Source organism: Lampris incognitus, chromosome 2 (assembly GCF_029633865.1).
Source record: "Lampris incognitus isolate fLamInc1 chromosome 2, fLamInc1.hap2, whole genome shotgun sequence".
Lineage (NCBI taxonomy): Eukaryota > Metazoa > Chordata > Actinopteri > Lampriformes > Lampridae > Lampris > Lampris incognitus.
In genome coordinates this window covers 10,768,074-10,891,769 of record NC_079212.1, presented here as the reverse complement: position 1 = coordinate 10,891,769, position 123,696 = coordinate 10,768,074, and the positions used below count along the sequence as shown (strand labels likewise).

Genomic DNA, 123,696 nt, shown 5'->3' with positions numbered 1-123,696 from the left:
ATCACAGAGACTCACTGGTAGACAACTGGTGTGTGAGAGAGAGAGAGCGAGAGAGTGAGAGAGATAGAGGGAGAGAGAGGGGGGGGGGAAACAGATGGCAGAAGATGGAAAGATAAATAGAGGAGAGCACGGTTCATATTTGGTAGTGAGCCCGAGGCCTGACACACAAACCCAGCTATCTTTATATGAGGATGGATGGAGAGATGGAGAACCAATGTGTTGAGTATTATCCAAGAGAAGGACGAGGCTCTCTGGAAACAGACCATCCATCCCTCAGTCACATGGAGAGACAGACAGACAGGCAGATACAGACAGACAGACAGGTAGAGAGAGAGACAGAGAGCTTTGGATGGAGAGGAGGCTTTAGAAGAGAGAGAGGCGGGGGTTTGGATGGAGAGGAGGCATTAGAAGAGAGAGGGGGGGTTGGATGGAGAGGGGGGTTTGGATGGAGAGGAGGCATTAGAAGAGAGAGGGGGGGTTGGATGGAGAGGGGGGGGTTGGATGGAGAGGAGGCTTTAGAAGAGAGGGGGGGTTGGATGGAGAAGGGGGGGTGGATGGAGGGGGGGTTGGATGGAGAGGGGGGGTTGGATGGAGAGGAGGCTTTAGAAGCAGGTTTTATAAATGGGGAGTGTGAGTTATGAAACACTTCCAGTCAGATTGTTTTCAGCACGTGGCTGAATGTCCACACAGTGCTGTGACTAAAAGCTTGATATCCCAGCAGAGCTCTGAAGGGAGGACATGTTGTCCCTGTCCCTGTCCTCTCTTCTTTAAGGCTGTATCGTGGGGTCAGGTGTGGGGTTCGGGGTTCAGGTCAGACATGTAGTTCTGACGATTAAGGTTAGGCAATGAATGTAGTCAATGAGGGTCCTCACAAAGATAGAAGTATGAGAACCTGTGTGTGTGTGTGTTTGTGTGTGTGGTCAGTTGAAAGATGAGGTGGAAGGATTTCATCCATATTGGGGCAGTGAATTGGAGAAGGGAGACAGGAAGAGAGAGAAATAGTAGATGGAGAAGTGTTGCACTGGGTCTGGTCGTTTATTTTGGTCTTGCTGACCATAGCTGGCTTTAAGGCCCCGCCCACTGGAACATACCGGACCAACCAGCTGCAGAGGAGGCGGTCACATGGGGCCCTGGCCTCAGCAGGGAGGTGATAAAGCAGAGAGATGCTGCACACACTCACTTATTCTGTCACCTCACCACCTCTCTACCTTCTACTGTCCACTATACTGTCTACTCTCTACTGTCCACTGTCTACTATACTGTCTACTGTCTACTCTCTACCTTCTACTGTCCACTATACTGTCTACTCTCTACTGTCCACTATACTGTCTACTGTCTACTCTCTACCTTCTACTGTCCACTATACTGTCTACTGTCTACCTTCTACTGTCCACTATACTGTCTACTCTCTACTGTCCACTATACTGTCTACTGTCTACTCTCCACTGTCTACTGTCCACTATACTGTCTACTGTCTACTCTCCACTGTCTACTGTCCACTATACTGTCTACTGTCTACTCTCCACTGTCTACTGTCCACTATACTGTCTACTGTCTACTCTCTACTGTCTACTGTCCACTGTACTGTCTACTGTACTGTCTACTGTCTACGCATTGACAGCAGCGACTCCACGTCAGTCCCGATCTCAACCTGCAGGGACTGTACAGAGAGTTCAGAGTGCAACACAAGGTGAGAATACTGACCCACAAACACACACTGTGTTCTCTTTGCTTCAAAGGTCAATGGTCGTGCCTGGTTTTTGGAGTTAGTTTAAAAAGCCATGTTTCGCTAGCACGCATGAGGAGAAAAACTCCATGTTTTCAAACACATCTGAACTTGTGTCCTGCTTACCAGACTTAACTAAATGTGACTCAGCTGAGGGACGGGGTTCTGTTCTGTTTAGAGGACTTGAGGTTCCAGCCTGCAGTCGTGTACTGCAGTTGATGGTTTGTAGTTTTGAGATTTGTGTAACTTAGTTAAGTGGTCCATATGTCTCCTACAACTCACTTGTTCTGGAGTAGTCTACTGAAGTGTGTCTGTAGGATGAGGTGTGATGGTGTGTGTGTTGTGTGTGTGTGTGCGTGTGTGTGTGTGTGCGTGTGTGTGTGTGTGTGTGTGTGTGTGTGTGTGTGTGTGTGTGTGTGTGTGTGTGTGTGTGTGTGTGTGTTTGTTTTTGGTCCAGATGTCTCGGTTCCTGGAGATGAAGGAGTTTGGAGAAGCAGCCAGTTTCCTTCGCCTCACAAACCTGGAACAACTGGCAGCCAAGGCCCAGGCCTTTGATGGTACACACATACACACACACACACACACACACACACACACACACACACACACACACACACACACACACACACATATATATATATATATATATATATATATATATAAAACACATCTGTATGTGGGTCTGTTTTCATATGAGCCTGTTTGTGTGTGTGTGTGTGTGTGTGTGTGTGTGTGTGTGTGTGTGTGTGTGTGTGTGTGTGTGTGTGTGTGTGTTACAGGTACGAAGCGTGTGTGGATGCCAGATGAGGCTGAGGCGTATGTGGAGGTTGAGACGAAAGAGCTGAATGGAGACCGGACCACCGTGGAAACCAAAGACGGACGGGTCAGTCGGTTAACCTGATAGTCACTCAGATACTGAAACACTTAGTAGGTTATTCAATATAAATGAGTTTTGTCATTTCCTCCTGAGTGCTGTCCTCTATTTCTAGTTGAAGGGAATAACAACATCAAATCAAACCAGACCAGGCTAACCAATAGAAACAGGAAGGTAGTGATGGACAGTCCTTCAGTAGAAACCAGTTTACTGTGATGGCTGTATAGTTTATTGAGACAGACTACAACAGACCCAGTCAGCCGCTCTGTGTTTTTAAATGGACAAATCTGAGTCAAGAGAGTCCAGACCCTCGCCAGGAATTGGGTACCAGAGCCTATGCTACGTGTGGAGGTGAGTCTAACTATATCTAGTTGGTACCGCTCCACCTCCCGCACCAGCTCAGGCTCCTTTCCTGCCAGAGAGGGGACATTCCATGTCCTGAGGACCAAACTGTAATGCTGGAAGTCATTACGTCCCAGTCCCCACCTTTGCCTGCCGCCCGGCCTGCATTACACCCTACCCCAATGCTCGTCCCTGAGTGTGGTGGGTCCATGACGTGACCCACCGGACTGGAGGGTGTGTTCCAATTATCAGGGCATCACATTGCTCAACCTCCCTGGGAAAATCTACTCTAGGGTGCTGGAAAGAAGGCTCCGACCGATTGCCGAACCTCGGATCCAGGAGGAACAATGCAGATTCTGTCCTGGTCGTGGAACAACGGATCAACTCTTTACCCTTGTGGAAGTGCTGAGGGAGGCATGGGAGTTTTTTTCTTCTTCTAGTTTTTTGCCTTATCCCACCCGATTAACCCAATGGCATATGGCCGGAACTCTTGTTGAATAACTCACCTGGCTCACGTTTCCACAGGAAGGAGTTAGTCATAACACCAGCTTCTTTCAAACTCGCGTCGGCTGCTCTCGCTATTTTACACGCTGAAGCCTCGCATGGATTGCATTACCTTCAGGCCACGAACGAGACGTAGGGAGAATGCTTTTGGTTGCTTGGCTGCAGGCACCCGGATGGGCCAGAGGGGTCGCTGGAGAATGGCGACTCCCCAAATACTACACCGATCTACACCCACTATCCCTCGGGTAAGGGTGGCCTAATGAATGCCTTACCCCGTGAACGCTTTGGCCGTGACCGGTTACGGCGAGTCTGGGATATGAACCTCCCAGCCACACAACGAGCGGACTGCAAGAACAGCTGTTTATTCCGCTCGGCCATCAGAGCGGCCTTGGCATGGGAGTTTGACCAGCCAGTCTACATGTGTTTTGTGGACTTGGAGAAGGCTTATTATGACTATGTACCCTGAGGCACTCTGTGGGGGGTACTCTGGGAGTATGGGGTACTGGGGCAGTTGCTACAAGCCGTCCGGTCCTTGTATAACCAAAGTGACAGCTGTGTCCGCATTCTCGGCACAAAGTCCAACATGTTTTCGGTGGGTGTCGGACTCTGCCAACGTTGTCCCTTGTCTCCAATTCTGTTTGTGATATTCATCGACAGGATCTCAAGGCGTAGCCAAAGTGAGGAGCATGTCTGTTTTGGGAACCTCAGAATTGCTCTGCTCTTTGCAGATGATGTGGTTTTGTTGGCTTCAGCAGAATGTGACCTCCAGCGTGCACTGAGGTGGTTTGCAGCTGAGTGTGAAATGGCCGGGATGAGAGTCAGCACCTCCATGTCTGAGGCCATGGTTCTCTACCAGAAAATGGTGGATTACTCCCTCCGTGTTGGGGATGAGTTTTTGCCTCAAGTGAAGGAGTTCAAGTATCTAGGGGTCTTGTTCACGAGTGAGGATAGGATGGAGCAGGAGATAGGCAGGCGGATTGATGCAGCATCAGCAGTAACACGGACATTGTACTGGACCGTTGTGGTGAAGAGGGAGCTGAGCCAGAAGGCAAAGCTCTCAATTTACTAGTCAATCTTTGTTCCAACCCTCACCTATGATCGTGACCGAAAGGGTGAGATTGTGGATACAAGTGGCTGAAATTTAGTTTCCTCCGTAGGGTGTCTGGGCTCAGCCTTAGAGATAGGGTGAGGAGCTTGGACGTCCGGAGGGAGCTTGGAGTAGAGCCGCTGCTCCTTTGTGTCGAAAGGAGCCATTTGAGTTGGTTTGGGCATCTGATTAGGATGCCTCCTGGGCACCTTCCTTTGGGGGTTCTCCGGGTATGTCCAACTGGGTGAAGACCCTAGAGTAGACCCAGAACTCGCTGGAGGCACTTCATGTCCAATCTGGTCTGGGAACGTCTTGGGATCCCCCAGGAGGATCTGGAGCACGTTGCTGGGGAGAGGGACGTCTAGAGTGCCCTACTTAGCTTGCTGCCACCGCGACCCAACCCCGGAGAAGCAGCTGATGATGAGATGAGATGAGATGAGATGAGATGAGATGAGATGAGATGAGATGAGATGAGATAAAATCTGACTCATTTACTTTGTTTTAATCAGTAGAACTCAGTAACATCTGCTGATATTTACTAGTCACATCATGATATTTACTAGTCATGTTAGGCTATTTACTAGTTGTACTATGATAGTTACTAGTCATGTTATGATATTTACTAGTCACATCATATTTTCTGCTCATACTATATTTACCATTTCTATCATGATATTATATTGTGATATTAACTAGTCTTTCACGATATTTACTAGTCATATAATGACATTTGCTAGTCCCATTATGATATTGACTAGCCATATTATATTTACCAATCCCATTATGATATTTACTAGTCATATCATGATATATACTAGACATATTATGATATTTAATAGTCATATTATGTTATTTACTAGTCACATCGTTATATTTATTTGTCATAATTATATTTACCAGTTATATAACGATATTAACTAGTCATATTATATTATTGACCAGTCATATTATGATATTTACTAGTCAAATTATGATATTTACTAGTCATATTATGATATTTACAAGTCACACTATGATTTTTGTCACATTATATTTACTAGTCTTATCATGATAGTTACTAGTCACATTATGACATTGATTAGTCACATCATGATATTTACTAGTCAGATTATATTTAGTAGTCACACTATGATATTTATTTGTCACATTATATTTACTAGGCATATCATTATATTTACTAGTCATATTATGACATTTACTATTCATATTATATTTACTAGTCATATTATGATATTTACTTGTCGCATTGTATTTATTAGTCATATATTTACTAGTCACATTATGACATTGATTAGTCACATCATGATATTTACTAGTCATATTATGATATTTACAAGTCACACTATGATATTTGCCACATTATATTTACTAGTCATATCATGATATTTACTAGTCACATTAAGACATTGATTAGTCACATCATATTTACTAGTCAGATTATATTTAGTAGTCACACTATGATATTTATTTGTCACATTATATTTACTAGTCATATCATGATACTTGTCGCATTGTATTTATTAGTCATATATTTACTAGTCACATTATGACATCGATTAGTCACATCATGATATTTATTAGTCATATTATATTTATTAGTCACATTATGATATTTACTAGTCACACTATGATATTTATTTGTCACATTATATTTACTAGTCATCATGATATTTACTAGTCATATTATGGTACTTGCTATTCATACTATATTTACTGGTCATATTATGGTATTTATTAGTCACATTATGATATTTACTAGTCATATCATATTTACTAGTCATATTATATTTACTTGTCATATCATGATATTTATTAGTCACATTATATTTACTAGTCATATCACATTATAATATTTACTAGTCATATCATAATTTACTAGTCATATTATGATATTTACTATTCATATTATGATATTTAATAGTCATATTATATTTACTAGTCATCACATTATGATATTTACTAGTCATATTATTATATTTATTTGTCACATTATATTTACTGGTCATATCATGATATTTACTCGTCACATTGTGATATTTATCAGTCATTCTAGGAAAGCAGAGCTAAATGTGTCTGTCCAACTTCCAAGTTAAATCAGTCAGATATCAATTAATTGGTTAAAATTAAAGTACCCTGACATGGAAATAAAGGCTGATGACCATGTGTATGTTTGTTACATGTGGGTTTAAATATATGTGTGTTTGTGTGTGTATTGTAGTTTCTGATAGTAAAAGAGGATGACCTGCAGCAGATGAATCCTCCAAAGTTTGACATGCTCGAGGACATGGCGATGCTGACTCACCTGAATGAGGCCTCGGTCCTGTTCAACCTGCGCAGGAGATACAGCATGTGGATGATCTACGTCAGTACTACAACTGTACTCTATTAAACTAGAGACACGAGATAGTCAAACAGATTTAACTCTACTCTTACTCCAGTTACTTACTGACTAATTTAGGTTTTTTTTGGTACTTTTAAAGTAGTCATCCATTATGTTAGTTGTTTAATAAAGTCTAACCTCGGGCCATTAGATGATCAGTTAATTAATGTAACCACTTAGCTGGTTGACTAGCTTGATACTAGCTCGTCTGTCCCTGGCTGTTGGTCTTAAATGACGGATGTCTGTCTGTCTGTCCCTATCAGACTTACTCTGGTCTGTTCTGTGTGACTGTCAACCCTTACAAATGGCTGCCCGTCTACTCTGCCAGCGTGGTGGCAGCCTATAAGGGGAGGCGCCGCACAGAGACCCCTCCCCACATCTACGCCGTCGCCGACAACGCCTACACTGACATGCTGCAAAGTGAGTGACCTTTCACCTCCCAATCTTGACCCTTAACTGTCAGACACATGTAAAACCTGACATGAGTGATGTCATAATAATGGGAGAGTTACTGATAAATATTTGAACTTGTTTGATCAATGGAATAAAACAAAAACTAATAAAAAATATAGTCTGTCTTGTTCAGTGGTGTGTAGGTCAACATTAAGAGCAAACAACACTGTCAGGGTCCAACAGAAACCTTTTCACCTGAAAACTAAACTGAACGGTCTGTGCTCCCGATACACTGAAGGATTTGAGAAAATCAGGAATCAGGAACACTTCATTTATTTATTTATTTATTACTGGGTACATTGGGAATTTGGAGACGCAATGGAACAATTCGATCGATTTTAATGAAAATGTAATGAGAAAAAACTATTGATGATTTAAACTAATAATGTACATTCATTTTGAGGGGGGGTAAAGAAAATTCTACGGGGGCTTTTTAGCCCCCCTAAAATAGGCTTAGCAACGCCCCTGGTCAAGTCATTTGAACTTGTCTAACAGACAAGTTCGCAAAATCTAACGTAAAATTATTTCAGAAAATGATGATAATGCTAATTAATTATTATCACTCTGGTTATTTTTAGGGGTGCTGAGATGAAATGTCGACAGACCTGCAGGGTTTTTTTAATTAGCATTTTGGATTAGCTGTTTTTCCTGTTTCCTCGTCTTGTTTGTGCAAAATAAATGTCAAGCGATATGAAGATGAAATGCTTGATGGGTAAACTGAAAAATGAGAAGGGGGGTTTTAACTTCCTTCCATTAATTATATATATTACCCTTTATTGTGGAGAAAGACAGGATTATAACCAGCAGCATCAGTCCTCTGCCCTGTAGCAGAGAAACCATCCGCCATAACTGAATATAGTACATCATCATAACCATAATTATTGTATTGTTTTTCATTTTCATTCATCTCTTAATGAACATGGCATGATTATCACAGTTAGTCCTGGAAAATTATTCATATTATTAACAAATACTTTCACTCATTTCACAGATATAGAAATCTGAAGCCATATCATACACAAAGTCCAAAAAACTATTTTTTTATATATATTTATAATTCCTTTATAATTTTGTGTTCTGAGTTTCACAATGAAAAGCACACCAAGTCACATTCCTAGAAAATGGGAAATATTCCTGATCAAATTAAAACAAATTCTGAATTCAAAAATTTAGCTTCCTCCGCCCGCCCCGCATTCACACAGCTCCCCCAGTAAAACCTGACCAGTAAAACCAGTTGGTGTTAAAGTGCATTTTTACAGTCATTGTTTTTCTGCTCAGAACTTTGGAGTTGTTTTGCGATTCAAAGCGGAGCCTTCTGTTGCCATCACTCACAATGGCGGTTGTTTTCCTCCACAGATCGAGAAAATCAGGCCATGCTGATCACGTGAGTGACACCTCATAGTATCCAATCACAACACCCCCCCTCTCACATCATTATCCAATCACAAATACCAGAAAGTCGAGTCAGCTCATCTGGACACAGTGTTTTATTGAGAGAAACGTTTCATCACTCATCTAAGTGGCCTCTTCAGTGTCAGCTGACTGCAGGTACCCACCCTTATAAACAACACAGTGGCATAATGACCCAAACCAACGATCAGTTTCTTATGTCAAGTCAAGTCAATTTTATTTATATAGCCCAATATCACAAATTACAAATTTGCCTCAAGAAGCTTTACAGCAACACAACATCCTGTCCTTAGACCCTCACATTAGATAAGGAACAACTCCCTAAAAAATAAAAAGAAAGAAAAAAATACAACTTTGACAGGGGGAAAAATTAGGAAGAAACATCAGGGAGAGCAACAGAGGGGGGATCTCTCTCCTAAGGCGGACAATGTGCAATGGATGTTGTGTTTACACAATTTACAGAATACAGCACTGAAAGAGGATAAGAGGACTATAATGGAATTATAAAATATATGAAGAAAATGATGAGGAGGATGCCAAGCAGCGTCCAGACGCCACCGGAACAGCCCAGGACCTGAGCCAGCCGACCACCATCGCCGCAAAAAAACAAATAAAAACACGGCCATGACCATTAACTAGAGTTACATTGGCCATGTGTACTCTTCACAGAGGATTGTGAATGTTTGCAATCACAGCATTGTAAGATGGCGATAGATGCACTGTTAGCCCCCCCCCCCCCCCGGTTTGGGGATGGTAATTTCCTCTTCACATAGATGGCCTCTTTGACTCCCCGTTCAAACCAGTGTTCCTCCCCATCAAGGATCTGCACGTCCTCATCCTTGAAGCAGTGGCCACTGGCCTGTAGATGGGTGTAGACTGCAGGTGGAGTCCTGGCCTGACTTGTTAGCTCTTCTGTGTTGTGGCATCCTCTTGGCCAGCGTCTGTTTAGTTTCCCCAATGTAAAAGTCACAGCAATCCTCCTGAATACTGTAGCAGGGGAGCATAGCAGGCTGAGCATCTGCTGGATGTCTCTCACCTAATGTGGGGATATTTGGGTGGGGTTAGGGACAGGGGTGGTGGTGAGGGTTTGGTCTGCTGCTCTCCTCACTGCCTGAGCATAGCTCAGTGGGCCAGTGTGTAGCTCTTGTCGCTGGGGTTGGTGTGGGGCCCCTGGGGGCAGGAGTGGCTCCGGTCTGGCTTGAAGGGGATCATAGTTGCCCTGTTGGGGTCTTGAGGAAGATGAGGATGATCTGGTTTACATGGGGGTTGTCTGGCTGATGGTCCAGTGGGGTGCCTTGTTGGTCTAAAGGGGCTGTGGCCGATCTGTTCCTTCTGCTCGGTTTGGATTGGTCTCTGTTGAGAGCGATGTCTTTCAGTGTCAGGGCGAAGATGGGGACTGTGTTTTTAAATAGATGGACATGGTCACAGACAGTTGACATCCAAGGTGGGGTGGTGGGCCAAGTGTACATTGGGCCTCAGGACACAGTCTCTGGACATGCTGCTGTTGATCCTGTGGATGGTGTCAGGGTGGAAGTCTTTCCTTGGTAGCAGCATTGTCACGACCACTCTGCTGTTAGGGAAGGTGGTGGAGGCTTTTTCTATCACTCCTCTGAGTGACTCTGACACTCTCCTGCTGGCTCCTTAGGTTGTTGGAGCCAGCGTGGATGATAATATGGGGATCCTAGCCACTCTTCTGTCTGTAGGTCCATGACATGTTGGGTGTTTGGACACCAGAATCTGGTTTTTATTCTGTCACACCAGAGTCTGTCTCTCTCTCTCTGTCTGGGGACTTTAAAATCCTCTCTGAAGTTTTAGCCTCTATACTTAGTGAGGCGATGAGTAAGAACATCCATGTTGACCAGACTTACCGTGTGCCCGGCAGGTTAATAAGCAGTGGTGGGCTATCAGGGCCATCAGGTCTTTATCTGCTGGCCCTGTCAAAGTAAGAAAAAAAAAATCACAATTTGGTTTTCATAGCTAAATTGAAGTGTGCCTAAAATGTGTCTGAAATAAATTACTTGTTTTCTTGTGGGGCTGAGCAGGGAGTTCCTACTTCATCTACACGCATCACAGCTCCTTGGACCATCACTAGTAGTATTGCTAGCCTTTCCTTGAAACTGATCATAACTTTGAGTGACTGTATCATCAACCAATCAGGTTTTGATGTTGTAACAGTCAGAGGCCGGTAAATATAATTATATAGTAGTGCTGCAATGCCAAACAGCGCCACAGGGTGGCCCTTCCTTTTGTTTTGTTGCGACGTAATAGAGTAGAGCCGTTCTCGGTGCTGCTTCGACCGACGTCCGCAAGAACAGACTCTCGCTAAACCGTCACCAGTTGGTGCAGGTTATGATTTGTGTGTTTTACTGTTCGTGTATGATCGATCCCGCTGACTAGCTACATGCTGCTGGCGCTCTCCACCTACCCCAGCCCCGTTGCATAGTCTCGCGATACCAGACAGTCGCCGAGCTAGCTGAGCGAAGCGTTTAGAGACTGTGACGCGTCGGCGCGAGCTCAGGTGTCGTCATCAACTTTGAGCTTGAGCCTTTGGCGGTTTGTGAGCGAACCAAGCGCAATGGCCGCCGCATTCGCGGCTGCCGATGATCTTGTTGCCGATCTTACTTCGTGTTTTTTTTGCGGATCTGGTAGGGTTATCTGCATTATCCACAGGAGTTGAATCGAGTGCAACTGGACTTGGTATATATCCGCGAAGACGTTTCGCCTCTCATCCGAGGGGCTTCCTCAGTTCGTGCCTTTCTGACTAGACTGACTAGCTTGGGACTGTCTAGCTAGTCAGAAGAGCTAGACTACCTTGGTCTAGCTCTTCACCAGACTAGCTTGGTATAGCGCTTGGTCTAGCTCTTCACCAAGCAAGCTAGTCTGGTGAAGAGCTAGACCAAGCTAGACTAGCTTGGTCGAGCTCTTCTGACTAGCTTGGTAGTCAGAAGAGCTAGACCAAGCTAGTCTGCTAGTCAGTCCCAAGCTAGTCAGTCTAGTCAGAAAGGCACGAACTGAGGAAGCCCCTCGGATGAGAGGCGAAACGTCTTCGCGGATATATACCAAGTCCAGTTGCACTCGATTCAACTCCTTTGGATAACCATGACCTGGATGAATGAGAACATTCGCAGACAGATTGTCTGCATTCTTTTTTCTACACGTTCTCAAAAACGGAAAAAACACCTCGATGAATTTTGCGAGAGAAGGCTGCCCCACGTCTCAAGGGAGGTGGAACTTCAACTCCAGGTTGGTGTTGCACTTCTTTTCTTATTGAATGGCGTGAAGGCGGCGCACTGATACTGGCGAACACCACACCCGCTGTGAAAACTTGTTAGGCGGCGTGCGTTTAGTCGTGTGTCTGTGGGTCTGTCTGCAGCTGATCTCGCTAACTTTTTGTGTGTGTGTGCAAAGTTATGGCTGTATGATGAAGAACCTCTTGTAAGGTTGTGGCTATTGCCGCTCCCTCTCTCTTCATTCACTCTCCTGCTCGCTCGACCAACGCTGCTCTCCGTCACTGCACACATGCACACGGGTGATGTAGCCCGGGCAGTGGCAAGCACCCGTTATGCTCTCGGGTATGAGTGTGGAAAGTAAACGAGACGTCGGTCGTGTTCCGCAAATCAGCAAATCGCTGCTAATGTCAGCACAGGAGAACTGGGGGCTCACTGGATGAACCAAAAACAATTGGCTTTAATTGGCCTTCCGCCATGTTAGTGTAAACTACTAATAAGACCCGTTAGCTGACTAACGAGTCTGACCCTTTAGCCGAGCGGTTAGTGGTGTCGCCTTGTGGTGCAGTACACGTCGTGTCGAATCCCGCACCGGGCAAGAAAATAACCGGTTACATTAGTTTAACTGACGTCATAAGGGAGATTAGACGCGGAAGTGGCATAGACTCCATCAAATGTTAAAACTGCTATAAAAATACAATTTTAAGAGTAGGATTAATCGCAGCCACAGCTGGAAATCGCCTCATTAGCTACAATAAAACATTTCCCATGGAGGAAGGTCGATATTTTATTACCGTTTTTGTATTGTTTTAGAATGAATGAAAGTGATTCGCCTACATTCGTTTTATATTGTAACGTGCATGGATAAGAAGACACGCTGGCCGCTGGTTGGCGGGTCTGACCCTTTAGTCGGGCGGTTAGCGATGTCTCCTGCGGTGCGGGCGATACGGGTTCGCTTCCCGGCCGCGGCAGCTCCTGTGGTTGCGTTGTCTCCCGAATTCGTTAAAACCTTGACGGTTAAACACATCTTAAGTCTTTTGATAAGGGCCCCTTCTCTCGGTAGGCGAAAAAAGGGGTGGTCTGTCACTAAGTCCAAACACCGGAGAATAGGAGATACACCTGGCGGAGATCTTCTAGTTGTTTTTTTTGTGCCACGTGGTCTGTGTGCAAACTGGTTGCTGAGTTACAAAGGAAAATCCGATGGTGATGCTGCAATAGCTGCTATAATGGAAAGTGGTGTCCATTGTGGTTGCTGAAAATCCGCTGTCTTGTTGGTGTTGATGCAGTAGTGCATGACAGTGTATTTTGTATGTGGCTGTGTTGGCTGTATCGGCACCCATATGAGAAATGTGTGTGTGTGTGTGTGGGGGGGGGTGCAGTTCGTTACTGAAGGCCCTGACTGAAATCCACGGTACTCTACTGTTAATAAGTGATAATATCACTCTGATTTGGCATGTTTTTGATGTCTCTGGCTCATTGGGTATAGATACTGTTCTCATTTCCATAAACCAGGAAAAGGCTTTTGACCGGATTGAACACCAGTATCTGTGGCAGATGCTAAATGCTTTTGGGTTCAGCCCAGGTTTCATAACCAATATCCAGGTACTGTGACGTGATATTGCGAATATTTTAAAAATAAATGGTGGTTTGGCTGCGCCTTTTAATGTACAGATGGGGGTAGGGCAGGGCTGCTCTCTTTCTGGGAAGCTATATTCCTTCTCCATTGAGCCCTGTCTTCACAAACTCAGAAAAAAAATGATCAGATGTGTTTTCCAGGTTGTGCTTCAGCTGTTAAACTTTCGGCATACACAGATGATGTTATGTTACTAATTAACAAACAGAGAGATCGACATTTTGGAGGGGAATGTAGGTCTTTTTGATAAAATTTCCTCTGCTAAGGTGAACTGGAAAAAACAAAGCTGTTATGGTAGGGAAAAGGCTGCTAGATAATTTAATTCTGCCAGGCAAAGAATCTGTGTTAGAAAAGAACTGGGAGAATACTCCAGAAAAAACAGAGGGCTGGCTTAAAAAGTGGACTAATTAACAATCTAGTGTTGTAGCACAGATTAGCTTTTGTGGATTCCCCTTCAAACTTGCTTTCTTGAATTCAAGCTGTTTTGGTTTATTTCTTTTGGGATAAATTGCATTGGATTCTTCATTGAGGTTATTTTTCTGCCAAAGGAAGAAGGAGGACAAGGACTTATACATTTGGCCAGTAGAGGTGCTGCATTCTGCCTGCAGTTTATCCAGAGACTGCTCCTTGGCCCTAAAGGCTTCGTGTGGAGACCACTGGCACATACAGTTTTGCAACAGTTTAGTGGTCTGGAACTGCATGACTCATTGTTTCTCATGGATTTAAAGACTGACGTTCCAGACTTTGCCACTTTTCTACTGTGAAATTTTTCCTGTAGAGAAAATGTTGGTGAAAGAGAGGAAAGTGCAAGGTGACTATCTATACTGGTTGTTTAGGAAGCCTGTGGTGCATGGGGGATGTTTGGACACCTCCTGCTGGGCAGGATCAGCAGTTGCAGAAAGTGTTCTGCAGAGCAGGGATTCTAACCCTTGGATTGGTAGTGAACATTGCTGGATCTGACTTGGCCAATGCAGCTGCTCTAGCGGCTTGTCTGGGATTGCGATCTGTGAGGATCATCAGCAAGCTGCTTGAACACTGAAAATGCTGTCTGACTGGACATGAATGCCCCATATTGAATGAATACAGTAATGGTTTGATTGTGCCTCATAGATGATCCTTTTCCTTGTTTAAGTATCCGTCCCAGTTTTGATGACTGCTGGTTCTTTTTTTAGACGAGAAAAGTCGTACTTTTCTGAATTTGGAAAAATAAAAAGGTTTATATGAAGCAATGGTTAAGTGTCTAAAAAAGGGTCAGCTACACAATTGTGTCGACACACCTTGGCATATCATCTGTGCTTCGGAGATGATGTCAAACCTGCTTGGAGGGGTATATATAAGCTGCCATTAGCTGACTTACAGTGGAGAGTCTTACGTGGAATAGTAGCAGTTAACACTTTTCTTTCTGTTATGAGTCAAAGTGTGAGTGATAAATCTCCTTTTTTTTCCTTACAACGAAACTGTGTTCCACTGTAATGTGCCTGGTACCACTGTTCATGTTGTTGGAGAGTTTATTCAGAAAGGTAGGGGAGGTTTTCTCCAAGCAGATGTTGATTCTTGGGTATAAATACAAACAGTCTCAAAAAGACAAATGTCAACTTGTGAATTTTATCTTGGGACAAGCAAAAATGGCTATTTATGTAAGCAGGAAGAGGAAGATTGATGATTCAGTAGACAATGATGTACAATTACTGTTTACTAAAATGATGAAAGCCAGAATAATGATTGATTTTAATTATTACAAGGAAATGAAGGATGTAGATAAGTTCAGCATGATCTGGGCTCATGGTATTGTGTTGTGCTCTGTAAAAGAAAACCGACTTGTGTTTTTTTTTCAATGGGGTTGATGTATTTATTTTTAAGTATTTATTTATTGGTTCGTGTCTTGAAGATGATTGCTTTTTTTGTAAATGACTTGCTGAATGATTGATAACATAAATTTACTTGTAAAAATAAAAAAAAATCTCTCCCTCTGAGTGCATGCTGGGAGGGGAAGACGGTGGGTGCACGTTTCAGCATGAGTGTGTTTTCTATCTTTTCTGTCTTTTGTTATTTACCTGTGGTTTTGTATTTTGACAGATTTACCATCGTAGTGGTGCTTTGTGGTGTTTTTGGTTCCAGAGCGGTTTTGACTGGCCCGGCTGGGAGTCATGCAAACTCATGGAGTTGGAGGCGTGGGGCTGGAGAAGCTCACATGCACACATGAAGTTAAACTCTGTCTGATGGTCAATTGCTCTGAGTTGGTGAAATTGTCGGTTATAACAGTGTAAAGTCCGCATCTAGAATGAATAACAGAGTCGTTATTTTTTCTGAATAGTTTTGATAAAGTTAGCACTGTTAAAAGTTCTGTAGAGTCCACAGGAATTCGAGGTCAAATTGAGAACCTCAAATTCAAAAGAGCCGCACTGGCTGACCTAATGGGCAATAGAGTACAGGAAGTATTGGTCTGATCTAATTTTCAGACCGCTCATTACTCTGATGAACTCCCCATCTAAGTTTTCCTTCAGTTTAGAAAAGAGAAATGGACAGAGCAGATTAATCCACGCCTTGCAATCTGAAACAGGACAGTTGCTGACTAAGCCTACTGATATATTATGACAGAGAGCTGTGAATTTCTACAGTCAGCTATATACCAGTGGATATAAGGAAGATGGCGTGATGTTTGACTCCTTCTGCAGTAATCTCCATAAGCTTCCAGAGGAAGTTAATTTGGAAATGGAAGGTTCTCTGTGTCCAGAAGAACTTTGTATGGCTCTGTAGAGTATGGAAGGGGGTAGAGCCCCCGACATCGATGGACTTCCAGTGGAGTTTTATAAAACTTTCTGGATGGAGCTGTGTGCAGACATTTTAAGTGTCTTTAATGACATGCCAATGCCACAGGAGAGTAATCCTTGCATTGTAACAGAAAAAGGTGACCTGTGTCTCCCCTGTGTGCTGATTATAAACTACTGTCCAAGACCTTGGCCAACAGGCTGAGAAAGGTGATGACATAAATCATCCACTGAGACCAAACATCTGTGTGCCTGGTAGGTCATTCTTTGATAAAATATATTTGATCAGACATATTTCGGAAGTCTCTAGTTCTTTGGGCATAGAAATTGGTCTCTTGTCATTGGATCAGGAAAAGGCATTTGACTGGTTGAGCACCATTACCTTTGGAAGCTCATGGAAAAGTTTGAGCTCAGCCCTAGTTTTATTGCTAAGATTAAAGTAATGTATGAGGACATTGAAAGTGTGTTGAAAATCATTGGAGGATTAAGTAGACCTTTTAAACTGTGTAGAGGTATATGGTAGGGTTGTTCTATGTCAGGAATGTTGTATGCCATTTCAATAGAACCACTGTTGCGTAAAATACACTCTTGTATAGATGGTCTGGTTTTATCTGATTTTAACAGTGTTTTATCTGCCTATGGAGATTTTTTTGTTGTTATTAAAAACAGGAAGAAATTGATAAATTAAGGAGGGGAAATGACTAAATATTGTTAATATGCCTGCCTGTACCCCTGACCAAGGCAACAGGAAAAAGAATTAGAGTTGGTCCCCAGGCACTACAGCTGCCCACTGCTCCTGTACAATAGGGTGGGTTAAATACAGAAAACAAATTTCATTGTAACCTACAATGACAAAATAAAGTGGCTTTCTTTTGGCTTTCAGCAGCAAAAGTAAATTTGGCAAAAAGTGAAGTGCTGGCAGTGGGAAGTTGGTTTTATGGTTTACCCAGTCTCCCAGGAGGAATGAAAGGAAAAGAAATGGCTTGAAATATATTGAAGTTTAACTTGGGAGTTAAACTTCAAGATGTAGTGAAGAAAATCCAAGGAGTGTCAGAGAGGGTAAAAGGAAAATTAACGAACTGGAAATGGCTTTTTACCACAGATGTCTTAAAGAGACTAAGCACTGATCATAAAAAACGTGGTTTCTTCCACTTTGTGGCATAAACTAGCATGTTTGGAGCTACCTACGGGCTTGCTACAGGAAGTACAATCTGTTATGGTTGACTTTTTCTGGGATAAACCTCATTTGGTGTCTCAGTATACTTTTTTCTGACAGGAGGAAGGGGGACATGGTTTAGTGCATCTTTCCAGCAGGGTAGCAGCTTTTAGATTACAGTTTGTCCAGTGTTCCCTTACAAGCACATGATGTAGTGTGGAGAAATTTGGCAAGTATTATTTTAAGAAAACCAGCCAATTTGGGGTTAGATGCAGCTCTGTTTCTGTTGGATTTTAGGCTTGTTCAACTGCATGGATTACCTTCGTTTTACCAGGGACTTTTTAAAGCATTGAACTTTTTTAAAATGGAGTCATCTGGAGCATACAGGTTCTCTGTTTTGGCTGTTGGAAGAGCCCTTGATACATGGATCCAAACTGGCTGTACAGGACAGGACTGCCCCTGGCCTCAGCCACAAATTTTGTGTCACTGGAAATGTCAACCTGTTGAACCTTTGTCTGAAAGCTTTTATTCAGGAAGTTTGACTGGTAGGAGAGGCAATGTTGTCTATATATATATGAGTAGAAAAAAACAAGATGGAACATTTTCTTGTCATGGGTTAGTCTGTTTTTTTGTGGCATCAGTGAAAGCCAGCATATGGATGGATTTTAGATTTCATATGGCCATGAATAGTCTAAAGGACTTTATGTTAATGTGGTGCTATGATAATATAATCTGCTTAGTAATGGATGATAAATAATTTTTCAGTCCCAGTTTTGCATGAAATATATTGTTTTTAAGTAATGAATTATTTGATATCAGTGTAAAAGGGGATTTTTTAAAATCAAATCTCTTTTGCCCCTCTCAGGGGGGAGTCTGGAGCGGGGAAAACAGTCAACACTAAGCGGGTGATCCAGTACTTCGCCATCATTGCTGCTTTAGGAGAGACAGTGAAAAAAGGAGTAAGAAGTTTATCCCTCCATCTTTCTAATAGACTGTCTTTCTGTTTGGGTCATGTCTGCAGTCATGTCTTCAGCAGTATTGCATTTTTTGCCGATATCTGTTAACTGGTAATTTCCATGTTCATTTCGGCTGACACGAATATATTTAGTTTCATAACAATCCCACCATGTGTCTTCGTTTCACCAGTGTAAAGACGGGCTTTGCTGTCTTCTTACCTGTCTCCGACTCATCCTCCTGTCTCTCTCTCCCCTGTCTGTCTCTAAAGCCAAATTACAAAAGCCAACCTGTCTCTGTCGGTCTGTCTCTCTGACCTTTTTGTGTATTTAGGGTTCATTGGAGGACCAGATAATAGAGGCCAACCCCGCCATGGAGGCGTTTGGTAACGCCAAAACCATCCGCAATGACAATTCTTCCAGATTTGTAAATACATTTCTCATTAGGATTTTACTCAAATATTAAGCAGTTTCCTGTAATATAACTATTAATATTGAACTATATGCTGTAATATCACCAATGTTAAATTGATATTTGTTGGCTACTGGTTAAGTTTGTAATGGATTACAATCCAAATTTCAAGAGTACTGGTCCATTATAATCTGTCTCTCTCAGGGAAAGTTCATCAGGATCCATTTTGGACCGACAGGGAAGCTGGCATCTGCTGACATTGACATCTGTGAGTTTTTTGTGTGTCCATGAGCATTATTGTGGTTTGTGAAAAATCTTTTTGAATAAAAAAGGTAGATAATGTCTGGAATGATGTGCCTGCATGTGATCAGACCTTCTAGAAAAATCCAGAGTGGTGTTCCAGCAGCCTGGAGAGAGAAGCTACCACATCTACTACCAGATCCTGTCCAGTTACAGGCCAGAACTACAAGGTAACCTCACCCACGACCAGATCTCATCTGAACACAAAACTACAGCCGACCAATTAATAGAAATTTACAAAGAGACCCTTAAACCCATTACCAGTCATGTGCCAGACACATCTTAATTAGTTTAACTCTTTTAAAAACTCTGTCAGTACAGTTTAATAAGTACTTTAGTTTGAGTATGAATAGTATTACTAGTTTGAGTTAAAAGTTTCTGTTGATTGGAGAGGGATTACATGAAAGCCTGGTGGGGTAATGTCCATCTATTGTTTGAATCAGGGGCTTCAGTTTTGCTCCATTTTAACTTATGATTAGTAGAGGTGGACCCAAATGCAGACAGAAGTAACTTAGAAAACAGGGTTTATTGTAGGAATAAAGGGGAATGAGATCTCCTGGATTGTCACCTTGCCGTGGTGGAGAAATGTGTGTACCAATGATCAAGAGCTATGCCGTCCGGAGCTTGGCTCCTGGTAGGGTCACCCAAGGCAGATAGGTCAAGTGGGAGGTTCCAGATGAAGCACGATCCAACAAGGGCCTCAATGGCAGAAGTGGTGGAAGATGTCTCCAGGTCACAGTGGCAGTGAAGGTGGATGAAGGCTGCAACAGAGGGTGGTCCCCAATCGTCTTGGTTCTCCAGGCTATTGGACTCTGGCCACCCCTTGCCAAGGACCGTGTGGTGGCTGCAGGCGCATCAGCCACTCCATGTAAAAAGCTGTCCCGCACAGGCGTCCTCCACACCCACCCAAGGACCCAGAGGGACGACAGCCATACTCAGCCCCGATTGACCGCTGATGATGATGAAAAAGGAAAGGCAGAAAGTAGAGAGGCGATGGCAGAGCTGAATGGTAGATGGCTGAGCAAAGCAGAACGGACAGATGAGGGAATGAGCATGGCTGGCAGATGATAGCGAGCAGGCCAGGCAGGCAGGAAGACCGAACAGTAGTGAGCCTGGATGCACAAGAAGACACAGTAAATACAGGTAACGAAAACAACATGAGGATTAACTTTGAATAAACAACTGCAGAGCAGCGAAGAGCGAGAGACCCACCACAGTGGTTGAAACAACAATCCGGCGATGAGTGGATGGAAAACTGGAATAGATATACTGTTGAGTTGATGAGTTGATGGAAAGCAGGTGTGTAGGCTGGGCAGGTGAGGTGAATGAGCCGGAGAGTGCCAGAGAAGGAAGACACACACACACACACAGAGGGAAAACAGGAGACACCTAGAAAAAGGGAAACAACTGGAGACACAGGCGGGGCCATGCCATAACTGACTGTACTTAGTATTATAAACAGGTGATCCTTCATGGCGTCCGGGTAGGGTAGCGGTCTATTCCGTTGCCTACCAACACAGGATCGCCGGGTTGAATCCCCGTGTTACCTCCGGCTCGGTCGGGCGTCCCTACAGACACAATTGGCCGTGTCTGCGGATGGGAAGTCGGATGTGGGTATTTGTCCTGGTCGTTGCACTAGTGCCTCCTCTGGTCGGTCGGGGCGCCTGTTATTATATCCTTCAGGGTTGTAAATGTAAATATAAATGTAGGGTTTGAAGAAGCTGCATCCTGACAACTTGGATCTTTTCACAACTACAGAATATGTGAAAACGATGACATCCTTGTGTGCACACATGTAGACCCATGTAGACGTTGTGTGGAGAGCTGACTCCTTCTGATGTTTTTCAATGAAAACTAATTCTGTTTTTCCACCCAAAACGGGATATATGGTTTGTGAACATTGAGTTTTGGAGTGTCAACCCTCATCTATTACATGTTACTCTGATTCTCGTGTAACTCTGACATACATACAGGGGTGTGAGCCTGTTTTCAAATCTAGTTTCTAAAATACTAGACCCTGGTTTGGATGACTAGAAGACTAATAGTTGTGATCATATTATTTAATTTTTTGTATTGTTGGTAATTGCCTATCCACAGACCTACCAGTCCTGCTGTCATTGTTGTGGGTATGATAACTAAGCTGTATGTTGTTTTGTACATTATATTACAGACATGCTGTTGGTAACTACCAATCCATACGACTACCACTTCTGCTCTCAGGGCGTGACCAGGGTGGAAGGAATCGACGATGGGGAGGAGCTTAAACTCACCGATGTAAGGCACGCCCTCTAAAGACACACCCACTTCATTCTAATTTTACAACAGTGTGGTAAATAGTGTGCTATATAACAATAACAATAAGCTTTATTTATGTAGCACTTTTCTCACCAATGTTACAAAAGAAATAAAACCGGACAAAGCAAAAATGAGAATAAGACCAAAGGACATCAGCACAGAGGAGGTAAAGACAATAAATGAATGACCAAATAAATAGGAATAGTGTAAATAAATAAAAACAAATATCAGACATTTGTAAAAGCTTTCAGAAAAAGAAAAGTTTTAAGACGAGATTTAACAAAAGCTAGAGACTTGGTTTGTCTTAGTTCAACAGGAAGAGAGGTCCATAGTGGCGCTCCAACAGCAAAAGCCCAATCACCCTGTGTGACAAACCGAGACCTGGGAATAACCAGCAGGGCGCCATCTGCAGAGTTTAATGGTCAAGGGGGCATATACCAGGTCAATAAATCACAAATGTATGTAGGAACAAGGCCATGTATGAATGAATGAAACCTTTATTGCTCCAAGGGGAATTTGCTTTGCACAAAGAGCATAAAAGAATATAAAAAAACATCAACAGCCATATATGACAGCGCATAGTGTAACATACATGGACTTTAGGAGACACCCCTCAGCACTGCTCCACTCACAGTATCCAACAGCCCTGTGTCAACTGTGGAGACCTTCAGGTTTCCGGGAACTACCATTCCAAAGACCTGAAGTGGGAGCCCAACATCCTCAAAAAGGCCCAGCAAAGGATGTTCTTTCTGTGGCAGTTGAGGAAATTTGGTCTGCCACAGGAGCTGTTGAGCAAGGTCTACACCGCAGTCATTGAATCTGTCCTGTGCACATCCATCACGGCCTGGTTCAGAGCAGCAACAAAACAGGATAGGAACAGATGGCAGCAAACAGTAAGGAAAGCAGAAAACAAATCACTGGTGCTCCCCTGCTCCCCTGCAGGACTTGTACACCTCTAGAGCCCAGAAATGGGCGGACAGAATCAGCACAGACACCCCCCACCCAAACCCAGGACACAGTCTGTTTGAACTCCTACCCCCTGACAAGTGCTACAGAGCAATGTGCACCAAAACCACCAGACACAGGAACAGCCCCCCCACACACACACACACACACACACACAGACAGGCCATCTCGCTCATGAACACTTAACAGCATGGTGCAATAATAAATACTTATTATGTAAATGTGACCCTTTGTAAAAAGCCCCCTCTGGTCAAGATCTCTCACCTACATAGTATCCATATATACACTACCGTTCAAAAGTTTGGGATCACCCAAACAATTTTGTGTTTTCCATGAAAAGTAACACTTATTCACCACCATATGTTGTGAAATGAATAGAAAATAGAGTCAAGACATTGACAAGGTTAGAAATAATGATTTGTATTTGAAATAAGATTTTTTTTACATCAAACTTTGCTTTCGTCAAAGAATCCTCCATTTGCAGCAATTACAGCATTGCAGACCTTTGGCATTCTAGCTGTTAATTTGTTGAGGTAATCTGGAGAAATTGCACCCCACGCTTCCAGAAGCAGCTCCCACAAGTTGGATTGGTTGGATGGGCACTTCTTGCGTACCATACGGTCAAGCTGCTCCCACAACAGCTCAATGGGGTTCAGATCTGGTGACTGCGCTGGCCACTCCATTACCGATAGAATACCAGCTGCCTGCTTCTGCTCTAAATAGTTCTTGCACAATTTGGAGGTGTGTTTAGGGTCATTGTCCTGTTGTAGGATGAAATTGGCTCCAATCAAGCGCTGTCCACTGGGTATGGCATGGCGTTGCAAAATGGAGTGATAGCCTTCCTTATTCAGAATCCCTTTTACCCTGTACAAATCTCCCACCTTACCAGCACCAAAGCAACCCCAGACCATCACATTACCTCCACCATGCTTAACAGATGGCGTCAGGCATTCTTCCAGCATCTTTTCATTTGTTCTGCGTCTCACAAACGTTCTTCTTTGTGATCCAAACACCTCAAACTTGGATTCATCCGTCCACAACACTTTTTTCCAGTCTTCCTCTGTCCAATGTCTGTGTTCTTTTGCCCATCTTAATCTTTTTCTTTTATTGGTCAGTCTCAGATATGGCTTTTTCTTTGCCACTCTGCCCTGAAGCCCAGAATCCCGCAGCCGCCTCTTCACTGTAAATGTTGACACTAGTGTTTTGCGGGTACTATTTAATGAAGATGTCAGTTGGGGACCTGCGAGGCGTCTGTTTCTCAAACTAGAGACTCTAATGTACTTATCTTCTTGCTCAGTTGTGCAACGCGGCCTCCCACTTCTTTTTCTACTCTGGTTAGAGCCTGTTTGTGCTGTCCTCTGAAGGGAGTAGTACACACCGGTGTAGGAAATCTTCAATTTCTTAGCAATTTCTCGCATGGAATAGCCTTCATTTCTAAGAACAAGAATAGACTGTCGAGTTTCAGATGAAAGTTCTCTTTTTCTGGCCATTTTGAGCGTTTAATTGACCCCACAAATGTGATGCTCCAGAAACTCAATCTGCTCAAAGGAAGCTCAGTTTTGTAGCTTCTGTAACGAGCTAAACTGTTTTCAGATGTGTGAACATGATTGCACAAGGGTTTTCTAATCATCAATTAGCCTTCTAAGCCAATGAGCAAACACATTGTACCATTAGAACACTGGAGTGATAGTTGCTTGAAATGGGCCTCTATACACCTATGTAGATATTGCACCAAAAACCAGACATTTGCAGCTAGAATAGTCATTTACCACATTAGCAATGTATAGAGTGTATTTCTTTAAAGTTAAGACTAGTTTAAAGTTATCTTCATTGAAAAGTACAGTGCTTTTCCTTCAAAAATATGGACATTTCAATGTGATCCCAAACTTTTGAACGGTAGTGTATATATATATATATATTTTTTTTAGTATATAATATAATATTAGTATATAATGTAATTTGTAAGCATAATTAAAATATTCAGCCATAACAAAACTCTATAAGTTGTGACATACCTGTTGTACATACATACATATTTACCTCCAGTATTCATATTTATTATTCCATTAATTTCTTTTGTTTTTCTTTTTAGTTTTTGTTTTTTGTGAGTGATATATGTAAGTACTAGAAGCTGACAGGGGTCAAATTCCTGGTATGCATAGGCACACTTGGCCATAAAGTTGACTGTGATTCTTGGCATGATGTATATTTGGTTCTATGATATGATTACTAGTCACTGTCTAATGCCCCTTTTCCACTACATGGTACCGGCTCGGCTCGACTCAACTCGCCCTTTTTTCGTTTCCCATTACGGGAAAGTACCGGCATTTTGGTAACTGTTGCCACTTTTCTGGTACCACCTTTGCCAAGGTTCCAAAAAACATGGAGCGGGTACCAAAATCAGTGCAGACCTCTGATTGGTCAGAGAAACGCATCACTGCGTCATCGATGCACGCATGAGCTATCACCCGGCCCTTTAAATACCGAAGCAGAGTTATCTTAAAAGTACATTTTGAAATTGAAAACCAAGCATTGCTATGACAACCAGCTACACTGAGGGGGTACGGTTACGGTAGTGGAAAACGACACAGAAGCGAGTTGAGTCGGGTTGAGCCGGTACCATGTAGTGGAAAAGGGGCATAAGATGTCTGCAGGCTGACACACATTTATACCTGCCCAGGTACAGGCACTAACATTCAACTCGTTCAACACGTGTGTGTGTGTGTGTGTGTGTGTGTGTGTGTGTGTGTGTGTGTGTGTGTGCGCGCGCGCGCAGCATGCCATGGACACCCTTGGCTTCACTCCAGAGGAGAAGTATGGTTGTTATAAGATCGTGGGAGCCATCATGCACTTTGGAAACATGAAGTTTAAGAAGAAGCAGAGAGAAGAGCAGGCTGAGGCCGATGGCACTGAGAGTAAGACACACAATGTAATCGGATACAACATGAAGTAATCCATTACTTTGTCCCCTGTAAGAAAGAGGCAGAGGAGCAGATTGAATCCAACACAGTCGTTACTATCTAAAAAGATGCTTTAGTCTGTCATAAATTTGAAACAATATTCTTCAGTATTATGTGGGGTAATGTGTACCTGTTAGTCGGTAAGATTTTAACAGAACTTGATTAAATATTCTGTTGGGTGGATGACGTTACCTTGGTAATGTGTGTTGTGTGTTCAGGTGTCGATAAGGCGTCCTATCTGATGGGAATCAGTTCAGCTGACCTGCTGAAAGGTCTGCTAAACCCCCGCGTCAAAGTAGGAAATGAGTACATCGTCAGAGGACAGACTGTTGAACAGGTAACCTGTCTGTCTACCTGTAAAACTGGCATCTTGTCTGTCTGTCTGTCTGTCCATCCATGTGTGTGTGTGTGTGTGTGTGTGTGTGTGTGTGTGTGTCTTTCTGTGTGTGTCTGTCTGTCTCTGTCTGTCTGCCTGTCTGTCTCTGTCTGTCTGTGTCTCTCTCTGTCTGTCTGTGTAAGTCATTTGGTCATTTCAGCAAACTGAAATCAAATTAGTTTTTCACTCAACAACTCTACAGACTGATGCTTGTGTGTGTGTGTGTGTGTGTGTGTGTGTGTGTGTGTGTGTGTGTGTAGGTGAACTACGCAGTAGGAGCGCTGGCCAGGGCTACCTATGACCGTATGTTTAAATGGTTGGTTGGTCGCATCAACCAGTCGCTGTACACGGCTTTACCTCGCCAGTACTTCATTGGTGTCCTCGACATTGCCGGCTTCGAGATCTTTGAGGTATGGATGGATGAGACAGACATAAAACGACAGTAACATAGATAGATAGATAGATTTTATCTGTTTTTGTAATCAAAATGTTTTACTTCTGTATAAGTGATTTGTTCTTTCTTTCTCTGTCATGTCTCCAGTTTAATAACTTCGAGCAGCTGTGTATAAACTTCACCAACGAGAAGCTGCAGCAGTATTTCAACCACCACATGTTCATCCTGGAGCAGGAGGAATACAAGACTGAAGGAATAGAATGGACCTTCATAGACTTTGGTCTGGACCTGCAGGCCTGCATAGACCTCATAGAAAGGGTCAGTGGGTGTCTTCACATGTCGTCTCTCTGTTAACGCAACAATACATTTTACATTTGATAACAAAATTGTCAGCAAAGTTTAACAGTCTGTCCGCCTCACCGTCTCTCTCTCTCTCTCTCTCTCTCTCACTTTCTCCAGCCTCTTGGTATTCTGTCCATCATGGAAGAGGAGTGTATGTTTCCTAAGGCCACAGACCAGAGCTTTAAAACCAAACTTTATGACAACCACCTGGGCAAGTCACCAAACTTCCTTCGCCCTCGACTCGACAAGAAACGCAAATATGAGACGCACTTTGAACTAGTCCACTATGCTGGAGTGGTGGGTACTTGTTATTATAAATGCTAGTTGACATGGGTTAAGGTACATTGGAGGTGCTTTGAATGTTTGTGGTGTTGAAGTTTGATTTAAGTCACACAGCAGAAGACAGACATTAAGTTATTCTTACTTATTTTGAAATATTTTGCTGTTTTTAAAAAAATCTTTTCCAGGTGCCATACAACCTCTCAGGCTGGCTGGATAAGAACAGGGACCCTCTGAATGAGACGGTGGTAACTCTGTTCCAGAAGTCCTCCAACAAGCTGATGGCGATGCTGTTTGAAAACTACATCAGCTCCGACATAGGTACCAACTAATTAACTAACGAATGAACCAACTAACTGACTGCCTACCTACCTAACCAATGAACCAGCTCAACCAAATAAGAAATAAACCAACTAAATAGCTGACTAGCTAACTAACAAATGTTAACTAACTCATTAACTTATTAACTAACTAGCTCACCAACTAACTAACTAAAGAACTACTCAAAGAACCGACTGACTGAATACATGACTGCTATACAGTAGAACTGGCTAACTTTAGAAACTAATAACAGAATGGTTAAATGTCTAAGTAACTAAGTTTAAAAACTGCAACTCAGACACAAGTCAAGGCAAGTCAATTTTATTTGTATAGCCCAATTTCACAAATTTGACTCAAGGGGCTTTACAGCAACACAACATCCTGTCTTTAGACTCTCGCGTCGGATAAGGAACAACTCCCTAAAAAAAACGATGTAACAGGGAGAAAAAAATAGTAAGAAACCTCAGGGAGAGCAACAGAGGAGGGATCTCTCTCCCAAGACGGACAACATGCAATGGATGTTGTGTTTACACAATTTTACAGAATACAACATTGAAAGAGAATAACAGAATTATAAAATTTATGAAGAATATGATGCGCAGGTTGCCAAGCAGTGTCCAGATGCCACAGGAACAGCCCAGGATCCGAGCCACGTGACCAGCATCACCATGTTAATAAAAAAGAAAAAAAATTAGTAACAAGTCTTAGTGAGAGAAGGATATAAGAAGAAAATGTGATGAGGGGGATGCCAAGCAGCGTCCAGGTGGTGACCACAGTCACCACAGAGACCTGGGAGGAGGACTGACTGCACGTCCACACAAGGGAGACTCGCATGACACCATTCACACACAGAAAAAGAGAAAGGAGAGAAAAGAGCGAGAGAAAAGACATGCGAGAGAAGGGAACAGTTTGCAATAGTCATTAGTTATAATCAATTAAGTCATCAATTAGTCAATCTATATGCTATAATCTCATCAACAGAACAGTGCTTGGTAAATGTATTGAGACAGAAACTGACCTGACATGCAGTAAGATTGTGAAGCACTCAACTTAAAGGCAACTAACTGTTGGCAAAAAGATGAGTTAAGTTTGGATTTAAAGGACTCAACAGACTGTCTGATGGCAACAGGCAGGTTATTCCACAAGAATGAGGCTTGAAAGGAAAAGGCCCTGCCACCAGCTGACCTCTTTTTGACTTTGGGTACACACAGGAGCCCTGTATTTTGAGAGTGAAGAGCTCAAGATCGACTGCATGGTTTAAGGCAGTGTTTCCCAGCCCAGTCCTCAAGGAACACCTATCCTGCAGATTTTCTTTGCAACCCTGAATAGGTACCTATTTGTAGTTATTCAACCAATCAGCAATGAATTATGTCAGATGTCGCACACCTTGCATAATTAAGTGCTGTGAGATGATTGGTTGAGTAAGTACAAGCAGGGCTACCTATGCAGGGTTACAATGAAAATATGCAGGATAGGTGTTCCTTGAGGACTGGGTTTGGAAATGCTGATTTAAGGAGATCAGACAGGTAAGATGGGGCAAGCCCATTTAGGATTTTATAAGTCAGCAGAAGCACCTTGAAGTCTGATCTAATACAGGAAGCCAATGAAGGGAGGAAAGATTTGGTGTAATATGGTCAAATTTCCTAGACCATCTGAAGACTTTTAGTACTAGAATGTGGCAGACCTGAAAACATAACATTACAGTAATCAAGTATGTATGAAACAAATGCATGTATTAGAGTCTCTGCGTCAAAGAAAAGACCTAATTTTAGTGATTTACGTAGGTGAAAAAAGGCAGTTTTGGTGATTGTGCTTATCAAACGTAACGCCAGGATTTTTGGCTGCCACACTTTGTGAAATCACAGAGTTATCGATTGTTATCATTACTTGATCAAATTGGTGTCTGTCTATTAGGGCCAATGATGAGCATCTCAGTTTTATCCGAATTTAAAAGCAGAAAGTTTAGTGACATCCAATTTTTCACAGCAGCCAAGCAGGCCTCTAAATTAGTCATTGGAGTATAATCATTAGCCTTTATATGCACATACAGCTGAGTATCATTAGCATAGCAGTGGAAATTTATTCCATAACTGTGTATAATTTGGCCAAGAGGTGAAATGTAAAGAGAGAAAAGTAGAGGGCCAAGAACTGAACCCTGAGGTACGCCATATTTAACATTGGAGAATTTTGATTTATTACTATAGCAGACACAATGTGTTCTTCCAGATAAGTAGGACTTAAGCCAAGAGAGAGCTAAGAGACACCAAAATTACAATTTAATCTGTCTAATAGTATACAGTGATCAGTGATGTCAAAGGCTGCACTGATGTCCAGTAGTAGAAGCACAGAAGTGGAATCAGAGTCCATAGCTAGTAAAAGATCATTCACCATTCTGGTCAGAGCAGTTTCAGTGGAGTGACAAGCCCTGAAAGTCTTTTGAAAAGGCATATAGAGAATTTTCGTCTATATGGGTCGAAAGTCGTTGATACACAACTCTCTCTAGTATTTTAGAAAAGAATGGAAGATTAGAGACTGGTTAATACTTAAGAGACCCTGGATTGAGGTGCATTTTTTTAAGTAGAGGTTTAACCACAGCTGTCTTAAAACTGCTGGGAACAATGCCAGTAGTAAGTGATAAATTAACAATGTCTACCATTGTAGGTCCCAGAAAAGGCCAGAGGTCTTTAAAACGTTTTGCTGGTAAGGGGTCAAGTAGGCAAGTAGTTGGTTTAGAAGCTGACACGAGCTTAGTCAAAGTATCAAGAGAGATAGTCATTGTACAGATATGAATTTCGTAAGGCAGGATCTGCAGGAGTTGAACTAATTTTGTTTAAGATCTCATCAACCTTATTGCAGACAAAATGTTTAGAAACTCATGGGCCTTGAATGATGAGCAGCTAATTGACGGCTGCTTTTTAGTAAGTTTAGATAGTCTCAAAGAGAAATCTGGGGTTATGTTATGTTTATCAATATTGATTTAGTGAGAGAGATACGCTGATTTTGAAGCAGATAAAGCACGCTTGTATTTCAATAAACACTCACGATAGGTAAAAAACTTCCAATTTTGATTTTCACCATTTACGTTCCAGTCTCCTGCAGGCCCACTTAAGAGCATGTGTCTTGTCATTAAACCAAGGTGTAGGCCTCTTAAGTCATCTAGCTCTGGTAGTGAGAGGTGCAACTGAATCAAGGAGACTAGAGATGGCCACATTTAAGTCACTAGTGAAATTTTCAACAGAGTCAGTCACTACTGTGAAAGGAGTCAAGACTTTAGGCAGCTGCTGGCCAAATGCAGCTACAGCGGAGAGACCAATATGGCGAGTGGCAATTACATCTGTGTCATCATTAACAGGACAGGCCAATAATGCTTCAAATTTGATGAGAAAATGATCTGACACCAGATGTGGTTGGCAAGACATTCAGATCAGAAAACAGCTATCCCTTTAGATAAAACCAAATCAAGGGTGTTACCATTGCAATGAGTAGACTCTTGAACAAACTGAGCGAACCCAAAAGTATCAACTAGTGCCAGCAATGCTTTACTTAGAGGGTCAGCAGCCTTATTCAGATAATATTGAACTCACCAAGAATAAGAATCTGATCAGAATAAGTAACAAGGCCTGAGAAAAATTCTCCAAATTCTTCAAGAAATAGAGTAACAGCCAGGAGGCTGATTGAGTATCACAATTTGGACTGAGCCGAGTCTATTCATGGCTGAGGGAGATGGACCAAAAACAAGAGCCTCAAAAGACTGGAATTTAAATTCAAGTCTAGAAGTCAGACTGAAAATAGGTTTATATATTAAGGCAACACCCCCACCTTGTTTATTTGCCTGAACTACATGGGCATCAAGTATAGTCAGGTGGGGAAGCTTCTTTTAAGGGAAGGAACACATTTGGTTTCAGCAATGTTTCACATGACCCAAGCCCAACTAACCATCTAACTGGTTAGCTGTTGGTCAGACAGGTTAAACTGTTTGAGAACTTCTGGTCTGACACTTGCCCGACTAGCTTAACTTACATAACCCACTGTTAATTATTTAGGTGCAACTGAAACCAGAACAGACAAACCAGCTGGACAGAAAACGAATGACTGTTGTCATGAATCACAACCTAACAAAACAGATGTTGAAACAGAGAACTGTGTTTCATTGATTTCAGTCTCTTGAACCAAATCACAACATCACACATTGATGAACACTAAACATGCCTTTGCTTTGGTTTCTTCAGCTGGTGATCCAAAGACTGAAGCCAAACAGAAGAGGAGGAAAGGTGCCTCCTTCCAGACGGTGTCTCAGTTACATAAGGTCAGAGACAGAAGATCAGAGGACAGATGAGTTCATTGTTAATCAGCTGCCTTTCAGCTCCACACGTGAACTCTCGAGTTGTTTGAACACGCGAGTTATTTGAATACACGTCTTTCAGCTCCACACATGAACTCTAGTGCAGCTAGACTACACTGAGCTCGGGGTCGGCAGGGGAGCAGCCAAGACAGGCGAACCAGACAGTGACAAAACTATCCACAAGGACAGGGTGATTAGTATTCAAGGCAAAAACATGGAAAGACTACTCTGAAAGATTGCAGAGTGGCAAAGCACATGACACTAACTGGGTAGCTCAAACAATGATCTGGTGAGGAGAGGTTGAAGAGTCGGGTTTCTTATGCTGCAGGGGTTGATGAGCTGATGGAAAGCAGGTGTGTGGTTGAGTTGGTGAAGTAATGTAGGTCAAGAGGGAGAGAGAGAGAGAAAGAAAGAAAAAGAAAGAAAGACTGGCTGCAAGCTAGGTGGAAGTGGAGGGTGTGACAGACTGCCATGTCCACATCCCACAGCAAGTCTGTTTCACACTGGATGTCGGGCTAACATGCATTCCCAGCATGTAAGTTTGACAAAAAAAAAAAACTTTTACAACTGTGGAAAAATTTTCAAGTTTTTATTATAAATTATATCATGTTAAGAGTAAGTTTTAGCACATAAAATGTTTTGAGTGTATGTATTTGCAACTTATTTATAAATCATAATGAGAAAAAAAAACTGACCCAACTGCAATACCTTTGTGCAGCAGGCTGCAGACTTTGTGAAATGCTGATTTCATGTCATGAGGTAAAGTGAGGCTGGTTGGTTAACAACTGGTTTACCAGTAACACCAGTAGTTAACACCGGCTGTTGAAGGTGGTGAAGGAATGGCAGGTTTATTCAGATTAACATGACGAGTGAAGACCAGGTTAGTTTTTACACTGAGGTGGTTTAAGATTTCTATTAAGGATACCAGACTTCATCCAGTACACAACACACTGCTGATGGATGGGCCTGATAATACATATCAACATAATATAAATATAATACAACTCATTCATTTAACTCACACAGCCGGCCAGAGAAATGCCTTTTACAACCAATTTGAGATAGAAAGTTTCTTAATGTAATGTCAATCACACACTTCATTAGTACTGTGTGTGTGTGTGTGTGTGTGTGTGTGTGTGTGTGTGTGTGTGTGTGTGTGTGTGTGTGTGTGTGTGTGTGTGTGTGTGTGTGTGTGTGTGTGTGTGTGTGTGTGTGTGTTTTACAGGAAAACCTAAACAAGCTGATGGCTAACCTCCGCAGCACTCAGCCTCATTTTGTCCGCTGCATCATCCCCAATGAATCCAAACATCCAGGTAACCCAACTCAGAACCAGAAGATATAAATATTCAAATATGAAAATCACATGTGCAGTGAGTTTCGTTGTTGTAGCTCCAAAAGTTAACCTGCAAAAAATAGAAAATTAAATAAACATATTGTAAAAGCTTAGCTGAGTTGACAGGCATGGGCGTAAGTCCATGGATACCGGGGATGGCATCCAGCGCTTTATCTGTGCCCCCGTCCATAGGGTTAGTGGTTGTGTCAGGAAAGACATCCAATGTAATATTCTGCCAAATCATTATGCAGATTGATAAGACCACGAATGGCATACCGGATCGGTCGAGGCCCGGGTGACCATCATTGGTGCTGTGCCCTCACAGGGTACTAATGGAAACCATGCACCTGTTGGGGAACAAATGAAAAGATGGAGGAGAGGAGGGGTGCAAGCAAGACAGAAAAGAGAGAAGAGACAACTGAGGAAGACTTTAGAATGGCCACACTTAATGTTGGGACAACGACAAGCAGGGGGAGAGAAATAGCAGCCATGATAAACAGGAGATGAATACAAGTGATGTTTGTTCAGGAGACAAAGTGGAAAGGAAGCAAGGCAAGAGAGACTGGAAGAGATTATAAGATATTCTGCCATGAGACAGACAGTAAAAGGAATGGTGTGGGAATAATCCTAGACAGAGAGCTACAGCAGAAAGTCATAGAAGTAAAGAGGGAATCGGATAGGCTGATTTGGATGAGGTTGGGTTTGTATGGACATCTGGCAAATATAAGTTCGTGTGCACCACAGGTGGGTTGCAATGAGGAAGAAAAGGTGAATTTCTGGAGACAACTGGACAGTCTAATGGCAGGCATACCAGAGGATGAAAGAGTTTTTATTGGAGCAGACTTGAATGGGCACATGGGAGAAGGAAATGGTAGTGATGAAGATGTCATGGGAAAATTCGGGTTTGGAATGAGAAATGCAGGTGGAGAGTCGATAGTTGATTTTGCTACAAGGACTGATATGGCCATAGTTAATACATATTTTAAAAAGAGGGAATATCAGACAGCAACCTGCAGGAATGGAGGTAGAACTATGCAGATGGACTACATTTTATGCAGAAAGTGGCACTTGAGGGAAGCTGTAAATTGACAAGTAATACCAAATGAGTGTGTAACAAAACAACATAGACCACTGGTATGCCAAAGAAAGACAAGAAGCAATCTCAGAGTACAAAGACCAGCGGCATGGAAGATAAAACGGTGGAATCTGAAAGAGGAACTTTGCAGAGAAAGCTTTAGGATGAAGGTAAGAGAGTTGTTGGGAGATAGAGTGCCACTAGATTGGGATAGAACAGTGGAAGGACTAAGGGAAGTAGGCAGGCGAGTGCTAGGAGAATCTCAAGGGGGTAAAAAGAAGGGACAGGAAAGTTGGTGGTGGGAGGAAGATGTGCAGCACTGCATACAGAAGAAAAAGATGGCCAAAATGAAGCTGGACAAAAACGAGAATGAGCAAAACAAGAAAGCTAAGAAAGAAACTAATAATACCCTTTTCCCACTGGCCAAAAAACCCGCTAATATCCGCCTTTGGTCAATGGGAAAAGGCAGATGATAGCGGGGTTTTTAGCCAGTGGGAAAAGGGTATAACAGAGCGATAGCAAGGGCAATCGCATATGAGGACTTGTACAAAAGACTAGATACAAAGGAAGGAGAGAAGGATATATATAGAATAGCCAAACAGAGAGACAGAGCAAACAAGGATGTTGAACAAGTAAAACTGATCAAGGCCGCCGATGGAAGAGTACTGTCAAAAGATGAGGATATTTTACAGAGATGGAGGGATTATTTCAGTCACAAAATGGATGAATAGAATAACAAAAAAGAAGGACAGATGAACCACCAAGGAAGGAAGAGGACATGGGAGAGATTACAAGGAATAAGGGGATAAAAGCGTTTCAACGAATGAAAAATGGAAAAGCTGTTGGACTGGACAATGTACCAGCAGAAGTCTTGAAATACTTGGTTGACACTGACATAGAGTTCCTGACTAGGCTCTTTAACAATATAATACATACTGAGAAGATGCCAGATAATTGGAGAAAGAGCATATTTGTACCAGTTTACAAGAAAAAAGGTGATGCTCAAAATTGCTTCAACTACAGAGGGATAAAATTGATGGGACATACAATGAAGTTATGGGAGAGAGTGATTGACATGAGACTTAGGAAGAAAGTGACTATAGGGAAAGACCAATGTGGATTCATGCCTTGAAGAAGTACCACAGATGTGATATTTGTACTCAGGACCTTAGCTGAAAAATACATTGAAGGACAAAAAGAATTGCACTGCATATTTATTGATTTGGAGAAGGCATATGACAGAGTACTGAGAGAGGAGTTGTGGTATCGCCCGAGAACGAAGGGAGTGGCAGAAAATTACAGCCGCATAATTCAGGACATGTACAGGGATGGTAAAACCATAGTTCGATGTGCAGTGGGAACAACAAGCGAGTTAGAGGTAAAGGGAGGACTGCATCAAGGATTGGCGTTGAGCCCTTTCCTGTTTGTGATACAGATTGACAACCTCACAGAACATCTTAAGAAAGAGCCACCATGGAGCATGATGTTTGCTGATGATATCATGCTAGCAAACAAGGACAAGGAAAGGTTGGAGAGAGATCTTGATGATTGGAGAGAAATGTAGAGATTAGAGGATTAAAGATCAGCAGAACAAACACTGAGTACCTGTGTATAGATAAGTAAGTAGAAAGTCCAGGATTAACCATAAGAGGAGAAGATATCCCAGAAGTTAACGAATTCAAGTACTTAGGATCAACAATACAGACAGAAGGTGGTGGTAAGAAGGAAGTCAAGAAAAAGACACAATGTGGGTGGAAATCATGGAGCAAGTAGCTGGAGTACTTTGTGACAAAAGAATGCTGTTGAGGGCAAAGGGCAAGGTCTTCAAATCAGTGGGTAGGCCTGCCATGCTCTATGGTATGGAAGCAGTGACAACAACAGAGAGGCGAGAATCTACATTGCAGGTAGCAGAGATGAACATGCTGCGTTGGTCCTTGGGAGTGACGAGAAAAGACCAGAAGAGAATTGAAGAAGTAAGAGCTACGTTCAAGATCAGAGGAATGGATGAGAAGTTGAAAGAGTCAAGATTGAGATGGTTCGGACATGTACAGAGAGGAGGCATAGATTATATAGGAATGAAGGTATTGGACCTGGAAATACCAGGCAAAAGAAAGAGGAAGACTGAGAAAAAGATGGAGACCAGCTAGAGGAGGACATGAGGAGGGTTGGACTGCAAGAGAAGGATGCATCAGACAGAAAGATATGGAGGGCAAAAAACTGCTGTGGTGACCCCCGAGAAAAGGAACAAGCTGAAAGAAGAAGATTGTAAAAGTTCAGCTACTGGTCTAGTAGCTAGCTTAACTTATGTTATGAAGACAGCAGCATGAAGACTTGCTAACAGTAACCTCTTCCTCCTTTTCCTAATGTGTGGGGTGTCCCACTGTGCTTTCCAGGGATGATTGATCCTTTCCTGGTTCTGCACCAACTGAGGTGTAATGGCGTTCTGGAGGGAATCAGAATCTGCAGGAAAGGCTTCCCAAACCGCATCCTGTATGCCGAGTTCAGACAGCGGTGGGTATCTGAACTCACTGTTACTACCAGTTCACCTCAACATTGACAGCATGGCAGCTTAGCGGTTCATACATTAACCTGCGTTTTTTTGTCAACTGGAGACTCTAACTTGTCCATTAGTAGAAGTGTGTGTGCATGCATGCATGCGTGCGTGCGTGCGTGAAAGACCCTGAGCTGGAGATCAGGTGGTTTAAATAGTCAGTTAATGTACAAATGAATGAATTAGATTAAAACTACACTGATTTAACATTTACATTTATTTATGACATTATGTATTATATAATGTTATATGATCTTATATATCATCTTACACAGCATGATGTTATTTTGCACATTTTTTTTCATTGTAAGGTACCGTATCCTGAACCCATCTGCCATCCCAGAGGACTCGTTTGTTGACAGCAGGAAGGCGGTGGAGAAACTTCTGGGCTCTCTGGACATCGACCACACCCAGTACAAGTTTGGACACACCAAGGTACGGCAGAAGTACTGATACTTCTGCTATCAGCAGTACCACTACCACGGCTACTGGGACGATCAGATATTATGTCTCCTCTCTCCTGTCAGGTATTTTTTAAGGCCGGTCTGTTGGGTCTGTTGGAGGATATGAGGGACAGTCGTCTGTCTCAGATCCTGACCATCGTACAGGCCATGTGCAGAGGAAAGCTGATGAGGATGGAAATACAACGGTTAATGAGAGAAAGGTTAGAAAAACAAGAAAATTAACAGCACAATGGCTGTTGGGGAAAAGTGTGATAAAACTGCTACTACTCAAAATGATATAATAATGAAAATAATCATAATAAAAATAATGGTAATAATAACTAGTAAACCTCATTCAACTCAGGATTATTGTGCTTTTATTGATAGCTTATTAGGTTTTCTCATACTGGCAATTGGTTTTGGTGGGACACTCAACATGAAGATACTAAGAAATGAACACGATGTTTTTAATGTGGGAAAAAACCAAGATATGATATTATCTATGGAAAAACTCTGTGTAACTAAGAGGATTTAAATATTAAATTTACAATCAGTGTTAACCAGTGAAATCAGACGCTGTAGTATGGGGTTGGAGTCAAAGTACAACACACAAACACACACACACACACAGACGCGACGGTAAATATGGTTGAGAATCAATCAATCAATCAAGTTGTATTCACTGAGTTTAAAGAGGATATCTGCACCTAACAATCATGGAAACAGGAAACTACAGTACAGTACTCATGTTCGGTAGAAGTATTTAACAGTATGTTCTGTCATACAGGGATGCGCTGGTGGTCATCCAGTTTAACCTCAGGGCGTTCTTCTCGGTGCGCACATGGCCTTGGATGATGCTCTTCTATAAGCTCCGCCCCCTCCTCAGAAGCGCTCAGGTGGAGAAGGAGCTGGCCGCTTTAAAGGAACAATTCAACAAACTGAAGGAAGCTTTTGACAGGTCTCTGATGTGGCGTTGTTGTAACAGTGTTGTTGTGGTGTGTTGTTGTAACGGTGGTGTTGTGATGTGTTGTTGTGACAGTATTGTTATGTTGTGTTGTGTTTGGTTACAGGTCGGAGGGGAAGCGTCGGGAGGCGGAGGAACGGCAGGTGGTTTTGGTTCAGGAGAAAAATGACCTGGCTCTACAACTGCAGGCGGTACGTGTGTTTGAAACTAGCTGGAATTATACTGGAATTAAAGTGGAATTAAACTGGATTTAAACTGGACTTAAGCAGTCTTCAGTAAACTCATCCTGTCTTCTTTGGGAAATGTTGATGAGCTCACTGTCAAATCAGAGGCCTCGACATGAAAGTCCATCCGAATCAAAATGTCTCTTCGGAGTTTTCAGGTCAAAACATGAAAACAATTTAATACACATTCATCCAAAGTGCCAGGGTCACTGATTGATGAGGACTCATCAATTGTTTATTGAATCTGGATTTCAGAAGAGCCGGTAGGGATCCACAGCAGAACCTGTGGCTGGAGTCCAGCTAATATCCGGTTGAAAGATGTGTAATTTAGTGCAGTACCAGAGCCATATATGCCTTTTAAAGTGATAGGTAAAATGTTAAATCTTCCAAAACTTACAGTGACCAGTAAGGATGGAGTTTGTTTCCTTTATTTTTTTTAACTTTTAATTTTGCCTTCGTGTTTATATATTTTCATATCTTTTTTACCTTTGGTATATTTTTCATTGCTCTTTCTTTATCACATCCCATTGTTGAGAGCATCAGAAAGTCGGCATGTCATTGCCAGGCCTGTGCTGTGTGTAACTGAAGGTCTTGACATGTAACGTGTGAAACATGAAATGTTCTGTATGTTATTAAATCATTCTCAAAATAATTTTTCTGACATTTCAGGAGCAGGACAACCTTACTGATGCAGAGGAGCGCTGTAACCAGTTGATCAAGACAAAGATCTCACTGGAGTCCAAGATGAAGGAGCTGAAGGAGAGACTGGAGGATGAGGAGGAGATGAGCGCTATGCTAACGTCCAAGAAACGACAACTGGAGGATGAGGTGACATCGCTGAAGAGAGATGTGGATGATCTGGAGATGACTCTGGCCAAAGTGGAGAAGGACAGACACGGAGTAGAGAACAAGGTAAGGGTTGTGGTGGTGGGATGGCTGTTATACATCATGCTGACATCCTGGTTAAAGAACTTCCAGTACTCAATGTCTCTTCATTTAAGTGTGTTGCTTTCACACTGACTGGTTCAACACAGCTCCAGGTGGTACTTATCTACTGCCCCACCTAAAGCCTCCACTTCCTTCATGTCTGAGCTATCTGAGCTATTCACCTTTGTCTGGTCCACATCTCCATCTACACTCCTGCTAGGTGACTTCCATGTGGACTCCAGTAGTTGCACGTTTGCTGCTGAATTCCTGCCACTGCTGGATTGTTATAATATCACACTGCATGTTCAAGGTCCCGCCCATGCCAAAGGTCACACGCTGGATCTGGTATGCTCTACTGGTACAACTCCCTCCCATCTGCAGTGCCTGGACCTAGCTGTATCCAACCGTCATGCCATCCACTTTACTGTTCCTGTCCCCCTGCCCAGGAAGTGCACAAAAACCATACTATCATGTTCAGGAACATTAAGACAGTGAGTGCAACAGCCCTGAGTAACATGGCTCTATAAAAGGTCCAGCCTCACTGTCCACCTCGAGGCCTTTAAAGATCATGTGAAGAACTATAAAGAAGCTCTCTGCCAGACCAAGACGCAGTATTACTCCATTCTCATTGGTAGCCAGCAAAATCTCCCTAGAATGCTGTTCTCCACCATCAACCGACTAATCCGCCCCCTTGATGCCCCCCATCCCTCAGGTGCTCCCGACCTCTGCTCCAAGTTCCTGGACTTCTTCCAGGTCAAAGTGGATTCTATCCACCAGCAGCTTCTGGTGCCTGCCTCCTCCCTGCCACTTGCACCTCAGCCACCGATTGCTGCTAGCATTCCTGTTCAGTGCTGCAAATGTTCGTGTTCATGTTCATTCTTCAAATGTTATAGTTACTAAGTTTGCAGATGACACCACAGTCATTGGCCGTATCACCAACAATGACGAGACGGCCTACAGGGACGAGATTCAGCCCCTCACATCATGGTGTACTACCAACAATCTTGTCCTCAATGTGCAGAAGACGAAGGAGCTGATTGTGGACTTCAGAAGGTCTAGAAGCTGCAGCCACTCCTCCATACACATCAATGGGGTGGAAGTGGAGCGTGTTTCCAGCTTTAAATTCCTTGGAGTCCACATCAGCGAGGAACTTTCCTGGACATTACACCCAAGCCCTTGTGAAAAAAGCCCAACAATGCCTGCATTTCCTGAGGAGGTTGAGGAGCGCCCGTCTATCCCCCAAAATTCTCACCAACTTCTACCACTGCACGGCAACTGCACCTCAGAAGACCAGAAAGCTCTGCAGCGGGTCATCAAGGCGGCCCAGCATATCACCGGTACCCAGCTCCCAGCCATAAAAGACATTTATCACAAACGCTGCCTTCGAAGGGGTCTTGGCATCAGCAGAGATCCCACCCACCCCAACCATGGACTGTTCTCCCCCCTGCACTCTGGGAGGCGCTACAGGAGCCTCAGAGCCCTCACTACCAGGCTCAAAAACAGCTTCTTTCCACAAGCTGTTGCCCACCTGAACCTGGCCACCCACTGAATGTCTGTAGATATTTTTAAATATTTTGTACTCCAGCTCTTGTTTAACTTATTTTTAGCTTTTGGTCTTCATGTGTATATATCTTATATTGTGTTTGCTGTTTGTCTGTGTCTGTCTTGCACTTTTTCTTTAATTTATTTCTGATTTTTCCCTTTTTTCTCCCAATTTAGTGGCCAATCAATCCCTATTTTTAGTTCAAACACCCACCCTCGTACTGCATACGTTCGCCAACTGCATCTCTCCAGCTGGCAGTCTCGAAGGAGACGCCCCGCCACTTTCGTGACAAGGCAACTCCAGGCCGAACCACTGCTTTTTTCGATACACACACAGACGCGTTCATGTGACGAACACAAGCTGACTCCGTCCCCCTCCCTGAGACAGCGTTGCCAATAATTGCTGCTTCATCGAGTCCGGCCATAGTCGGATCTGACGATACCGGGGCGTGAACCCCGGTCCCCAGTGGGCAACTGCATCGACACAAAGCCGATGCTTAGACCGCTACACCACCGCGGACTGTCTTGCACTGTTTGGTGAAGCCACAGCCCTCATTTCATTTTTAACATGTGCCTGCACATTGTTTTTAATGACAATAAATTGAAATTAATTGGATTGATGGTTAATACTGAATAATTTGACATTCTATCAGCAACATCTGTCATGAATATCCAAGATAAATTCATGGAAAATGTCCTGGGAAAGTCCTGTAAAATGATCTTGTAAAAATGGTGGTAACCCCAATCTTGGCTTAACCTCAGACTCAACAATTTAGGAAAAAATATCAGTTTAGATAAATTAAGAGAGAGAGAGAGAGAGAGAGAGAGAGAGAGAGAGAGACAACATGTCTAGAATGTATTAGCCTACCTAGAATTTGTACTGGTATTAGTAACACTTAACCTTAAAAAGTTCTCCAGAAAATCAAATCCTTATGGAAACATTTCTGATTTATCTTCCTGACTGAAGAACTACTCCCAGCAGATGTTCATGTAGGATGAGTTTGAATAATGAGATATTTCCACAGTATATTTATGGTAGTTATATTTGTGTGTTTCTCAGGTGAAGAACCTCAGTCAGGAGATGTGTGTGTTGGATGAGTCCATTGCCTCGCTGACGCGGGAGAAGGCAGCGCTGCAGGAAGCCCACCAGCAGGTCCTAAATGACCTTCAGACTCAGGAGGACAAGGTCAACATGCTGGCCAAGTCCAAAGCCAGGCTGGAGCAACAAGTTGATGATGTAAGAATGTCAAAATAAAACGTTTACAGGTTCAAGTATGAGACCAAAAAGAAAGGAATGTTAAACTAAATCGGTGTGTTCTATTTTATTGATTCATTTCCTGATTGTTCAATACTTTTTAACTTGATCACAGGTGAATCGGTTCATCTGGACACGTTTAGTGGGAGAAACGTCCCCACCCTTATATACAATACAGTGGCATAACGACCAAAACCAACGATTGGTTTCATATGCAAATAAGCGTGACCACCAACTGAAGTTTCAATGGCCATGTGTACTGTTCACAGTGGATTGGGGTATAGTTGGAATCACAGCATTGTAAGATGACAACAGATGTACTCTTAGGCCCCTCCTCGGTTCAGGGATGGTCGTTCCCTTTTCATATAGATGGCCTCTTTGACTCCCCATTCAAACCAGCATTCCTTCCTATCCAGGATGTGCACGTCCTCATCCTTGAAAGAATGGCCACTAGCCTGTAGATGGGTATAGACAGTGGAGTCCTGGCCTGACGTGTTAGCTCCTCTGTGTTGTGCCATCCTCTTGGCCAGCGTCTGTTCGGTTTCCCCGATATACAAGTCACAGCAATCCTCTCAGCACTTAGGAGCATACGCTGTATTGCTCTGTTTGTGCCGGGAGACAAACCGATCCTTGGGGTGGATCAATTTCTGGTGCAGCGTGTTTTGGGGTATGAAAGCAACTGAGACGCGGTGTTTGGAAAATACACATCTCAATTGTTCCAACAACCACCACATAGGGAATCACCACTGGTTTATGCTTAGGCAGCTGTTGTCCTCCTTCTCTCTTTGATCGGCTGGTGCGCTGTTTGGGCATCTTTCTGGCTTTGACAAACACCCAGTTAGGATAACCACACTTAATCAGGGCCTGTTTAATGTGGGATTTCTCCCCTCCCCCTGCTGCTGTGTCAGTGGGGACGTTGTTAGGTCGGAGGTATAGTGTCCTGATGACTCCTAGTTTGTGCTCCAGTAAATGACATGCAAATGAAATCTTTGGTCAAGATCCACCATGCTAACAAGATCCTCCAGAAGGCACAGAGCCAACTGTTGAACGAACGGGTGAGACAAACTAACTTTACCATCGACACTTTGAAAGTCAAAGCAGGGCAGATCCAACAGAAACTCACGTTGCTTATAGATGACACCACTTTCCAACATGTGATTGAGTTCATGGAGAAGGCTCCTCTAACACAACATGGAAAGTCGAAAACCAGGCAGCAAAAGAAGTTTGACCTACTTGCTGCAAGCCAGAGGCATTGGCAGACAACAGACAGCGCCCTCAATGGCAAAAACGCCGGCAATGTGAACAAGTGAGTGAAGAATCTGTGACAGACAACTCACCCAGGTAGAGAAAGACATCTTTGCTAAGTGGCTGAATTTTGCTGTCACACCGACGCAAATCCCACTTGTGGAAATGATCACAGCCATGGGATCAGCGATCTGAGAAAAAACTACATCGTGGACCCGGAAGCGGAGCAACTGCAGATGGAAATTTCAGCCTGCCTCAGCAATGCGAAGCCACCGCCATCCAACATCAGCAGAGATGAGAGGAAAGCTCTCACGAATCTCAGTAAGGATAATAACATCATCATTCTTCCAGCGGACAAAGGCAGATGCACTGTTTTATTAAACCTGACAGACTATCATGAGAAAGTTGTGACGTTACTTAGCGACATAAATACTTATGAGCTCCTGAAACGAGATCCAGGCAGTGGTTACAAGAAAAAAGTGATAGATTGTCTGAAGCTGTTAGAACAGGACAATGCTATTGACAGAATTTGGTACCACAGATTATACCCAGGGGAAGCAACACCTAGTCTGTATGGTTTACCTAAGATACATAAACAGGCTGTGCCATTGCGACCTATTGATTGTATGATTAACTCAGTGACCTATAACAGCTCTATGTTTCTGGCATCTATTCTTAACCCGTTGGTAGGCAGTAATGAACATCACATTCAGAACACCATGGATTTTGTGGATAAGGCGAGGGACCTCATTATGGAGGTGGATGAAACAATGGTCTCGTATGATGTTGGAACAGTTAAGATGCGTATTTTCCAAACACCACGTCTCAGTTGCTTTCAAACCCCAAAACGTGCTGCACCAGAAATTGGTCCACCCCAAGGATCGGGTCCCCCAGCACAAACAGAGCAAAATAGTGTACGCTGTTAAGTGCCGGGAGGATTGTCGTGACTCGAACATTGGGGAAACTAAACGGACAGTGGCCAAGAGAATGGCACAAGAGCTAACATGTCAGGCCAGGACTCCACTGTCTACACCATCTACAGACCAGTGGCCACTCTTTAAAGGATGAGGATGTGCACATCCTTGATAGGGAGGAACGCTGGTTTGAACGGGGAGTCAAAGAGGCCATCTATGTGAAGAGGGAACGACCAACCCTGAACCGGGGGGGGCTAACAGTACATCTGTCGCCATCTTACAATGCTGTGATTGAAAACATTCCCAAATCCTCTGTGAAGAGTACACATGGCCATTGTAACTCTAGTTAATGGTCACACCTATTTGCATAGGAAACCTATCATTGGTTTCGTTCGTTAGGGTGGGGATACCTGCAGTCAGTTGAGACTGACGAGGTCACTTAGATGAGTGATGAAGTGTTTCTCCCACTAAATGTTGTGTCCAGATGAATTGATTCAACTTTCTGTGATTTTCTTACCTGGATTGTTGAGCATGCATAAAGACACTTTTTAACTTGGTTTTTAAAAGTAACATATGCATAAATGCATTACTATTATATCACTAAAACTGTGCTTTTGTAGCTGTGGAATGAATGTGTGTATATAAAATGCAGCCTGAAGGGGCTTGTTGATACCCTCCTCCCCTTTTCTGGTCAGGTGGAAGGTTCTCTGCATCAGGAGAAGAAAGTGCGGGCCGATCTGGAACGAACCAAACGCAAGTTGGAGGGGGATCTGAAGCTGTCTGTGGAGTCGGTGAGAGATCTGCAGAACGAGAAACAGCAGCTGGAAGATCAGCTAAAAAAGTACGAAAGAGCATTTTAGAGAATATTTAGCTGAAATTCTAGCTTTAAACGTAATATATGTTATTTTTCTCAACAGGGCATGTGATAGTGTTCTCTTATAGCATGAAAAATGGCGCGCTAGCACGAAAATTCCTCACTGAAATAGTTATCACAACCAGTCTGTAGCCATTTGTACTAATTCTGTCTACCTCGTTTCTTTCTTTCTTTCTTTCTGTCTTTCTTTCTTTCTGTGTATAGGAAGGACTTTGACTTTGGTCAGCTCCATTCGAAGTTTGAAGATGAACAGAGTCTGGTGGCTCAACTCCAGAAGAGAATCAAGGAGCTTCAGGTTGTTATGCAAATCAATAAAATAGAATAAAATGAAATAGAATAAAATAAAATGATCATAAATTCATTCTACAAAGGCGAATAAAAGTTTCACACTCTTATGATATAACAAATAAATAAGTAATAATACTATTTGTAATCACAGTAATAATAACAATAGTAATGGTAATAGTGGGGCGTCCAGGTAGCATAGCGGTCTATTCCGTTGCTTACCAACACGGGGATCGCCAGTTTGAATCCCCATGTTACCTTCGGCTTGGTCGGGCATCCCTACAGACACAATTGGCCGTGTCAGCGAGTGGGAAGCCAGATGTGGGTATGTGTCCTAGTCGCTGCACTAGCGCCTCCTCTGGTCGGTCGGGGCACCTGTTCAGGGTGGAGGGGGAACTGGCGGGAATAGCGTGATCCTCCCACGCGCTATGTCCCCCTGGCGAAACTCCTCACTGTCAGGTGAAAAGAAGCGGCTGGTGACTCCACGTATCGGAGGAGGCATGTGGTAGTCGGCAGCCCTACCCGGTTCAGCAGAAGGGGTGGAGCAGAGACTGGGACAGCTCGAAAGAGTGGGGTAATCGGCCAGATACAGTTGACAATTGGGGAGAAAAAGGGGGGGGGGGTAATGCTAATAGTAATAATGAGGTTTATGACTCATCAGACGCGTACGGAGGAGTTGGAGGAGGCACTGGAGGCGGAGCGGGTGTGGCGTTGTAAGGCGGAGCGTCAGAGGAACGATGTGGCCAGAGAACTGGAGGAGTTGGGGGAGAAACTTGAGGAGGCGGGAGGAGCGTCTGCTGCTCAGATTGCACTCAACAGGTAACAGATGCAGTTATTCGACTCATTAGATGACTTTTTAATTTTCAACACTAAATTAACTTCCTAACGACCACTGAGGGAAACAGGATGTCAAAAACAGTAAACCAAGTACCATCATAATGAGATGTTTAATTAGTTAACTAACCAACTGTCACTGTCCAATCGGGTTAGATTATCTACTTAAGTAGTTAAACCCTAAATTTAACTAGTTAAACTTAATTACTGATATCTAGGTTGACTCGTTAAATCTCAGTTAACTGGATAACGCACTTAACAAACAAAGAAACTGATTTATTCACGAAGAAACTAAATAAACTAACCTGACTGACTGACCAAAAAGCAAATTAAATTTTACACTACTTAACTACTGAATAATTATCAGTTAATTACAAACTAACCCTGTGTGAAGTGAGAAGACGGGAAGAGAACTCAGGGACTCAAAGTAGCGGATTCAGTTTAGCAGCCACTAAATGTTCGCATTCATTTTCCTTTCAGTCGGAACTGAAACGAACCTTTTCATTTGGACTACTGAGCCTGACTTAACCAGGCCAGCTAGAAGATAAAGTTGTTATTTTATTTATTTGTTTATTTCAGATCCCCATTAATCTCTGTGTCAGCAGCGACTGTTCTTCCTGGGGTCAAACAGTTACAATTTAAAAGTCAACAAGCAAAAACAGAACATATATCAATATGACAGCAATAACCAGACAAAAACATCCATCCATCCATTATCCGAACCGCTTATCCTGCTCTCAGGGTCACGGGGATGCTGGAACCTATTCCAGCAGTCATTGGGCGGCAGGCAGGCAGACACCCTGGACAGGCCGCCAGGCCATCACACAGGGCCAACACACACACACACACACACACACACACACACACACACACACACGCACACACACATTCATACCTACGGACAATTTAGTACGGCCGATTCACTTGACCTACATGTCTTTGGACTGTGGGAGGAAACCAGGGCACCCGGAGGAAACCCACGCAGACACGGGGAGAACATGCAAACTCCACATGGAGGCTGACCCACAAGGTTGGACAACCCCGGGCTCGAACCCAGCAGCTTCTTGCTGTGAGGCGACCTCACTAACCACTGCGCTACCTTGCCACCCAAAAAGTCGTTAACCAATCAGACCCTTTAGTCGACTGGTTAACGTAGTCTCCTGTGGTGCGGGAGATCCGGGTTCGCGTCCCGGCTGTCGCAGAGCCCTAGAAAGAGAGAGTTGCGTCAATGAGGGGTCAGAACGCGAGAGGGTCACGTGGTTCATGTAGCCGCCGAATAGTTCCAAACGAAGTTTGGCGGGTCATTTAAATGAACTGCTTAGCCGCGATTTCTGGTAACTACTAACCAATATTTAAAGATTTTTACATTTATATATAGATATAGATATATTCTAACGTGACACATATTCTATGCGCACTGTTTGGAACTTTCCGGGGCTCCCATGATCCGCCATTGCTGTTAAATAATTGGCCCATTGACGTCTACGGAGTTGATGTAACTCTCTCTTTCTAGGTCTCTGGGCTGTGGCAGTTCCTGGGCTGCCCCCCGAATTCGCTACGAACTCTTATCAAAACCAAAACAATTACCGTAAATGAGGAAAAAAAGATTAATTAATTAGAATAAAGCAGCCATAACTCATAACAGAATACAGTAAACAGACTTAAAAAATAGACCTGATCTAAACAATCTCTTTCTTCATTACATATTCTCTCAGCCTCATGTTGAATCCAGCTCTGCTGGTCCAGTAGGTAATTGCCCTGTACATTAGTCTTTTTTAAGGCAACAGTTCTGGGTTTAGGCAAGGGGAAATGACTCCGGCAAGGTCAATCCACCCCGATGTGTTCATACTGACATTACTCCATATTCATCACAGTCCAACTAGCATGTAAAGAGTGTGTTAGCGATAGCAGCTATTACTTGAGTAGTACTGTGTATCTCTAACAAGACTGCTGAGCCTGGTGACTGAAATGTCACAGGCTTGATTCCTGCAGCAACGCCAAGGTGTCAGTGTCTTCTTTTTTTTTTTTTTTTTTATTTCAGATTTTTCCCTTTTTTCTCTCAATTTAGGGGCCAATCGATCCCTATTTTAGTTCAAACACTCACCCTCGTACTGTATGCGTTCGCCAACTGCGTCTCTCCGGCCGGCAGTCTCTAAGGAGACGCCTCGCCACTTCCGTGACAAGGCGACTCCAGGCCGAACCACTGCTTTTTCCGACACACACAGAGACGCATTCATGTGACAAACACAAGCCGACTCCACCCCCCTCCCGAAGACAGCGCTGCAAATTATCACTGCTTCATCAAGTTCGGCCACAGTCAGATCTGACAGGACCAGGGCGCAAACCCCGGTCCCCAGTGGGCAACTGCATCGACACAAAGCCGATGCTTAGGGTGTCAGTGTCTTTTGAGTCCGACTTGCTGAGTTGTTGATTTATGTGACTGTAAGTAAGTGTCTTCGGTTCTGCCAACAGGAAGCGGGAGGCAGACTTCCTGAAGATGCGCAGGGAGCTGGAGGAGGCGGGGCTACACCACGAGGCCACGGCGGCGTCTCTGCGGAAGAAACACTCAGACAGTGTGGCGGAGCTCGGCGAGCAGATCGATGCTCTCCAGAGAGCAAAAATGAAACTAGAGAAGGAGAAAGTGGAGTTGAGAATGGAGGCCGATGACTTGGCTGCTAACATGGAACAGCTCTCTAGAACCAAGGTCAGTTCAAATACCCCTAAATAGCCCCCTGCACAAACACAACCCACAGTCTGCCCACATCTTCACCTGTCATAACAAAACAGAGGAAGGCTGATGACCAGCTAGCTAACCTAGGCTAGCTCCCATGGGCTAAAGGGGCTAACCCTAATGTGTGTGTGTGTGTGTGTGTGTGTGTGTGTGTGTGTGTGTGTGTGTGTGTGTGTGTGTGTGTGTGTGTGTGTGTGTGCGCGCAGGGGGGAGTAGAGAAGATGTGTAGGGTGTATGAGGACCAGCTGAATGAAAGTAGGAGCAGAGCAGATGAGCTGCAGAGACAACTGGCTGAGGTCTCGGCCCAGAAGGCACGAGCGCTGACTGAAACTGGTACAACACACACACACACACGCACACACACAGTAACAAGACAACCAATATCACACTTGTGACAAAACATTCAGTTGCCAACAGTACAACACTAATCTATTTCCTATTTGTCCATCTATCAACTATCTATCCACCTGTCTGTCTGTCAGCTGAGTACAGTCGTCGTCTGGAGGAGCGAGAGGCTCTGATTGGTCAGCTGCAGCGTTGTAAGGCGGGGCTTTGTCAGAACACAGAAGATTTAAAGAGACAGAAGGAGGAGGAGACCAAGGTCATGTTTATGTCATTACACTGTTAAACAAACTATCTTGTAAGCATGTATTGTACCGTGTTGTATTGTACTGTGTTGCATTGTACTGTGTTATATTGTATTACATTGTGTTGTATTGTATCGAGTTGTAATGTAAATGTATTGTTGTCGTGTGCAGGCACGGGTGTCTCTGGCTCACGCTGTGCAGGCATCGCGTCATGAAGCAGCTCTGCTACGGGAACAGTATGAGGAGGAGCAGGAGGCCAAGGCGGAGCTTCAGAGGGCGCTATCTACAGCCAACAGCCAGGTGGCGCAATGGAGAACCAAGTATGAGACCGAGGCCATTCAGAGAACTGAAGAGCTGGAGGAGGCAAAGTAAGATTCCGTGATTATTTACTACCAAAACTATGTACTGCTATTAGTACTACTACTACGATTACCAGTAATACTACTACTACTATTGTTACTATCTCTATGACCAATCATATTGGTACTCTTAAGCAGCTCAAGAAAATGCAAACCCCCAGTGGCCAATGATTTACTTTAAAGAAAAATCACTAGAAATGTCCATGTCATTACATGTTGTTCACGTGTATGACATGTTATCACACGTAGTCCGGTTATCACAAGCATGTTATCACATGTAGTCATGTTATCACAAAAATGTTATCACATGTAGTCATGTTATCACAAACATGTTATCACATGTAGTCAGGTTATCACAAACATGTTGTCATATGTAGTCAGGTTATCACAAATGGACCGCCTGTTCTGTGCATGTTAACATGAAGTTTTTTTGTGTTGATTACACTTCATGAAGTTACTTTATCACATGAAAATGTTCCAAAACTACACATTTCACAGGTGCAAAGCACCTTTTCCACAGTCTGTGTGATTTTGTCATGTTAAATTGGACATGTGGGGCTTTCACATGAGATTTCCCACATGTAAAATTCATGTTGTTTTGCTGTAAAGGGCTGGTTTACGAGTTGTGGAAAAACAATTGGAAAATGATCAAATTGATCAGATATCTTGGAAATATCAAAACCACACTGCTTTTTACAATGAATAGTTTTATTTGTGGTTAGTAACTGTTTGATATTTGAAGTTTGATATTTATCTCTGGGTTGGGGATGAGTTGTTGCCTCAAGTGAATGTGTTCAAGTATCTCAGGGTCTTGTTCACGAGTGAGGGTAGGATGGAGCGGGAGATTGACAGGTGGATTGGTGCAGCATCAGCAGTAATGTGGACGTTGTGGTGAAGAGGGAGCTGAGCCAGAAGGAAAATCTCTTAATTTATCAGTCAAGCTTTGTTCCAACCCTCACCTATGGTCATGAACTTTGGGTAGTGACCGAAAGGGTGAGATCACGGATACAAGTGGCTGAAATGAGTTTCCCGCATAGGGTGTCTGGGCTCAGCCTTAGAGATAGGGTGAGGAGCTCGGACATCCAGAGGAAGCTCGGAGTAGAGTCGCTGCTCCTTCGCGTCAAACGGAGCCAGTTGAGTTGGTTCGGGCATCTGATTAGGATGCCTCCTGGGCACCTTCCTTTGGAGGTTTTCTGAGCACAGCCAACTGGGAGGAGACCCCGGGGTAGACCCAGAACTCGCTGGAGGGACTACATGTCCGATCTGGCCTGGGAACGCCTCGGGATCCCCCAGGAGGAGCTGGAGGGCGTTGCTGGGGAGAGGGATGTCTGGAGTGCCCTACTTAGCTTGCTGCCACCGCGACCCAACCCCGGAGAAGCGGCTGAAGATGAATGAATGACTGAATGAATATTTATCTGTAGAGTACAATCAGAAGAAAGGACCAGACACCAGCTTGTTGTTTTTTTTGTGGTTGTTGGCAGGAAGAAGTTGGTCGTTCGACTGCAGACTGTAGAGGAAGCCGTGGAGGCATCTCAAGCTAAATGTTCGTCTCTAGAGAAAACCAAACAGCGTCTCCAGACGGAGATCGAGGACCTGATGGTTTCTCTGGAGCGCTCGAATGCTGCCGCACTGTTGCTGGACAAGAAACAACGCAACTTTGACAAGGTCAGTCCTGAACCCTGCTCCTTTACAACCACATGGTTCTGCTTCTCTTTTCCTTTATACGCATGTGTATGTGTTTGTATATGGAGGTACCTTTGGGCTAATATTACATATGACCTTAATACTCAGTATTAAGGGGTCAAGGGGTGGGGTACAAATTCTACAAAAAGTGTGTGTGTGTGTGTGTGTGTTTTAATATCAAGGGAAAAAGGGAATAGCAGGGCGTCCAAGTAGTGTAGCGGACTATTCCGTTGCCTACCAACATGGGGATCTCCGGTTTGAATCCCCGTGTTGCCTCCAGCTTGGTCGGGTGTCACTACAGACACAATTGGCCGTGTCTGCGGATGGGAAGCCGGATGTGGTGTGTGTACTGGTCGCTGCACTAGCGCTTCCTCTGGTCGGTCGGGGCGCCTATTCAGGGGGTAGGGGGGACTGGGGGGAATAGCGTGATCCCCTCTCTTGCCACGTCCCGCTGGTGAAACTCCTTACTGTCAGGTGAAAAGAAGCAGCTGGTGACTCCACATGTATCGGAGGAGACGTGGTAGTCTGCAGCCCTCCCCGGATCGGTAGAGGGGGTGGAGCAGCGAGGAATGGCTTGGAGGGGTGTGGTGATTGGCAAGATTCAATTGGGGAGAAAAAGGGGGGAAAATCCAAAAAAAGAAAAAGGGAATAGCTGTAAAACCAAAATGATCTATTTTTGCTCTCCTCTCTCAATAAAAATAGATTTGCAAAAAAAATGTTAACATCACAGCCTCCTGTTGTTATTGGTTGTTTCTCTGCTGCAGATTTTGAGTGAATGGAGGCAGAAGTTTGAGGAGAGCCAGACAGAGTTGGAGGCGTCTCAGACGGAGTCGCGCAGTTTGAGCACCGAGCTTTTCAAACTTAAGAACAGTTATGAAGAAGCTCTGGACCACCTGGAGACGGTCAAACGAGAAAACAAGAACTTGCAAGGCACTCTCTCTCTGTTTCTTTTTCTGTCTCTATCTATCTATCTATCTATCTATCTATCTATCTATCTATCTATCTATCTATCTATCTATCTATCTATCTATCTATCTATCTATCTATCATCTATCTATCTATCCATCTATCTGTGTCTGTCTATATCTAACGTATTGAAAAAATGTCTCTGAGACAACAGGAGGTTTTTGACCTGTTATATTGATTGATTGATTGATTGATTGATTGATTGATTGATTGATTGAGTGATTGAATGGTTGATTGATTGAGTTTGCTCGCTGTGTTCCAGAGGAGATTGTGGACCTGACGGAGCAGATCAGTCAGGAAGGGAAAATCATCCATGACCTGGAAAGGGCGAAAAAAATCCTGGATGTGGAGAAGAGCGACATCAGAGCAGCTCTTGAGGAGGCCGAGGTAAATACATATCTACACCCAACTAACAAACTAGCTAATTAACTAACCTGTCATCCATCTACTTACCAACTGTAGCTATAACATATCTACACCCAACTAACCAATTAACAACTAACCAACTAACTAACCTGTCACCCATCTAACTACTTAACTAGTTATATAGTTTTATGGCACTGACTTGCGTTGTCTTCTCCTGACTAGATCCTTGCTTGTGTTGTATTAACTCTCAGATGTACGTCGCTTTGGATAAAAGCGTCTGCTAAATGAAATTGTAACATTGTATGTTCACCTGATTGGCAACCTCCCTTAGTACTAAGTAACTTAGTTTCTCCAACACCTATTTAACAAGAAACATACTTATCACACTGTTATTATTGTTATTGTTGTTATTATTATTACTGTTGTTGTTGTTGTTGCTGTCATTATTCTTATTGTTGTTATTAATATTATCAATGTGTGCGTTAGGGAACTCTGGAACACGAGGAGAGTAAGACTGTGAGAGTTCAGCTGCAGTTGGAGCAGATGAAGGCGGAGATCGACAGGAAGGTTTCTGAGAAAGACGAAGAGATTGAAAACCTCAGGTACAAAATAGCTCTGATTAACCCCAAACCAGTCTATACCCAAACATACCAATACCTAGCTAACATCTACAGTAATCTATCTAACCACAGAAACCAAATAACACCAGTTAATCTGGTTTTAACACACACCTTTCGATGCAACTTAGACACATCATCAGCGATGTAACCTGGGGTCATCGGGTGTTTTGGGTCTTCCAACATCAAACACCTTCGCCTTGATAACTCCACCGTAACATCAAGGTGCTGCATGGCCCAAAATCTCGCTCCCCTGCAATGTCACTGTAGGTTGTGCTGAGGTACTTGTCAACCTCCTCCTGAGTACTGGAAAGTTGACCACTTCACTTCTTCTCGAGGATCTTCTTAATGAATCTGAAGGGACTTGCGATGAAGGCAGCGCGCTTCATGGCCCTCTCCCTGCCTCTCCTCCTATGCCACTCAGCTTGACGGAGGGTGGTGAGCTTTTTCCCAAAAATGGTGCGGAGATCTGCTGTACTGGCCCTGTCCTCCTCCCTTACCTGCTTGTACTGTTGTCCTAGTAGTCTAAGCTCTTGCTATAGCTGGCTGATCTTGACCTCTTGTCGGTTCTGCTCCTTGGACCTCTGGTCGCCTGCTGCTGCTTTGTGCCAAACTGTTCAGTGGCAATGCTGATGATCATTGTATACATTGTGTACAGCTTCTGGTCAGCATTCCCCCCTAGCTGTAGCTTCAAGGTCTAGGTCCACATCTTTGTCAAGCTGGAGAGTCCATCTGGACACAACGTTTATTGACAGAAACGTTTCACCACTCATCTATGTGACCTCTTCAGTCTAAACTGACTGCAGGTATCACCACCCTTATAAACAATACAGTGTATAATGACTGAAACCAGCAATCAGTTTCATATGCAAATAGGTGGGTACATTAACTACAGTTTCAATGGCCATGTGTACTATTCACAGAGGATTTGGGAATGTTTGCAATCATTATATTGTGAGATGGTGACAGATGTACTCTTGCCCCCCCCCCCAGTTCAGGGATGGTCATTCCATCTTCACATAGATGGCCTCTTTGACTCCCCGTTCAAACCAGCGTTCCTCCCTATCAAGGGTGCGCACATCCTCATCCTTGAAAGAGTGGCCACTGGTCTGTAGATGGGTGTGGACTGAGGAGTCCTGGCCTGACATGTTAGCTCTCCTGTGTTGTACCATCCTCTTGGCCAGTGTCTATTTAATTTCCCTGATGTATAAGTCATGGCAATCCTCTTGACACTTAACAGCGTGCACTATATTGCTCTGATCCTTGGGGTGGAACAATTTCTGGCACAGCGTGATTTGGGGTTTGAAAGCAACTGAGATGCGGTGTTTGGAAAATATGCATCTCAACTGTTCCGACACTTGCGCCACAAATGGAATCACCACTGGTTTACACTTAGATGGCTGTTGTCCTTCTCCTCTCTTTGATCGGCTGGTGCACTGTTTGGGCGTCTTCCTGGCTTTGACAAATGCCCAGTTAGGATAACCGGGACCTGTTTAATGTGGGATTTCTCCCCTTCTTCCCCGGCTGCTGTGTCAGTGGGGATGTTGTCAGCTCGGTGGTACAGTGTCCTGATGACTCCTAGTTTGTGCCACAGTGGATGATGAGAGTCAAACCTTAAGAACTGATCAGTATGTGTTGGTTTACAGTAAACATCAACAATCAAATGTCCCCCATCACCAATTACAATTTCACAGTCTAAGAAGGCTAACCTGTCATTTTTCACATCCTCCCTGGTCAGCTTGATGTGGTTGTCCACAGAGTTAAAGACATTTCTTTCTCTCCTTGTTGGCAGCAGGCCACTTAACTCGGCAATGTTCTGATTGCTTGACTTGGGGTGGGGCTGGTGGAATGTGGCAGGTCTGGGCACTGTGGGGTGACTCCAGGCCTAGCTTCTGCTGTGTCTCACCAGGAACTGGACCTGTGTGTTGCACCACTTGCTTCCCTGTCAAGTATTTTATTTTGGCCTGGTCGATCTTCAGGCCATGCAGGTTTTTGCAGACTTTGCCACACACACAACATGCACTCATGGCTGTTATTCTGTTAGCCTGTAAGTCTGTCCTGTTAGGGGGCTTATCCTTTGCCCCTCTCAGGTACCCCCGGGGGTAAAACTCAGTAGGACTTTCCATAGCTTGTTTTTGGGTTCCCCCTCACAGGATATGCAGTTTGGGGTGCTAACCCTCACTGCCCAGGTTACTGTCTCTCCAACTGTCTGCTCTCACCACACTATTCATGGTAGTCATCCAGCCTGTTCCTGGAAGTCCCTGGCCTAGCCATGTTGAACTGGTTTTAACATCTAGGCTAATTCTGGACCTACTGTATTGTCTCACATACCAAGTTACACAATCTAATGAAACCTTACACTTACTTATTTAACATACCAAACATCATGAACATTAAACCAATGCAGCTAACAGACAAACAATAGGATTCAACACCTCTGTGGCTGAAGCAACTTCTAACCTAACTCTAACCTAATATTTACTTAATTAACTATTAAATCTGACTTTTACAGGGAAATGTGTTAAGACTATATATCCAGCTAGCTAAATTACTGTTAAAATAACAAATCTGTTCTTCCACTGGCAGGTAAATCTGACAATACTAATGACTATGGGTAACCGCCTACCTACTGAACAAACTAAATAACTAACCAGCTTTAAAAATGACGTGAGGAAAAAGGAGATTAACCACACACGGTAACTATTTAACTACCTATGTACCTTTTTAACTAACTTTTTAAAAGTGTTAGCTAGTATGTGTAGTTTGAATGGTTGTAATACCAGTGTTGTCCATCAGGCGGAGCCACCAGCGGTCCCTGGAGACAATGCAGAGTAGTTTGGAGGCAGAGGTCCGTTGCCGTAGTGAAGCGGTTCGTTTGCGGAAGAAGATGGAGGCTGACCTGAATGAGATGGAGGTTCAGCTGGGACACGCCAACAGACAGGCTGCAGAAAACCAGAGACTCATCAGACATCTACAAACCCAGGTACCGAATAGGATAGACTAGAGTAGAATACAGAGAGTAAAATTGAATAGAATAGGGTATAATAGAATAAAGAGAACAGACTAGAATAGAGTAAGAATTATGGGCTGGATTTTCCCTGGAAAATTGACATGATGCAGAGTTTCATGTCTTCAACATGGTGTGAAGATGCAGAAGAAGGCAGATAGCGGTGAGTCTGAAGAAGTGATGTTGTGGTTAGAGAGGTGTACTTCTTTGCAAACCACAGTTTAATATTTATTCTTACTTTGAATATATTCTTTTCACAGCCAGAACATGTTAAATAGAAAATATAGGACAATACTGGAATAATTTATTATTATTACTTATTCATTTAATTTTCATTGTTTTTTATATAAAGTTTGTATAAATTGAAATATATTCAGACTTTTGCATATGACTTTTTCTTTATACTTTGATAGATGGTGTGTTGTGTAGTAATATTTCTGTTTCCTTTCTCAGGTGAAAGAGCATCAGGTGGATCTTGATGAAAAAATCCAGCAGACCAATCAGCTTAAAGAACAGCTGCTCCTGCTGGAGCGCCGCTGTTTGCTGCTGGTGGCCGAGGAGGAGGAGCTGAGGGGTGTGCTGGAACAGACGGACCGCAGTCGCAAGATAGCTGAACACGAGTTAGTGGAGGCTGCAGAGAGAATTAACCTCCTTAACACATATGTAAGAGACACACACACACACACATACATATATACACACACGGCAAGGCATATTTATTTATATATCACATTTCAGCATCAAGGCAATTCAAAGAACTTTACATAAAACTTAAAAGGTATTAAGTGAAGCAACATAAGGCAATAAAAAGACATTTAAAAACAAATAAAAAGAGAGCAAAAGTTACAATGCAGTGTAAGATGAAAATCAAAAACTTCAAGTTTATTTTATAAAAGGCAGCAGCAAAGAGGAAAGTCTTCAGCCTAGATTGAAAAGAACTGAGAGTTGTAGCAGACCTGCAGTTTTCCGGGAGTTTGTTCCAGTGCATAAAAACTGAAAGCTGCCTCTCCCTGTTTAGCTTTGAGTGTGGGGACAGAAAGCAGGCCTGTCCCAGAAGATCTGAGAGGTCTGGATGGTTCATAGTGTAACAGTAGATCAAAAATGTATTTTGTCACTAAACCATTCAGTGCTTTATAAACCAAGAGCAGAGTTTTAAAATCCATTCTTTGACGGACAGGAAACCAATGTAGCGACCTCAGGACTGGAGTGATGTGATCCACTCTTTTAGTCCTAGTAAGGACTTGAGCAGCAGCGTTCTGAATCAGCTGCATCTGTTTGATCAAATTTTTAGAAAGACCTGCAAAGACACCATTCTTCCCGTTACAGTAGTTGAGTCGACTGAAGATAAATGCATGGACAAGTTTTTTCAAATCCTGCTGAGACATAAATCGTTTAATTCTTGATATATTCTTCAGGTCATAGTAGGCTGACTTTGTAATTGTGTTAATGTGGCTATCTAAATTCAGGTCTGAGTCGATGACTACACCAAGATTTCTGGCTTGGTTCGTGGTTTTTAACATTACCAGTTGTAGCTGAGTGCTGACTTTTAGTCATTCTTCCTTGGCTTCAAAGACAATTACTTTAGTTTTATCTTTGTTTAATTGAAGAAAAAATTGAGAAATCCAATCATTCATTTGCTCAATGCACTTAGTCAGTGCTTGTATGGGATTATAGTCCCCTGGTGATATGTAAATCTTGGTGTCGTCTGCAGCCCCAGAATGGAGCCTTGGGGAATTCCACAGATTATTTTGTATGCCCAGATTTGTAATTACCTATAGACACAAAGTAATCCATGTTCTTTTAGTGCTGTGCCAGAAAGTCCCACCCAGTTTTCCAATTGGTCTAGTAATCTGTTGTAGTAAATTGTGTCAAATGCACTAAGATCCAATAATACTAGGACTGAGAATCTGCCACTGTCTGTGTTTAAGCAGATGTCATTAAAGACCTTAACAAGAGCAGTCTCAGTGCTGTGGTCGAAATCCTGACTGGAAGACATCAAAACTGTTTAGTGCCAAAAATTTGTTGAGCTGCTGGAAAACAACTTTTCAATTATTTTACTTGGAAACATGAGATTTGATATGTTACTATGAAAATGTCACAAATGAACAGTAACAGCCATTCACTATATTAGTGTTCTGTAATTGTTCCCTTATATCTTATTTTTCATTGGTACTGGCAGGGTCTGCCTTTCCTGTCAAGTATTCAAAGTAATGTAACCCAAACAGGAAATGTGTCGAGTTTGCCACAAAATGAAAAGAAGAGGAAGAAGAAAAAGGAAGTGGTGTGTCGAATGTGGAGGAGAAAGCGATAGGCACTAAAATACAAAACTCTGCTGTCTTCTTTCTTTTCTTTTCTGCTTTTTTTTTTTTTTTTTTTTTTGCAAAGGTCTGCGGGTGGGATGCCGGATGTGGGTATGTGTCCTGGTCGTTGCACTAGCGCCTCCTCTGATTAGTCGAGGCGCCTGTTTGGGGGGGGCTGGGGGGAATGGCGTGATCCTCCCATGCGCTACATCCCCCTGGTGCAACTTCTCACTGTCAGGTGAAAAGAAGCGGCTGGCGACTCCACATGTATTGGAGGACACATGTGGTAGTCTGCAGCCCTCCCCAGATCGGCAGAGGGGGTGGAGCAGTGACCAGGACAGCTCTGAAGAGTGGGGTAATTGGCCAGATACAATTGGGGGTAAAAAGGGGGGAAATTTAAAAAAAAAACTAAAATACAAAGCTAAAAATTAGACATTATTTTACTAGGTTTAATTAAATTAAATGCCCTGTGATGGCCTGGCGGCCTGTCCACGGTGTCTCCCTACCTGCCGCCCAATGACTGCTGGGATAGGCTACAGTATCCCCGCGATGCTGAGAGCAGGATAAGCGGTTTGGATAATGGATGGATGGATGGATAATTTAATGTTTGATATGGGTTGATATGTTGTTCAATATGGCCGTGTTGGATGACATTATCGATCTTTCTCAAAAATACGCATGCTAATGCTGGATAATTTTACCGGTGTTACACCAAAATTTGTGACCATCTGACACCGTGACTTGCACATGAAGTTTTTGGTGCGTTCAGGATCACACTTGTTCTGAATTGAACTCTGTGATTTGCATTATGAAAACAAACTATTGTGACCACCAGACAATGCCAAACTCACCAAAACAGAAGAAATTAAGTATAAACTGCATAATCATAAAAACATTATACAGTACTTTGTGAACCGAAACCAGAAACCATGTTTGTCTTGAGGACAAAGATTGTCCGATTCCCTCTGAGAGATGGGTGACTTCTTATTGACCGACTGATTAGTTGATTGATTGACTGATTGATTGGTTGATTGACAAATAGATAGATTGATTGACTGCTGTGTTTCAGAACTCCGGGCTGGTGACTCAGAAGAGGAAGCTGGAAACTGATCTGTCACTGTTGACGGGAGAGGTGGATGAAGCCACACAGGAAAGTCGCACTGCAGAAGAGAAAGCCAAGAGAGCCATCACTGATGTAAGGACAAAACTTTAACCCCTGACCTCTGATCTCCTAACTGCCAACTCTAATCTCAACCACAAACGCTCAACTCTCATGATCCTCAAAGGTTCCATGAAACCGCATTTGGAGCACAGTGAACATCTGTGATGTGACATTTATCTGAACGAGACAGAACGTTCAGGTGGGATTTAGCGAGGGGAGGGAGATTGATTTGACTGACAGCCAATCACGGCCAGGCATTTTTAGAAGAATGTGGACATCGACGTGCTGTTGGCTAAATTCAGTTTGGTGGTAGAAGATCACTTGTCTTCTCAATCTCACTCCCATTCACTCATTCATTCATTGGACGTTTTAGTCACAAATTATCGTCAGTGTGGGATGACATTACTAAAAAACATACTATTGTATGTCAGGAAGAGAATCACATTATTCACAAAAATACAACCTGTTTTGTTGAATTTCTAGAACAAAGTGATAAAAAGATGTAAATTAAGTGCAGCTAAAATAGGATACATTAAGTCTCAAACCATGACAGACCTCAGACTCCTGTGTGATCTTCATGTGGAAAAGTCACCCTGTAACCCACAACTACTACAAGAAAATACCACATCCAGGAATATAACCTGAAGGGTTTTAAAGAAATTATATGCTAATTATATTTATATACTCCTGTACAATAGAAATGTTTACTAATCTGTGACTGTTTGTATGTATCTGGTTACACGTGTATTGCGTTTACTTGTGTTTACTCCCATGGGCTAAAATGGCTAACTCTAGTGTGTGTGTGTGTGTGTGTGTGTGTGTGTGTGTGTGTGTGTGTGTGTGTGTGTGTGTGTGTGTTTTCCTCCAGGCGGCTCTGATGGCAGAGGAGTTGAAGAAGGAGCAGGACAGTAGCACCATGTATGACAGGATGAAGAGAAACATGGAGGTTACAGTGAAGGGTAAGAAACCAAACCTTTAAAAATCACAATTTTATAATATCAGAACCATTTTCGATCTCACCATAGCACAGTAACAGCACTTATCAAAGTTGTGAACAATCTGCATGTGATCACTGATTCTAAAAAATTATCTGTTCTTGTGCTGCTGGAGCCCAGTGCCGTCTTCGACACTGTTGATCATTGGAGAGATTAGAAAAATGGGTTGGCCACTCTGGCCCGGTTCTCAGCTGGTTTAGAACATACCTACAGGACAGGCAGTTCTGTGTGTCTATTGGAGACTTTTCCTCTGACAAAGTCAAGTCAATTTTATTTGTATAGCCCAATATCACAAATTAAAAATTTGCCTCAAGGGGCTTTACAGCAACACAAAAGTGGGTATAATGTGTGGGGTACCCCAAGGTTAGATTCTTGGACCATTGCTGTTCAATCTCTATATGCTTCCACTCGCACATGCTATACAGAGGACAAAGTGAATTTCCATAATTATGCAGATGATTCACAACTGTACATATCCCTATCTCCTGATGACCTAGATCCCATACATTGTCTTCTTCAGTGTATTGATGATATTAATCTATCATGTCGGAGAACTTTTTACAATTGAACAAAGACAAGACAGAAATACTTATTTTTGGTGCAAAGACTCAGAGACAGAGAATTGCAGCTCATCTCAGCTCTCTGTCTCTGGAGTGCAGAAGTGAAGCTAGAAATCTTGGTGTAATCATGGACAGTGATCTGAATTTTAAGAGCCACATCAATCATCTCACAAGATCAGCCTTCTACCATCTTAAAAACATTTCAAAACTAAGGGGCTTTCTATCAAAATCAGACTGTGAGAAATTAATCCATGCACTTATAACAAGTAGACTAGACTACTGTAATGGACTATTTACCGGCCTCCCAAAATCAGTTGTGCGCCAACTACAGTTAATTCAAAATGCGGCAGAACGTGTTCTCACCGGAACTAAAAAGTATAAACGCGTTACACCTGTTTTTAGATCTCAGCATTGGCTCCCTGTCCAAACTAAAATTGATTTTAAAATTCTGTCAATTGTATACAAAGCGCTAAACGCCCTTGCACCACACTATATAAAAGACATGTTAATTATGTACAAACCAGCAAGAACTCTCAGGTCCAATGGCAGTGGTCTTTAAACCATCCCTTATGCTAGGTCTAGAGCAGGGGAAGCTGCATTTTATATTTACGCCCCAAATACATGGAACGCCCTGCCTGAGGACCTGAGAGAGGCCCCCACACTGGACACATTTAAAAGCAGGTTAAAAACCTTACTTTTTAAAACAGCCTATGGCTAAGTTCTTGGTGCGTGTGTGTGTGTGTGTGTTTTGTATATTTTGTTATTTAATATATATTCTGCTGCAATTGTTACTTTTAATTAATCAGTTTTTATGGCACTTTTATTTATTTTACTAACTCAGTTTTAAACTTGTCTGTCCTTTTATAGACTTTGTCTGTACTTTTATTCATCTTATTTTATGCTTTTATAATGCTTTTTTTTCTTATCTTTTGCCTGTAAAGCAACTTTGAATGACTCCTGCGATAAGGGGCTATACAAATAAACTTGCCTTGCCTTGCCATTTTACCCCTGACGGGTTTACAGTACCCGCATCCAGATTGTGTTCAGATGTATTTATTCATTTTGTTTTCATTAAAGAGCTGCAGGTCAGACTGGATGAAGCTGAACAGACGGCACTGAAGGGTGGAAAGAAACAGCTCCACAAACTTGAGACAAGGGTCAGTAAGATATATATATATATATATATATATATATATATATTATATATAGCAGTTTTTTCCCCCGAAACTGTCAATGGTGTTGTGAGTGCTCAACTAATGAGGAGCGGAATATCAACACGGATACAGGAAAAAAAAATCTATTAAAGTCTTTGTGAAAAAAAATGTATTAAAATGTATTAAAATCTTTTTTTCCGCCGCTCTGATGGCCGAGTGGAATAAACCGCTGTTCTTGCAGTCTGCTCGTCACGTGGCTGGGAGGTTCGTATCCCAGACTTGCCGTAACCGGTCACAGCCAGAGCGTCCACGGGGTAAGGCATTAATTAGGCCACCCTTACCCGAGGGATAGTGGGTGTAGATCGGTGTAGTGTTCGGGGACTCGTCGTTCTCCAGCGACCCCTCTGGCCCACCCGGGCGCCTGCAGCCAAGCAACTGAAGGCATTCTCCATACGCCTCCTTCGCGGCCTAAAGGTGATGCAATCCATGCGAGGCTTCAGCATGTAAAATAGCGAGAGCAGCCAACACGAGTTTGAAGGAAGCTGGCGTAACGACTATCTCCTTCCTGTGGAAACGTGAGCCAGGGGAGTTATTCGACAAGAGTTCCGGCCATATGCCATTGGGTTCATCGGGTGGGATAAGGGGAAAAACTAGAAATAATTTTTTTTTTAATCTTTTTTTCCTGTATCCGTGTTGATATATATGAGTTTATATAATCATCTATCCATCTCAGCTAATGCTAGAGGACAAACACCTTTACTGAGAGAGTTCTTCATTATTTTCTGCACGTGTATTAAAATGGCTGTTTGTTTCCAAGCTGACTCACTGATTAAACTGACTGATATCTTACCGACGTCCATGTTTCATCCTGTTACACATGTTTGAAATTTTACGGCTTCAATTCAGTTCCAAAAAATTCCTTGATTTCAAGTTCACTGGCAGAATGAAGATTTGCATGTTAAAGGGTTTTGGGTAACGCTTTAAATTACAGGCCGTTCATTACATGGGAATGATCAAGTAATTTCAGTGAATGATAGATATAATGTACTGTAATGACAGGTATGTCTGTGAATGTTCTCATTCATCCAGGTCATAGTTGATTCAATTCCTTTGAATAGAATGACAGGTATAGTAACATAAATAGTAAAGACAGCAGGACATTCAATCTACTACTACCACTTTTGGCTGCTCCCATTAAGGGTCGCCACCGCGGCTCATCCGGTTCCATCTCTTCCTGTCTTCTGCATCTTCCTCTGTCATGCAAGCCACCTGCATGTCCTCTCTCACCACATCCATAAACCTCCTCTTTGGCCTTCCTCTTTTCCTCTTCCCTGGCATTTCCATATTCAGCATCCTTCTCCCAATATACCCAGCATCTCTCCTCCACACATGTCCAAGTCATCTCAAACCATCTCATCTCTCTTGCTTTGTCTCCAAACCGTCCAACCTGAGCTGTCCCTCTAATATACTCATTCCTAATCCTGTCCTTCTTCATCACTCCCAATGAAAATCTTAGCATCTTCAACTCTGCCACCTCCAGCTCCACCTCCTGTCTTTTCGTCAGTGCCACCGTCTCCAAACCATATAACATAGCTGGTCTCACAACCATCTTGTAAACACCTTCCCTTTAACTCTTGCTGGTACCCTTCTGTCGCAAATCACTCCTGACACTCTTCTCCACCCACTCCACCCTGTCTGCACTCTCTTCACCTCTCTTCCACACTCCCAATTACTGTGAACAGTTGACCCCAAGTATTTAAACTCATCCACCTTCATCACCTCTACTCATTGCATCCTCACCATTCCTCTGTCCTCCCTCTCGTTCAGACATATGTATTCCATCTTGCTCCTACTGAATGAGATTGATCATGTAGGGTCAGATGGGCCCTTAAGTCAGAGTTATATACAGTATTTACAGCGTTATGCACTGTGGTTTATGTAGTAACAATGTAAATCAAAGCCGGGAGTGAATGATGGAGGTGCTAACAGGAGGACTCTGTCTGCAGGTGAGAGGGTTGGAGACGGAGCTTCTGATGGAGCAGAAGAAGAGCGAGGAATTCCAGAAAGGCGTTCGCCGCTACGAGAGGAGAGTCAAAGAGCTGACATACCAGGTCCTCTCATCTGACTTCTGCTGGTTTTGTCTGACCCACTGTGGGACTTTTCAGTCTGGGATCTACTACCTTTGTCTGATCCATATCATTCTGTCATCCTCTGTTTTTTATTTATATTTGTGTTTCGAGAAGATGAGTAAAGCAGGGCTTTACCCTCAGTTATATACTTTATATCATATTATCATAGTTTTAGTGTGTGTTCCCTGTTTGTCCTGACTGTTCTCTGATGTGTGTATCATTTGCATTGCAGACAGAAGAGGACAGGAAGACAATGCTGAGGATGCAGGAGCTGATTGAAAAACTTCAGTCCAAAGTCAAGAGTTATAAGAAACAGGCCGAGAACACTGTGAGTTATCATTACTGATGACATGAGCTTAGGACTAAGTTTAAGATCCTTCATTTGTACATTGATGACCACTTTACCAGGAAGTAAAATCTGGTAACCTAACAAGAACAAGTGAATAACATGTGTCCTTCATGGACATAATGGTCCCATGAAAAAGTAAGTACACTCCAGGAAATATCAATATTTGAACTTCATTTCAACAGTATCTATAGATAAAGGTGATCTAATTGAACAAAAAACGATGAAAGATTGACTTTTCAATAATTTATTCAACAAAAAAGTTAACAGGAATTCAATTTTCTTCTCTGGAAAAATTAAGTGCAGCCTTGGCTGTAGCAGCTGGTATTCCCCCCCTTTGGCAGAAACAAGCTCAGCCCCTTAGATCTGGACTTTGACTTGGCCATTCCAGACTCCTCCATTTCATTCTTTTCAGCGATTCTTTGGTGGATTTACTGGAATTTTTAGGGTCATTGTCATGTTGCAAGATTCACTTTTGGTTGAGCTTGAGGCTTTTGACAGATGGTCCCATATTATCCTCAAGCACCCTCTGATACAAGGAAGAATTCATAGTGGATTCTCTGGTGCTGAACACTGGCGCAGCAGCAAACACATGTTGGAAAAAAAGACTGAGCTGTGATGCTGATGTTTCCATGACAACCAATGTGATTGTACAACAGTGTTCCCATATAGTGTGATGTAGTTTGTAATACATTAGACTGTCTGTCTTAGCTTTAGTTTCAGGATCCATTTTTATAAGGGTGGGAACTGTTTACTGCTGATCTGACGGCACACCAGCCTCAATGGCTGCTACACCTTGTTTGTAGTCCTGCTACATCTGGTTTGTAGTCCTTTTAGACCTTGTTTGTCTCCTACATCCAACTATACCACAACACTGTTCTACTAGAAGACTAACAGTCTGTCCAACACCAACACCACATCACCTCCACCTTTCAGACGGAGACAATGAAAACACTATGATGGAGAAAAATCACAGATTGAAGCTTTAATATCATTACTGTGTGTCTGCTAGGAGGAGCAGATGAGCAGCAACATGACGCGCTTCAGGAAGATCCAACACGAGCTGGATGATGCTGAGGAGAGAGCTGACGTTGCTGAGACAACCGTCAACAAGTTACGGATTCGGACCCGCGAGCAGACCAGCAAGGTTGCTGTGGTGAGTCTCAATAAACGAAAGAGACTGCGTTTTGTTAAATTGAGGTTACCGGATAAATCTTAAAGGTTCAGCAGCGTCACATGTTTGTCTCTGGTAGGTTTCAACGTCCCCAGAGAAGTGATCAGAATCAGAATCATGTTTATTGGCCATGTAGTTTTGCACAAGCATGGAATTTGACTCCGGTTTCATGGCTCTCTGTGTACTTAACATAAAATAACTACAACAACACAACAATCTTCAGATATATACACAAGTATTGACTTATACAGGTGAAATAAGAGGTGATAAAGTTTAAAGGTGCAGGTGATATATCAGAGATGCTGAAATAGATGTTAGCAGGTTATTTACGTACAAGCCTGGGGTAGATGGACATGACAGAGCGTACCAGTATACGTACAATGGACAGTACAGTACATACAAAATGGATGGATTTATTGAGTGTTAAGCGTTCATTTGATGACAGCCCACGGAAAGAAAGTATTCTTATATCTGGTTGTTTTGGGGTATAGTGCTCTGTAGCGCCTGCCAGAGGGGAGGAGTTGGAACAGCTTGTGAGCAGGGTGTGATGGGTCTGCAGTGTAGAACTGAATCAGCAGTTCCTGAGGCAGGTTGATTTTTTTTTCCCCCCCAATTGTACGCATCCAATCACCCCACTCTGCCAATCCGGGGAGGGTTGCAGACTACCACATGTGTCCTCCAATACATGTGGAGTTGCCAGCCGCTTCTTTTCACCTGACAATGAGGAGTTTCGCCGGGGGAACATAGCGCGTGGAAGGATCACGCTATTCCCCCCAGTTCCCCCTCCCCCCTCAACAGGTGCCCCGACTGACCAGAGCAGGCACTAGTGCAGTGACCAGGACCCATACCCACATCCGTCTGTAGGGACGCCTGACCAAGCCAAAGGCAACATGGGATGTTGAGCCATTTTCAACCCATGAAATGGCGATTTTTTATAAATTTGGTCAGAAATGCCAATGTTAACACCAACGTTGATGTGGTTCATCACTGTACAGTCTTATCATTCAGTTTACAGCTCAAAATACATTTAAGTGTTTAGTACCTCTTTTAAGTTGTTCGGATGTTCCTTTAGTTTTGACTTCAGACTCCTGCTCTCACAGTTTGTATATGAAATAGTTGAGATATAAAACTGTTGGCTGGTTGTTGTGGCTGAAATGGATCAGAAATAAATCCTTAGTCATTATTTTTCCCTCATGTCAGTACGTGTCGGCCTGCTGAAGTTTCCTTAAGCAAATAACTGAATCCTGTCTGGCTGCAGGAGGCGCTGTTCTGTAGCTGACCTCTGACCCCCTCATGAAAGAGGACAAAGAAAAAAAAACGTTCCTATAACAAACAAAAATTGTATTAATTCCATAATTAAAATGGAAGTCAAGCACATAACCACATTTCTGTACTTCATCTGTGTGTCTATGGGTCAGCAGGTCCTCGCTCTATCCTGATGTTCTGCATCCTCTCTTTCTCTAACCTGATGTTCTGTATCCTCTCTCTAACCTGATGTTCTGCATCCTTTCTCTAACCTGATGTTCTGCATCCTCTCTCTGTAATCTGATGTTCTGCATCCTCTCTCTCTAACCTGATGTTCTGCATATTCTCTCTAACCTGATGTTCTGGACCCCCTCTCTCTCGCTAACCTGATGATCTGCATCCTCTCTCTCTCTCTCTCTAACCTGATGTTCTGCATCCTCATTCTCTAACCTGATGTTCTGCATCCTCTGTCTCTCTCTAACCTGATGTTCTGCATCCTCTGTCTCTCTCTAACACAATGTTCTGCATCCTCGCTCTCTAACCTGATATTCTGCATCCTCTCTCTCTAACCTGATGTTCTGCATATTCTCTCTAACCTGATGTTCTGCACCCCCCCCTCTCTAACCTGATGATCTGCATCCTCTCCCTCTAACCTGATGTTCTGCATCCTCTCTCTGTAACCTGATGTTCTGCATCCTCGCTCTCTAACCCGATGTTCTGCATCCTCTCTCCAACCTGATGTTCTGCATCCTCTCTAACCTGATGTTCTGCATCCTCTCTCTAACCTGATGTTCTGCATCCTCTCTCTGTAACCTGATGTTCTGCATTCTCTCTCTGTAACCTGATGTTCTACATCCTCTCTCTGTAACCTGATGTTCTGCATCATCTCTCTAACCTGATGTTCTGCATCCTCTCTCTGTAACCTGATGTTCTGCATCCTCTCTCTCTAACCTGATGTTCTGCATATTCTCTCTAACCTGATGTTCTGCATCCTCTCTCTGTAACCTAATGTTCTGCATCCTCTCTCTCTAACCCGATATTTTGCATCCTCTCTCTAACCTGATGTTCTGCATCCTCTCTCTGTAACCTGATGTTCTGCATCCTCTCTCTGTAACCTGATGTTCTGCATCCTCTCTCTGTAACCTGATGTTCTGCATCCTCTCTCTGTAACCTGATGTTCTGCATCCTCTCTCTGTAACCTGATGTTCTGCATCCTCTCTCTGTAACCTGATGTTCTGCATCATCTCTCTAACCTGATGTTCTGCATCCTCTCTCTGTAACCTGATGTTCTGCATCCTCGCTCTCTAACCCGATGTTCTGCATCCTCTCTCCAACCTGATGTTCTGCATCCTCTCTAACCTGATGTTCTGCATCCTCTCTCTAACCTGATGTTCTGCATCCTCTCTCTGTAACCTGATGTTCTGCATCCTCTCTCTGTAACCTGATGTTCTGCATCCTTTCTCTGTAACCTGATGTTCTGCATCCTCTCTCTGTAACCTGATGTTCTGCATCCTCTCTCTGTAACCTGATGTTCTGCATCCTCTCTCTGTAACCTGATGTTCTGCATCCTCTCTCTGTAACCTGATGTTCTGCATCCTCTCTCTCTAACCTGATGTTCTGCATCCTCTCTCTGTAACCTGATGTTCTGCATCCTCTCTCTGTAACCTAATGTTCTGCATCCTCTCTCTCTAACCCGATATTTTGCATCCTCTCTGTAACCCGATGTTCTGCATCCTCTCTCTAACCCGATGTTCTGCATCCTCTCTCTGTAACCTGATGTTCTGCATCCTCTCTCTGTAACCTGATGTTCTGCATCCTCTCTCTGTAACCTGATGTTCTGCATCCTCTCTCTGTAACCCGATGTTCTGCATCCTCTCTCTGTAACCCGATGTTCTGCATCCTCTCTCTCTAACCTGATATTCTGCATCCTCTCTCTCTAACCTGATATTCTGCATCCTCTCTGTAACCTGATGTTCTGCATCCTCTCTCTCTAACCCGATGTTCTGCATCCTCTCTCTGTAACTTGATGTTCTGCATACTCTCTGTAACCTGATGTTCTGCATCCTCTCTCTCTAACCTGATGTTCTGCATCCTCTCTCTCACTAGCCTTATTTTCTGCATCCTCTCTCTCTAACCTAATGTTCTGCATCCTCTCTCTGTAACCTGATGTTCTGCATCCTCTCTCTCTCTAACCTGATGTTCTGCATTCTCTCTGTCTGTCAAACCTGATGTTCTGCATCCTCTCTCTCTCTCTCTGCAGGTGATTGAATGAAGCTTTACTTCACTACATCAGCCATTAAAGACTGCAAGTTGGTCTGATATTTATTCTGTGTATACCTTTAGTCTGTTATTTGTGCATTTCTGAAGTTTGTTTTATATTTGTGTAGCGTGTGCTGTGTAGTTAGCCTGGTCTTCTTTTTTTTGGGGGGGGGGGGGTTTGAAGTGAGTTTTGTATGTGTTTCTGAAGCTGATCGAATTTTTTTCCTGTGTTTTTAAGTTGGTTTAATAATTGTGTATTTCTGAAGCTTGTTTGATATTGGTCTGTGTTCTTGAGGTGTGTCTGACATTCATGAGTTTCTGAAGTGTCTCCGGTGTTTGTGCAGTTTGTTGTCCAGAATCGTGTAGGACACCAGCATGTCTGTCAGTAAAATCTGAGATGTCCAAACCACAATTCATCTGTAAAAATACAGTTTGTTCACAACATGACATGTCAGCATCGTCTTCAGTGGAACGACGGCTGCGTTGTGTTTAGTTATACGTGTTTCAGACTTTAACATCACACCACAAACAGGATGTTTGTTATCTGAGGAGCATAAAGGATTTCAGATTCCTCTTTAATGTGGATGAGGCCGATGAAGACGTTCTGTCTGGTTCTGCTCTTACTACTTCAGATGTGAACTGATGGAATGACAGTGGGATCAGATATAGAAGATCTTTAAGATAAGCTGGCATTGTAAGTAGAACTCCAAGAGTGTGGTCACATTTATGGAGTGAACATTTTGAAATGTAGCTGCCACAAACGTTTTTTAAACGAGCTTTAGACGTGTTGGCATCATTGAATCAGGGGACCATCTATAAGTAAAGGAACGGTAGAAGTTCTGACATCCAACATGGATGAAAATGTACCTTTTAAAGTAGCAAGATAATAACAAGTTTCCTTTGCATCTAAAATAACAAGTTTCTACAGTCCAGGCTGTTTCGAGGCTGAGTTTGTAATTCGGTCCAACAGTCAATTCAATGATTTCTACAGTGAAGAATCAACACGGTTGGAAATGAAAAAAATGTAAGGGTTTTACTTAAAGAATGCTGGCTTCTGTCATTTCCTCCCCCTCAACTCTGTGAAACACTTCACCGCCAGTGAAGAAACCCACTAAAATCTACTCACTGTCTGCATGAAAGCACACGAATGTTTTGTTATACACTTTTTTTTTCTTTTCCGGTTGCTGGTCTCACCGAGGCAGAGGTGGATACCTGCGCAAAGAGATTATTTACAGTGCCACTGGGGGTGCGCATGTCCCAGCAGCACTTCTTCACTGTGAGAGGGTGGGATCTGGTGGCAAGGGGGGCCCAAGACGACCAGCACTCTTCCACAGCTGCAGGAGGCTGCCGGAGCTCCAGTCTGTCAGAGGACCGCCTATCGTGCGCCGCCATACACGTTGCTTTTCTCTCAGGGTGTGCTCCCCTAGTCTTTGTCGTCCTACACTTACCCACAAGGCAGTGGGACAGTGGTTGGTCAATGCCAGGGCGTATCCACTTCACATGGGCCTGCGCATTAGACCTCTGGGGACCACTGTAGCTCCGAGATCCCCTACAGTTTAGCCAGGGACCGCAAGGTACCCAGTTACCGTGTGTGGCCACGAGGAGGCATTGCAGGAGTCTTGGCGGTATAGAGGCTATGTACCGGTTGGGGAGACTTACGCACTCGGCTCCTCTTTTCACTCCCGCAAAGAAGGCTAGCCGGCGGCAGTGGCTGAGAGCAGAGTAGCAAGCAGAAGCAGCATGCAGCATGCACTAACTACAAGCACTACTACCCCAGTATTACTGCACTGACGCATCACACACGCCCTGTGCCGCACACACACACACACACACACACTACTATTTGATCCTGCAGCCTACACCAACTCAACACAACCTTAAACACTAACACCTGCGTTCTGTTGCTTTCTCTTTCTCACGTTTTCTCTTTCTCGCTCTTTTTCTTCTCTTGCTCTTTCTTGCTCTCTCTCTCTTACTCTCTATTTCTCTTTCATTTGTAAGATCAGTCCAGCCGTTTGTGTTAAGTGTCCTTCCTGTCAGTCGCCAGAGACAGTGTTTCATTGTTACGAGGGAATGTGAAAGACTTCAGGGGCTTTTTGAAGCTCTGCAGATCATATTCTCTCACTAGTGAAACATGGAGTGAACCTGTTTCTGTCTGTGGCGCTGGTTATAAGAGAAAGGATGCAGAAAAGCGGCAACTTTTAAACTTTGTAGTGGCACAAGCTAAGTTTTCAATTTCTAGAAGTAGGAAAAGTCGAATTAATACTGGTTCAGAGGAAGAGTTACTTCTTTTGTTCATCGCAGGGGGGAAGGCGAGAGTCCGAGTGGACTTCAGTTTCTTTACCCCGATGAACAACTTAGATGAGTTTATTGCGCGGTGGTGTTTCACTACAGCCATTTGCTCAGTCAGTGAGGGGCAACTGGTATTTAATTCTGGTTTTGCATAATATTTTTTTTGAACCCACTGGGAGTATGTGACTTGAACCACTTTTTTTTTTCCCTAAAAGGACTCTTTGTATGTTTTAATGTAAAGGAGTTGCTTATATTGATGTGAAATGGATATGTCATTGTTGAAGTTCAATGTAAAATAAAGAGTTGTTCAAAATTCTAATTTTCTCTCTCTCACACAAACAGAAGAATGATGGAGTGTTGTATCTGGACGTGTCTGTGAGTTAAACCCACAGGTCTCTTGAGTGAGTCTCTGTCCCTCATGTGGACACAGGGTGAACATATAGAAGGTTCGTCTTGGCGTTCAACACTTTATTCACAAACTAAACCCAGTCACTCTGTTGACTGGCCACTGGACAACTGTACAGGTGTTGTTAGATCAGTATTACTGACTGTACAGGGAACGGGTTAAAATTATTCTTCTTATATAAACATTTATTTTCTATCTTCAGTCCCATCAAACCTTCTTCCTCTCCCTTTGTCCACTCTTCCCTCCAGGTATCCCTCCATCAACGTGCTCGGCAGTTTGTCCTTCAGTGCATGTGCGTGCGTGCGTGTGTGTGTGTGTGTGTGTGTGTGTGCGCGTGCAGGGAGTAGGATTACTAGGTGCCTCTGAGTGAGTCCATCAGGTCTTTGAACCAAATCTAACAGAACCCCGATGCTCTGAGTCCTCACAGACGGCAGGTTTGCTGCAGTCCGGTCCGCCGAGAGAATGGATCAGTTCTACAGGTCTCCTACGAAAACACACCTTTAACATTTACACATACATTCAATTACAAACAGCCAGTTTTCATAGATAATTGTTAGACAGTAAATAGCACCGCAGAGCACACACAGTGCAGGTGAAAATCAACAGCCGATTGGCTGGCTGTTCTCACAGGAAGTGAAGATTTCACCATTGACCCTTTGTGACACAAATCTGACCTCATCTGGCTCCATGGTATTCATTCCTGTTTAGAGAGCCAGGAGATGATCTCTAAAAGAGAGATGGATTTTTGGTGGAATGTGGGACAGTGTAAACCAGTACAGACCAGTCTGCTGTGTTGAGGCCATACCAGTAACAATCTTCAGGGGAAATAAGTGGCAGTGAGTTGGTCTCTTCGGTGGAGGAGTCATATCACATATTCACATTTTGTTGCTTTGACACTGAAAGATAAATCTGGTTGACGGGGCTCAGTGATGTCAGCTCACATCTCTGGGCTGCTTTACGAGCAGCATTACGTCCTTAGTCTAGCTGTCATGTGTCTACTAAATCAGAATTAAAACCAAATTAAATAAAAACGGGTTGCACCGCTCCTACTAGTTACACTTGGGACGTAGCTGCTGCTAAATTCTTTCACATGGCAGCTCAGAGGCGTAGCTGTTGGGGTTAGCTAACGGGGAACTTTAGCATTGTATCAAAACGACATCAGTAACACCAACAGACCAAACTACAACAAACAATGGCCGCTTAGACCATCAGGAAGTATTAGAAAACAAACTATTCCTCATCAGTGTGTTTTACAAGATAAAGATTTTATCTTCTTGGTTTACGAATGAGGACGTCTTTGTGAGGCAGGTGTGCAGTTCCATATTTACATGTGTGAACGGTTTCTGATTGGCTGGCTGCTGTGATGTCTGCCTAGCAACAGAGTCACACATTACTAAGACTTTACCAGCAACCACATTCCTTCTGTTTGAACAGTGCAACCCACGTTAGAAAATCACTAGCTTACAACTTACTAGTTTATACTAAGAACTTCCTTAGGAAAGACTCTACACACAAACTTTGTTGACAGATTAAGTGGTGACTGGCGAAACCCTGCCTCTTCTAACTCTGTCCCTACCTAACAACACCTGGCTAACCGTCTCAACAGTCATTCATATCGATTTACTCACTTATAATTTATTTCAGTGTAATAACAAATAAAAATTAGAACCAACAGGGTCACAATAGAATATCCACGATGCTGTTTTGTTGATGTTTTTTCAGTAGAACAAGTTATCACATTCTCGTCTTCTTTATCACATCTAACACAAATAGGGTTGTTTTTTTTTTGCCATGGAAATGGACTTCGTTTCTCAGAAATTGGACAGAAAGGTCTTCTTGATATTAGGAAGCGGACTAAAAGGGACGTCACCAAAGGCCTGAAGCTAAGCTCTTTGTGGCTGAGCCTGGTTCTGTCATGGCTTTCTAAACATGGTCAAACTAACCATCCCAAACCAGATGTGACACAGAGTCTAATACTAAAAGACCATCAGGTTTTCTGTTCCTGTGGAAATTCAACCTCAACCAAAACTAGTGTATTGAAAATACAGGCTCTAGTTAAAATTGCTTTGCTGAAGAGGAGAGGATGGAGACTTATACAGGAAGAAATGTGTAAAAGTCAGCTGACAGGAAGTGATATTAGACTGACAGGAACAGCAGCAGGAGGATGAGGATGGTTTATAAAGACCCCAAAGGTGAATTTATAAAGATGGAGTCCATTGTAGGAAATCAATAAGACTGTGTGTCCATCACAGACCTGTCAATGTAAAATAAAAGCCGAAGGTGAATTTTTGAACAGTTCTGTATGAAAAACAGGAGTTGGGAGTTGGTGCCACATGATGAGAACTTTCATTACAAAAGTAATATTCCTCTATGCTTGATTCTCTTTACACATTATGATAATTTGCCGATGATATTTCTAACGAACAGACTTTTCTGTTATCAATGTTTTTTTTTTTGTTTTTTTTCATTTTCATTTGTTTTCTCCTCTTTGCTTAAAGTAGATCAAGCTTTATTTTCCTCTCTGGTCCCATCCCTCCTTCATTCTTATTGGTTGGTGAGAATAGAGGCAGCATTGATGAACTGAAATGGTTTCCTCTTTGTGAAGAGGAGTTCTCAGTGAGCTGGATTTTAAAGGTAGAACGAGTAAGATTTGTCAGTTGCAGTTTGTAAACACACAAAGTTCCCCCCCCCCCACTCAATGACACCAGAAGCCCGCACCCCCTGACCAGTTGCCACACATCCCAGTGTACAGGCCAACTGCGCGTCACTCTTCATCCCCCATCTGGTAGAGTGGCACAGTGGTTAGCACTGTTGCCTCACAGTAAGATCGTGGGTTCGAACCCCAGGCCGTCCCAGGTCCTTTCTGTGTGGAGTTTACATGTTCTCCCTGTGTCTACGTGCGTATCCTCCCACCATCAAAAAGACATGGATGTGAGGTTTAATTTTCCTGTCTGTGCCCCTGAGCAAGGCAATGGAAAGAAGAACTGGAGTTGGTCCCTGGGTGCTGCAGCTGCCCACTGCTCCTATACAATAGGATGGGTTAAATGCAGAGAACAGTCATTGTAACCTGTACAATGACAAAATAAAGTGGCTTTCTTTCCTTCAGTGCTCGCCAGCGGGTGAAAGCCAACCCCAGATTCACTCTCGTTTTGGAACGAGCTTCGTCCGCTTGGCGTTTCGCCTCGCTATATTTGCATCTTTTCAGTGCTGTGTCTGCCATTGTCGTAGCTTCCTCTTGGATGCATGCTTATGATCTGGATCTGGATCTAGTCGCTACGTTTATAGAGTCCCGCTGCCCAAAGGTTGACGCCCAGAAACGTCCCGTTCACAGCAAAATAACAAAATACAGGCAGAGGACAGGGTCTCTGCAGATACAGACACTACAGACACTGCCACACATGTCTAGTGGGTCATAGGTGATGATTGAGAGGGATTGTTTTTATATGAACGAATACGTTGATTTTATTTTGTTTGTTTTTTTAGGAAAAACCTACTCGTTCTACCTTTAAAAAGAGGTCGGGTCTGTCTGCATTGTGTCAAGAATGCTCGGAGTGCGAAACGAAAGCTGGACAGACACCGTACAAGTTGAGCCCGATTTGAACCCCGATATGGCCATCCGATTTTCCACCCTTATCCTCAAACAATCAACGACTGCACAGTTGGGTGATCAGATGGATTTCTGGCACGTCAGACATTTGGGTCGGCTGTCTTGCAGTTTGAGTGGTATCGCGATCTGATTTCCCACAATTCAGAGCGAAGATACCTGCGTGCGCCTGCAGGAGCCAGCAATAACAACATGGTCCAAACGAGAGAGCGTGTACAGTGGACTGAATGTATTGGGACCAGATGGATCAAGTTCTGGCAACAGTAGCCTATTATATTAGCTTAACTAGGGTTCTTCCCATGGTGGTCCAATCCAAATTTGAATGCAACCTGCGCCTTTCTCCTAGCCTTCTTCACGAGCATGTCTTAAAATGTAAAAACTTTGGAGCGTTTTTGAGGATGTGGCCACATTGTTTGAATAAAACTTTATTGGAATTGTCAACGGACAAAAGTCTTGGGAGTTTTGCATGTAAACTTTGAGGGTGCGCACCCGTGTGGCGTGTCAATCGAACTGTACAGTGTGAGCATAGACATTGTAGGCTTTGGCCATGCAGAACGTGTAGGCTTAAAATGTGCAGTGTGAGTTAACGCAACATACAAGATTACTTAAGTTGTACAGTGTCTGCCTGGCATAAGGAGACTAAGCAAAAATACAGCGAGCCCTTTTTTTTTTTTACAAGTCTCTGGTGGACACACGTTCTCAGTGGTCTGACAGAAACAGAAACCTTGACGATAGTTCTAGATCAGTTTGTAGGCGTTGTGGATCATCTCCTCAAGTTGTTCCAACAAGAACAGGCTGTGAGAAACTTAATAAGCCTAATAAACAATGGGTTTCTTGTCAAATGGTGACATCATAGGCGTCCTTTTTATGGGACAAGTTCCCACTCACTTCAGTTTACCTGCTCAGCATCGTCTTTCTTTCTGTCTGCTCCATCTTTGATCTTTATTCTAAACCAGCTTGGCTGTCCTTCTCTGACTGGGTCTTGGCTGCTGTATTGCATCATGTACTGTAGTCATCTGGTTAGTTAAACTGTAGCTCTGTTGTCAGTAAAGCTGTTGGTTACCTGGATGACCAACACTCCAATTAGTAAGGAAAATAAAGGAAATTACATCACAATTGTGTGGGAAATTGGTGTCACAGGGTTTTAAGTCTCTGCTTTGTCAGTTTTAGTTTAGTACAAGAAGAGCAGAGATGTCTTAATTCCTTTACAGACTGTTAGAAAATTTAAATATGAATGTTTTACACCATATGGCTGCTGGGGAAATACCCCGGAGGAACACAGTGGCAGGGAAGATGAAAGAGGAAATGGTGAATATGTGTCTTTATGAAGGACAGTGATCACAGGAGGAGAGGAGTATGGAGGTGAAAAGAGAGGAGAGAAGAATGAAGGAGAAGACAGGAGAGCGCGGTGTAACTTTAGGGCATTGATTGACAAATCCACAGAGATCGTTATTCCTAATCGTCCTGAACCAGTGTGTGGGTGGCACACTGGAAATGGCCCCTGTAGAATGTGATGGTCGTTATACATTTTTATTTCTCTGTGGAGTTCAATGGCTGAGATGACTACAGTCACAGCCCGTCTATCTCTCTGTCTCCTCTTCATTATCCTCTTCCTCATCTTCTTCCTCCTCTCCCAGGCTCCCCCAGCCCGAGCTGCCCTCCTCAGAGGAGGGAGTGGCAGGGGAGAAGGGGGGAGGAGAGAGAGAGGGCAGGTTTGAAGAGGAGGTCCGTTGAGTGTCGCGTCCCAGCGTCTCCCTGAGCAGCAATGTGGGCGGAGCTAATGATGTCAGAGAGATGGTGGAAGGTGATTGGCTGGCTGATGACACAGGGGCGTGTGTTCCCTGGTGATGGCTGCCCTGATGACGGTTGCCGAGCAGCGCAGTAGTGGTGTCAACAACAGCGGATTTGTCCTGCTCTTTTAGGCTGTGGGCGGGGTCTAAAGGCTGCTGCAGCAAGTCAGATGGTTTAGCCTTCCCAACCTTCCCAGATTTGACCTCTGAATACACACACACACAGTAAAAACTTAGAGTAAATAGAGGTTAGGGTAATTTGCAGCCATTGCCATGTAATGGGTTTGTGTGTTACAGTAGTCGGTGTAATAATCCACATTACTCTGTAAAGCGAAGCATTTAAGTATTAGATTGGTTGAAGAAAGGCTAAGGCACATGCAGAGAGGCAGACCGACGGACGAGTGCTCATGCAGAGAGACAGACTAACAGACATGGAAGTAAATGAGGTATAAGTACATGAAATATCTGTTTATGATAACAGAACATGCAGGGTAGAACTACAGTAGAGACTCACAACTGTCTCTATTGTAAACCACGTTCTTTAAATCGGGGCTCGAGACTAAACCTTGACCATGGGCCCGTTTTCAACCGGACCCACTTGAACAGAGCTGTGTCATGTTTCCATGTTTTGGAGTCCGCGGATAACAGATTGAATCCCTGATCCAACACAAGGCAGCTGAAATGAAAGACGTTTTCTTTTCCATCCATTTAGCTAACCATCATGCTCCAGTGTGGCTCCGTGTAGCCACAGAAAAACTCAACATCTACTATGGGCGGGTCAGCATCGTACTTTTGGGTTACCGTCCCCTGACAAACCCCCTGGTTGGATTTGATCCATTTGGAGGAAGCAGGGATTTCTGACAGTGTGTCTCATCCACGTGTTCTGTTTGGACCAGATATACTTCAAAATATGACAGAAAACACTCAAAAAGTCATGTCAGCTTGTTAAAACTTGACTTGTAAGGCCCCCCCCCATCTCTCTTGAACAGCACCAGCCAGTAAGACAAAGTTTTTACTGTTTTACCTTTTTTACTCTGCTTTACCCAATCAGTATTCACCTTCAGCCTGACGGCACCAGATCTTCCCTGAACAACAAATGTCTTTGGAGGTATGAAGGGGAAAATTCACAGAAAACCTCAAAAAACTCTCAGACAACTTTATGAAGATACTAATAATAATGAAGGCCATGACAGGCTCAGCGTTTTCGGTTTTTACCGATTTTCACCGAAAAATACCCAGATTTTTAAACTGATTTTTCACCCGGATTTTATGTTTCCACGGATCCAAAAGTTGTTCCTTTTCATGTGAGGTTATGTAACAGTGTCCTCTTGTGGCGAAATTCGGCATGCTGGATGGCTTTGAAAAATAAAAACCGAAAACGCTGAGCCTTGAGTACATGTATATGGAGCTTTACCTAGACATCCACAGTGCTTCACATTGAAGGGGGTAACTCACCTCAACCACCACCAATGTGTAGCACCACCTGGGTGAGGCACGGCAGCCATTTTGCGCCAGAACGCTCACCCCACATCAGCTTGTTGTGGAGAGGGAGGAATGTCCAGATGGAGAGAGCCAGGTTGGGAATTTTGCTAGGACACTGGGGAACCCCCCTACTCTTTGTGATAAGTGCCATGGGATCTTTAATGACCGCAGTGAGTCAGGACCTCGGTTTAACGTCTCATCCGAAGGACCGCATCTCCTACAGCACAGTGTCCCCGTCACTGCACTGGGCTTTTTGTTATTTATTAGGACCAGAGGGAAGACTGCCCCCTACTGGCACATCAACACCACTTTCAGCAGCAACTCAGTTTTCCTGGGAGGTCTCCCATCCAAGTACTAGCCAAGCCCACACGCTTCTGTCATTAAGCAGAGCCAGGGTACATGTTGGTATGGCTGCCGGCTCAGAGTAAAGTGAGTGAAGCCTCACACATCTACAGCCCCAGCAACCCTCAAGCACATCTTGGTTGGCTGCAAGACCAGCCTCACCCAAGGCAGATATACCTGGCGACACAATCACGTGCTCAGGTGCTTGGCAGCTAAACTCGAGCGCAAGAGGGTTTCCATCAATGCCCAACCCTTCAACACCCAGGAAGGGCCCCGACGTTTTACAGCTTTCGTTTGGGAGGGGGATAAACTGAAGGCCTACCCTTCACTTCCCGACTTAGGCTCACTAAACTCAGCCAGGGATTGGGAAGCGGGTAGACTTAGGCCAGAAGCTCATCTTCCTGACAGAGATCGCAACAACCACCTTGCTACCAGACCTCATCCTCTGGTCCAATTCTTGCCAGTTCGCTTACATCATTGAGTTGACAGTCCCCTGGGAGGATGCAGTCAATGAAGCGTACGAGTGTAAGAAGCTGCGGTACACCAACCTAGCAGCCGAAGCAGAGGACAGAGGCTGGAAGGTGAAGGTGCACCCTGTGGAGGTGGGTTGTAGGGGCTTTGTTGCCAGCTCCACAGCAAAACTCCTGAGGGAACTAGGAGTCAGGGGGCAGGCCCACAGGAGAGTGATCAAAGAGCTAGCCGACACTGCTGAAAGGACTAGCCACTGGATCTGGATCAAAAGGAGAGATGCTGTCTGGGCTGCCAGGGTGAACAGCTAACCACAGGTCACACACCTAGGACCGATCAACCTGTGGTGGTCCTGCCTCAGCGGAGGGTGTCTTGTGATAAAAGGCCAAAACACCCTGTGATGCTGAGGTACACAACTGACGATGTGTCCTGGTGGTGGCAATGTCACCTTGGCAGACATCTCCAGTTTATTCCCCACCGAAACTGTTGCAGTGCAAACACTAGGGATTTTAACAACCAGTCCTTTTTTGAATCTAGCCTACGTAAAGATATTCTATTCAACAATAACAATACTCTATTCTCTAATATACTACCCTATTCTGTTGTTAGCAAAGCGTAAGGGGATTTTTTTTCTCAACCAACTGAAGAACATTTTCCAGACCAGTCATCATCTATGTCTTCTGTTTTGTCACTTTGTCAAAGTGACTTGTGAGTTCATTTTCACAGTTCATCAACACAAAACCAGGAGACCGACATCTTTACGCTCCCTTGAATTCATAGTTGGACCGTCCCTTGATGAATGAAATCAAACATATTTTAGAGTTTAATGTTTAAAGACAGTTTTCAGTTAGTCTCTACACGCTGCTGCGAAAGAAACGTTACTACCAGACAGTAAAACACAAAGCTGGACTCTGTACGTGTTAGAGACGGGCAGACAGACGGACAGAAGTGGGTTTAGAGGCATCATGCAGGCTGCAGACATCCACACAACAAACACCACAGAGAGGAAGAGGAGGACTCACAAAGTTCTAGATGATGAAGGTCTCTTGACTTTCGGCCACTTCCTCTTTTCAAACAGCCTGATGCAACCAACACACACCAGCCGTTACACCCCCCATACACACACACAGACACACAGACACACATGTAAAGGTCTGCCAGGAAAAGGAGCCCACACCAGTGTGCACAAGCCTCTCTCCCACTCTCTCCCCCCCTCTCTCTCTCCCCGTCTTCCCTTTCCCTCCCTCCCTGTCTCTCTCTCTCTCTCTCCCGCTCTCTCCCCTCTCTCACTCTCCCTCTCTCTCTCCCCGTCTTCCCTTTCCCTCCCTCCCTCCCTGTCTCTCTCTCCCCCTCTCTCCCGCTCTCTCCCCTCTCTCACTCTCCCTCTGTCTCTCCCCCTCTCTCTCCCCTCTCTCTCTCTCCCCGTCTTCCCTTTCCCTCCCTCCGTCTCTCTCTCCCCCTCTCTCGTCCTCGCTCTCTCCCCTCTCTCACTCTCCCTCTGTCTCTCCCCCTCTCTCTCCCCTTCTCTCTCTCCCCGTCTTGCTCTCGCTCCATCTCTCTCCCTCTCCCTCCCTGTCTCTCCCCCTCTGTCTCTCTGTCTGTCTCTCTCTCTCTCTCTCTCTCTCTCTCTCTCTCTCTCTCTCTCTCTCTCTCGTACTTCAGTCCATAAGTGCTTCAGTCCATAAGTGCCTAGCTCCAACAGAAAGGCATGCAGCATTCAGTAGTAAAAGGCACTGCTGTGTGTGTGTATGTGTGTGTGTGTGTGTGTGTGTGTGTGTGTGTGTGTGTGTGTGTGTGTGTGTGTGTGTGTAGATGTGTGTAGATGTGTGTGTGTACCTGTAGCCATCAAAGCTGCCATGTTCCCGCCCTCCTGGTAAAGAGACAGTGTGCTTGGTTAGTAAGGAAAAAGATGGCGGTAATGAGGAGAACATGTCATGTAATGGTTTCAGTCAAGAGGAGGTCAAACTCATGACTGGTGATGAAAAACAAGGAGGAGCCAGTGTCTCCTCATCCAGTCAGGATTAGAGACGCTGAATGTGTCTCAAAGGAAGCCTTGGTTGTAAAAGGCACCAATGGGCCACATGTCATGTCCAGACTTAGAGTAAATGCAGCAGTAGAAGAGGCCTTGGCAGAAACCCGTCATGTGATCTGTTGTACTCTGACAGTGAAGCCAGAGGAACCAGAGGCCTGACTGACGTCCAGCTACACAGACTTTACAGATGCAAAGAGTCAGCTTAATTTCATTTTGAGTGCATTTACTGTATGACTGTTTCTCTGTTTATGTGTTGATTTGTGCATGTGTGTGTGCCGTACCCTGCTCTACTGAGCGTGTGCGAGGGTTACACTGCTTGTGTCCTCTGCAGCCTCGCAGCTCCATCAGCTGGACGTGGAGCTGGTTCAGCACCGTCCTTTCCAGCGAACTGACGGCATTCATTAGCTAGAGAGAGGGAGGGAGGGAGGAAGAGACTCACTACTGGAAGGCTGACAACACAAGTCCATTTTGAGAAAAAAGACATTTTGAATAGAATCAAAACAAAGAAATTACAAACCAAACTGGAGAAAAACTGAAACATTTTGACAATCTTCCCACAACAGTAGAATTGGGCTGAAGTGATGATGGGAGATCAGCCTCAGCTGATCAGGATGCAGGCTGGGCGTGATGTAAGCATGACGCCTTTTCAGTCACTACTCAATGCATAGACTGCTGACTTTGTTCATACTGTCTTGACTCTTTGTGCTTGTTGCATTGTGTGTGATGACTGAATAAAAACACAACTACCAATCCAGAGCAGAGCAACAAGAGTTGTCCCGATTGTGATTACATTATTACAGATTATAGATTATTTGTTACAGATTTTAAATGTTTTTATTTTCACATACCCCCTGGGGACCACCCACGTACCACTAGGGGTACACGCACCCCCAGCTGGGAAACACTGCACTACTCCACCAAGCTGGCGTGAGTGAAGTTTGGTCTGGTCCATTCTGCCAAACTACGGTTTACTTGGCAGGGAACTGTCCACACTTTCGATAATCCCGACACGGCGCTTCTGTTCTTCCAGACCGCAATTCAACCTACAACCAAGCGACTGGAGAACAGATAGTGTAGCCTACCTAAGGAGAGAGGTATATCTTGGCTTTGGCTGTGTGCACTGCGTAGGGAATTTTTTCTTCTTCTATCTATTATATGATTTTGGGACGCTCATGTTAATCTGTAGCAGCACTTTTTGGTGTAATTTTTTTTAAGTCCTATTCAATCAGTGGTTGCCTTTATTTAGTTTGTGGGCCACATAGGACATATTTTAATTATTCTTCTTCTCGTCGGAGAACATGACTTACTATGTGATTTGCCTTGTGTCCTGCCATTTTAGAAATTTTCACCTTCTTGAAATAATAGCCTAAGTCATGTTTTCAAAAAACAGAATAAACTGAAACAAAATTTGTCAGTTTATTCTGTTTTTTGAAAAACTTGAAAATATGACTTAGGCCATTATTTTAACAAGGTGACAAAATGGTGGGCCTCTGTTGACATGGCCCACGCCATATTTTGTAGCAGCTTGTAAAAATTTATTGGTTTTCGTTTAAGTTATGCTTAATTTTCAATACTTGCTGCTTACAAAGTTGGCTGCTTTTGTTTTATTCAGATTGTGTTAGTGGTATGTCGTTAACTTTTTTTTTTCCTTCTCTCACTTGAGAATAGGACTGACTGGTGCTACGAGGGTTTACATTTAAAGTCAAGCTACTTTTGCCAATTGTTCAGTGGTTACTATCTTACGTTTCATGACAGAGAACAATTGTGTTACCTGCACAAGCATTTGCTGTGACGGGGTTTTGGGTTCATGATGCCTTAATTGGGAAGGCATTTGGGGTGGGTGGGTGTTACTGGGGGCGGAGTATTTTTTATTTTTATTGTCATTTACTTTTTTTCGCTTCTTCCTCACGTGTGTGTAGCTACTCTATGGCTTTAGTTGCAATGACAATATACTGAACATTACTTCCTCCACATCCAAAGTGGCCAAGTTAAACACTACTCAGGGTAGTATCCGCTTTGTCTCCTGGAATGTCAAGGGTTTAAACAAGGTCACTAAATTAAACAGAATAATGTCCCACTTACAACATTTGAAGGCTGACATAGCTTTTCTTCAAGAGACACACCTGTGCACCTCCGAGGTTCCAAGGCTCAGGGTTGAGCATTTATTGCATTCCAAGTTTAATGGTAGAGCCAGGGGTGCTGCAATTTTAATTCGCAAAAACATTGCTTTTGAACTGCTCAGCTCCACTGCTGACCCCAATGGCCCCTATGTTATTGTGTCAGGTCTCATCCAAAACACTCCTGTAGTCCTTGCCTGCGTATATGCACCTAATTGGAATGACAGTCAGTTTATTTCCAAATTCTTTTCTACACTACCTGGTCCCGACAACAGTTTTTTAATTATAGGGGGGCATTTTAACATGGTCCAAGACACTACTCTTGATAGGTCATCTACTAAACACACAGTCCTTTCTGGCTCTGCTAAGGTTATGACCTCCCATGCTGAGCAGCTGGGCTTATCGGACCCCTGGAGGTTCACCTTCCCATCAACCAAAGCATACTAATTTTTCTCCCACCCACACCAGACATACTCGCGGATAGATTTTTTTCTTGTGGATGATAGACTTTTATCAAAGGTTAAGTCATGCGAGTACCACAGTATTGTCATATCGGACTGCGCCCCTACCTCTATGGAGATCAACTTTTCTAGAAGCTATGCTCCCTCAAGGCAGTGGCACTTTAATTCCCCAATGCTGTCCGATAATACTTTTTAAGGAGTTTCTTACCTCTCAAATTGGATTCTTTTTTGAAATTAATAAAACCCTTGATGTCTCTGTCCATCTTGTGGGAAGCATTTAAAACCTGCCTACGGGGTCAGATAATCTCTTATATGTCATACGCCAAAATGTCAGAAGCAGTCCAACTGTCTGAGTTGTGATGACATTTTACAACTAGACAATCAGTATGCAACAGCTCCAACCTCTGCTCTGTATAATAGGCGCCTTCACCTCCAGGCTGAGTTTGATATGTTCATCAACCAGTAAGGCTGAATTACTTCTGCTCAAATCTAGACAATGTATTTTTGAGTCAGGGTCAAAGCGAGTAAATTTCTTGCTTACCAAGCTCATTCAGTTGCAGCTTCTAGGCGAATCACTAAAATAAAATCAGCCACCGGTGTTGTTCTTTCAGACACAAGAGACATAAACAATACAAATAAACTTCTATTCTGATCTTTACTCTTCTGAATGTCCCCCAGATATTTGGGACCACAACAATCCTTTGACAATATATGTTACCCTGTACTAGATAAAACACTTTCCGGCAGCCTTGGCAGACCAATTTCACTTCTTGAGATCCAAGAAGCCATAAAATCCATGCAAAATGGCAAGTCCCCCGGCCTAATGGATATACAGTGGAATTTTATGAAGCATTTTCCCACCTTATCTGCCCTGAATTACAAAGTATGTATAATGAATCATTTTTGAATGGTAGGCTGCCTTTTCTTACCTTTTCTTTGTTCTCGGAAAAATGGGGTTTAGTAAAGATGTTATTTTGTGGATTAAACTTTTATATTCAGCCCCTGTAGCTTCAGTTATCACCCATGACTTACGCTCACCTTTCTTTCCTCTCAAACGTGGCATGAAACAAGGTTGCCCTCTATTCCCACTGCTATTTGTGATTGCCATTGAACCCTTAGCTATTTGGCTTCGTAGTGAAGCAGGGTTTGAGGGTATTAGGAGAGGGGGGGATCATCTACAAAATGTCCTTGTACGCAGATGACTTACTCTTGTATATATCTAATCCAGCCTCTTCCATTCCAATTATTATGTCTATACTGGAGCAGTTTGGCAGATTTTCCGGTATATACTGAATTTTCAGAAAAGCCAACTTTTTCCTGTAAACTCAATTGCCACAAGAATGCCTCATTAATTTCCTTTTAAATGGAGGGATAGTGGGTTTAAATACTTGGGCATTTTCATCACTAAACCATTCCCTCATATTTTCAAGGAAACTTTCCTACCTTTATTAGAACGTTGTAGAGAAGATTTTAGCCGTTGGTCCACTCTGCCCCTATCGCTGGCAGGCCATATTAACCTTATCAAAATGGTTGTCCTACCCAAATTCTTATACCTCTTCTAACATATCCCAGTATTTATTAGGAAAAGCTTCTTCACAAAATTAGACCAGACTATACCCTCCTTTCTATGGGGAAACAAACCACAGAGCATTAAGAAAGCGTATCTCCAACGGCCTAAGTCAAAAGGTGGGATGGCCCTTCCAAATTTTCTTAATTACTATTGGGCATGTAATATTCAGAAGCTTCTCTATTGGCCCAACCCAGAGAACACTCTTTGGGCACAAATGGAGATGTCATCTTCCCAGCAGTCTCTTTATTCTTTAATATGTTCAGGCTTACTGCTTGTCTCTGTTGTCAGCTCTATGCCCACTGTTATGCACACTACCGAGATTTGGACACAATTCAGGAAGCACTTCGTAACCACTTGTTTAAACCATCATGTATTGATCTCACCTTCCAAACCTGGTTTGACAAGGGAATCAAAACTGTCGAAGATCTGTAAAGCAAAGGGACTTTCTCATCATTTTCAGACCTGTCTGAAAGATTCAATTTGCCTAGATCTCATCTATTTTTTGCTATAGGTTAGACATTTCTTACACAAGCAATTTCTAGAATTTCCAAACCATCCTACTCATTCTGAAATTGATTCCATTCTCTCTTTGAGCCCCAATGTAAAGAGCCTAATTTCAATTATATATACTGAAATAGATTCCATTAAGTCCGAGACTCTTAAACCACCTTAAAGTTGCAGGATTTGGGTGTGGAGCTGACGGATGGGACGTGGGATACTGTGCTGGGGCTAGTTCACAATGTCTCAATATGTGCTAGACATAGTCTTATACAATGTAAGATCTTACATCGCATTCATTATACTAATGCTAGACTAGCAAGGATATTTCCTGGTATAAGTGACGCATGTAACCATTGTGAACAATCACCTGCAGACCTGCTTCACATGTTTTGGAACTGCCCTCGCTTATTTGAATTCTGGACAGACATTTTTAAATCCTTTGGAGACATATCTAGTGTGGACGTTCCACCTGATCCTCTTATGACCCTGTCTGGCATTCCCCCTAGGACTAACACTCCCCTGTATCTTAACATAATTATGTCTTTCACCTCTCTTTTAGCTAGACGTCTAATACTGTTGAAATGGAAACATGTATCGCCACCGACCCACAGTAGATGGATCAAAGATGTGATGTACTACATCAAATTAGAGAAGATTAGATTTTCCCTGAGAAGTTAAATGAGAAACTTTGAAAAAACATGGTCCCCTTTTCTGGACTATATAAAGACCTTAACAGTTGCTCCAGAGGATGGGGATAGCTAAAGCCACAGAAGGTTAGAGTATCCTGAATACATACACATGCATGCACACACAGTGTTGCTGTTTTTTTGGGGTTTTTTTTAAGGGGGGGGGTTGTTTTGTTTTCCTTTTTTTTTTTCTTTAGGGTTCCATGCATGTACTGCAGGAACCCTATTGCTACTGTAATTGCATGAAATTCTGTCTTTATCATTGTCACCAGTACTACAAATTTTTTTTTCTTCCCGTTTCTCTGCTCTGAGGTTAGAAGGGTGGGAGGGGGGTCTGTGGCGGTGTAACGGTCTAAGCATTGGCTTTGTGTTGATGCAGTTGCCCACTGGGGACCGGGGTTCGCGCCCCGGTCTCGTCAGATCCGACTATGTCTGGACTCGATGAAGCAGCAATAATTGGCAACGCTGTCTTTGGGAGGGGGGCGGAGTCGGCTTGTGTTTGTCACATGAATGCGTCTCTGTGTGTGTCGGAAAAAGCAGTGGCGAGGCCTGGAGTCGCCTTGTCACGGAAGTGGCGAGGCGTCTCCTTCGAGCTGCCGGCCGGAGAGATGCAGTTGGCGAATGCAAGCAGTACGAAGGTGGGTGTTTGAACTAAAATAGGGACCGATTGGCCACTAAATTGGGAGAAAAAAGGGAAAAATCAGAAATAAATTTATTTTTTTTAAAAAAGAAGGGTTGGAGGGAGAGAAAGAGGGAGGGGATACATAGTCCTTGTTTGTATTGTTTGAAAAAATTGCAAAACCCAATAAACAGATTTAAAAAAGTAAAGATAAGAGAAACCTGCTATACTCTTCCACAACTGAGCAAAAACAGAAAAGTCAAAGCCTCAAAACTAAAAATGTATCAAACACTGACGGCATCCAAATGAAATGAGAAAATACTTTCACCAAATTATCCCCACGTGATCATATTTACACCCTACACACACATTTATAGACATGAACACCAAATCAATAAGAACACATCTGAATGTCTCATTGACTCTCCCAAGGTGTCAAAGTGTATGAAATAATTCTTACTATTTAGTAGTATATTTGTTTATTTCGAATGTTAAAAAAAACAACATGAAAATGTATAATAAAAGAAAACAAAAGAGAAAAAAATCAAAACAAGCAAGCGATCTCATCATCAAACATTTGTTTCAAATCTCGGCAGTTCGAAAAGGAGTAGGCAGACGTTAAAAAACTTTTCTAGCCCTACCCCCTTTTTCTATTTTAATACTGCAACAGTGAACTGTGTGATTTAAATGAAAACTCAATCATCTACCGCCAGTGACCATGATGTATAGTATTTCATACACTTTGACACTTGGATTATTTTACAAATGTAAACTGCTGAGGGGGGAACATGTCACATCATAAATGCATTTAAAATCTAAATCAATAAATTGGCCACAGAGGTGGAGAAGTCATCGGCATATAGTTTCACTACATGACAGTAGAGTCCTGCTCTGTCGCCTACCGAGCCAGATGTTGGACCTGCTGAACATCTGGCTCCGTCTCCTACCGAGCCAGCTGTTCAGCAGAACCTGGACCTGCTGCAGAAGCACTGCCAGACCTGAATGCTGACAGCACACGTGGAAACAGAAACCATCCGGACCTCACAGACTTAAACACAGGTTAACATGAGGAACAACACCTCCAACACTCAACACACCATCAATACACCTAAAGGGAAAGTTCAACCTTGATGTGAATGAAGTGAGAGGAAACACCCAGAACATCCAAACAACCAACACCCCACCAAACTACCTCAACTCTTTCTGTCAGTCAATTCCCAATACACCTTTGTGGTGGTGGTGGTGTGTGTGTGTGTGTGTGTGTGTGTTACCTGGTAGGGGTCAGTGTTGAGGTCAAAGTATTCCAGGAAGCCGGTCGCAAACTCGCAGAACAGGAAGTTGTGGCTCTCATTGACAGTCCGTAGGCACCAGTAAGTGTTGTTGTTGGCACTGGTACACGCACAGAATGGACCCACTACAAATACACACAACTTCACACTCACACACTGTCTGCCTGTTTGTCCGTCTTTGTGACTTGTGTATACATTCATACATATACAGGTACATATACATAATGGATGTGTGTGTGTGTGTTTGTCATACATGTCCAGTAGGGTGGCGTGTGCCAGTGCTGGTTGTCGTGTGTGAAGCAGGTGAGTCCGGGCATCGAACACGTGTCATTGTTCCTGATCCTCTTTATCATCTTCCTCATCTTCTTCCTCCTCTTCTGCTCCTTCAGAAGCCAAGCCCTTTTATCTCCCACGCTCCCCTTCCTACACACACACACACACACACACACATTAAACAGTATGTATAGAAAGCTACTCTAAGCTAAATCTTACAGCACTCTGAGCAGCGGCTCACATTAAAGGAAATGTGGCTGCAGGTCCAGTCAGGGCTGGTGGTCTGTCCAGTCAGGTGGTATTCAATGATGTGCCAGTACCACTACACCAGCTGACTTCACTGAGTAGTCCTCCTTTCTGGCTGTTACGTTAATCAGTGAAAACGGCTGGTGTCGTGTTGGGCTGGACAGAACACCTGCATACACATGGAGCTCCATGGCACATAATTGAATAAAATGAATTGAATTAAAACTACAAGTGCTTCAGTTCAATTCATTTTGACAGAGAAATCGACATTCTCCTGTCGGGACAGCTGTTCTACATTGCCTACACATCCTATCTCATCTCATCTGGTAACATCTCAGCCAATCAGATCTGTACTTCTTCTGTCATCCACTGCAAACCAGTTTGCGATAGCAGGCTACAATGATACAGACAGCATTGACAAGTATGATCATATCATACATATGCCACCACTATTATTAATACATGGAAATAAGGTTGAAAATTGGAAAAATAGTTTTATCTGTTTTTGTGGTTTACGCCTGAAAGCATTTGTGTAAGCCCTCCTCTAGTCCTAGGACCCAGAGCCCTTTATAATGAAATGACTGCATCATATCAGAGTATGGGTGGCCGTAGCGAGAAATTAACCCCTAGCCCCAACAGTGTTAATGTTAAAGTGTATGCTACCATAACACCAGACGGTCTGCCCACAGAGCTCCACAGGACCAAGACATTTCATTCTGTTCTCTGGTCTCATTGGCAGACTGATGTCAGCATCCTACCAGCTGACTAGATTTTCCCAATAGTAAAGGATCTCCAGCTGATGGTCAGTTTAACTTACAGTCACGAACAAATGTTTGGTAATATGTGATCGGTGGTCATTTCCCCGCTGAGTTCAGAGACTGGTAGCAATGGAGAAGCTGTTTGGTCACCTGACCAGCTTCATTTCCTTCACACTCACCTGAAGGGGTGCAGGCCTCTTCCTCTGGACCTCAATTTATTCTTCAGCTTAGATTTATACCTTAAACATACACACACATTCACACATAGGAGTTTAGGTGTTTAAATTTCATTTTCCTCCCTTATATTAGTAACTAAGTTGGGGGGGGGGGAGTGGGGGTTGGGTGGTGTATACTTACAGGTACTTATTACAGTCACATTCAAAAGGACGGGCCTTCTTTAGGTGACCTCTGATGTCTCTCAGGTTCTTTATTTTGGTCTGAAGGGTCTCAATCTGATTGGATGAGAGAATTATCAGTCATCAGACTAGCCAGTCAGGCAGCCAGTCTCCAAGTCCATAGTGAGTGAAAGAGTTACTGTAATAAGTTTGTCCGTCTACAGTTGGTTACTAGTTACTAGTTGGTAACTAGTTAGTTAGTCAACTAGCTAGCTAGCTAGCTAGCAGCTAGCTGGTATAGCCTGTTACCTCATGGTCTATGTGTAGTTTGTGGTCTTTCCAGGCCTGTAGAGACTGGTAAACACCTGTATCACATTTCACTGTGTCATTGGCCAAGATGGAACACCTGCAAAAATACACAAATACAGTAAACACACACACATACACAGTAAACAGACACACATGCACAGTGAACACACACTACAGTGTAAAACACACTCACACCTGTGTGTTACTCTGATGGAGCTGGGCTGTCCCAGGATGCTGGGGACTCCTCCCATCCCGCTGAAGTCTTCCTCAGAGTCTGTTCTTATTGGCTTATTCCAGGCACTGCCCACCAAGCTGTCGTTACCAGGGTAACTGTTTGCCATATAAACAGACCGGCTGTAGCGATTCCTGGAGAAAGTCTTGAGCGCTTTAAACTCTGACACACACAAAAGAGACAGGGAGAGAGAGAGTTTGTGTTTGAGTCAGCCAGTTAGTGAATTTGATAAAGGTTGACTGTCTTGTAGTGTTCACTGATTGTGAAAATCCTCACTAGACAGTCCTCTGTTGGAGATATTAATGAAATGAAATGAAAGCCACTTTATTTGCAAGGCTCAGCGTTTTCGGTTTTTACTTTTCAAAGCCATCCAGCATACCGAATTTTACCACAAGAGGGCACTGTTACATAACCTCACACGAAAAGGAACAACTTTTGGATCCGTGGAAACATAAAATCCGGGTGAAAATCAGTTTAAAAATCTGGGTATTTGTCGGTGAAACTCGGTAAAAACCGAAAACACTGAGCCTTGTTTATTTGACATTGTATTCTTACAACGAATTGTATTGTTACAATGAAATGTGTTCTCTGCATTTAACCCATCTATTGTATAGGAGCAGTGGGCAGCTGCAGCACCCGAGGACCAACTCCAGTTCTTCTTTCCATTGCCTATTAAAAGACAGTAAAACATTTTACTTTTATGATACTTTGGACAATAGGACTCTCTACTACTACTACTACTACTACTACTACTACTACTGCTTTCGGCTGCTCCCGTTAGGGGTCACCACAGTGGATCTTCCGTTTCCATCTCTTCCTGTCCTCTGCATCTTCCTCTGTCACACCAGCCACCTGCATGTCCTCCCTCACATCCATAAACCTCCTCTTTGGCCTTCCTCTTTTCCTCTTCCCTGGCAGCTCCATATTCAGCATCCTTCTCCCCATATACCCAGCATCTCTCCTCCACACATGTCCAAACCATCTCAATCTTGCCTCTCTTGCTTTGTCCCCAAACCGTCCAACCTGAGCTGTCTCTCTAATATACTCGTTCCTAATCCTGTCCTTTTTCATCACTCCCAATGAAAATCTTAGCATCCTCAACTCTGCCACCTCCAGCTCCACCTCCTGTCTTTTCGTCGGTGCCACTGTCTCCAAACCATACAACATAGCTGGTCTCACAACCATCTTGTAAACCTTCCCTTTAACTCTTGCTGGTACCCTTCTGTCGCAAATCACTCCTGACACTCTTCTCCACCCACTCCACCCTGCCTGCACTCTCTTCTTCTTTGGACAACAGGGCTCTATGGGAGCATTATACAGAAGAACAACAAAGTGACATTGATTTGATCCTAGTCAGGCATGGACAGAGCTTATCTTTACAGGTTGGTTTGAGTTATTAAAAAGAAATTTGGCCACTAGTAATCAGTATGTCCCGTAAGTGCTGGTGGTCTATCTAAAAAAAAAAATTCAAATTATAACTGTGTTGGTGAAATGTTTTGCAACTGAGAAATTGGCGTTCTGCCAAGAGAGCTGTTCTACATTGCCTACAAGTACCAGAATGCCTTGCAGTAGAATTTCTCAACAGGGAAAAAGAACATCTCAGCCACCTGTCATCCACTGACGTCAATGGATGACGGTAGTAAACCAGTTTGCTATAGCAGGCTACAGTGATACTGATAACATTGACAAGTATTGTGTATGTTATAGATATGCTACCCTAACAATTAATACATGGAAATAAAGTTGAAAATTGGCAAAATTTCCCTTTAAGTGAATTCTGAGAGAGTAAGAGCATATCCTCTAGAGGCCCTGTCTCAGTTTAGAGCCTAGTTTGCAGGTGAAATAGTGAGAAGAGGAGAAGATCCCAGTACACATACTTACACAGTTCCTTCCTCAAAGCATCCAAACATCATCAATACAATTCAGTTTTTGGGGCTTTCTTTTAATTGCAGTTTTAATGACAACCACTAGAGGGAAGACTCGCATCATCAGCCCACAGCTGTTAACATTTGGTTTACTGTCATTTAATACTCGCTCAAAAACGCCACAGCTGGAACACACCTCCAGCCATGAGTATCTCTCCACCTTTTATGCATTTACTTTTTTTTTCTATAATTGGTCCCCTTTTTCTCCCACTGTGGCATGTCCAATTTCCTGTTCTCGAAAGGCCACACCACTGCACCAACCCCTATATTGGTTGGGGGTGGTGGGGAGGTAGACTACCACTTTTATCTTCCAATCCATGGTTGTATTTTAAATAAAACGTCAAAAAAAACAAAAACATCTGGCCTCACTGTGGAGTTGTATCAGACTTTTAAATTTCTGTGTGTTGGGTTGAGCCTCTGCCTCAACATTCACCCTGTCTGTCAGGATTGAGCTGAATTCAGAGACACGCCCCCCGTTGGCAGGAAAGCGGGAATGACACTTACTCTTCTTGGAGAGAAAAGTTTTCTTGTTGAAAGGACGAATCATGGAGGGCCGCAAGTTCGGAGGTCGGAGGCTGCAGTCACAGGCCCCAGACTTCCGCTGATACAGCTGAGACTTGATGCTGATTGGACGCAGACGCTTGGCCACACCCCTATGTGGGTTCTTAGCCCCTCCTCCTTCATGCTTACATTTGAAGAGCCGAAGCTTCCCTGTAGCATCCTCCACACACTGCCACTTCTGCACACACACACACACACACACAGCGCAAAGCCAACGTTTAGTGGTTTATAGATTGCCAAGTTGTTCCAACAGTTGATAGTTGTTGCTAAGCAACTAATTAACTTGTTAAAGGGATTTTCTCATAACTATAACTATCTTTAGACATGCATTAACACAATCGCACGTACACCTACCTAACAGTACTTTCTTCTGTTGTCAAGACAAGTTTCAAGTTCACCTTTGAGTAAGACTGTTCTGTAATCAGACCCATTACATTCTGTTCTATTCTATTCTGGGGAATTCTACTCTGTTCCCATAGTAATTGTTTGTTGTTGCAGTACCTGTCCAGTCTGTTGACACGGTGTCTGGTACTCCGCTCTCTGACAGAGGTCTTTTACTCGTTGGTATTTGGGCAGGAAGTTCTCTTCCTGGGACACTTCCTTCCCCTCTACACGCTGGTGCAGCAGCTTCCTGTTAGTGAACCAGTCACAGAATTATTTTCCATAAATAGACCAATCACAACACAGATTCCTGTTGTAACACATCAACCAGAGCGTCCTGTTGACGGACCAATCATAAGCAGCTTAGTAGTGGTAGTGGTAGCAGTAGAAGTAGTAGCAGTAGTAGCAGCAGCAGCATTAGTAAGTGTAGTATTAGTAGTAGTAATAGTGGTGTTGGTAGTAGTGGTGGTAGTAGTAGTAGTAGCAGCAGTAGTCGTAGCAGTAGTAGCAGCAGTAGTAGTAGTAGTAGTGGTACTATTAGTAGCAGCAGCAGTAGTAGTAGTAGTGGTAGTATTAGTAGCAGCAGCAGCATTAGTAGTGGTAGTATTGGTAGTATTAGCAGTAGTAGTGGTAGTAGCAGTAGTAGCGGTGGTGTTGGCGGTAGTAACAGTGGTAGTAATAGCAGCAGCAGTAGTAGTAGTAGTAGTTGTAGTAGCAGTAGTAGTAGTAGTAGCAGCAGTTGTAGTAGTAGTAGTAGTAGTGGTGGTGGTGGTGGTGGTAGTAGTAGTAGTAGTAATAGTAATAGTGTTAATAGTAGTAATTACACTCGCTCAACAATAGACATGTATCTGGAACACTTCCACTATGTTAGGATTTGTAATTTAATAAGCAGCCATAATGACTATTATAGTTGTGATAGTTTTATCATCAGTAGTAATGACATTTACCATTGTGTATAAATGGTAAGGTTAATATTATAGTAAAGTAATAACATAGTAAAGCGTAATATCAGGTTGTTATATATGGATAGTGTAGTATATAGTAGTGTGTAGTATAGTGTGGTGCTTGTAATAATCATAGAATTACAGCTTCATTTGTAGTACTCATAATGACAGCAGTATTACCCCTGGTGTAATAGAGCAGGGTTAGGAGTATGGGATAGGTTTTAGCAGGTCATGAAGTTCATAATGTGGTAGTGATGAAAAAATTTACCCTCTTTCCACCAGGAAGGAGTCTCTCCACAGTTTCGCCTTCTTGTTAAGTTGGAACCTGCGGAGCAGAGCAGCGTCAGACGGCTCCTCCATCTATAAACCAGCATTCTTCAGTTTCCCACCCACACACACACACACCAGCAAAGCCTTCCTCGCCCATAATGCCCCCTCCTCCTCCTCCTCTCTCGCCCCCCCCCCTTCTATCCTGTGTTCTTCCACTCTCTCTCTCATCTACCTCTCCCCTCCTCCTCCTCACGCCATCTCTCTCTGGACAGGTGAGGTCACAGCAGTAGAACGGCACTGTCGGATGACTCGACGTCAATCAACCCACACACGTTTCAGTTCATCCTATCTGCACAACTCTCAGCAAGCAGCGCTACTGCTCATTTCCCTGCCACACTACACACCTTTTCAACAACTAGTCACGAAAATCCCTTTTTTTTTACTCATTTTACATCAAAATCTAACCAGCGTAAACCCTCTAAAACAGCCACGCGTTGTCATTGTGTCTCCACGACCGAGCAGGAGAGCGAGCAACGTTCCAACCAATGACATCGTCCCATTTTGCACCGTCCAATCAATTAAAAGACTAACAGACAAAAATCTGCAAGACGATTCTGATCATGAAGTGAAACAGCGACAACATGAGTTTTTCTGGCTTTCGGATTAAGTAAAAGTACTACAAGGCAGAGCTGTGTGTCGGAGGCAGGGGTCAGAGGTCACAGTTGGGGGGAGGTTGGAGGTATTGAGGTGCTGCTGGATGATTCATTTCTTTCTTAATGAGGCCAGCCTCTCTGTGCTTTCATATACAAAGACACACTGCCCCCCCCAGTCACTGTGACCTTCCAATGATCACTCCACAGACAACCTGGCCCCTCTTCATTTTAAGTTCTCTATGTGTTTACCTCCACTGCCCACGAGAGAGAGAGACACTGACAGAGAGAGAGAGAGACACTGACCAACAGATAGAGCGAGAGAGGGACACTGACCGACAGACAGAGAGAGAGAGAGATTATAGCTAAAGAAAAAGAAAAGTACATTAACCATTGGACATCTATCACAAAAACTCAAAGCAGACTTCAATGTTATGTGGCTCTAAACAGACGGTACACGATGGCAGACTACTGACCACCGTGACCCATCAGAAACTGAGAAAGACACTGACTATGTACAGACTCCGTGATCACAGCTTGGCCATAGCGACTGGCCGACACAGGCAGACCTGCTGCCCAGAGAAGACAGGCTGTGTCAGCTCTGTCCAGAGAGACCGGTGGAGACACAGCAAAACTTCCTGCTACAATGTAGCACATACGAAGACTTAAGAAATTAAATGTAAATTCCAAGACTTGGACACACTCTCTGACCAGACCAAAATGACTTGGACACACTCTCTGACCAGACTAAAATGACTTGGACACACTCTCTGACCAGACCAAAATGACTTGGACACACACTCCGACCAGACCAAAATGACTTGGACACACTCTCTGACCAGACCAAAATGACTTGGACACACTCTCTGACCAGACCAAAATGACTTGGACACACTCTCTGACCAGACCAAAATGACTTGGACACACTCTCTGACCAGACCAAAATGACTTGGACACACTCTCTGACCAGACCAAAATGACTTGGACACACTCTCTGACCAGACCAAAATGACTTGGACACACTCTCTGACCAGACCAAAATGACTTGGACACACTCTCTGACCAGACCAAAATGACTTGGACACACTCTCCGACCAGACCAAAATGACTTGGACACACACTCCGACCAGACCAAAATGACTTGGACACACTCTCCGACCAGACCAAAATGACTTGGACACACTCTCTGACCAGACCAAAATGACTTGGACACACACTCCGACCAGACCAAAATGACTTGGACACACTCTCTGACCAGACCAAAATGACTTGGACACACTCTCTGACCAGACCAAAATGACTTGGACACACTCTCTGACCAGACCAAAATGACTTGGACACACTCTCTGACCAGACCAAAATGACTTGGACACACTCTCTGACCAGACCAAAATGACTTGGACACTCTCTCTGACCAGACCAAAATGACTTGGACACACTCTCTGACCAGACTAAAATGACTTGGACACACTCTCTGACCAGACCAAAATGACTTGGACACACTCTCTGACCAGACCAAAATGCAACATGTACTCGGGGGAAACAGTGTCAGCACCATAGATGCAGCGAGATACATCAGGTCATGTCCCAGCCTGAGAGACAAGCAGCACAACACATGACAGCTGTAGTCTCCTCACAACCCATGTTCCACCTTTTGAGCTACTTCTGTTTCTTTATTGTTATGGCTGTTTTATTGTGTCTTTATTGATCGTTACAACGTTGTCTTTATTAGTGTTATTGTGTACCGTTCAAACTGTATTTTTGATGCTTTGGCAACATTGTTGTAAAACTTTCATGCCAATAAAGCCCTTTGAATTGAATTGAATTGAATTGAATTGAATTGAATTGAGAGACAATGACAGACAGAGACACTGAAAGAGAGAGAGAGAGAGAGTGACAGAGAGAGCAAGAGAGAACTTTTCTGAACTTCCTCCTGTTTCTCAGCCACCTCTTCCTCTTCTAGTGGTGAGAAGCTTATTTACCAGAAAAGGAAGTCTGTCTGTCTGTCTGTGTGTGTGTGTGTGTGTGTACCTGTTGGCTGGTTTATCTGTATCCAGTAAACTCAGTATAGACTTCCCGTCCATGTCAGGGGGGGTGTCCAGTCCAGCGATGTCCAGGATGGTAGGAGCCAGGTCAATGTTTAGCACAATGTGAGGGTTACTGAAAACACACACACACACACACAGAGTTAATATAGCCCCCTTACTAACCAGCGTAAACTCTGAGGGCAAAAACAAACATGTTTTCAAACCCGTCAACAGGGTCCTATGGAGGAACGTGACTATGAGGGTCAGTAGTCACATCTAATAAACGTGTGTCCAACGTCACTTTACCAAGGTGTCTGAAGCCAGAGACCATTCACATACTATAACATAAAACCTTTACTATACCTGCCACTGCACATAGACAGTACACTACACATAGTATTACACATAGACAGTACACTATACATATTATTACATAGACAGTACACTATACATATTACTACATGCAGACAGTACACTATACACATCAGAATCATGTTTATTGGCCATGTAGGTTTGCACATACATGGAATTAGACTGTGGTTTCGTGGCTCTCTTGCTGTACTTAACATAGAATAACAACACTACAACACAACCATGTTCTAATATATACCCAAGGATGGACTTATACAGGTGAAATAAGAGGTGATATGGTGCAGTGGTGCAGAGGCTATGTCAGAGATGCTGAGATAGATGTTAGCAGGATACTTACATACATGCCTGAGGTAGAGGGACATGACAGAGTGTACCACTATATGTACAATGTACAGTACAGTATATACAACATGGTTGTATTTACTGACAGTGTTAAGCGTTCATTTGATGACAGCCCACAGAAAGAAACTGTTTTTATATCTGGTTGTTTTGGGGTACAGTGCTCTGTAGCGCCTGCCAGGGGGGAGGAGTCGGAAAACAGGTTGTGACCAGGGTTTGATGGGTCGGCAGTGATGTTGCCTGCCCGTTTCCTGAGCCTGGAGGTATATAAGTCCTGAATGGAGGGCAGGTTGACGTCAATGATTTTCTCTGCAGACCTAACTGTCCGTTGTAGTCTGTCCCTGTCCTGTTTGGTGGCCGAACCAAACCAGACAGTGATGGATGTGCAGAGGACAGACTGGATTACTGCAGTGGAGAACTGAATCAACAGTTCCTGAGGCAGGTGGAATTTCCTGAGCTGGCGGAGAAAGTATATCCTCTGCTGGGCCTTTTTGATGACTCAGTCTATGCCAGATGCCCACCTTAGGTCCTGGGAGATTGTGAAACTCAGAAATCTGTTGATTTTCACCGTAGACACCGTGCTGTTGAGTTTGGTGAGGGGGTAGTGGTGTTGGGGGACTCCTCCTGAAGTCCACTGTCATCGCCACCGTTTTGCACGTGTTCAGCTCCAAGGTTGTTATGGCCGCACCAGAAGGCCAGCTGATCAACCTCCCGTCTATATGCAGATTCATCCCCACCCCGGATAAGGCCAATGACGGCTGTGTGGTCCACAAACTTCAGGAGTTAAACAGACGGGTCTCCTGAGATGCAGTCATTTGTATAAAGGGAGAAGAGTAGAGGGGAGAGCACACATCCCTGGGGGACGCCAGTGTTGACTGTCCGGGTGATGGATGTGATTTTCCCCAGACTCACCAGCTGCCTCCTGTCTGTCAGGAAGTTTTTAATCCACTGGCAGATGGGGGCTGGTACAGTGAGCCAGGTGAGTTTGGAGTGGAGGATATCTGTGACGATGGTGTTGAACGCCGAGCTGAAGTCCATAAACAGGACCCTTGCGTATGTCCCTGGGGTGTTGGAAGATGTAGTGCAATCCCACGTTGACTGCATCATCCACTGACCTGTTTGCTTGGTAGGCAAACTGCAGGGGGTCGAGCAGGGGGCCTGTGATTTCCTTCAGGTGAGCCAACACCAGTCTCTCTAAGGATTTCATGACCACAGACACGTGGTCATGTGTTGAGGATGTGCGTCAGCTCATCCAGAGATAGAAGACCGGGAAGGCACCGGGCCCGGACTGCGTGTCACCCTCCTGTCTTAAAGACTGTGCGGACCAGCTGGTCCCCATCTTCACACTGATCTTCAACAGATCACTGTTTCAAGAGCTCCACTATCACCCCTGCCCCAAGGAAACCCGTATCACAGGATTAAATGACCACAGGCCCGCTGCCCTGCTGTATGTGATCAGTGGCTGCTGGAAACTAAAAAAACAACAACAGAAAACGTACAAGAGAGCACAGAACCAAGGCTACCGTCTGCGGCGCCATTATGACAATGTCTATTATAACATATAGACAGTACACCATACATATTATAACATACAGACAGTACACCGTACACTATGCATACGTATAATAACAGAGACAGTACACCATCCATATTACAACATATAGACAGTACACTACACATATGTATAATGACATATAGACAGTACACCATACATATTATAACATACAGACAGTACACCATACATATTATAACATATAGACAGTACACCGTACACTATGCATACGTATAATAACATAGAGACAGTACACTATACATACGTATAATGACATATAGACAGTACACCATACATATTACAACATATAGACAGTACACCATACATATTACAACATATAGACAGTACACCATACATATCATAACATATACAGTACACCATACATATCATAATATATACAGTACACCATACATATCATAACATATAGACGTATACATGTCAGTTTACATAATAAGCCTTCTCGTTTCAGTCTGTCATGATCTCATGATTACCTTGTGAAACAGCTTTCAGTGGTCTAATCTTCTTTACCAGCAGCTGGCTCTCTCACTCTCACTCACACTCTCACACTCACACACACACACACACACACACACACACTCACTCACTCACACTCACACACACTCATGCTGACATTCACTTATACAGTCGTAGTGTAGATGTGCAGGAACTTGCTGATGTCTTTGAAAGGCTTCCAGGAAGTATTTTAATGGTCTGACCAGAATGTTAAACTGGGATAAAGCGTAGGAGTTGTTCTGATCAGGCTGGAAGGACCTTTACTGTTCAGTTTACTGAGCTGCCAGCCTGAGAAAATCACATCTTTAAAGTCACAGCTAACAGAGACAACTTTAAACTGGCACAGCACTTTCTTTTCCCCATGTTATACCCATTCTACTGCAGTTATCCTGCATACATACTGCCACATCATGTACTTCATACATACTGCCACATCATATACTTCATACATATTACCACATCATGTACTTCATACATACTACCACATCATGCACTTCATACATACTACCACATCATATACTTCATACATACTACCACATCATGTACTTCATACATACTGCCACATCATGTACTTCATACCTGCCACATCATGCACTTCATACATACTGCCACATCATATACTTCATACATACTACCACATCATTTACTTCATACATACTGCCACATCATGTACTTCATATATACTCCCACATCATGTACTTCATACATACTGCCACATCATGTACTTCATACATACTGCCACATCATGTACTTCATACATACTGCCACATCATGTACTTCATACATACTACCACATCATGTACTTCATACATACTGCCACATCATATACTTCATACATACTGCCACATCATATACTTCATACATACTACCACATCATTTACTTCATACATACTGCCACATCATGCACTTCATACATACTACCACATCATGTACTTCATACATACTACCACATCATATACTTCATACATATTACCACATCATGTACTTCATACATACTACCACATCATGCACTTCATACATACTACCACATCATATACTTCATACATACTACCACATCATGTACTTCATACATACTGCCACATCATGTACTTCATACATACTACCACATCATTTACTTCATACATACTGCCACATCATGTACTTCATACATACTGCCACATCATGTACTTCATACATACTGCCACATCATATACTTCATACATATTACCACATCACGTACTTCATACATACTGCCACATCATGTACTTCATACATACTACCACATCATTTACTTCATACATACTGCCACATCATGTACTTCATACATACTACCACATTATGTACTTCATACATAATGCCACATCATGTACTTCATATGTACTCCCACATCATGTACTTCATACATACTGCCACATCATGTACTTCATACATACTCCCACATCATGTACTTTGTACATACTACATCATGTATTTCATACATACTCCCACATCATGCACTTCATACATACTGCCACATCATGTACTTCATATATACTCCCACATCATGTACTTCATACATATTACCACATCATGTACTTCATACATACTACCACATCATTTACTTCATACATACTGCCACATCATGTACTTCATATATACTCCCACATCATGTACTTCGTACATACTACGTCATGTACTTCATACATACTGCCACATCATATACTTCATACATATTACCACATCACGTACTTCATACATACTGCCACATCATGTACTTCTACACACTACCACATCATTTACTTCATACATACTGCCACATCATGTACTTCTACATACTACCACATTATGTACTTCATACATACTGCCACATCATGTACTTCATATATACTCCCACATCATGTACTTCGTACATACTACATCATGTACTTCATACATACTGCCACATCATTTACTTCATATATAATACCACATCATGTACTTCATACATACTACCACATCCTGTACTTCATACATACTGCCACATCATGTACTTCATACATACTCCCAAATCATGTACTTCATATATAATACCACATCATGTACTTCATACATACTACCACATCATGTACTTCATACATACTGCCACATCATGTACTTCATACATACTCCCACATCATGTACTTTGTACATACTACATCATGTACTTCATACATACTACCACATCATGTACTTTGTACATACTACATCGTGTACTTCACACACACTGCCACATCATGTACTTCATACATACTACCACATCATGTACTTCATACATACTGCCACATCATGTAATTCATACATACTGCCACATCATGTACTTCATACATACTGCCACATCATATACTTCATACATATTACCACATCATGTACTTCATACATACTACCACATCATTTACTTCATACATACTGCCACATCATGTACTTCATACATACTGCCACATCATATACTTCATACATATTACCACATCACGTACTTCATACATACTGCCACATCATGTACTTCATACATACTACCACATCATTTACTTCATACATACTGCCACATCATGTACTTCATACATACTACCACATTATGTACTTCATACATACTGCCACATCATGTACTTCATATATACTCCCACATCATGTACTTCATACATACTGCCACATCATGTACTTCATACATACTCCCACATCATGTACTTTGTACATACTACATCATGTATTTCATACATACTCCCACATCATGCACTTCATACATACTGCCACATCATGTACTTCATATATACTCCCACCTCATGTACTACTTCATACATATTACCACATCATGTACTTCATACATACTACCACATCATTTACTTCATACATACTGCCACATCATGTACTTCATATATACTCCCACATCATGTACTTCGTACATACTACGTCATGTACTTCATACATACTGCCACATCATATACTTCATACATATTACCACATCACGTACTTCATACATACTGCCACATCATGTACTTCATACATACTACCACATCATTTACTTCATACATACTGCCACATCATGTACTTCTACATACTACCCCATTATGTACTTCATACATACTGCCACATCATGTACTTCATATATACTCCCACATCATGTACTTCGTACATACTACATCATGTACTTCATACATACTGCCACATCATTTACTTCATATATAATACCACATCATGTACTTCATACATACTACCACATCATGTACTTCATACATACTCCCACATCATGTACTTTGTACATACTACATCATGTATTTCATACATACTCCCACATCATGTACTTTGTACATACTACATCGTGTACTTCACACATACTGCCACATCATGTACTTCATACACACTCCCACATCATGTACTTCATACATACTCCCACATCATGTACTTTGTACATACTACATCATGTACTTCATACATACTCCCACATCATGTACTTTGTACATACTACATCGTGTACTTCACACACACTGCCACATCATGTACTTCATACATACTCCCACATCATGTACTTTGTACATACTACATCATGTACTTCACTGTGTTTACTGTTTATAATACACGATTATACTGTCACGGTGTTTAGGAAAGAGGAGTCATGTGAATACAATGACATCATCATTCCTATAGTCAGGAGACAGACAACTAAATTCTACTCAGTCTGTAAAGGACTGACGCTTTACCTGCTGTAACATCATTTAATGTAAAGCAAGGCCACTGCTCATAGTTAGGCCGCTGTGTGAAAGTAAAGCTGTGTAATGTAATATAGTGTAATGTAATGTATAATCACATAATGTAATGTAATATAGTGTAATGCAATGTAGGGTAATGTAATGTATAATTATGTAATGTAATGTAATGTATAATCATGTAATGTAATGTATAATCATGTAATGTAATATAGTGTAATGCAATGTAGTGTAATGTAATGTATAATCATGTAATGTAATGTATAATCATGTAATGTAATGTATAATCATGTAATGTTATATAGTGTAATGCAATGTAGTGTAATGTAATGTATAATCATGTAATGTAATGTAGTGTAATGTAATGTAATGGCTAGCTTCATGTCAGGGTGTATCCTTACATGCTGCCTTGCTCCACATTGGGTCCTCTGATGTAGAATGGGACTCTGATGTCAAACTCATAGGGCATGGACTTCCCTGAAGACAGACACACACACACACACAGTTGGTCTCACAGACATCTCTGGTGAGTTAACGGGGCTGCTTTCCAGTGTTTGCTGCAGCCAGTGTGTCAGGTTAGCAGGTGTGTGCAGATCTCACTGTGTGCTTATTACCTACAGTGGATATAAACAGTCTACACCCCCCCCATATAAAATAGCAAGATAAATCATGTCAGAACTTTTCCACTTTAATTTGAAATTACAACCTATGAAAGTGGGGAACATTTTTTTTAAATCTTTTAGGGAATAAAAATTAAAAAACTTAAAATAACCTGGTTGCATAAGTGTGCGCACCACTAAACCAACACTTTGTTGGAGCATCTTTTGATTTTATTACAGCAGCTGCTGAGTGCGAGACACACGAAACAGGCTTGTACTGCTATGTATTAAAGTTTTCTTCCTACATCTATCTGAATATTCTGCTCCTCATTTGTTGAGCACTTTTATCAACACCATTGATGGTTTCTGAAAAAAACAAAAAACAAAATGCTATATATATATATGTATATATGTATATATGTATATATGTATATATCCCCACAGGATGTTGCAATGGTATATCATATGTGTGTGTGTGTGTGCATATATATATATAGTATATCGACATTGATGTTCCGCTCCTCATTAGTTGAGCACGCACCATACCATTGAGGGTTTCGGAAAAAAACGTTTTATATATATATATATATATATATATATATAAAATATGTGTGTGTGTATGTGTATATATATATATGTATATGTATATACACCAGTGGGATCCGTTCGGGCTCTGTAAGCTCTTTGTGAACCACGGCTTCTGCAGTTGGATGCAACCAAGTAGATGTCAGGATCAGGAAACTCCTACAGGAACATCTGGACTTCATTTGGGGTTAATCGCAGTCACGCTAATTGATGGCAGGTGTATACAAACTACTATTACACATGAGTTTGAATGTGACTGGTTAATTGTGAGCAGCCACATCTCAGTTATAAAAGGTGTGCACACTTATGCACCCTCCTTACTGTAAGTTTTGTATTTTTTTACCCCTAAAATGTTTCAATTTCTTTTTCATTTTATTTTGATAGGTTGTAATTTCACATTAAAGGTGGAAAAAGTGGGGCGTCCGGGCGGCATGGCGGTCTATTCCTTTGCCTACCAACACGGGGATCACTGGTTCGAATCCCCGTGTTACCTCCGGCTTGGTCGGGCGTCCCTACAGACACAATTGGCTGTGTCTGGGGGTGGGAAGCTGGATGTGGGTACGTGTCCCGGTCGTCGCACTAGCGCCTCCTCTGGTCGGTTGGGGCACCTGTTCAGGGGGACTGGGGGGAATAGCGTGATTCTTCCACACGTTAGGTCCCCCTGGTGAAACTCCTCACTGTCAGGTGAAAAGAAGCGGCTGGCGACTCCACATGTATCGGAGGAGGCATGTGGTAGTCTGCAGCCCTCCCGAGATCGGCAGAGGGGGTGGAGCAGCGACCGGGACGGCTCGGAAGAGTGGGGTAACTGGCCATGTACAACTGGGGAGAAAAAGGGGGGAAACCCCCCCCCAAAAAAAGGTGGGAAAAGTTCTGACATGATTTCTCTCGGTTTCTTTTTTTTTTTGCATCATAAAATCCTGACATGTTGACAGGGGCAGCTGAGCGAAGAGGGAGAGAGAGTCTGTGCTGGAGGTATGATGTACCGCTAATACACAAACTATATTGATGTACCGCTAATACACAAACCATCATGATGCACCGCTAATACACAAACCATCATGATGCACCGCTAATACACAAACCATCATGATGCACCGCTAATACACAAACTATCATGATGCACCGCTAATACACAAACTATCATGATGCACCGCTAATACACAAACTATCATGATGCACCGCTAATACACAAACCATCATGATGCACCGCTAATACACAAACTATCATGGTGCCGCTAATACACAAACCATCATGATGCACCGCTAATACACAGACTATCACGATGCACCGCTAATACACAAACCATCATGATGCACCGCTAATACACAAACTATCATGATGTACCGCTAATACACAAACTATCATGATGCACCGCTAATACACAAACTATCATGATGCACCGCTAATACACAAACTATCATGATGCACCGCTAATACACAAACCATCATGATGCACCGCTAATACACAAACTATCATGGTGCACCGCTAATACACAAACCATCATGATGCACCGCTAATACACAGACTATCACGATGCACCGCTAATACACAAACCATCATGATGCACCGCTAATACACAAACTATCATGATGCACCGCTAATACACAAACTATCATGATGCACCGCTAATACACAAACTATCATGATGCACCGCTAATACACAAACCATCATGATGCACCGCTAATACACAAACCATCATGATGCACCGCTAATACACAAACTATCATGATGTACCGCTAATACACAAACTATCATGATGTACCGCTAATACACAAACTATTATGATGCACCGCTAATACACAAACTATCATGATGCACCGCTAATACACAAACCATCATGATGCACCGCTAATACACAAACTATCATGATGTACCGCTAATACACAAACTATCATGATGTACCGCTAATACACAAACTATCATGATGCACCGCTAATACACAAACTATCATGATGCACCGCTAATACACAAACTATCATGATGCACCGCTAATACACAAACTATCATAATGCACCGCTAATACACTAACTATCATGATGCACCGCTAATACACAAACTATCATGATGCACCGCTAATACACAAACCATCATGACGCACCGCTAATACACAAACCATCATGACGCACCGCTAATACACAAACTATCATGACGCACCGCTAATACACAAACTATCATGACGCACCGCTAATACACAAACTATCATGGTGCACCGCTAATACACAAACTATCATGGTGCACCGCTAATACACAAACTATCATGATGCACCGCTAATACACAAACTATCATGATGCACCGCTAATACACAAACTATCATGATGCACCGCTAATACACAAACTATCATGATGCACCGCTAATAGACAAACTATCATGATGCACCGCTAATACACAAACTATCACGATGCACCGCTAATACACAAACTATCACGGTGCACCGCTAATACACAAACTATCACGATGCACCGCTAATACACAAACTATCACGATGCACCGCTAATACACAAACTATCATGATGCACCGCTAATACACAAACCATCATGATGCACCGCTAATACACAGACTATCATGATGCACCGCTAATACACAAACTATCATGATGCACCGCTAATACACAAACTATCATGATGTACCGCTAATACACAAACTATCATGATGCACCGCTAATACACAAACTCTCATGATGCACCGCTAATACACAGACTATCATGATGCACCGCTAATACACAAACTATCACGATGCACCGCTAATACACAAACTATCACGGTGCACCGCTAATACACAAACTATCACGGTGCACCGCTAATACACAAACTATCACGATGCACCGCTAATACACAAACTATCACGATGCACCGCTAATACACAAACTATCATGATGCACCGCTAATACACAAACCATCATGATGCACCGCTAATACACAGACTATCATGATGCACCGCTAATACACAAACTATCATGATGCACCGCTAATACACAAACTATCATGACGCACCGCTAATACACAAACTCTTCTGACTTGGCACTGTTGCACTGTTCAGTGGAAATAACGACAGGGCGGAAAAACCCAGAAAAAAAATCAAAACGTGTGCACGACACACGCTTTTACATTTCCCGTGGTATCTTAGTACAGGATCAATACAAGCCTCAAGAAACTGACAATACAATCACCAGACAGCCCAGAGGTCAGAGGTCAGAGCCAAAGCACCCAGATAGTCAGTGATATCACATGAACTCCACTTGCCTTTAACCAGACCGAACTGTCCGATGTGGTAGCCGTGGTCCGCCGTGTAAATGATGTAGGTGTTGTCTACCTCCCCCGTCTCCTGCAGCACCTTGTACAGCTGAGACACACACAAGCACACACTTACTGTCTGTGTGTGTGTGTGTGTGTGTGTGTGCGTGTGTGTGTGTGTGCGTGTGTGTCCTCACCCTCTCCACGCTGTCGTCCACAGACAGCAGGGTCTGCAGTCTCTTCCTCTGCAGGATGTTGGTGAACTCCATGTGGATGGGCTTCATGGCGCCCGTGTACCTCATGATCCAGTGCTTGTCCGGGTTCGGAGCATAGTTGTAACTGGGAGTACTGGGATACGGGAGGGAGGGAGAGAGAGAGAGAGAGAGAGAGAGAGAGAGAGAGAGAGAGAGAGAGAGAGAGAGAGAGAGAGAGAGAGAGAGAGAGAGGGAGTGTGTAGTGATGATAGCTATTGTTCCATGTGGAGAGAGGGGAACAGTAAAGTGTGTATGTGTTTGTGTGTCTTTATTTGAAGTGTGTAATGTATCTGAGGTAGATTGATAAAAGCCAATGTTTCTAGTCATTGATCACATGGTGCCAAATTGTGCACAACCACACCCACACACACACACACACTTACACACAACCACACGCACACACAAACAAACACACGCACACACACACAACCACACGCACACATGCACACATACACGAACTACACACAACCACACCCACACACACACACACACACACACTTACACACAACCACACGCACACACAAACAAACACACGCACACACACACAACCACACGCACACATGCACACATACACAAACTACACACAACCACACGCACACACAAACAAACACACGCACACATGCACACATACACGAACCACACACAGACACAACCACACACACACACACACACACACACACACACACACTTACACACAACCACACGCACACACAAACAAACACACGCACACACAAACAAACACACGCACACATGCACACATACACGAACCACACACAGACACAACCACACACACACACACACACGAACCACACACAGACACAGACACAACCACACACACACACAAACAAACACACGCACACACAAACAAACACACGCACACATGCACACATACACGAACCACACACAGACACAGACACAACCACACACACACACACACACACGTACGCGCACAAAACCCACACAACCACACACACACACTCTCACTCAGCAGAGGTTGCTACAGTGTATCGGTGTGATAAATGACTCCATCAGCCAGCTCACCTCCTCTTCTCCTCCAGCCTCTTCTTCTCTCCCTACCTCCCTGCGCTTTTCTATTCATCTCCCCTGTCTTCCCCCCGGCTCCCCTCATTCTTCATCCGCTATCTCTCCTCTCTCCCCTCCTGCTGTCTCCACTCCACTCTTTCTCCTCTCTGACTCACTCCTCCCTCCCTCTCTGCCTACTGCTCTCTCCTCTGTTCCCAGGTACACACTCCTCCCTCTGAGGAAGCCATGTTGCAGGACTTCCTGTTGTGTCCACGCAGGTGTGGCTGGCAGGTGGTCCCGTTAGTCAGTCTCCCCAGTCTGCAGACAGACGTCACGACACCTGGACTCTCCGTCCATGATAAAACAATCCAGTTTTCCAGGACCTCAGCAAGACCTCAGCAAGACCTCAGCAACCGCCCCAGGACACGTGTTGTCACCTTCCACCCCTGCCCGGGTGCAACTGATGATTATGTTTCATGACTGATTATCGTATTGATTATTGATTCAATTAATCAATTAATCATTCAGGTTGTAAAGTGTCAAACTATGGCAGATGCTCATCGGAAGTTTCCAGAGTCCAACGTGAAGCGGAAACTGTTTCCTGAGTCTGAGCAGCAGCGGACTGTTCAGAGAAACACGCTAGTCTGAGCATCTGTGAGGCTGCAGCACTGGTTTACTGGTCTGACCTGACATGTTCAGAAGTTATTAACTGGTTTACTGGTCTGACCTGACATGTCCTGAAGTTATTAACTGGTTTACTGGTCTGACCTGACATGTCCTGAAGTTATTAACTGGTTTACTGGTCTGACCTGACATGTCCTGAAGTTATTAACTGGTTTACTGGTCTGACCTGACATGTCCTAAAGTTATTAACTGGTTTACTGGTCTGACCTGACATGTCCTGAAGTTATTAACTGGTTTACTGGTCTGACCTGACATGTCCTGAAGTTATTAACTGGTTTACTGGTCTGACCTGACATGTTCAGAAGTTATTAACTGGTTTACTGGTCTGACCTGACATGTCCTGAAGTTATTAACTGGTTTACTGGTCTGACCTGACATGACCTGAAGTTATTAACTGGTTTACTGGTCTGACTTGACATGTCCTGAAGTTATTAACTGCTTTACTGGTCTGACCTGACACGTTCTGAAGTTATTAACTGGTTTACTGGTCTGACCTGACATGTCCTGAAGTTATTAACTGGTTTACTGGTCTGACCTGACATGTCCTGAAGTTATTAACTGGTTTACTGGTCTGACCTGACACGTTCTGAAGTTATTAACTGGTTTACTGGTCTGACCTGACATGTCCTGAAGTTATTAACTGGTTTACTGGTCTGACCTGACATGTCCTGAAGTTATTAACTGGTTTACTGGTCTGACCTGACATGTCCTAAAGTTATTAACTGGTTTACTGGTCTGACCTGACATGTCCTGAAGTTATTAACTGGTTTACTGGTCTGACTTGACATGTCCTAAAGTTATTAACTGGTTTACTGGTCTGACTTGACATGTCCTAAAGTTATTAACTGGTTTACTGGTCTGACCTGACATGTCCTGAAGTTATTAACTGGTTTACTGGTCTGACTTGACACGTTCTGAAGTTATTAACTGGTTTACTGGTCTGACCTGACATGTCCTGAAGTTATTAACTGGTTTACTGGTCTGACCTGACATGTCCTGAAGTTATTAACTGGTTTACTGGTCTGACTTGACATGTCCTAAAGTTATTAACTGGTTTACTGGTCTGACTTGACATGTCCTAAAGTTATTAACTGGTTTACTGGTCTGACTTGACATGTCCTAAAGTTATTAACTGGTTTACTGGTCTGACCTGACACATTCTGAAGTTATTAACTGGTTTACTGGTCTGACCTGACATGTCCTAAAGTTATTAACTGGTTTACTGGTCTGAACTGACATGTCCTGAAGTTATTAACTGGTTTACTGGTCTGACCTGACATGTCCTGAAGTTATTAACTGGTTTACTGGTCTGACCTGACACGTTCTGAAGTTATTAACTGGTTTACTGGTCTGACCTGACACGTCCTGAAGTTATTAACTGGTTTACTGGTCTGACCTGACACGTCCTGAAGTTATTAACTGGTTTACTGGTCTGACTTGACATGTCCTAAAGTTATTAACTGGTTTACTGGTCTGACTTGACATGTCCTAAAGTTATTAACTGGTTTACTGGTCTGACTTGACATGTCCTAAAGTTATTAACTGGTTTACTGGTCTGACCTGACACATTCTGAAGTTATTAACTGGTTTACTGGTCTGATCTGACATGTCCTAAAGTTATTAACTGGTTTACTGGTCTGACCTGATATGTCCTGAAGTTATTAACTGGTTTACTGGTCTGACCTGACACGTTCTGAAGTTATTAACTGGTTTACTGGTCTGACTTGACATGTCCTAAAGTTATTAACTGGTTTACTGGTCTGACCTGACACGTCCTGAAGTTATTAACTGGTTTACTGGTCTGACCTGACACGTTCTGAAGTTATTAACTGGTTTCACTGGTCTGACCTGACACGTTCTGAAGTTATTAACTGGTTTACTGGTCTGACCTGACATGTCCTGAAGTTATTAACTGGTTTACTGGTCTGACCTGACACACTCTGAAGTTATTAACTGGTTTACTGGTCTGACCTGACACGTCCTGAAGTTATTAACTGGTTTACTGGTCTGACCTGACACGTCCTAAAGTTATTAACTGGTTTACTGGTCTGACCTGACACGTCCTGAAGTTATTAACTGGTTTCACTGGTCTGACCTGACACATTCTGAAGTTATTAACTGGTTTACTGGTCTGACCTGACATGTCCTAAAGTTATTAACTGGTTTACTGGTCTGACCTGACACGTCCTGAAGTTATTAACTGGTTTACTGGTCTGACCTGACATGTCCTAAAGTTATTAACTGGTTTACTGGTCTGACCTGACATGTCCTAAAGTTATTAACTGGTTTACTGGTCTGACCTGACATGACCTGAAGTTATTAACTGGTTTACTGGTCTGACCTGACATGTCCTAAAGTTATTAACTGGTTTACTGGTCTGACCTGACATGACCTGAAGTTATTAACTGGTTTACTGGTCTGACCTGACACGTTCTGAAGTTATTAACTGGTTTACTGGTCTGACCTGACACGTTCTGAAGTTATTAACTGGTTTACTGGTCTGACCTGACACGTTCTGAAGTTATTAACTGGTTTACTGGTCTGACCTGACACGTTCTGAAGTTATTAACTGGTTTACTGGTCTGACCTGACATGTCCTGAAGTTATTAACTGCTTTACTGGTCTGACCTGACATGTCCTGAAGTTATTAACTGGTTTACTGGTCTGACCTGACATGTCCTAAAGTTATTAACTGGTTTACTGGTCTGACCTGACACGTCCTGAAGTTATTAACTGGTTTACTGGTCTGACCTGACATGTCCTGAAGTTATTAACTGGTTTACTGGTCTGACCTGACACGTCCTAAAGTTATTAACTGGTTTACTGGTCTGACCTGACATGTCCTGAAGTTATTAACTGGTTTACTGGTCTGACCTGACATGTCCTGAAGTTATTAACTGGTTTACTGGTCTGACCTGACATGTCCTAAAGTTATTAACTGGTTTACTGGTCTGACCTCTGACCTGACACGTTCTGAAGTTATTAACTGGTTTACTGGTCTGACCTGACATGACCTGAAGTTATTAACTGGATTACTGGTCTGACCTGACACGTTCTGAAGTTATTAACTGGTTTACTGGTCTGACCTGACACGTTCTGAAGTTATTAACTGGTTTACTGGTCTGACCTGACATGACCTGAAGTTATTAACTGGTTTACTGGTCTGACCTGACATGTCCTAAAGTTATTAACTGGTTTACTGGTCTGACCTGACACGTCCTGAAGTTATTAACTGGTTTACTGGTCTGACCTGACATGTCCTGAAGTTATTAACTGGTTTACTGGTCTGACCTGACATGTCCTGAAGTTATTAACTGGTTTACTGGTCTGACCTCTGACCTGACACGTTCTGAAGTTATTAACTGGTTTACTGGTCTGACCTGACATGTCCTGAAGTTATTAACTGGTTTACTGGTCTGACCTGACATGTCCTAAAGTTATTAACTGGTTTACTGGTCTGACCTGACATGTCCTGAAGTTATTAACTGGTTTACTGGTCTGACCTGACATGACCTGAAGTTATTAACTGGTTTACTGGTCTGACCTGACACGTTCTGAAGTTATTAACTGGTTTACTGGTCTGACCTGACACGTTCTGAAGTTATTAACTGGTTTACTGGTCTGACCTGACATGACCTGAAGTTATTAACTGGTTTACTGGTCTGACCTGACATGTCCTAAAGTTATTAACTGCTTTACTGGTCTGACCTGACACGTTCTGAAGTTATTAACTGGTTTACTGGTCTGACCTGACATGTCCTGAAGTTATTAACTGGTTTACTGGTCTGACCTGACATGTCCTAAAGTTATTAACTGGTTTACTGGTCTGACCTGACACGTCCTGAAGTTATTAACTGGTTTACTGGTCTGACCTGACACGTTCTGAAGTTATTAACTGGTTTACTGGTCTGACCTGACATGTCCTAAAGTTATTAACTGGTTTACTGGTCTGACCTGACACGTCCTAAAGTTATTAACTGGTTTACTGGTCTGACCTGACATGTCCTGAAGTTATTAACTGGTTTACTGGTCTGACCTGACATGTCCTAAAGTTATTAACTGGTTTACTGGTCTGACCTCTGACCTGACACGTTCTGAAGTTATTAACTCTTTTACTGGTCTGACCTGACATGTCCTGAAGTTATTAACTGGTTTACTGGTCTGACCTGACATGTCCTGAAGTTATTAACTGGTTTACTGGTCTGACCTCTGACCTGACACGTTCTGAAGTTATTAACTGGTTTACTGGTCTGACCTGACATGTCCTAAAGTTATTAACTGGTTTACTGGTCTGACCTGACATGTCCTGAAGTTATTAACTGGTTTACTGGTCTGACCTGACATGTCCTAAAGTTATTAACTGGTTTACTGGTCTGACCTGACATGTCCTAAAGTTATTAACTGGTTTACTGGTCTGACCTGACATGTCCTAAAGTTATTAACTGGTTTACTGGTCTGACCTGACATGTCCTAAAGTTATTAACTGGTTTACTGGTCTGACCTGACATGTCCTAAAGTTATTAACTGGTTTACTGGTCTGACCTGACATGTCCTAAAGTTATTAACTGGTTTACTGGTCTGACCTGACATGTCCTGAAGTTATTAACTGGTTTACTGGTCTGACCTGACATGTCCTGAAGTTATTAACTGGTTTACTGGTCTGACCTCTGACCTGACACATCCTGAAGTTATTAACTGGTTTACTGGTCTGACCTCTGACCTGACACATCCTGAAGTTATTAACTGGTTTACTGGTCTGACCTGGTACAGTCAGAAGTTATTAGCTCATCACCAGCGTTAAGATCAGTTAATCTTCTGTCGACTGACTCAGTCGATTAATCAGCTAATCACATGACTGGAAAACCAGCCTATAATTTTTCAGGTTTCCAGGATGTGAAGGGATCTTGTCCTGTCCTCTCCTGTCCTCTCCTGTCCTCTCCTGTCCTCTCCTGTCCTCTCCTGTCCTCTCATGACTCCTGCAGACCTGCTGAGCCTCACTCCTCACATGGCAGTCCTTACAACCACACAGCTGACACCGTCTCACACACACACACACACACACACACACACACACACACACACACACACACACACACACACACACACACTGTACACAACATGAAGTACAACATCATACACACACACTGCACACAACATGAAGTACAACATCACTCACACACACACACTGCACACAACATGAAGTACAACATCACACACACACTGCACACAACATGAAGTACAACATCACTCACACACACACAAACACACACACACACACACACACACACACACACACACACACTGCACACAACATGAAGTACAACATCACACACACACACACACACACACTGCACACAACATGAAGTACAACATCTCTCTCACACACACACACACAGAGTATGTAATGTAGGAACAGGCGAGGCAGAGGAGCAGTGGATGTAGGAGGTAGGAAGTGAAACAAGGAGAAACACTCAGGAGGTGTTTGGATGAGCTGGATTATGACTGACACATAGGTTCCTGTTTTGGACCTACAGACGGACCAGCCTCATGTCTTTAACAGGGGGACAAAGAGGGAGACAGGTTTTAATAGTCTCACCACCGTCTGTTTAGTCCTGCTGGACTATAGACAGACAGATATACAAACAGACAGACAGACAGACAGACAGACAGACAGACATGCAGACAGACATGCAAACTGACAGACAGACAGACAGACACAGAAAGACCAGCAGACAGACAGACAGACAGACAGACAGACAGACAGACATGCAGACAGACATGCAAACTGACACACAGACAGACAGACACAGAAAGACCAGCAGACAGACAGACAGACAGACAGACAGACATGCAGACAGACATGCAAACTGACAGACAGACATGCAGACAGACAGGCAGACAGACAGACATGCAGGCAGACACAGAAAGACCAGCAGACAGACAGACAGACAGACAGACAGACAGACAGACATGCAAACTGACAGACAGACAGGCAGACAGACAGACACAGAAAGGCCAGCAGACAGACAGACAGACAGACATGCGGACAGACTTCTCTGAGGTGATGGAAAACAAGTTTCTCTGAAGGAATGACCGCTAACCAGGACATCATACAGCAGCTATTACATGTCCGTCTGTCCGTCCGTCCGTCCGTCCGTCCGTCCATCTATCTATCTATGTTGATATCAATATATTTACATCTATATATGTGCATCTACATATGTGTACAGCTCTATGAAGAATGTATATCTACTGACTATAGATAACTTGATGTATCTACTGACAGAGGAGATGTGTCTCTCATGGTACACATGACTTCCTGCTACACAGAAGAACCCAAACCTACACCCACATGTAACGCATCCACTTTAATATCTCTGTGTTGGCAGTACAAACACACACACACACACACACACACACACACACACACACACACACACACACACACAGAAGTTGTGAATCTTGTGTAGTGTTAGTCTGGAACTCAGATCAGAGCTTCTCCATGATTCGACTGGCTTACCATGGTTTAACTACGCTGTGTGTGTGTGTGTGTGTGTGTGTGTGTGTGTGTGGGTGTGTGTGTGGGTGTGTGTGCGTGTTCCTACATGTGTTGTGATGCGTTGGGGAAGGCCGTGCTGTACTGCGGGGCAGAGTCCTCTGGTCCATGTGGTGCGGCGTGACTTATAACCATCATGACGGGCCGGTGAGGGTAGATCCTCTTAGACACACGGAAAAACCTGACGGACTCCTCTGTGATCAGGTCTGTCAGGTAGTCCTGTTACACACACATACAGGCAGGAGGAACTTATTGACAAGGCTGCTGCAACGGGAAAACGTCTTGTGGACAGCGGCTGGTCTTTCCAGTGCCCTGGTGAGTTTCACCAAGCTGCGGTTTCTAACCCTCGTGTGGCGTTCTTACAGAAAAGTGCCAAAAGAGAACAGACTGACGGTCTGCTGCATCAGTACATGCTCCTCAGGCCTACATCAGGAACACCGTTCTAAAACACCGCCTGCCTTGGCCTCTGAGCCAGCGTTACCCCGCAGTGTGAGGTCCTCCCCCCTTCTCACTCTATAGGAGGCTGCTGCAGGTCTACAAGAAGGCAGGTCCTACACAGACTTACTTCCTCTAAAACATGGGAATTATAGGTCGTGCGGGTAGCGTAGTGGTCTATTCCATTGCCTACCAACACGGGGATCGCTGGTTCGAATTCCCGTGTTACCGCTGGCTTGGTCGGGCATCCCTACAGACACAATTGCGGAATGGGAAGCCGGATGTGGGTGTGTCCTGGTCATTACACTAGCACCTCCTCTGGTCGGTCGGGGTGCCTGTTCAGGGGGGAGGGGGAACTGGGGAGAATAGTGTGATCCTCCCATGTGCTACGTCCCCCTGGTGAAACTCCTCACTGTCAGGTGAAAAGAAGTGGCTGGCGACTCCACATGTATGGGAGGAGGCATGCGGTAGTCTGCAGCCCTCCCCGGATCGGCAGAGGGGGTGAAGCAGCGACCGGGACGGCTCGGAAGAGTGGGGTAAGTAAGTAAGTAAGTAAGTAAGAGTGGGCCAAGTACAACTGGGGAGAAAAAAAAGGGGCGGGGAGGAAACATGGGAATTATCCATGTGGCAGTTGTGCCCAGTGACACAACATGTGGACAACTGCTGGTTTTGCACATCCAAGATCGGGCAAAGTTTTTCTGTTGAGGGTTTTATCACACGCAGCACAGAACACGTGATTTATTTATTAAGAAGCCCACGTGATGGGACTTGTTCAGGTAAAACCACACAGGATCCACGAGCACAACAGCTCCATCAGACATAATGAGGTGGACGATCCTGTTTCCCGTCATGTCAACGGATTCTCACACCCTACACCCTACCTCCTCCCTACGACTCCAGCACATTCAACACATGGGACTGCCAAGAGGGGAGACATGGAAAGAAAGATCCGCCATTTAAATGGAGATGTACTGGACAGACACTTCAGACACAAGTCAGCCTACAGGCCTCACCGAGGACTCTCATAGGCGTGTTATGCTGTAACACCCAGGATGCCTTGTTCTTTTTCCTCGCTCGTGTAGAATTTGGGCTCTATGGTTCATGAGGGTCCTCGCCTGATACCTTTCCATACTTCTGTTCTAGTTTTGTTCTGAGATGCTTGTCTTTTCTGGTAGATTCGCCTGGGGATCTTTTACTCATGAAGGCTTTTGTCTGAACCCACTCAAAGCCCTATTCACTGTGTGATGATATATTATACATGTTGGTATTACTATTATTATATTATTATACTATTATTATTTATATATTATTATTATATATTATTAAATGTTTACTATTATTATTATTTATATATTATTATATTGTTTATTACTATTATTATTTTGTATTATTTATTATTACCATTTATATTATTATTATTATACTTTTTTTATAGGTGTTTCTTGATGGGAGATGTTTTTTTCTATTCACTGTTCTTCATCCCCTTTTTTGTATTCTATAATAAACATGGCTTCCATTTGTATGCCTCACAGTACTCCATTTAGTGCTAAAAACTACAATTCCCAAGAGGAGTTTCCACCACCAGGGGGTGTACAGGTGTACTCCATACTGCCAGTGATTGGAATGGGATTGGTTATTCCTACCTGCCTGTCCATTACTGAATCATGTATGCTCTGACGAAGGTCTGAAAGACTGAAAGCTTAAATTAAATGATATACTACACAGATGGAAGTGTGCGGAGCTCTTTTCTGTCAGTTTGGACTCATTGATGCTTCTAGTACCATAGCAAAGATATAGCCAGGTGGAGCGGTAGCCATCCTGCATCATCTACAGACAGATACAGACAAATGATGACAGACAGAATGATAGATCGATCGATCGATAGACAGATACCTGTGGATATTGGGCTCCATGTTTCTCTCGTACGCCGTTGCGACAGAGAGTATAGTTGTAGAAGCGGCTGTTCTTCACCAGACCGAGCCATTCTCTCCACCCAGCAGGAACATAAGATCCATTATACTCATTCAGATACTTCCCAAAGAACGCTGCACCGAGAGAGAAAGAGACAGACAGATGGAGGGAGAGAGAAAGACAGAGAGAGGGAGAAAAAGAGACAAAGAGAAAGAGACAGACACATAATAAGTGCTTCTCTGGATAATATTTATTTTCCTTTTTGTCCATTCTTTAAACATCATTAGTCCAGTCCACTCATTAGTCCAGATGTAAACAGGTGGGGATACAGACTAAACTGACACACTCTGCACTCCTCCGTTAACAGAACTGGAGCTGCTGACAGTTCATAAAAACCCTGGAAAGTGTTTTTTTTTTTTACTTTCATGTTTTTTTTTTAAGATTATTTTTTCAGCATTTCTTTATTAAACAGTGACAGGAAGATGATGCTGTGCTATGGCAAGTCGCAACAAGCTACTCTCTGTTGATTGTTTTCATATTATATGTCGCTTTTGTTGCATAAAACAAATCTTGCACAATTACCTATGATCTCCAGACTTTACTGGACATCAGATTAGACGTTCCTAACGGCTGGAAGCCGCGGGACTTGCCAAGAGAGAGATTACCCACAACAGACAGGTACCACCATGGAGCAATGGCTGCTGACAGAGGCGAGGTAAATGAGGTGGCGCCCTGGTGAGGCTACGATGGCATCCTACCCTGCCCCCGACTCCCAGCATACTGCTGTCTTAACGTCCAGTCCCTCGACAACAAGCTGGACGAACCCCATTGCCGAATAAAGACGAAAGACTGGTTATATCATATATAAAATGTAACATCCCTGCTACCCTTGAGCCATTACAATTTGCCTACTGTTTCAACAGATCTGTAGAGGATGCTATCTCACTTGCTCTGAATACTGCCTTAATAGCCCTTGAAAAGAAAAATACCTGTCAGAATGCTGTTTATTGATTACAGCTCTGCTTTTAATACAATTGTACCATCCAAACTGTTGTTGAAACTCAGAGGTCTTGGTCTGGGCAACTCCATCTGTAATTGGCTATTTGATTTCCTGACAGATAGGTCCCAGACTGTGAGAATAGGTAAAACATATTCATCCACATTAGTTCTTAGGACCGGTGCACCTCAGGGTTGCTGTCTAGGTGCCCTATTGTTCAGTCTGTTTACACATGACTGTGTTGCCAAATATGACAACAACAGCATCATTAAATGTGCAGATGACACCACAGTGATTGGACTAATAAGTGACAGTGATGAGAGGGCCTATAGGAGGGAAGTGGAAGATTAAACCATATGGTGCCCTGATGACCTCTCTCTAAATGTCAATAAGACAAAAGAAATCATTGTTGACTTTAGAAAGATCAGCGGAAATCACATTCCTATTTCCATCAATGGGTCATTTGTTGAAATGGCGGACAGTTTTAGATTTCTCGGTTTACACATCACAGACACCCTCACATGGTCTCTCAACTCCAACTGCATCCTGAAGAAGGCCCTGCAGAGAGTGTATTTTCTGAGGCATCTCAAGAGTTTTGGTATGAGTACCAAAACTCTTATGAACTTTTATCGCAGTACCATGGAGAGTGTCTTGACAGGCTGTATCACAGCGTGGTTTGGCAACCTGACTGCTCAGGGCTGCAGACTGCTTTAAATAACTGTAAAAACAGAAGCACTAATCACTGACATGGAACTACCACAACTTCATAATATTTACACCACTCGCTGCAAATGGAAAGCCCAAAACATCATTAAGGACCCCAGCCACCATGATCATGTTCTGCTCTCGCTGCTTCTAACTAAAAACTGCTACATACCACCCATCTCCGTAATAGTTTCTTTCACAGGCAGTCAGGTTGCTGAACAGCTGATGCACCCATTGTGTACTTTTCTATATTGTGTATATAATGTATGAATTAATGTGTACATAGTCTATGTTTTCTTTGGATGGTGTGTCCTTGTGTTCAGGCAGACAGACAGAACACAAGAATTTCACGGTATCATAAATACATATGACAAAGTTGAGCTTGAACTTGAACAACGAAGAGGCAGACAGGAAATGGGGGGCAGAGAGGTGGGGTATGGCTTGCCGGCTGGAATTGAACCGGCGACAGCTGCGATCATGTGACATGTGGTATGAGCCGTAACCAATAACCCTTCAGCTACCCCACCCTCATGTAATTTCTGACAGCAGCACTTTGATTTCTCAGCTTCTCAGACGTTTGTCACTTTGGTCTTTCTGGATGTAAAGGTCAGGGATCTGAACAGCTGATCTGCTGTTCAGATCCCTGACAGTCCTTTATTCCTTTTCTTCGGCACACGACACTCAAAAGCAGCCGTCTTTATTTGGTCTTTTACAGACATCGACTGTGTTAGCTGGAGGTTCACTGGTCATTTTTCCAGTTTAGCAGCAAGTGGCATTCAACATCCATCGTCCATGTGTAGGAACAGATGGGGGAGGTTAAATAATGTCTCATAAATCCGGTGACGAACGCTCCCCCAAATAAACGTGTACTCACAATTATCATAAAAAACAATTACGCAAGCTGTCACTTAATGAATTTGTTTCTCTGTCTGTGTGAGTCAGTGTCAGTGTCATTGAGTGTGTCTGTGTCTGTGCGTGAGAGATAGCTTGTGTCTGGATCAGTGTGTGTAGGTTTGTCTCATTGTGTGTGTGTATGTGTGTGTGTGTGTGTGTGTGTGTGTGTGTGTGTGTGTGTGTGTGTGTGTGTGTTACCAGTCCTGTATCCTGTGCCGTTCAGGTAGACCCCAAAAGTCCGAGGTTCATGCTGCCGTTGCCATGACAATGAGGAACAGTTCTCGTTGTTAGTGTAGGTGTTGTGGTTGTGAACATACCTGGAGAGAGAGAGAGAGAGAGGGAGGGAGAGGGAGAGGGAGAGAGAGAGAGAGAGAGAGAGAGAGAGAGAGAGAGAGAGAGAGAGAGAGAGAGAGAGAGAGAGAGAGAGAGAGAGAGAGAGAGAGAGAGAGAGAGAGGGAGAGGGAGGGAGAGGGAGAGAGACAGATGGTAAATGGATTGTATCTATAGTGCTTTTCTAGCTACAACAGCCAGTCAAAGTGCTTTACAATCAACAAATGCCTCACATTCAGCCATGCACACGCGCACGCACGCACGCACACACACACACACACACACACACACACACACACACACACACACACACACACACACACACACACACACACACACACACACACACACCGATGGGGTTGTCAATCATACAAGGCAACAACCAGCTCATCGGGAGCAGTTAGGGGTTAGTTGTCTTGCTCAAGGACACCTCGGCATTTTTGCAAGGAGGGGCCAAGGATCGAACCAGCAACCCTCCAGTTACAAGACGATCCGCTCTGTCTCCTGAGCCACTGTGGCCCAGTGATAGATAGATAGATAGATAGATAGATAGATAGATAGATAGATAGATAGATAGATAGATAGATAGATAGATAGATAGATAGATAGATAGATAGATAGATAGATAGATAGACAGATAGATAGATGGATAGATAGATAGATAGACAGACATAAGCATTCACATGGTTAAAGAATCATTCCTTTCAATCAGACAAAGCAAGAGAGGCAAGGTTGAGATGGCTTGGACATGTGTGGAGGAGAGATGCTGGGTATATTGGGAGAAGGATGCTGAATATGGAGCTGCTAGGGAAGAGGAAAAGAGGAAGGCCAAACAGGAGGTTTATGGATGTGGTGAGGGA

At 43.3% G+C, this 123,696-nt stretch overlaps 2 protein-coding genes across 2 annotated transcripts; one reads left to right on the top strand and one right to left on the bottom strand.

The window, feature by feature from the left end:
- The first annotated feature begins 2,183 nt into the window (after nucleotides 1-2,183).
- LOC130108309 (myosin-7B-like) lies at nucleotides 2,184-66,205 on the top strand. The gene is made up of 45 exons (XM_056275203.1): nucleotides 2,184-2,283; nucleotides 2,506-2,609; nucleotides 6,752-6,895; nucleotides 7,177-7,333; nucleotides 8,723-8,750; nucleotides 18,426-18,519; nucleotides 18,848-18,940; nucleotides 19,130-19,193; nucleotides 19,297-19,395; nucleotides 21,396-21,499; nucleotides 25,263-25,401; nucleotides 25,665-25,783; nucleotides 26,083-26,232; nucleotides 26,364-26,534; nucleotides 26,676-26,855; nucleotides 27,026-27,158; nucleotides 31,388-31,464; nucleotides 32,726-32,813; nucleotides 36,302-36,419; nucleotides 36,771-36,894; nucleotides 36,987-37,123; nucleotides 37,690-37,860; nucleotides 37,973-38,057; nucleotides 38,760-39,002; nucleotides 41,620-41,796; nucleotides 44,669-44,814; nucleotides 45,052-45,142; nucleotides 45,794-45,951; nucleotides 48,439-48,670; nucleotides 48,904-49,030; nucleotides 49,180-49,298; nucleotides 49,456-49,652; nucleotides 51,125-51,308; nucleotides 52,091-52,256; nucleotides 52,555-52,679; nucleotides 53,145-53,260; nucleotides 56,072-56,258; nucleotides 56,736-56,945; nucleotides 59,652-59,777; nucleotides 60,613-60,703; nucleotides 62,377-62,456; nucleotides 64,460-64,564; nucleotides 64,815-64,910; nucleotides 65,941-66,084; nucleotides 66,182-66,205. Exons 1-45 carry the CDS (start codon nucleotides 2,184-2,186, stop codon nucleotides 66,203-66,205), a joined length of 5,823 nt encoding a protein of 1,940 aa, XP_056131178.1.
- A 9,728-nt stretch (nucleotides 66,206-75,933) lies between these two features.
- LOC130133890 (extracellular sulfatase Sulf-2-like) lies at nucleotides 75,934-105,099 on the bottom strand. Its single transcript, XM_056302112.1, has 15 exons — nucleotides 105,028-105,099; nucleotides 98,181-98,309; nucleotides 95,498-95,554; nucleotides 94,406-94,535; nucleotides 93,848-94,082; nucleotides 91,382-91,580; nucleotides 91,187-91,283; nucleotides 90,900-90,994; nucleotides 90,722-90,781; nucleotides 89,519-89,688; nucleotides 89,248-89,390; nucleotides 82,304-82,427; nucleotides 81,827-81,860; nucleotides 81,013-81,069; nucleotides 75,934-77,904 (listed from the first exon to the last, which is right to left on the bottom strand). Exons 1-15 carry the CDS (start codon nucleotides 105,093-105,095, stop codon nucleotides 77,874-77,876), a joined length of 1,629 nt encoding a protein of 542 aa, XP_056158087.1. The 5' UTR covers nucleotides 105,096-105,099; the 3' UTR covers nucleotides 75,934-77,873.
- Nucleotides 105,100-123,696: the final 18,597 nt, after the last annotated feature.

What these genes read in the sequence shown, in the direction of transcription:
- LOC130133890 (XM_056302112.1), bottom strand. Translation starts at nt 105,095, where the DNA reads ATGCCCTATGAGTTTGACATCAGAGTCCCATTCTACATCAGAGGACCC. An exon ending in AATGTGGAGCAAGGCAGCAT is followed by an intron (nt 98,310 to 105,027) that starts GTAAGGATACAC and finishes GTGTGTTTTCAG; the next exon opens with TAACCCTCACATTGTGCTAA. An exon ending in CACGCCACCCTACTGGACAT is followed by an intron (nt 89,391 to 89,518) that starts GTATGACAAACA and finishes GTGTATTTGTAG; the next exon opens with TGGGTCCATTCTGTGCGTGT.
- LOC130108309 (XM_056275203.1), top strand. Translation starts at nt 2,184, where the DNA reads ATGTCTCGGTTCCTGGAGATGAAGGAGTTTGGAGAAGCAGCCAGTTTC. An exon ending in TAGTCCACTATGCTGGAGTG is followed by an intron (nt 26,856 to 27,025) that starts GTGGGTACTTGT and finishes AATCTTTTCCAG; the next exon opens with GTGCCATACAACCTCTCAGG. An exon ending in AGAGAATCAAGGAGCTTCAG is followed by an intron (nt 45,143 to 45,793) that starts GTTGTTATGCAA and finishes ATGACTCATCAG; the next exon opens with ACGCGTACGGAGGAGTTGGA.